This window comes from Adiantum capillus-veneris, chromosome 1, assembly GCF_014529385.1.
Source record: "Adiantum capillus-veneris isolate H3 chromosome 1, ASM1452938v2, whole genome shotgun sequence".
In the NCBI taxonomy this organism is placed as follows: domain Eukaryota; kingdom Viridiplantae; phylum Streptophyta; class Polypodiopsida; order Polypodiales; family Pteridaceae; genus Adiantum; species Adiantum capillus-veneris.
The window spans coordinates 182,174,925-182,319,103 of NC_140931.1; the positions used below are offsets into that span (position 1 = coordinate 182,174,925).

The 144,179-nt window shown below is 41.7% G+C and overlaps 3 protein-coding genes across 8 annotated transcripts; all 3 read right to left on the reverse strand.

Annotated features, from left to right (window-relative positions):
- Positions 1 to 8,926: 8,926 nt before the first annotated feature.
- LOC147466119 (ABC transporter G family member 39-like) lies at positions 8,927 to 16,711 on the reverse strand. Of its 2 annotated transcripts, XM_086524075.1 has the most exons (23): positions 15,825 to 16,711; positions 15,569 to 15,689; positions 15,403 to 15,491; positions 15,235 to 15,319; positions 14,986 to 15,145; positions 14,812 to 14,888; positions 14,673 to 14,726; positions 14,458 to 14,548; positions 14,003 to 14,304; positions 13,616 to 13,897; positions 13,220 to 13,536; positions 12,971 to 13,131; positions 12,767 to 12,870; positions 12,524 to 12,680; positions 12,295 to 12,426; positions 11,957 to 12,129; positions 11,541 to 11,873; positions 11,150 to 11,440; positions 10,979 to 11,062; positions 10,774 to 10,907; positions 10,466 to 10,693; positions 9,962 to 10,388; positions 8,927 to 9,870 (listed from the first exon to the last, which is right to left on the reverse strand). In XM_086524075.1, the coding sequence occupies exons 1-23, from the start codon at positions 16,181 to 16,183 to the stop codon at positions 9,598 to 9,600; spliced, it is 4,434 nt and encodes a 1,477-aa protein (XP_086380201.1). In that variant the 5' UTR covers positions 16,184 to 16,711; the 3' UTR covers positions 8,927 to 9,597. The 2 variants fall into 2 exon arrangements, with proteins under 2 accessions (XP_086380201.1, XP_086380210.1); XM_086524084.1 differs by lacking the exons at positions 15,403 to 15,491; positions 15,569 to 15,689; positions 15,825 to 16,711 and having other exon boundaries at positions 14,986 to 15,134; positions 15,235 to 15,305.
- A 39,295-nt stretch (positions 16,712 to 56,006) lies between these two features.
- On the reverse strand, positions 56,007 to 95,270 carry LOC147466120 (uncharacterized protein At4g15545-like). 5 transcript variants are annotated; one of them, XM_086524111.1, is made up of 11 exons: positions 95,122 to 95,270; positions 94,723 to 94,989; positions 92,062 to 92,130; positions 91,914 to 91,973; positions 91,684 to 91,762; positions 91,245 to 91,517; positions 91,114 to 91,159; positions 90,958 to 91,036; positions 90,712 to 90,869; positions 90,393 to 90,591; positions 56,910 to 57,164 (listed from the first exon to the last, which is right to left on the reverse strand). In XM_086524111.1, the coding sequence occupies exons 1-9, from the start codon at positions 95,209 to 95,211 to the stop codon at positions 90,768 to 90,770; spliced, it is 1,065 nt and encodes a 354-aa protein (XP_086380237.1). In that variant the 5' UTR covers positions 95,212 to 95,270; the 3' UTR covers positions 56,910 to 57,164; positions 90,393 to 90,591; positions 90,712 to 90,767. The 5 variants fall into 5 exon arrangements, with proteins under 5 accessions (XP_086380231.1, XP_086380237.1, XP_086380223.1 ...); XM_086524105.1 differs by lacking the exons at positions 56,910 to 57,164; positions 90,393 to 90,591 and adding an exon at positions 56,007 to 56,545; XM_086524097.1 differs by lacking the exon at positions 90,393 to 90,591.
- Positions 95,271 to 136,539: 41,269 nt separating this feature from the next.
- LOC147466121 (uncharacterized) lies at positions 136,540 to 140,640 on the reverse strand. The gene is made up of 17 exons (XM_086513387.1): positions 140,623 to 140,640; positions 140,471 to 140,539; positions 140,033 to 140,045; positions 139,833 to 139,938; positions 139,525 to 139,738; positions 139,250 to 139,347; positions 139,073 to 139,117; positions 138,986 to 138,992; positions 138,764 to 138,841; positions 138,599 to 138,690; positions 138,292 to 138,497; positions 138,084 to 138,188; positions 137,796 to 137,972; positions 137,636 to 137,708; positions 137,105 to 137,126; positions 136,837 to 137,033; positions 136,540 to 136,759 (listed from the first exon to the last, which is right to left on the reverse strand). Exons 1-17 carry the CDS (start codon positions 140,638 to 140,640, stop codon positions 136,540 to 136,542), a joined length of 1,740 nt encoding a protein of 579 aa, XP_086369513.1.
- Between the last annotated feature and the right edge of the window lie 3,539 nt (positions 140,641 to 144,179).

A 144,179-nucleotide genomic window follows, 5' to 3' on the forward strand; every position in this document is an offset into this window, starting at 1 on the left:
ATTTTCTCACCTAATCACTCTTGTAGCTTAGCTTAACTTAGTAATTAGATAATAGAGGAGATGAGCATGCCATTGAAGCTTGGATCTTGGTTGGATTTGCATCTCAAAGCCTTTGTCTTTAAAAGATGGATTTTGGAGAGCAAAAACAACAATTTTGTGCAGGCTTAACTGAAGAAATGGCAGAGTATGTCAACTCTCAAAGGCCACACACCATATCTGCGGTTATACACCATACTATGGTGGCTTCTCAAATCAATTTCCAAACAGGGGCTAAGAGAAATCTTAAGTCCACGGAAAACAAGGGTTCTAATGAGCCTAAGGGCAAGGACAATGTCCAAAATTTTCCTAAAGGCAATTGTAATAACAACAAAGCTAAGGATTGAGTTTACAAAAACAAAAACAAACTCTCTCCTGAAGAGCTTGAGCCTTATTGCAAGGATAACCGTTGTTTCAAGTGCGGCAAGCAAGGGCATGCGTACCGCACTTGTCCCCAAAAGAACACCTGCCATGAGCCTCCTAGAGCTACCTTGGTCGAAATCCAAGAAGAGGAAGCTCACCACAAAGGATCTCCTCTATGCCATGCTTGGGGAAAGGCAAGAGAACATGATGCTTTTATTCTCTTTGACCCTGGTTCTCCTCACAATTTCATATCCACAAACTTGGCCACCAAGCTAGGCATCCAAGCCTATGAGATGGGAGATGTCCTACCCGCTGATGGTGCTTTCAAGGGGCAAGAAGCTTCGGTCACTCCCTTAATCAGGAAATTGAGGCTCCATGTCCAAAGCTATGTGGACAAACAGGACTTCTTAATCTCTCCTCTCAAGCACGAGGATGTAAGCCTAGGGGCACCATGGTTTGATTGCATGGCTGCCAATGTTAAATTCCCTAAAAGGAAAATCTACTTTAAGTACAGGGGAAAAGATATGTACATAGATGCTAAGGAAATGGGTAACACCGTACCCATTGTACATACGCAAGCTTTCAATAAGTCAATAAAGAGCTCTATTACTGTCTACATGATTTTTGTTAAAGATTCTCAAAATGAACCTAATGCTTTAGCAAAAGAAAATATAAACAATCACAAGGAATTAGAGTTATCCAATTTTCTCAAGGGATTTCAAGATGTCTTTATTGACGGCATCCCTTGTGAACTACCTCCTAAAGGAGGCAATGATGACCATGCAATTGAACTTCTTCCAGGAAGTTCACCGCCTAATAAACCTCCTTATAGAGTTTCTCGAACTCAACAAGATTATGCCTAGCTCATCTCCGTTTTGCTTACCCGCATTATTAGTGCAAAAGAAAGACGGCACGTATCGTATGTGTGTCGACTATAGAGCACTAAATAGGATCACTATCAAGAATAGGTTTCCCGTTCCACGAGTAGAGGACCTATTTGATAAGCTACAAGGGTCGACCTACTTCAGTAGAATTGACCTAAAAAGTGGCTGCCATCAAATAAGGATAGTTGATCAAGACATTGTAAAGACCGCATTTTGCACTACATTTGGTCTTTATGAATACATTGTCATGCCTTTTGGCTTGACCAATGCACCAGCCACATTTACCCGCTTGATGGAGAAGCTATTTAGGCCTCACCTAACCTTTACTGGAGTGTTCTTTGATGATATTATCATCTACTCTAATTCACTAGACGAACACAAGCAAGACCTCTAGGTAATATTTCAAGTCTTGAGAGAGAATAAACTTTATGTTAATCGAAAGAAAAGTGAGTTTTTCTTACAAGATATTCAATATTTAGGTCACATTATCTCTCAAGATAGAATCCAAATGGATCCATCAAAGTTATAGGTAATAAAAGGATGGCCTAATCCAAGGAATTTTCATGAACTAAGAAGCTTTATAGGTATGTGTGCATACTATAGATGCTTCATAGAAAGTTCTCACTAATAGCAGGACCATTACATGACCTAACAAAGAAAAATGTTAGGTATACATGGTCTACCAAAGAGAACAATGCTTTTGACAAGCTTATCTCTCAACCTATGCTTACACTACCGGATCTCTCAAAGCCATTTGAGGTCCAATGTGATGCTTGTGGTGATTGTCTTGGAGCTGTTTTGCTCCAAGTAGGGCACGCCATAGCCTATGAAAGTCGAAGGCTTGACCCTGTTGAGCAAGCTCTAGGCATAAATGAAAAGGAACTCCTCACAGTTCTACATGCCTTAGACTCATGGAAGCACTATTTATTGGGGACTCCTTTCATTTTGCGGACGGATCACCAAAGTCTTAAGTACTTCATGACACAGACCAAGCTCTCCGACTAACAAATGAGTTGGGAAAATTTTCTTTCGCAATTTCATTTTTATATTGCTCACATTGCTGGCAAGCATAATCAAGTAGCCGATGCACTCTCAAGACGGCCGAGAGTGAATGCGGTTTCCATAGCAACTCACAATGATCTATCTTCTATGAGTGGGAGGTGTGTATTGCACATTGGGGGAGCATGATGACAGTACTAGATAGAAGTAGCGATGGAGAAAACACTCCAAGAACAAACTTGGCCGAGAGTAAGCATGGGAGCTGGCTTGCAAATAAAAAGTCTCATTATATGATGCATGTACTTCAAATATGGCGAATGCAATACTACAAAACACGAAGGCAGTTTCTTACTCTCAAGGTAAACATATTGGAAAGGGTTCTTCATTAGAGAGACTCAAGGAGAGAGTTTCCTCTAGTCCAACGCACGTGATATAAGTAGTAAGTGAAGCTACACCTGGAACACCCATGTATAAAACTCCCACACCTCTTCAAGGAGACAAAGAAACCGGACGACAAAAGTGAGGCCCATCAATTGTGATTAATGTTGAGGATGAATCCAAACATAGAATCAAAGTACAATGCAAAACATGTGATCGTATATCACGTGGAAGGCTCAGGATAATCATTTTCAGGGAGGAATCAGGGATTCGAGATGGGAGTGAGAATTCTAAAGACAAGCCAAAACTTTGTGTTTTTGAACAAAAGGTCAATAAAGTTATGTGGACAATTAGCATAACTCCTCTCGATAGCCATGTAACATGTAGTGGCACCCCCAATGGTGGAAAAAGCTATAGACAAAATATAGTGGCATGTAGTAAAGGGACTCCTGCACCATCTTTTGAGGGGTATAGAAAACATCCGAATGGGCTACTTCGGCAATGATTTTGGTTATGTCCCAACCATGTTATTCAGTGCTATGTGGTGGATCATAACATAGATGGAAGGCGAGCTCCTCCACCAACAATTTAATCAGTTGATCCAAGAACAAATTTTACAAATGAAAAAGTTGAGATATTGCTTGAAGGAGGATTTCAAGTGGAGACAGTTGGAAAAGAACAAATGGGTACAACTACAAGGCGGACTCCTCCTAGGGGTGGAGGTGATTCCTCTTCCGCTTCAACAAAAGCAGGTAGTAGTGGTTCAATATTAAGAAATGGCATAAGAGTCAAATTTTGTACTTCCATTTCAGAGGAGGTAGCAAAGAAAATTTGTTTGGTTCTTATTCTTGTTAAATAGCCACTTTTGTGGCTTTAAGAGACTTTTGTAAAGAAATAATTCAACAACTATTTAGAAATCCAAACAAAAAACCCTCTCAGTGAAATACACCCAAAATATAGTATGAGTTGATTAAAAAATGTTGAGAAAATAAATCAAGGGTTGAAGTTGTCTTTGCATGGCCATCACTAAGGACTAATTTGATAAAATGCATATAATTTTACTAAATTGACCCAATGTAACACAAATTTTTTTGTGAACAGACTCAACTTCTTTGGAAAATCCCTCAATAGGTATGTAATGAGCCTATCACACTTCAATATTGCTTACATAAAGATTTGGACAATATTTACTACTCGCCCAATCTAAGTAGTAAATTGCAATTTTATGCAAAAAAGGCTCTTTTTAAAAAAGTAAAAACATTTATTTTAGCATTTTTAACTCAAATATGACTCTTAGTCTTAGAAACATCCTAACAAGATGTTCAATAAGTTTCATGAAGTTTCTATGTCATATGCAAAAGTTATTCTTAAACTACTAGAATCTAGGCATGAGCCACTTTAGTGGCTCTAGCCACCTTTGTGGCCCATAACAAGACTATTGTTAAAGGTTTAGGTGATTGAAGAGAAATCCATCTTAAACAATGTACATGAAGTCTTTAAGGTGGAGTCTCACGTAGGAGACGGATGTGTGGGGGTGTATGAGGTGCACATCAAAGATGAGCTCTACTACACATGCCCCGATTTCATCGAAAGGGAGGCCAAGAAAAATCTTATTTGGCTTGCAAGCACTTGTATTTCATTCTCTTGAGAGTGCTTGGATTGAGCCAAAATGAAAACATGTTCATACATGAGCCAGTGCTAGGCAAGATAGCAGTGCTCTTATCTATAAACACACATATCTAAACTTGGAGTAAAGCCCAATGATTGAATAATTCTGTGACACCTTTTTTGCCATGTATTGACTCCAACGAAGTTGGTTTGGATTGTTTTGGTATTGGACCACTGGCGAAGTTGTTTGGATTATTTTGGTTTAAAATCATTCTGTCTCTCATGTTGTTAACATTAATCTTGATGTTAAATAATTTGAGTGTATACTTGTTCTCATGTGTGTGTGTGTGTGTGTGTGTGTGTGTGTGTGTGTGTGTGTGTGTGTGTGTGTGTGTGTGTGTGTGTGTGTGTGAGAGAGAGAGAGAGAGAGAGAGAGAGAGAGAGAGAGAGAGTGCATGTGTGTGTGTGTGAGTGAGAAATGAAATGAAATGAAATGTTATATTAACGTCTTCACAAGGCCATAATGACCTATGAGACCCGAAAGTTACAAAGTGGTGGATTTGATACAAAGTCAGAGTAACAAAATAACCTAACAACAATACAAAACAAAGATATCTACTATGGGGACCTAAGTTGGTCGATGTGAGCCAAGCAGAAAACTAAGCGAAAAAATTTGGGCGGCTTGTTGGGATGGCTGAATCACAAGAGATCTAGCATCGGTTGTTGGCGAATCTCATCAATTTCCTCCATGGTTAGTAGTATGATTGGGCGTCGTGCATGCCTGGCCAGCGTGCTCCGAATTTTCTGTCGTAGAACCCGTCGATGCTGTGTAGTTCTTCACAGTCTCGCGGGCGCCTGGATTTCCCTAGTTCAATCGCTCGGTCAATCAGTGTGCCTCTGGTGTGAGACGAGGGGGAGCTCTACTGTGGGAGTGGCTCTTGCGGCTGTCCCGTGTCTGCTCTGAAGAAGTCTGTGATCCGTCTTTGAGACTGGCTAGCCTCGCCATTCATCAGGCTATCTCTGTGTCTGCGTAGCTCGAGTAAGGACAAACCCAGACATCTCTGATCTTCGTATCCCATGACTCTTGAGAGTGGTCCAAAACCCTCTCTGAACACGCAGTGGAAGAGACCTCGTATCTCGTAGTAGACGGGGCAGTGGCATGTATAGTGTAGCTCTGTCTCAGGTTCCGTGTTACACAAGGGGCATGTCATGTCCTCTGCTGGTACTCCGCTGTACCTCCCAGTCTCAATCCGCAACTGGTGAGAAGATGTGCATAATTGGCCAATAGCACATCGTATCCCATGAGACAAGTGGGTATCCATGTATCTGGGTCTCGCCACAAAACCATCTTCCGTAAGCTGGAGAAGGTGGTCTCTGTAGAAAGCCATCTTCGTGCCCAATTCCTGTGCTGGTTGTATCCATGTCCTCCTGGTGTCTAGCTGGGTCAGGTCTTGGCGGATGAGCTTGGTGATCTCTGACTGTGTAAGAGTGAGAGATGGTGCATCCAATGAGTAATGGAATGGTGGCAGCCTGTCTATGCTGAACCCATGTGCCTGAAACCATGAGAGAGAGAGAGAGAGATCTTTATTGCTTATAGGATCATAGTCGTTGATCGAGTTGTGTTAAATATTTGAAAGAGTGTGTATGTGTTTAGTGATTCGGGTGTGTTTTGATCCTTGGTGTATGTGTGTTCATCAAGGAAATCTATGAGAGAAAGAGAGGAGAGAGAAAAAAAAGAGAAGGGTTAAGGTTGAGAAAAAATATTTTTGGAATATGCTTGCCAAATTTCAAAAAAAACACTCGCCAAAAAATATTCCCCGATCCAAACTTTTCCTAATGTTTATTCATCGTCATACACTTGTAAATTTAGCAAAACAATGTTGAAATAACCATGTTACTATGGGCGGAAAAGGGGCAACCAAATCCTTCTTTAAGCCCGAATGGGAGTGAGAGCGATGAGGACGGGAGCGCGGCCGATGCGCGATGTATGAAGGGTTGGAGTGGCTAAGGGTCGGGACACGAAGATTCTTTCACTCTAGTTCCAGAGAGGATGAGAAAAGACAGAAGAAGCGGAGAAAAAGCAAGAAAAGCAAATTTTTGAAAAAGTCTAGAAGGCATGGGAGGCCATCTAGCAATTCAGAGGAGGAGAGCTCATCCTCTTCTCACAATGAACAGAGGGACAAGAAGACCAAGGAGTGAGATCTGAGATATACTATCCATAATGTTTAAAAGTACCTTTATATAATTTTTCAAGAGAGAAATATCTTCGAAGGAAACACTCCAAATTCTTGCCCAAGTCTCGTGCAATGTTTATTTGATCGAAGGAACAAAATTCTAATCCACTAGGGATAATGTTCTTGTTTCTTTTCAGTCTGAGAGTGAATATGAGACACAGAGAGGTTTTCGAGAAAAAAAGGTGAGTTTCTCAGTTTTAGCTCCACCTTACTGCTTGGGCGATAGAATATTGAGCAAATAAATCAAGGGTTGAAGTTGTCTTTGCAAAAAAGGCTCTTTTAAAAAGAGTAATTTTTTTATTTTTAGCCTTTTTAACTCAAATATGACTCTTAGTCTTAGAAACATCCTAACAAGATGTTCAATAAGCTTCATGAAGTTTCTATGTCATATGCAAAAGTTATGCTTAAACTACTAGAATCTAGGCACGAGCCACTTTAGTGGCTCTAGCTACCTTTGTGGCCCATAACAACACTAGTGTTAAAGGTTTAGGTGATTGAAGAGAAATACATCTTAAACAATGTACATGAAGTCTTTAAGGTGGAGTGTTAAGCACGAGACAAACGTGTGGGGGTGTATGAGGTGCACCTCAAAGATGAGCTCTACTAGACATGCCCCGATTTCACCAACAGGGAGGCCAAGAAAGATCTGATTTGGCTTGCAAGCACTTGTATTTCATTCTCTTGAGGGTGCTGGGATTAAGCCAAAATGAAAACATGTTTATACATGAGCCAGTGCTAGGCAAGATAGCAATGCTCTTATCTATAAACGCACATATCCAAACTTAGAGTAAAGCCCAATGATTGAATGATTCTTTGACACCTTTTCCGCCATGTACTAACTCCGACGAAGTTGGTTTGGATTGTTTTGGTATTGGACCACTGGCGAAGTTGTTTTGGATTATTTCGGTTTAAAATCCTTATGTCTCTCATGTTGTTAACATTAATCTTGATGTTAAATAAATTGAGTGTATACTTGTTCTTGTGTGTGTGTGAATGAGAGAGAGAGAGAGAGAGAGAGAGAGAGAGAGAGAGAGAGAGAGAGAGAAGCTTTGCCAAGGACGGAGGTAGAGAGAGACCTTTATTACTCATGGGATCACAATCTTTGATCGAGTTGTATTAAATATTTGAAACAGAGAGAGAGAGAGAGAGAGAGAGAGAGAGAGAAATGAATGTTATATTAATGTCTTCAGAAGGTCAGAATGACCTATGAGACCAGAAAGTTACAATGTGGTGGATCTGATACAAAGTCAGAGTAACAAAAATGACAGAATAAAATGCTATGGAATCTGAAACAGCTAGGTGTGATCTAAGCAGCTAGGTGGGATAGCTAAATCACTGATCACAAAAGATACAGCACTGGACGCTGGCAGATCTCATCAATCTCCTCCACGGTCAATAGCCTGACCGGGCGTAGTGCATGTCGGGCCAAAGTGATCCGAATCCTCTAATGCCGCCTCCATCGATGTTGTGTAGTCCTTCGCAGTCATGGGCGTCTAGATCTTCCTAGCTCGATCGCTCGATCAATCAGTGTGCCTCTGGTGTGAGGCAACGAGCTCTCCTGTGGTAGTAGCTCCTCCGAGTGTCCAGTGTCTGCTCTCATCAGGCTCTCTCTGCGTGTGTGCAGCTCGAGCAAAAACAGACCCAAGCATCTCTGATCCTCGTACCGCATGACTCTAGAGAGTGGTTCGAAGCCCTCTCTGAACAAGCAGTGGAAGCAGCCGCGTATCTCGTAGTAGACGAGGCAATGGCATGTGTAGTGCAACTCTATCTCAGGCTCCATGTCACACAGGAGGCATGTCCTCGCCTCTACTGGTACTTTGTTGTATCTCCCAGTCTCGATCCGCAACTGGTGTGAAGATGTGCGTATCTGGCCAATAGCACATCGTATCCCATGAGACAAGTGGGTGTCCATGTATCTGGGTCTCATCACAAAACCGTCCTCCGTAAGCTGGAGAAGATGCTCTCTGTAGAAAGCCATCTTCGTGCCCTGCTCCTGTGCTGGCTGTATCCATGTCCTCCTGGTGTCTAGCTAAGTCAGGTCCTGACGATGAGCCTAGTGATCTCGGACTGTGTGAGAGTCAGAGAGGGTGCATCCAGTGAGTACTGGAAGGGGGGCAGTCTATCTATGCTGAACCCATGCGCCTGAAACCATGATGTCATCTCCCCATACCAACATGTTGTATCTCCCTACATGGTTAACTGAGAGAGGATCACAATCTTTGATCGAGTTGTGTTAAATATTTGAAAAAGTATGTATAGGTTTAATGACTCGAGTGTCTTTTGATCCTTGGTGTATATGTGTTGGTCAAGGAAATCTATGAGAGAAAGAGAGAGGAGAGAGAAAAAAAAGAGAAGGGTTAAGGTTGAGAAAAAATATTTTTGGAATATGCTTGACAGATTTCAAAAAATGTTCGCCAAAAAATATTCTCCGATCCAAACTTTTCCTAATGTTTAATTATTGTCATAAACTTTTAAGTTGTTACACATAAAAAGACATTTAGCATGACAATGTCGAAATAACCGTGTAAAGGGGCAGGCAAATCCTTCTTTAATCCAGAATGGGAGTGAGATCTGAGATATACTATCCATTATGTTCAAAAGTGCCTGTATATAATTTTTCAGGAGAGAAATATCTTCGAAGGAAACACTCCAAATTCTTGTCCAAGTCTCGGTGCAATGTTTATCAGAGAGAGAGAGGTTCTCAGGTGAGTTTTCTAATCTTTAGCTCCACCTCACTGCTTGGGCGATAGAATACTGAGCATGGAAAGATTGCTTTCCGTCAGGGTATGCACACATAATGAGGACGACGGTGAGTGTCGAGTTCTGGGCCTCTGGCGAGGTATTAGGGTTGCACTAGTCAATTTGTTATAGGGTGTCGCAGCACCTCTTGAATTTCAGCGGTCGACTTTCAGGTCCACTCAGCTCTTTGCCTATGTACATATCGTTACACTAGTCTACATAGTTTGGACTGAGAAGTTTACTCTTCCTTGTTAAGTCAGAAAGCTTCATAGGACAGCCATCTGCTCAAGCCATATCATGTCTGCAGAATTGGCCATCACCCATGCGAGACATCGAAGTAGCTCCTAAAACCTCAATTACCGCTTCTGAAAATTAAGTGAGCGAATACAGAACGCAAAAACAACTGCGAAGAGCACCACAAAGCCAACTTGTATGCCTGCTGCAACGCCCAAGAAGCTGTGGTGATACCCCATGAACGTTTGCAAGTATTGTGGCACTGCCATCTGCCCATTTCCAGTTACTTCAACTACAGCATTGTCCAGGTCGCCCAGTTGCGAAGTTATTAGCCCATACAAAGTCCATGAAACTGGATTTCCCCAGTAGTACCACCTCCACCACACCGGGATTCGCTGCAAGGAAAGAAGCCACTTGTCAACATTTTCATAAAACCTATCACCTAAACTATACTCACAAACCCACACCCACACAGCACAGTCTTACCATCCTTGGTATCATAAAGCCAGAAAAGAGATTCCACAGACTGTAAAAAGCTGCTGATACGATTGCTGCAAATGCTGCTCCTGGTGTCAGCGAGACAATCATCATCCCGTAGTATGTGAAGTATATGAATGTGCAGAACATGAAGTAGAGGAACCAGAAGAATTTGGCCGCCGACCAAGGGAAGCCCATCATTGAGAAGACTATCGAGCCATAAATGACAGTTTGCAACAGAGTATGCGGAACCTCGATTAGGACCTGAGCAAAGGCATACGACAGAGGAGAGTACATTCCTGCTGCTTTTTCACGGTAGAAAACTGTTCGCTCAATATCCACAACTGGTTGAACTGTGTTTGCATTTGTAATGCCAAGAAACAGTGTGGCGGCATACATCGCACCCATAACATTTGAAATATCTTGCTGCTCGTCCCTGGTTTTAAATTATTACTCATCATTATAAGATCTCCAGAAAGTAAGTGAAAGAAATGTGTATGACATGACCCTTACGTTTTGGAACCCATGTTCCAGAATATGGCCCCCAGCATGATGGCAATGACAGTGGTAAGAAACATTCGCACAGCAATATAATCAGGGTTCCGCCAGTACGACAAATTTTGCTTCCACAAAGAGGCCAAAAGCTGCACTGCAAAGCCCTTGGAGTACTTGGTTGGAAAATGAAGATCCTTGGATCCAACAGGTGGAATGCTCAGCCGGTGAATCATAGCTTGATTTTCTCTGAAACAGGTGGAAAGAGTCTTACTTTGGCGACAGACTATTTCATGCACATGCTGATCAAGTTGTAAAGAATTGCTTACTGGAACAAAGATGATGACTCGTATATGTCAGCAAAGTCCACTCCAAGATGGGACTCGGAACCTGGTGAGGTGATCTCCAATATCCATGTCGCTGGATTACATCCTTCTTTGAGCTTCGGAACACCAGCAACGGCCTGTAAAAATTAGACAATGTTAAGAACCTATTAGTAAAGAAAAAGCTCCTCGGGAAAAATGTAGTAGGTACCTGGAAGTACTCGACAAGCCTGTGTGAATGCTTGCCAAGTGGTCCGGCATAGACAACTCGGCCACCACGTTTCATCAAAAGCAACTGCAAACTCTCAGAATATAAAGATGTCTCCAGGCATTCAATTAGAAAAACAAGCAAGAAGAGGCCAAGTTACTTGTATTCACTAACCTCATCAAATGCTTCAAAAATGTCAATGCTGGGTTGATGAATTGTACACACAACAGTACGGCCTGTGTTCACTGTGTTGCGGACCGTTCGCATGACAATTGCTGCCGCCCTTGCATCCAAACCAGATGTAGGTTCATCCATAAAGATTATGGATGGGTTGGCAACAAGCTCCACTGCAATTGTCAGTCTTTTTCGTTGCTCTGTTGAAAGGCCATTCACTCCAGGAAGGCCAACAATGGCGTCCTGGATAGAGTCCAGCTCTACAAGCTCCATCACTTCGTCAACAAACATCTGAAACAGACTTTATTGGCTTTTGGTGTGCTCTCTTGGATTCATAAGATTGACAGTTGGAATAGTGTGTCATTGTATGCAAAGGAATGTTTTAACTCACCAATCTTTCCATCTTGTCCACATCTTTCGGCAGCCTAAGCCATGCCGAGTAAACAACCGATTCCCTAACAGTGATGTTTGGAGAGTGAATATCTGTTTGCTCGCAGTAGCCTGCAATACGGGCAAAGGTATCTTGCTTCTTGGGATAACCTGAGATGCTTATGTTACCCTCTATGTAGCCTCCCGTTTTTCGACCAGCCAAGACATCCATGAGGGTGGTTTTTCCTGCTCCACTTACTCCAACCAGTGCTGTCAAAACGCCAGGTTTAAATGTGCCACTCACACCCCTCAACAGCTGTAGTTTATCATTTGCCACTCCTCTTTCCCGCATTTCCTGAATTAAAGAGATATTTGAATTGTCATGCAACATATCCCTAGTAACCCATCTCCAACAATATGAATTGACCATTAACTTACTGCAGGCATATCTACAAAGTAGTTGGTGTTCTGAAATGAGATAGACAATGGTTTAAAGGGTAAAACCATCCCACGTTTTTGAATGATTTTACACTCTTCCTCACTAGATTCGGACACATGATTGGAGCCTGCAGCAGAAGAGCGACTGGCCCTGAATGCTGGTAATTCGAAACCTGCAAAGGTTCACAATGTGAAACTTTGAACGGACTATAAAATATATGGAATGATGGATTTCATAGTAGAACAGATCTTAAGTGATTGAGATTCGTGTCATAATATGTGGGGGGGTGTGTAGAATTTGAGTAGCGTATGAGCCAAAAAAACAGTCATATGACAACCTTCTCCTGTGAATACTCTGGAAGAATGTCTCTTTGATCGAAATTGTAAGATGGTTGATGTCTTTCCTGTCTGGTTGAGGCATCGCTCTTGCAGTGTCTCTTCCGAAATGGTGGTTTGGGCCCTTCCGACAGCTGCAAATTATATTATCAGAATCTGCACAAAATACAGAAATTCACAGATAACAAGGTTCTATGACTCAAACTAAATGAAGATCCCCTCATGACTCACGGTTCAAGAAAGCCAAAGCCATGGTAAACAACACGTTAAAAAGTCCTGTATATCCAATCAAGGCTGCCGCACCAATCCATAACCAGTGGCTTTCTGTGAAGATGCCGTGCTGAGTAAGTACAGTTTTCCCAATGCTTGTTGTGGCTGGGCTCATGAGCTGAAACATTGCAAACAATCACAGCATCAAAACAGAACAATTTGGAGAAATAAATGTGTCCTTAAAACATACAAAAAATCACTTACTGAGCTCCAGCGTGGTGCCAGAAACTCATTGATGGCAAGTGCATTCTGTCCATACATCATTGGTGATATCCAGTAACCCCAGACCCACCATTGGTGAATTTTATCTGCAAGGATTTAAAATCTGGTTTGATGCCTGCTATCCAGTTGATAGAAATCTCATATGAAAATGCCTGCTTTCCAGTTGATAGAAATGGCGTTTTATACCTCTCGATATGACAAAGCCTCCCAGCACAAATATAATCATCAGCGCAAATGCACCAAAGGTGCTTGCTACTGTCAGAGTCCTTCCAGCTGCCCCAATGAAACGAAACAGACTATAGGCCATCTGAGAGACGAGAAACAGCAGCAGGAATTGCCTAAAAAATCTGCCAGGCAAGAACCTGATGTTTAAGACACTGAACCCCAAAGCCTAAAGGTCTCTCTAAAACCTGCTATAAACCCAAAGAAATTTACCTGCTGGCCTCAGGTGCAAACCCAATGACATAGTATGTCAATGCAACCCATATGATAGATTCCAATATAGAAAGTGGTATTCGCATTATGAAAGTGGGAATTGAAGAAGCCCATGCAGGGTAGAACATCTGATCTCTTTCCTTATAAAAAACGGGGAGGCGGTCGACAGAAAGAGAGATTTCAGCCAGTCCATTAAACATCACATTCACAAGCCCAAAGAACAGTGCACCCAAATACAGATTCCCATCTTCAACATTGTTGGGATGCAGTTCTGTTCTGAAGAAGACTGTCATAGTAATCAAGGAGACTACTGATATCTGCATATGACTGAAGCTTATCAAACCAAAACATCCTCGGCTTTATGCATGTAAATGAGTAACGTTTTTGAGCCCAAACCTGGACAGTCTTAAAGATGTAAAGAAAGGAATTGCGTCTCATTAGCAACAGTTCCCTCCAGAAGCAGGCTTTGAACAAATCCCATGTGCCTAGTCCGTATCTCTTGGTCGATAAAGATGCAGGATGACTTTTGGACTTGTCAAACGGAACTGACAGCTCCTCCTCCAATCGCTGACCAAAATGGAATGATTTAAAAGCATCCGCAAATTCCTTGGCAGTAATAAAATGGTATGGCTCATTTCGGGCTCCCCAGTATTGCTCTTGATCCTTTCTTGAAGTAACCTGTAAGAGTACTAGACATATTAATCCAAACATGCCTAATCTGCTACCTAAACTAACAACCATGAAGCAACTTGATGGCTGAAAAACATTTTCAAGGAGAATCACCTCTTGTAAAAAATCTGGAACGCTCTTTCTGTCAGGGCATTTGAAACCCATTTCTCTAAAAAAATCCAAGACAAATTCTCGAGGCCCTTGATACACAATCTGACCTTCAGATAGCAAGATGATATCATCGAACAGCTCATAAGTTTCCGGAGCTGGCTGCAGAAGCGAAACCACCATTGTCCCATCCAATAGATGCACAGATTGTCGCAAGCATTTCACAATCTGATAGGTGGTAGAGCTGTCTAGCCCAGTAGATATCTCATCCATAAACAAAGCTCGTGCCGGGCCAACTAGCATTTCACCTGAAAAGACATTCATGGTTTGAGGTCTAACTTAAAAATAAGAATATAATCACAAGCTTTGAAGCCACCTGCTTGAGCAACTACAACTAATCCTATGTTAAATATCTATATGAATTCGGGTCTTGATGCCGAAATCAACCAAAGAGCACCTACCAGTTGTCACGCGTTTCCTTTGTCCCCCTGAAATTCCACGTAGCATCTCGTTTCCGACAAATGTATCAGCACATATATCAAGACCTAGTAGCTGTTATCAAACCCGACTTCAAAGTAAGCACCTTCTCAGTTACTCTTGTATTGGACACATCACACAAAATCTTGCATAGACATTCATCTCTACATTTAGATAGATTCGCTTCTCCCTAGCCCACCTTCATCACATAGTCTGTGACAATACTAGTTTCCTGTCCAGCCATGGACACTGCCTGCAATAAACACCACAACGTCAAATGAATTGCAGATTCCACACATCAGGTGGCTGTACTAACCCACAGTCTAAAGATTTAATACCTTCATAAATACATCAAGTTCAGGGTCTGGTTTTATACCAGCTTCTTTTTCTCTTCTTAAAAGTTCAACAAGCATTTCTGAACCAAATAATCAATGTGAATTATCAAACATGTTCAAAGAATCTCCTTGGATGTAAAGAAAAATTTAGCCTATGGACTTCCCATGCTTGCTTACCGTATCTGGTCCCCACACCCTGGCAACGACCGCTAAAATCCAAAGTTTCTCGAACAGTCATTTCTCCAATCTGTCTGTCTTCTTGGCTTATATATGCAGAGGTCCGTTGGGGAACAAACTCGGAAAATGAGTAACCGTTGTATGTTATACTGCCAGATACCTGATGTGAGAGCAAATATCACGAAAAAGGGTTTGATTTGAAGGACAATAATTTTTTATCATGAAGTGTGGTAGTTTGCAAAGACTAACCGCAAGGTTTGGATCCAGTTTCCCAGCAAGAGCTAGCAGCAAGGTCGTTTTTCCTGACCCTGGAGGCCCAAGAAGCAGTGCCATCCTACAAAACATCATAAACCAGATAAGAAATTACAATGCTAGAAAGTCCAAGGCATCCATGCTCTGCCTTAAAAGATAACTTACCTGCAAGGTTTCAAGATCCCACTTACACAACTGATTATAGTGAGTTTTCTCTTCCGTGAAGGCAAAAGGTGAATTCTCCCAAGAAATTCCTGTATAAAGATACCGATAACAAAAAAATTGGTCATATTAAAACAGAAAGAATACATGTTACGGACAATCAAAGTACCTCTATCATGTTTTGTGTAGAGTTCCAGAGTGTTGGAAGGGCTCGACTACCAACATAAGCATCTGCTTCTATACTAAGGTTTTCAAATCGTATTTCTATCCGTGGAAGCTCTATACCGACCCTGAGAGAAAAGGAAACGTTATGGTGATTTCCCTGAGTTAATTGGTATGCAATGTCAGGAAAGTGAAGAGAACATGAGCAGAAAAATCAGAGTAAGCACTTTTGCATGTAAAACAAGCTCATACAGGCCTAGTACCTGTCTATCCTGTTTCTTAGCTTTGAAAGAAAGCGCTCATTGTCTTCGTCAGCTACACGCAAAATATTATCAAGAAGCTGTGTCCTCTCTGTTTGACCCAGCTTGGTTACAATCACACTTTCAGGAACAACTTGCCCATTCTCTTCAATCTTTCTAATGACACCTGTCCTGAGACGCTCAAAGGAAGGCAAATGCTCAATGGCTGCCCATTTTAAAGCCTCCTCATCGTCGACCTCTCGCCGCAAGCGAGCAGAGTGGGAGAAGACATTCTCATTTGACTCAAAGAGTCTCTGGCTTGCAGATCTTACTGAACCCCCCCAAGCCACGTCTTCTGCGAGACTGGCTGTCATGGAAACCATCTTTATGAACGGTGCAGAATGCTTACGAGAGAAACTTTGCAGGTTCCCAGGCAGATGTTGTCAGCTTCGTGAGAAACTTGCAAACAGTGGGAGTCAATACTTATGTAGGTTGGTTTTCTTTAGCGATGAGCTCGTTCCACCCAGTAGAGCCTGGCAGAGGCTCTTCCAAGGTTGCCACTTACCAACACGCGGAAGCAAAGCTTTGCGCGACTCTTTAAAGTCCTTTTCAAGAAACTGACGGCAAGGCTTGTTTAGTGGTTAACCAGACAAGAGCTTGAATTAGGCAAGCCGAAACCACGATTGTTGAAGAAAGAGGGAAAGCTCGCATGCTCCCAGCTTCCTGGCTGAATAGGGGGCCGAGGACAGAAATGCAGTGAGGTTGTGTTGATTTCCTGTAAAATGAGCTAGATATAGAGCTTCCTGAGAGAGTTAGCGATGGGCCGCTTATGCATATGAGGTATCGTGGGTAAGTGAGGGGGGAGGAGAAGGCAAGCTGCGTACTGCCATGACCTTCGTGATGCTGCTGGTCCTTTTGTACTGAAAGTTTTCGAAAAAGGAGGGAGCGAAAAAGCAGCGCAGCAGCTCTCTCCCCCTCCCCCCGTGAGCATTGCACCGGAGACACCCTGCCACGTGGCGGCTGTGGGAAGGGAACTCAAAAGCGAGGTTTGTTCGCCAGTTAGATTTGACGGGAAGCCTGCAGGCCCACAGTTAGTAATTCGTACCTCAACAAGGGATGTAGTCACTAGGCTAAGATGTGAAATCGGCATTTTTACTTATGGCCAATGACAATTGCACCATAATTATCCAATTTATTACCAACTAGTACGGCCCGGCGCCTCTCTTTCTCTCTCTCTTTCTCTCGTTGCTCGTTATGTGCCCGGAAGGTGCAGAGACACTGTCGATTAAAGTTCTTGTTGACACATGTCCTGGAGAGGGGCCGGAATCCCTTCTCCCATTATAATAGTATAGATATAGATTATCACGGTTTCTTGCAACCACATCCTACATGGTATTTCGCAAGAGGGGTTGCTACCCACACCTCGTATGTATGCCCTTTACTTCTCGACTCTGTCATCTCTACATAGTTGGGTCTCTTTTCCTACCTTCCTATCTGTTCTTCGAAAAGACGACAACAGCTTTGTAGCTTTTGCAAACGGGATGTGTACAAAAATGACGAACCGCACCTTATGCTTACCAACCTTGCATGCAATAGTGCTCTAGACTTGGAAGGGGGGGTTTAGCTAACAGCCCCATCCACTAGTCATGCTCAAAGTTGAGCTCCATGGACGAAGATTGAAGCTCCTCAAGTTAGGTGTTCCCTTATTGGCCACTTTACCCTACTCAAATTCGATTTTTAAGGGAACAAATAGCAGGGAAAAAAAAAGTATATGTTTTCTAAACACATACAAGCATATAGTAATGACACATACAACTGCTAATCATAGGGGTTTGTAAGCATTTCTCTATATTTTTGGTTTGCACCATTTAAGGGCGTACTTCTCAAATCCTAGCCGGTACAAGCACCTCATAATGCCAATATTTGTCAGCATTGTCTCCATGAATTATCGAATCACGATTCATACCCATGGGCCATAGCATAAATCCGAGAATTTCATCTCTGACAATGAAATATGAATGACCCCAAACTATCCTTATTAATCATTACTCCGATCTCGAAGATCAACACAATAAAATTGGTAGAAACGGATATCCAAGAAAAGCCTATCCAAAAAGCAAACTAGCGGCAAAAAGAAAAAAAGTGAAATGGTCCAATCTTTTCCTTGTTGGTTTGTAGCTATATCGCCTAATTTTCATGTTTGGTTCTCATTGTTGTCAAAGTCCTTGTTTTGGGTGAGCTTTCGCTGTATGTACTCTAGGAAGTGGTTCATCCACCGATCTTCCCCTTCCTCCCTCTTTTCTAAGGTTGGCTACCCATTTCACCCTTTTGGACGACTCTTCACCCATTTTCTGTCCATTTGGATGACCCTTCTCATCTTGCTTTCCTCCTTTAACAAAACATGCCGGTTGTTCATAACTTGGTCACTGTCATTATGTAAACACCATACATACACTAGGCCATTCTCCGAGTTGTGATTTAACACTGTAAGGGCATTAGGCTACACCCTTAAAGTTAAGTAGTACATAGCGGTTATCCTCCTCCACCACTTACTTCCTTCCTACTCCCAACCCTACGAGACCTACCGCTTTTTTTTTTAATAGGTTTTTTTTTTTTTTTTTTTTGGGTGTTGTTGGGGTTTTCTTTTTTTGGTTTTTTTTTTTTTTTTGAGGGGGGGGGGGGGGGGGGGGGGGGGGGGGGGGGGGAGGGGGAGGGGGCCGCTCTTGGATTACGTTTTGATTTATGAAATCTATGTCATTTGTTTTTCATAATTTAAACCCACGATCAAATTGATGTGAATAGCAACTAGAATTTTTGTCGAGGGGAGTTGGCCTAGCGATAAAGGTAAGGAACTTCAAGCGCGTTCGATTCTTGCAACATGCGGGTGTGAGTGTGTGAGTGTAATCCTATAAAACTAGCTAATGTGAAAAAGTTTTTTTATTTTTCTTATTTTTTGGGGGGGAGGGCGGGGGGCGGGGGGAGGATGGGCTCGGCATTATCTAACACGGGGTATTAAATGAAGCCACGGTCATGGGATCCATAGTGAAGAACTCCGAAGGGGAATCACGAGAGCCACAGCGTCATCAGATTTTTGAAAAGTAAACAATGATAAATTTTGTAAACTAGGACAAGGACAGTGGACGTCCGTGTCTATTTATCAATGTTATGTTCCCCTTTGAAAGCACTGATGCGCGCAGACGACTTGGTTATGCCAACAACCTCACAAGGCAGGGCCTGGCCGCAATCCGGGGTGTATTTTTTTCGGTCGTCCATCCACCTCGAGATTCCCATTGGTGACCGACATTGTAGATCCCACCCCTCAAACCCCATGTGAGATAGTACTAAGAAGGGGGAGGGGGGGGGGGGGGGGGGGGGGGGGGGGGGGGAGGGGAGGGGAGGGAGAGAGTTTTTAATTATACAAATCCACACCATTTGCTTTTCCAAAATTAAACCCACTACCAAAATGATGTGAATAGCAAATAGAGGTTTTGTACATCTGCCATTTGATTGCTTGAAAGTTGACATAGCTCTGCTTGGGCAGAAACGGTGATTGGGGCCTTTACGTCAATGGTGACCGTGGCGGCGTCGACTCGAGATGGGAGTCTAGTCGGTAGCAGGGGCTACTTGCTCGGTGGCATCTTGGGTCTTCATCATTGACGGCTGCGAGGGTGCTTGGCTCTACCCAAAGAGCATGTTCTTTTCATACGGTGATTTCTGAATGTGGGTCTGGCTCAGTGCATTATGGGCAGATCTCGTTTTTCCAGGTGTTGATGCTTGTGTGGTTTCTACTGGTCCGGCCAAGGTTATGGTGGTGTCATGTAATGGAGTACGACTCTGGATTGATGCAGGCTTGGGTGCATTGACTTGCTCCTCTTATACTATTTCGATTCTCCTGTGTATTTGTTTGGTGGTAGTCGGAGTTATCTTAGGGCATGTTGTCTGCTTGTGAGACAAGGGTGGCAGCATGGTGGCACTCTCTGAGGACCTTGATGGTGATGGGGACAAGGGCCCGCCCTTTCGGATGTTTTGTTTTTTTTTTCCGGTTTGATTGTAATGCTTGATGTTTAGCAAGTTGTGGCTTCTTATAAAAGCAAGGACATTGGACTTGTGTAGTATGTTTTGCTATTGGGATGCCATGGCTCATTGTGGGCATGGCTATTGTTGTAATTCTTTTTCGTTATAATACTCACTATTGCGAGTACTTCCAAAAAAACAAGTGAAAGGATCACGGTGGCTTTCTAAAATAATAAGAAAATGATAAAATCATTAGGATGACTTTAATTAGAATTATATAATGTAAAGCATTGTTCAAGAATATCTCTTTTATTAAGAGACTGAGTTTCCTCATTGGAAAGAAGCAAGCCAGAAATAATAGTCGTATTTTTGAATTTGCAAGATTTTTGAACTAAGTTCTCACATATTTCACCATTTTTTCTTCCCTTTACCATGGTTTGTTCATTTAGTGTGTGTGTGTGTGTAAAAAAGATAAATATATGTATGTATATGTATAGAATTTACTAGTATTATGCAAGGTGAAGCTTCACTTTAGCATTATGCAAGAATAGAATGCAAGTGAAGTCAAGCCATGTAAGGATGTGAAATGAAAGCTTAAAAAGGAAGATTCATTTAATATTTTAAAATGGAAATTACATTAAAGGTAAGTCTCCATCATGGCACTAAAAACAATGAAAGTCTCCTTAACCCAACAAAACTAAGATATTTGTTGGGATTCATAACTATAATGCCCAAACTTTAACCTCTAATGAAAAATTTTAATGAAGGTACAACTGATTTCTTTTTATTCCAGTGGTGCATTGACACTGGCAATCAGGAGATGTGAGCATTGTGGAGGAGATCCAAAAATTTGAACAAAGCCAATTCATTAAATTTTCCCAAATTAAGGTGATGATTGCAACCATATCAAAATGCATATATTAAGGTGATGACAATATGCATTGCAACCATATTAAAATATATATTTTTTGTTTCACTTTCAAAGCACATTCGTTGGAATCTTCACAGATGCATGTGAAGATTTCATTAAAAGTTTAAGCCTCATGATGAAACCGTCAAATTGGTTTCGTTGCAGCAGCTCGTGATTGAACTCATGGCCATGAGAGAGATTGCATTGGCCTAAGTCGCTTTGTCGCATACGATTGGTTGCTCCTTGACAAAGCCATCACATATTTAAAAAAAGACTTGCTACTCTCTACACCCTTGCTCGTTTTCCACCGTTGGTTGACTCTTGGCCTCCGTACTCACGTGTCGTGTGGCTCTTAGCCTGTGCTGCTTGACATTTCCCCTGACTCCTGGCCTTTGCTACTCGACGTGTTTGTAAGATCCTCAATTTTTGAGTCTCTTTTAAAAATAAGAAAAAATAGATTCCAATGTACACTTCTTAAAATTTTTGGTTTAGAATGCTCGTCAATATTGTAAGGTTTCAAAATACAAAGCAATGTAGTTTTCATATACTTATAGGTCAGATGGACGTTTGGTAAAGTTTTGAAAATTTTTGCTTTTTTAAAGCTTTTTCTTGCTTTTTGTGTTTTTCTATGCTTCTTTGTGAAAAGTAGAGCTAGATCTTTCATCTATGAGTCCCGAGGAAACTAAGTTTTGGTTTTGTGAAAATCCGTTTTTTGAGTATTTTTTGCGCTATTTTCAGTTTTTCATGCTTTTTAACGCCTTTTGGTGAAAAGCAAGTCTTTTTTCTTTGGGTGGACGGAAAATCCATAGCTTTTTTTTTTCTTCTTTTTACGCTATTTTTAGCTTTTTGTGCGTTTCGACGTTTTCAAAAAGTAGTGTGCTTTTTAAAACGAACATTGGAGAAACCGGATTAAACAAATTATTACGAGAATCATATTATAAAAAATGGCACCGTAAATACACTGGGGAAATATGGTAGGTGTTGTGATCACACCAGGGCACAGTCTCATTAGTTGCTAAATGTTGTTTACGAAAATAATTTCTGCAGGTAGAATTGGATGGTTTTAGCCAAAGTTGACTTTTAGAAGTTGTGTTTTGTTTTTAGAAAAGACTCCCAAAAGCATGAGCTATTCTAAGCAGAAGAGAGGCGCTACCTCTTGGCTTGGGGCACGCTTCGACCTGACAAAAGTCGCATATAAATGGTTGTAGTGCTCAGTTTTCAAGGTCGTCAATTACATAGAATGCCATAAAACTCTACGTACGTATTATATGAAGACTTGGTGCAAGTTCTCCATCACCGTCTTCAAAAAAATTTCCCTCTCATTTGCGGGAAGAAGAAGAAGAAGAACTCTCTCTCTCTCTCTCTCTCTCTCTCTCTCTCTCTCTCTCTCTCTCTCTCTCTCTCTCTCTCTCTCTCTCTCTCTCACACTATATTTGCTTCTCTTTTCACGGTGTACGCATTCTACATCAACTTTGTGGCGAAATCCTCTACGTAGCTCTCATCACCACTCTCGTGACAAAGCAAGAAGCCTTGTGACCATTGGTAATTACTTCTTGATCACGATAAGAATCTCTAAACTGCATAGCCATTTTCTCTTTCTCTCTCTCCAACTACGCTTTGGGTGACTGCTTTTTTGTATGCATAGGTATGTACGGGCTTGTTGGATGTGTATGAGGATGCTCCATGCTTGTTTCACCATGTTTAGCATGTTGATATATTCATATGGTGTGTTTATGATAACATAGATGCTTAAAAATAGTTTTTTGCTTTCACATCACGTAGACGGTAGGGATATTGTTTTTGCCGTATCTCCTATTTGGCTATGAATCATGTCAAACCCTTTGAACTAGAAAAGAAACCCACTCAACCAAATCAAAACCTTGATTACGCTTGCTGATAAATCTATCTAGATCACCGATATCACTCCATGAATGTAAGTTATTAGTCGTTCTTTGTTATGGTTTATTGTCTTTGGATCAGATTATGAAGTGGTTTCAATTAATTATGATACTAGTATGTGACCCACGCGTTGTTGCGACAACGAAGAAAAGGAAAAGCCCAAATTTGGTAACCCTGTTCTCCTCTCTTGGCTTTAAGGTGAAAACATATTCATAATGCCATGCATATTATATCAATTTTGATGCTTCATTATCAAATGACATCATCCTTCAAAGCTCTAATAAGGTGCTCCATCTAAGTATCAATAGTGGGAGGAGAAGCCATCTAGAAATTCTCAAAAGACAACCCAATCATATTTTAAATTCATTGTTATATCGTTGTTGAAGCATAAAGCTACAACTTTGCGCTCTTCGCATGACCCAATGCTTTTATCATATGTAGATAGGGTGTATGACCATGATAAACTTGATGTTTAGGCATTAACAATTTGAAGATTCACATAGCATGAAGTATTTTGATTGCATTTTGAAGAACCTTCCCTTGAAATGGCTAGAAAAAGCCCTTTTGTGTTATCAAAAATCTATTGTGTTCCTCTCTCTCTCTCTCTCTCTCTCTCTCTCTCTCTCTCTCTCTCTCTCTCTCGTGCATGATTAATTTCATAAGTGTGTTTGCATTTGACATGTGTGTGTCAAATGCCCATTAATATTCGCCAAAAGCTCAATTAAAGCCGATGTACTTTTCATTGGCATGATGGTAATAATCATCCATTTTATGTAGAAAGATGTTCAACGCTTGCTCATCAACACAACAATCTTCTCTTAATTCCTACATAATGTCTCATGTTGTTAAGTAGCAAGCATAGCTTATCAAAATTAGATTTGAGAACCTACACACATGCAACTAGACTAGTTGTCTTATAAGTTTGATGTAGTCTGGAGCATGGTAACTTGGTGAACTATCAAGATTTGTTTATCGATGTGACAAATAGCTTTTGTTGTCTAGCATACCATTGAGTGTTGCATTTGAGTAGATAGGGATTCAATATGTTTTCCAAGATATTGACAACCTCTTGTAGCATCCATACAATAGTTGTGTCAGCGACGTCCCGTGGATTGACAATTATGTACGTGGTTATCGTTATATTTGCAATAAAATAGAGTGAGTCTTGGGAACATTTGGCACCTTTGACGGGGATGAAGTGACTTGAACTAGGGGAAACATCAGTTCTTGGATATCATTTTCCATCACTTGCTCTTGGTTTACCTAGAGAAAAACATCATATTTTAAAAACCTCATAATTGAGGAGTGTCCTCTTCAGCTATGTAGAGGTAACTTTGGAGTAGTACTTCCCAAGGACTTTTTAAGCATAGATTAGGTTGTTTTGGAGTGGTTGATAAGCTAAACTATGTTAGAGTCTAAAAGTTGGCAATCAAGTCATAAAAAACAAGAAAAAATTAGTGTTTGTTTTCCCACTATCCATGTTGTGATTTGAGGTAGGAGTAGGTTAAGGAGCAATGAGAAAAATCTCAAGATAAACTTGTTAGATCCATTTTGAAGAACAAGATAGTGAAGGGAACAAAGAGAAGACAACAATTCTTGTGGAGTTTGATAAAATCAAAACCACGATAGTATTGGATTGTGAGGCTTGCATTGTTATAGCCACTAAGACAATATGAGAAGCCTGGGGTAGACCAGATATAAGATAATCAAAAAATGGAATTGCAATTGGAAGATGGCCACATTGTATGACCAATGGGATTATTGAAAAATGTGATATCCAGCTCTTATGGAATTGACTACCAACATAGTTTTCCATTGTAGATTTTGGAAAGAAATTGAGCTATGAAATCATTTTGGCATGACGTTTTAGGAGACATTTAATCAATCAAAGACTAGAAAAATGACTAGTTGTATCCAAACAAGTAGGACCAGCTAGAAGTTTGAAACTAAGACATCATTTTTAAAAGGATGTCTTGAAAACACACTCCTATTTGGATGTGTGAGGCTTCAAAAAATGGTAGTTTATAGCCGCGACGATTGTATCTTGGATCGAGATGTCAATGATACAAACTGTGTACCAAAACCTTTTCCTCACTATCTTTTCTATTGGGATCAGCCCAACTTGGGCGGCCACATATCATGTGAACAAGGTGTAGAAGCATTTATAAGACCTAAAAATATAATCATTAACTCTCTTTCATTTGCAACCATGGATGTCTCTGTCAATGACTCCATACCAACCTTATTTTGTGATGGCGAGGGCTATGAAATTATTCCTATCCAACTAGATAATCATCAAGTTTTCTTTGACCATTATCATGATGCTACAGATGAATTTGAAGAGAAAACTTGACGACAAAAGAATTTGAATCATAGAAAGAGCACATAAGACCAAAGCTACTGCTGTAAGGAGGAGAGAAAAAATACTTTGATTTTTCCAATCAATGTCATACACGACAAGAGAGGCATAGAAAGAAATGAGGGACTAAACTATTGAGGAACAAATTTATGACAAAGATCAAAGGAAAAATATAGTTATGATGATGGATAATGCTAAAGATTCTATTAAAGACAAGATAACAGGTGGATATCCCATTTGAGAGAAAGAAGAAGCTTGAGGCAATGGACTAACATGAAACAAAAAGCTCAAAAGACAAACAAACCAAAGAAAAGAGAACCTACCATGACAAAAGCGAAAAGGAAAGCTAAATATTGAGAGTTGAAACAGACCTTGAAAGAGGTATGGATCATCAAAATGGAATCAAAAAGTGAGAGACATTGAGGCTATCGTATTATCACACTATGAGAAGTATACACTGCAAGAAAGACGAATCATAATGGAACAAACCATAAGAGGGCCTAGGGAACCTAGAAAATCTTATGGAGGACGAGCGAATGCCAAAAAGATTGGCCTAGCAAAACCTAGGGAGGAACCACACCCTATATATATTGATTTTGACTTGTCTCAAAAAGAAGAAAAAATTATCATCAGAGTCTTAAAAGAATATAGGGATGTCTTTGCATGGTCATACAAAAATCTCAAGGGGGTGGATCCTGACATTTGTCAGCATACAATACCTATGAGAGATGGCACCACACCAAACACGCAAAGATTCTACACATATAATGAGATCTTTGGTAAAAAGATCAAAGAGGAGATTGAAAATCTCAAGAAATCAAAATTCATCTATGATGTTGAGCACACAAATTGGGTATCTCCCATTATACCAAACAAAAAAAGAAAGTTCAAAATATGCATCAACCTCAAAAAGGTGAATGGAGCAACCATTAGAGACAACTATCCTCTTCCTATCAACCAATTACGTCCTAGAAAGAGAGCCTCAAAAGAAAGTATACATCTTCTTAGATGGATTGCCCAGCCATAACCAATTGGCTTATAATCCAAAAGATCAACATAAAACAGCTTTTGCTACAGAATGGAGCATATTTGCGTATAGAGTATTGTTTTTTTGGATTGATAAATGATACGACAACATTCCAAAGGGCCATGTGTCATGCTTTCAAGGAGTATCTATAGAATTTCTTAGAAATTTATATGGACGACCTGTGGGTACACTCACCATCCAAACGAATGGATCAATTTGAGCATCTCAAGAAAGTCTTTAAGAAATTCGGCCTATATTAAAATAAAAAAAAATCAAAAAATGTGTATCCATGGTTAGGAAAGGCAAGATTCTTGGACACATAGTCTCCAAAAATGGGATTGCTACAAATATGGAGAAAGAAGAGGTCAAGGAAGTTCAAGCTTTCATGGGACATTATCAAAAGTTTATCTATATGTACGTTGTAATTGTCATCAAACACATGTACAGCTTGATCACCCAATTTGTATGTACTGAAGAATGCAAAGAGTCGTTCAAAAGCTTAAGCAAGCTCTATCTTCACTCCCAATCTTGAAAGCTCCCGCTCAAAATAAAAAATTTCATGTGTATTTTCATGCTTATAATTTTTCTATTGATAATATATTAGCACAACCACATGAGGGAACCATGGACTTTCCTATCTCTTATGCTAGCAGGCAATTGAACATGGCTAAAAAAAATTACACTGCGACAGAAAGAGAAAGCTTTGGAATGATTTATATTTTCAAAAAGTTTAGACATTACTTATTGGTAAATAAGTTTGTGTTCTTTGTGGATTTTACCACACACAACTCTATTTAGTGAATAAACCATGTAATATAGGTGGAATACTGAGATGGTTCACCATCTTATGGGATTTTGATTTTATAGTGGTTGTTAAAAAAGGCACCATATATTATAGAGTTGATGTTGGGGTAAAGGCATCTATGCCAGTCGCCTAAGATATGGGCACCCGCCCACTACTCACCTTATTCTTGTACATATACCAAGAGTAAGGAGTAGCTCATTTGAGTCTTGCTCCACCCACACACGGTCTACTCTCTCCCTCTCCCCTTCTTGCACGCACGCACTACACCGCATTGCATATGAACGCATTTGCGCAAATGCACTCTCCAACTGGTGTCAAAGATTTGCAATGATCGGCACGCGTGCATTTGCCCCTCTCGACGAGCTCTCGGCTATCTCGGGAGCTTGGTCTTCATGGTTGTTTTCAGATCGAGAGCAGACGGTCGTAGATCTTGAATCTAAGAGCTTTGCTGTGATGGTGGATCTCGTGTAGGAGACAAATCGGGGCTTGATCAAAGCGGATTGGCAAGATCGGAGCGATGTGTGCGCAACCCCTCTTGGGTTTTGGGAATTCTCGAGGAGTCTCAAAGCACCTCTATAGGAAATGGGATTCTACAAAGATTGCATAGGATTTTGAGATTGGAGTTTTTGAATGCAGCAAATCTTTGCAAGCTTGAAATCCGAGACGACGTCTCTCTGGTCCCCTAGCTATGGAAATGAGCGAGCGAGAGGGTAGCACATGCTCTCTCCTCCGAACGTCCCTTCGGCTCTCGTCTCATTAGGGAGATTTGAACATCTCTCGATATATTTGGAGCGGATCGGATCTACCCATCACTCCTTCTCCGCATCGAGCGTTCTCTATGCTATCGTCTATAGCTTCTTGGCGATTCGACATTTTTTAAAGATCGGCGGCTACGATTTTGGCAAGCGCATTCGTCCGTGGTGGAAGATGACATCAACCTTCTTTTCTTGACTTCAACATAGCGAGAGAAAGAGAGAGCCGGGCTCTCCTCCAACGTAGCTTTGACAGTGACTTCCTTCCCATGCCCCATTGCATAGCGGATTTTCTCAGAGCGGATTTGCTCGCCGACAAACATTCCTCGATATTCCAACCTCGATTTAGTGATTTCAACTTCAACAATTCTCCAGTTTACGGCTTCGACGATTCTCTAGTTTCCATCTTCAACAGCACATACCGATGCATAGCGGCTCCGACAGACCATACCGGAGCAGTTTTCTTACGAGCACGGCTCTTGGATGACGATTTCGACCCAGACAACTGGTCAAGATTTGCGTTTAGTTTTTGGTCGACATGTTTTTCCTATCGATGAGGTAGTGTCAGATTCCACACAATTTTTCTCACAGGTTGCGCGTTCTTGTGCATCACAGATAGTACTCATGTATGATTGTGTGGAACATTCCAAAGAGAAGTTTTAGCACGGTTTTGTGCAGTCTTATGCTATGTATGCATTTACAGATACATCTTGGTGATATTTTTTGAGTTTTCACTCAGTTTTTAAGGAAAACTCTGTCGTATTTTTTCCATATTCTTACCATGTTCCATGTGTATCTGTGGTTATGCTCTCTGATGGTTTAGTGATTGAGCTTGACTTCCACTTTGATAGTGATCAAGTGTTCACTCTCACTTTTGACAGGTTTTGTCAGTTTGGACACAATTTAATGTTCTTGTACCCACTCTCGCAAGAGTGAGGATTGCGTATGTTTGTGTGACTACAGATAGACAGTCATAGGTTTCACAAGTTTTTGCAAGCAATTTCTCTTTGCGGGATGCATTTTGAGCTAATTTGCTCACTACTTGCGTATATGGTTATGCACTTTACGCTCATTTGAGTTGTTTGTCCCACATTGTGCGTCTACAATTTGCAAATTGTGGAGTTGTTTGATGCATATGTGAGCATCAATTTTTTATGCAATCGATCATGTTTTTTATGATTGTGTAGTGATCAAGTTATCTCCCACTTTGTTGCCAGTTTGGCATGGTCTATGGTTGAGATTTTGCTTGAGGTCTTTGCTCACTTTACATGGGAGACTCTACCAATTTTCTCCCATGATTTTTTGCCATAATTTCTTGACATATGGTTAAGATTTTGCTTGAGGTTTTTGCTCACTTTACATAGGAGACTCTACCAGTTTTCTCCTAGGATTTTTTGCCATAGTTTCTTGACATTCACTTATGGTTGCAGGCATGTGTGACAGTTTAGAGTCGACATTGATGACTCGTCAGAGACGTCGGTCTCGATCTTTCAGAAACATGCGATGTTGGCATTGTGGTCACACATGGCACATTAGGCACCGTTGTTTCAGGCGTGTGAGGTAGCAATAGAGATCTATGCGTGGTGCAAATGAGGTTTTGACACATGTTGGAGAAGTGGCTTTATATGCCAGTGACGTGATGTCACGTTTGCTTTTAGCGTTCCTCTTGATTACATGTCTTTCAGAGGTGACACTTCTCCCCGCTGGTTGTTAGATGAGGATGTAGTTTTCCACGTCACACCACACCGTGACTAGTTTAGCACCTTCTCTAGTGGGATTTTTGGTTGTGAACACTTGGCCGATGGTTCGGTGTTTGACATAGAGGGTGCAGGAGATGTTTGCTTGTCATTGCCTAGTGGTGCATCGTATACGCTACCACATGTGTGCTATGTTCCTCAACAGCTGAGACAAAGTTTGATCTTAGTGAGAGAGTTAGCAGATTTTGGGTATCAGGCACTGCTTAGAGAGCAGTCTTTCCAAATGCATTGCGGTTCATGTTAGAGGCTGATGAGTTGGTGCCAAGAGGCACAATTCCGCCTATGGGTGAGAGGGACATTCAGCCATCCCAATGTTGGCATTGAAGTATCCATACGTGATGGATAGTCTTGATGACGTAGTGATTGCATATAGCATAGGGGAGGCGAGTACAACCACATTTGTGCAGACTTTGTCAATGTTTGGGCGTCTCATGTATAACCTACTGGTGTTTAGGCCCGACCTAGCAGCTGCAGTAGGAGCATTTGTGGTAGGGATTGTCAGTTGTATGATGACTAACAATAACACGATGCATAATGGAGTTTTGCTAACCATTCAGAGTAATCTGCGAGATTTACATGCAAGCTCTAGCATGGGTACGCAAGCTTGCCTACCACTAGAGCCAATACAGCTGCATCTAGATCGAGTGAGCGAGTCAGCGGGCATAGGTTGAGAGACTCTCATCTATTTTCTTGTACATACTAGTAGTTTAGCTAGTAGGACCCACTTATCGGCACATTTATCTTTGAATGGGAGATTGTTGGGGTAAAGGCGTCTATGCCTTGCCCGGTCCTCCAGGCTATGGGCGCCCGCCCACTACTCACCTTGTTCTTGTACATATAGCAAGAATAAGGAGTAGCTCATTCGAGTCTTGCTCCACCCACACACGGTCTACTCTCTCTCCTCTTCCCTTCTTGCACGCACACATCGCATTGCATCTGCACCTCGCACATACATAGTGAGTGGTTTAGCACCTTCTCTAGTGGGTGCTTTGGTTGTCTACACTTGGTTGATGGTTCTGCATTTAACATTGCAAGTGCAGGAGATGTTTGCTTGTCATTGCCCAGTGGTGCATTATATGTGCTACAATATGTGCGCTATATTCCTCAGCTCTAAGACAGAGTTTGATCTCAGTAAGATACTTAGCAGATTATGGGTGTCAGACACTGCTTAGAGAGCAGTATTTCCATATGCATTGCCATTCATTAGTGATTGCCAGAGGAGCCCGTAGTAATTTGGTATATCCTATGCATGTGTCTAAGGTACGAGATGGCATAGTCTTGGTTTTGTTGCTGCCATGCTTCGAGCAGAGACGAGACATGTCTCCTTCGTGCGTGAGCTCCACCATGCTCATGAGACAGAGCATTTAGCTATGCAAGACGTGTAAGTAGACTCTGTAGAGATAGAGGTAGAGGGACAGTGCTCTAGTGAGACACAACAAGTGTTGTCAAAGTCTGTGCAAGCATAGATAGAGCAAGTTTTCTCCCTAGAGACGCACACAAAGATGACAGACATAGAGTTCTTTGATATACTCATGTTAAAAGGCTCATAAGTTGGTGCCAGAAGGCAAAGTTCCACTTATGGGTGAGAGGGACATAGCCATCCCAGTATCGGTGTTGACAAATACATACGTGATGGGTAGTCTTGATGATGCAGTACATGCAGAGAGTACAGGGGAGGTGAGTACAACCAGGTTTATGCAGATTTTATCAGCATTTGGGCATCTCATGTGTGACCTACTGATGTCAAGACCTGACCTAGTAGCTACAGTGGAAGCATTTGCAGCAGGGATTGTCAGACCTACGGTGACTGACACTAGCATAATGCATAGTGGAGTTTTGCATACCGTACATAGTAGTTTGCAGGATTTACATGCAAGCTCTAGCATGGGTACACATTCTCGCCTACCACTAGAGAAGATATGGTTGCGTGTACATTGACTATGCGATCCAGTGGGCATAGGTTGAGAGAGTCTATAACCTATTTTGTTGTACATACTAGTAGTTTACCTAGTAGGATCCACTTATCGGCACATTCGCCTTTAAGTGGTTCAAGATTGTTCGGGTAAAGGCATCTATGCCTTGGCCGTCCGCTTAGGCAATGGGCATCTGTCCACTACTCACCTTGTTCTTGTACATATACCAAGAATTAGGAGTAGCTCATTTGAGTCTTTCTCCACCCACACAAGGTCTACTCCCTCCCTCTCCCCTTCTCGCACGTTCACACCGCACCGCATCCATGCACACACACTCTTCAGTTGACCACTTATCAAGGATCACCTTGGGGGAACCTCCAAAGGAATGGATGATGATTTGTCAGATGCCTATCTATTCTCCATAGAGATGGTACTAAGATGGTCAGAAAACCTAGTTATTTTAATGACCATAGCACACGTAGATTCACAGATTTCACTTCCTATAACACCAAAGTTGATTGAGAAATTAGCAACTGTTAGCAGGGAGATTGTACCAAAAACCAAAGATAGAATCCTACTCTTATGCATATGCCAACTACCTAAATCAAGCTCATATGACAATAGTTGGAATCCATTTTGTTGAAGAATAAACCTTGAGACTTACATGGTTGGGGATTTACAGGCCAACTATGAAAAGAGATGACCATGCATATATAGAAGAATGATCTCAATGCAAAAAAAGGGCAATTAATTTAGACGAAGAAATCATGGTGATTTGGATAAGTGGATGTCGATTATGTAAATATAATCTACCATTAACCAATGCATTCCTAGAACTAATGCATGCTGGAAAAGAACGTAGGATCAAGCATCAACAAGTCATTGATGAATCTCAAGAAGAGGCTGGTATCAAAATATTGAAAAACAAACTAGCAATGAGGGTGGCCCAAGAATTCATGTTAGTGAACACATTATAGGTTCAAGAAATGGGAGTGGCCCAAGAACTCATGCTAATGAGCACATTATAGATTCAAGCTCTACACTTTACTCGAGCTTTTTCAGAAGACTAAGTAGAAACAAATAATGAATGGTTAGATGGACTTGACATGAGAATCACGATGACATTACATATGGAGTTAGAGTCAATTCCTTTGCAGATACAAGTGTTGGATCAATGCGGTAAGCTATTCCACTTACAAGAAGGCCCCCACTACCCAGTCCTTGGAGTACTGCCAGGCCAAAGTGAAGGCATGTCACAAGGTTGAGTATGATTAACATCAACCTTTTACTTCATGGATTTCCTTGCCCGCACACTTTTACAAGAATCCTAGATGAACATATAAAAGAAGACGTGGTATTTAGAGTTCCTTGGATGAGGACATACAAAGAACTTCACGATTGGGATACCAAGATCTTGGAAATCTTTCTTAAGGGCGAACAACTAAAATTATCTTTTTCCTATAGTTAGTAAAGAGAAATGGAAAGGCTAAAACTATGAGCTTTCAAGTCAATACCATTTCATAGCGCTACGCTTATTCAAATGGATATCCACATCTCAATACTCACCAGAACACATTATAGGTTCAAGCTCTACACTTTACTCAAGCTTTTTCAGAAGATGAAGTAGAAACAGATATGAATGGTTAGATGGACTTGACATGAGAATCATGATGACATTAAAAGGTGGAGTTAGAGTCAATGACTTTTAACATACAAGTGTTGGATCAATTCAGTAAGATATTCCACTTCCAAGAAGGCCACTACTCAACCCTTGGAGTACTGTCAGGCCAAAGTGAAGGCATGTCACAAGGTTGGTGATTAACCTCAACCTTTTACTTCATGGATTTCCTTGTCCGCACACTTTTATCTGCATCCTAGATGAACATATGAATGAAGACGTGGTATTGGGAGTTCCCTAGATGAGGATATACAAAGCACTTCATTATTGGGATACTAAGATCTTGGAAATTTTTCTTGAGGGCGAACAACTAAAAGTACCATTTCCTATAGTTAGTAAAGAGAAATGGAAGGCTGAACTACAAGCTTTCAAGTCAACAAAACCATTTCAAAGCACTACACTTATTCAAATAAATATCCACATCTCAATACTCCCCACAAGATTTTACTCTCATCAAACAAGCATGCAAGGAAACAAGAAAATATTGGGTGCCGAAAGCTCAACTTTAGTCAAGCCCTAAACATATTTGCGTACCCAAGATTTATTTTTATAGCAACCAAGCTATGTACAAGCCTCAAATCCCACCATCTACTTCAAAGAGCAAGCACAATGCAATCATCTACAACCAGCTAGGTTTGAAAGCCAAAAAATCGAATAGAAGCAAGGACACGAGCCAAATCATCTTATAAGTGGGTGTCGAAGCATCAACAACCACATAATCAATAGTCAAGCAATAGTAAGCCTCTTAATCGATAGATTGACAAAATCGAAATGGTTGTTCTCATAGCTATCAAAGAATGTGCTCAAATGCTACAAAATCTTCTATTCAAGAGAAACAAGCAGTAAACATCGATATTAGAAGCCCTTGAGTAAACTTTTGAAGACCCTCCTCTCACATGGCATAGTGTTTTACAATGCGTTGACATCACAAACATGGTAGAACCAATCATGCTTTGCACAGACACAATTTTTCAACCCATGTGTTGCACTAATGGACCACATACTATCCTCTCGGAGTACTCCATCTAGGAGGGGAGAGGCATTCTCAATGGAAACCTGACTTAGTGAAAACTGCTATAAAAAGGGAAATGTTTGAAGAGTCAGTCAAGTGTTCATATGTTAAAGTGTGATTTTTTACAAAATCCACTTAAAATATCCTATTAAATACAACTACTCAAGAATATGTAATATAATAACCCCTAGGTGTGTGTATATAGTGTATATATCATCGAAAAAGTCAAAAATAAATAAAATCTTTACTTCTTTTGTGTGTTTTTTGGGAACATGCAATATAATAACCCCGTCACTGAATTAGTCCTTGTAAGCTGCAAATCATGCTTTTCTTTAGAAAATTTCTTCATTTGAACTCCATTTGCCCAATTCTTGAAAATTTCACAAGATCTGGCATCCTGAACTTAATTTGACCTTTTTGTCACAGTCATTAGAATTGAACATGATCCATCATATCTTTTTGATCACCCTTATATCTTCTATTCCTTAATCAAAGCCTATTTTCCATCAAACCATTAATTATTAAGCACACTTAAATACCATAGTTAGCCATATTTATGTGGATTTCTCCATTTTGGTTCTTTTTGTGGCCAAAACACACAAAATAAGTAAAAATTGCAAAGCTTTTTACCTTTTCAATGATATATACAATACATATACACACCTAGTGGTTATTATATTGCATGTTTGCCGCCATATATGATGCCATAAGGGATTTAGATTTTACTGAATAGATATTTGATAAACTATTGGCCTAGATATCCTCTACATACCTTTTTTTACCACATTGAGTATTGAAGCTTGAGCAACTACATTACGGCTCCTTTTGGTACTCATAAGGGGTGAGACCAAAGACTATGACAGCCTAGCTCTAGGGACAAAAGCACGACCACCATTGTGACTAGTATGCTTTAAATAACTTCCACCTAGCATTATCAATTAATTTTGTTGCAGACATCGTCCAAGACCTTCACACGGTAGTGGGAGAGAAATCTTGTTAAAGTCACAAAGATTAGATCAAGTCAAAACTATAGAAAATTGTCTACAATAAAGACTTACCACGAATAAGAAGGCAGTATAGAAGTGGGTTTTCAACATAAACCTTAGGCCACTTGGGAACAGAAACGTATTGAATTGCAATTCGCTCTTGAGCACAATCCACGACACAAGTTGATACAACATGGCAAGTGTATAAGCTTTGAGGCTTACTTCTTTGGTACACACAAAGCACACCTAGAACATACAATAATAGTCCTCTTAATTATATCTTGAGCAAATCCACGTGAATTACATCTCTATGTTTTAAGTGTACAACTATTGTTATTAGACCAAACACCAACCGAGTAGAATCATTCATTGCAATCTACCATCTTCAATGAGCAAAAGGTTTAGAACAACGTAGATGCCCCAACTTGGTGCGACTTTTTATTAAGAGATACATTACAACATCACCCTATCACCAGTGAGCAAAACATAAAAAGTTGCCTAGAGCGTTTGAAAACACAAACACGAGTAATGCATGGCCGTTTCACGCTTTACCAATTTCATATGGCGATCATGGTATGAGAAAACCATAAGGCCCAAATCTAATTTCATCCTTTGATCTCCACAAGTTGAAAATAGATGATTGCAAAGCACAATTACTAACAAAGTTGGCCTCGTTGGAATAGTCTCTAGACAAGTCACTAACCTCTGTGCTTTGCATTGCAAGACCTCTCTTGTGTTGCAACGCATGGTTTCACAGTGGTTTGTGTAGGATCCTATCAACCCATAGAACAGAAGCATAGAAGTATTATTCATCGTACACTCCATGATATCAATTGCGGAGGTTGAGGCTATTTCCTCAAATCTTTACCCATACGACAATGTGGATGTCACCAATGGACAAACAATCATATCCTTGTGTCAATCTCAGATCTATTTCCTCTCATGATAGAGAAAACAACTCCTAGACTTGTATAGCACTCCATTGGTGGAATTTGCATACATGTATATACATAACCTTCCATTTTTCATAATTCTATATATATGACTGCCATTTAAGACATAACTAGCTAGACAATGAAGGCATGGCTAATTGTCCAACTTGGTTTCTTATAAACAAGTTTGGCCTTTTGTAACCATTAATAGAGTCCACTCTCTATCTGACCTTCATCACCCATGTAGGGAGCATTATAGCCACAAAGTTTCGAAATGTTTTGCATGAAGTGAGTTTCTAAATTTATGAAACAGTTTCATTAAGACTATGAAACACCACAACAGAAGGTTCACCACCAACCATCAATGATAGTTACCCGGAACGGGAACGAGCAAAAGTTGGCATTTGGGGGCAAAAATGTAGGCATTTGGGGGCAAATTTGAGGCATTTTGAAGGCAGGTTTGGGGGTAGCTTTGGGAGTAAGTTGAATGGAGGTAATTCAAGCCTTACTTTAGTCGACCGTTCCATCCCCCCCCCCCCCGGTCCTGTTCCTTAGGTGGTGAGTGACCTAGTCATATTCATAGCCTTATTTTTAAGGGATTTTGTTACCCATTGTGTTTGCACCTTAGTAGCGAAGCAGCAAAATGCGGGGTTTAGGGCTTGGTAGAGGCTAGAAGCCGGGGACTTGCTATATCTACTCTTGAAAGGCAAAGAAATTTGTGAGTAAGATACATTCGTCAAATTTCTTGATGCTTTGAAAGTGTTGTTCCATATTGCATTTCGTTGTCAATTTGTACGATTTTGTTTGTTTTTGTTCTTAGATTCATTTAAGTACATAAGAGCAGGGTAAGGAGTAACTACCACCATCAAATTTGGAATGAAAGATCAAGGCAAAAACTATTGAAAACCATATTTTGGAAAAAAAGACCATGGCTATGAAATCTAGAAAATTTGACGGTAAGAGCCTAAAAGCTGATCAAAACTCAAAAAATTGGTTCCCAAGGGTATCACTAAGCTCACAGGAAGCAATCTGAGAAATTTTATCCAGTTTTGTGGTGGAACATGGATCACGATCCATGTTCCCTAGAGAATGTTTGAGTAGAAACTAAGACCAACTGCTAAAGACCGCTTTCAGTCTACAAAAACCAGAATTTGGGGTTAAATTGAAACCAAAAACACACTCAAATCAAAGAAATCGGGCAAAATTTTCAAAAGCTAGTGGGATTGATAAAAAGTTGGGGTCTTTTAACTTTTAATGATCCAAACTCAAAAAGTTTTGGGGAATAGCTTCAATAGGGCATAGATAACCAGCTAACCAAGATTCATGTCAAAGTGAGGTTAATCATGATCCATGTACCTTGTTATGATTTTTAGATGAGATTTGAGCAATAGGTAGCTGAGACTATTTGAAACACTTTTTCCAAAACGCACATTGGCAAAAAAATTTGGTCAAAAGAGCCCAAAAAAAAGCCAAAAATCGCAAAGCAGACACAAAAATTTACTTTTGATTGGCAAAAAGTGATCCAAATCTATGCTTTTAAGCAAAAGGAGAACAAAAAGGTGAAAGAAGCTTTTCTTTGCTTCAAGCAATACATAGAGAGATATTCGGTGAGAGAGCTACTGCAAGATAAGAGATTATCAGTTCTTTAAGCAAAACGAGAACAAAAGGGTGAATGAAGCTTTGCTTCACTTCAAGCTATACATAGAGACATCCAGTGAGACAACTATTGCAAGATGAGAGATTATCACTTCTCTTTATAGGGGGTTTGAGAAACGAGACTCTAAAAAAGGACGTGCACTTGAAAGCATGCACCACATTCGAGCAAGTCACTAGAGAAGCATTGTATCTAGTTGACAATTGTAAGGCTTACGGAGAAGTATCCAAAGATACACACAATACAACAAGCAGTGCCTCTTCTACCACAAATGAACCCACAACAAAACAAAGTGTACTCCAAATGCAGCAAATGTTGATCAAATGGTCAAGGAAGTGATCAGGAGAATGAACCAAATCTATCAACAAAATCTAAACCTATGAGAACCGGCACCAATAGCGGCAAATGTATTTTGAATCTTGCACTTGCAATGGTGTGCAATGGAGCAAAAGTATACCAATCATGAGACGAACGAGTGCTTTTACAATAGGAATTGTGTGAGTTAAAGTCCGTATGGATCACTAGGGGTGCAATCTTTTCCACCGCCATCGAGGTATCAGCACAAGGGGGAGACAACCCTCAACTAGTGTTTGGCCAACAACCTCATTTACCTCAAGAGAATTGAGGAATTGTTAGATACATGCAACCTGTAGAAACACTCATGAGTAAAAAGATGTTTCCATAGACTTCATATTATGAAGAACCAAGCGAAACCTACAAGAGATAACCTAAGGGAATTGCATATTTTGATGAGGGTTGTCCTTGTTGGGTAAGCACAGATGAAGCTACCCAGCCAACTTACATTGCTCAACCAACAAAGAATCGTTACACATTGGAGAAAAATACACTCATGTTCATAGTGAATCAGAATTGCACACCTAGAGCATATTCTTTTAGGATAGGACAACCATTGGGGCACATCAAGTCGCTCAATTGAAAAGTCCTTGCTATGGATGTGGGGCAATCACTAGGTAAGAGTTAGGTTCTATGAGGGGTGTAGGATAGATCATTTGCTTATGAACTCTCCCAAAAATCTAGAAAACAAGGGAAAAACAATGATGAATGTCATTGGAGTTTTGCCATGCTCAAGTGAGTTAGAGATCAAGCCAATATTTCCAATCAATGTGTTGATGAGAGCTCAGGATCAAGAAGCTACAGAAAACACTCCAATCGAGGATGAGCAAAATTTTCAAATTCAAACAAAATTTGAGAGTTTGACGGTAAGGACTCAGAGAAAACCTTGAAAAGCAAAAAGAGACATGAGTCTCATTGGAGCTATAAGTGACAATGTTAACAGAGAGGATTATACTCCAGTAGGAGTTTTCAAGCTTTGTTAACCCGTAGAGAATAGTATGGATGTCGTTCATAGTCAGGCATAGAAGTTTTCCATGCTTTAACCAGTTTTGGTGGATAGTTCTCAAACAAACCATCCATCCAAGAGTAGTTCGTTTATAGGTAAAATATTCCTGAAATCATAAGAATCAAAATAATTACACAAGGGTAGGTAATTTCGAATTAACCTGCAACCTTAAATGAGCAGAGTCAAAGACTAAAATAGATGTGAGCAAGAATCCAATCTATAGACAAGGATAGACCACCTAACACCTATCAACCTAACAAGGAATTATAGATAGTGGGCCCGTCAAAGCCTATAGACAAAAATCTCCATAGCCAGCATCTGGTTTCCAGCTTTCTGGGAGAACCTTGTGTTAAGGACATGCATGTTGTTTTTTTTAGACTTATACTTATATACAAAAGAACATAACAGTTCAAAAGACAGCTAGCTTAAGGCAAAGGACATTTATTAGCACAAAAACAACTCAATCTTTGATTCATTTTTGTACATCATAGTGAGAATGTGGTATCATTCTAGTGTTTTGTATATAAGATAGTCAAGAACAAATTATTCTGAAGTGAAAGAGGCCAGGTTCAACAATGGTGGGACAACAACTAAGCCAAAAAGATTCTAAGTAAAGATAGAGTCCTCACCTACATCCATATAAACAAGACAACATATCGTTAGCCTTGAATATGTATTACAAATGTTAACAAAACCTATCAATTGTTATCCATGTCCTACTTAAAACCTTTTTAATCTATACTTACCATCCATGTAGTGTTAAATATCAGCAAGTATCCATTCTAAGAACAGTAAGCCACATATGAAAGTGACATGTGTGTGTGTGTGTGTGTGTGTGTAGAGTGAGTGAGTGAGAGAGAGAGCAGTATAATAGTACTCCAATAGTTCCTATAGGTCAAGGACAAAAATAGGAAGTAAAGACTGTATTGCAAATAAATAGCAGCATAGGCCATACATTGTGTGGGTCATATTTTTTAAGTCCTTCAAGCCATTGATCTTCAAGAAAATCCATGCCATCCAACACCATTGGGTAGCAACAATATCAAGTGGGATTGTACCCTCTCATTAGAAAAACGATCCAGAAGCCTGCCTAGCAAGAGCCGGTGATATACTCCCTATGATGTGAGAGGAAGAGCCCCAATCGAAGGGAATTTGCGATGAAAAAAAATTTGTCAAGGAGAAGATAATTAGTGCAACCCGGGCCCATGTATACCTTCCTAATGAAGGTAGGTGACCTAGTGGCAAGAATTTCCACACGAATGTTCCCATGCCAAGCACCTTATCATAAGGTGAAACCCATAGTGGACTAGTAGGAGGGAATGAATCCGTACAAGAGGTCATCAGATATCCCTTTGCAAAGGTAGGGAGAATATTGTCAATAGATAAGAATGAATCCATAGTTTGAAGAAGTAAATCCCAAGGGCTAAAAAAATCCCAATAATGACAAGAAAAGAAAACTTGGTTGATGAAGCTCAAAGAAAAGCTTGTATGGGACACATTCGCTAGTCGAAAAGGTCTTAAAATAGAAAAATACTGTAAAGCTTGAAAATTCCTCAGAGGACTTATCATTTCAAAGTCAAAATCAAAAGACCATATCATTTTGCTCACCCAATTTGGTAAAAACATTAGAATTTTGGCAAGGTTAGCTTTATAGAGTAGAATCTCTAGACAACTCAAGGTTGGTCAGGTCAAATTTTGTGGAGCACAGAGCTCCTTTTAACAAAAATTACAAGAAAATAACAACATGGATATTTGGAGCTAGGAGCATTCCATAGCCAAAGCAACAGAAGGTGATAACATACTTACATTGAGTTCCATGAAGGGGAAATACAAAATTGTGTCAAAACAAATTAAAGTAGTATTGTGATCATGTGCCTAGGAAAGAGAGGGGATGTGCATGCACCCCTAAATATTGTATTTAACCATCAAGGAAGCTAAAATTAGTATTTGGGTAGAAGATTCAACTAGGAAGTACTTACAAAATAAAAAGAACAGCCCTTGGATATTTAGAAGGGGGGCATTGTAGCCATGTGCCATTCAAGGAAGAAAACTTGGAAACAAAACTCACATAGCAAATCAGGTAGAGCGGGAGCAATGACGATTGTCAATTCTTGACAGTGCGTCAAACAGGGCAAGATTGGCTGGCTTTCCAAAAATTAAGGGAAGTTAGATGTAGGCAAACTAGGGGAATATTTATACCGTAAGGAAACCCTCTATAGGACATCCCTCCTTAGCTAGTAAGCGACTCTATCTCTTCCTCCTATAGTCTCCAACCTTAAGAATCCAGAACTAGACAAAAAAATTCAATAGCAGATACTTGGGGTTTCCCACAGGCATATGGGCAACATATTTATCAAGAGTCCCCAAGAAAGGAACCTCAAATCAATGCTTATGCCCAAGCAATTCCATAGCAAGAAACCAGCATATATAGCTCTTTAAGAGGTAGTACCATCAAATAATCATCGAACCATAAGTTTAAGATTAGTACTCAGTTGGTACAGGCAGATCGATTCTCCAGTTTTAGGCTTCGACAATTCTCTAGTTTCCAGCTTCTGTAGCACATACCGATGCATAGCGGCTCCGACGGACCATACCGGAGTGGTTTTCCTGCGAGTACGGCTCTTGGACGACGATTTCGACCACTGAGCTAGTCATGCTTTGCACTTGGTTTTCAATCAACGTGGTTTCGATCGATGAGGTAATGTATCAGATTCCACACATTTTTGCTCACAGGTTGTGCGTTCTTTGTGCAACACAGATAGTGCTCATGTATGATTGTGTGGGACATTCCAAAGAGTAGTTTTTAGCACAGTTTTGTGCAGTCTTATGCTATGTATGTATTTGCGGATACAACTTGAGCTAGCTACAGCTCGCAAGTAGCAGGTTCACAGGTTTACATCATTTTTTGGACAAGTACACATCCATAGAGCCACTCGTTCATGAGTGAGTTTGTTTGCCACGGTTTTGGCATTTTACGTATACCATTTGTGGATTTGTTATACGCCATTAGTAAGATTTTTTGAGTTTTTACACAGTTTTTAGAAAAAACTCTCTCATATTTTTTCCAGATCCTTCGGCATGAAGACAAGGTACTGCGACATGGTAAGATTATCTGACGGTATCTTATTAAGTTCAAAAAATTATCCTTTTGAAGATGCTAGATGGATGCAAGGAATACAGCTTAAGGATAGTATGAACCTTGTCAATGCTTACAATGCTACATTAGAGTAAGCAAATGTACAAATTTCTTTTAAATGACTCATGTCTTTGTCTTATAAGACTAGTCCTCTTTTTAATTGTGCACAAATTTAACTAGTATGCATGCTTAGAATCATGTTTGTGATGACGATGTCTCTCAAACACCAAGTAGAATTTGTCACTCTACTTTGGGAGAATGAAATGGACTAAAGAGCAGACATGCTTGTGGCAGCTATGTCTCCCAAGCACCAAATGGATTAGTCATCCATCTTGGAAAGATGTCGTAGGGTAAAAAGGGATCCTCTACCCGCTAAGTAAAATTGACTAATGACTAAGGCTTTATCTCTTCTACCTCATAGTCGAGGACGACTATGATTTCAAGAGAGAGGTAATGTCATAAAATCTAATATCTAATATCTAACCAACCCAAATGATTTTCTCATATTAAATTGATCACTTAATGTGGGAGAATAAACGGGAACAAGTGTTAAGATATAGACATGTGCTTATAGACATGTGCTTATCCACAAGTACGTAGACAAGTTTTGGGATTTACATCTCAAGGCTACTGTCTTTCAAAAGATAGACTTTGTCGAGCAAAGGCAGCAATTCTGTGCGGGATTACCCGAAGAGATGGCCGAATACATCAACTCTCAACGGCCTAGTACTATTAGCGAAGTAATCCATCACACCATGGTTGCTTCACGCATCAATTTCCATCAAGGGGCTAGACGTAATGTCAAGCCCATGGAAAACAAAGACAAAAATGATGCAAAGGGAAAAACCAATGTTCAAAATACTTCCCAAGTCACTTCCAGCAACAACAACAATCGGTCCAAGGAGAAGGGAGTTTACAAAGGTAAAAACAAACTCTCTCCTGAAGAGCTTGAAGCTTTTCGCAAGGACCATAAGTGTTTCAAGTGTGGGGAGCAAGGACACGGCTATCGTTCTTGCCCCAAGAAGAATACTCGCAATGAGACTTCTAGGGCTTCCACCATCGAAGCTCCAAAAGAGGATTCTCATTGCAAAGGATCATCACTTTCCTATGCTTGGGGAAAGGTAAGAGAGCATGATGCCTTCATCTTGTTTGACCCTGGCTCTACTCTCAACTTCATATCAACGGAGTTGGCCACCAAGTTGGGCATTCAAGCTTTTGAGATGGGAGATATAGTAGTGGTTGATGCAGCTTTCAAGGGACAACAAGCCTCCGTTACTCCCTTGATTGGGAAGTTGAGGCTTCATGTCCAAAGCTATGTCGACAAAGAAGATTTCTTCATCTCTCCTCTCCAACATGAGGATGTTATCCTAGGGGCACCATGGTTTGATCGCATGGCTGCCAACATGAAGTTCCCTAAAAGGAGAATCTACTTCACCTACAGGGGAAAGAACATGTATATAGATGCTAGTGAGCGTGGTCGCACTATTCCACTTGTAAATCCTCTTGCTTTTGATAAGTCAATGAAGAGCTCAGTTTTTGCGTACATGATTTTTGTCAAAGAGTCTCTAAAAGATACTAATGTTTCATCAAATGTAAATGGTAGGAATCAAGAAGAGTTAGACTTGTGTAATTTTCTAAAAGGATTCCAAGATGTGTTCATCGATGATATCCCTATGGACTTACCTCCAAAACGAGGGGATGATGACCATCACATTGAGCTCCTTCCTGGAAGCTCACCACCTAATAAGCCTCCTTATCGAGTCTCACAAGCTCAACAAGACGAGATCGTGAGGCAAGTACAAGAGCTGGTAGACAAAGGGATGGTGAAGCCTAGTTACTCTCCCTTTTGTTCTCCAGTCCTTTTAGTGCAAAAGAAAGATGGTACATACCGTATGTGTGTGGACTATCGAGCACTAAACCATATCACTATCAAAAACAGATTTCCCGTACCTCGGGTAGAAGATCTGTTTGACAAGCTACAAGGCTCTACCTACTTCAGTAGGATTGACCTTAAGAGTGGCTATCATCAAATAAGGATAGTGGATGAAGATATCTTAAAGACCGCGTTTCGCACAACGTTTGCTCTTTATGAATATCTAGTCATGCCTTTTGGCTAACTAATGCACCAGCTACGTTCAATCGTTTGATGGAGAAAATTTTTAGACCATACAACAAATTCACTGGAGTGTTCTTTGATGATATCATCATCTACTCCAAGTCTTTGGAGGAACATAAGCAACATCTCCAAGTGATATTTCAAGCATTGAGGGAGAACAAGCTTTTTCTCAACCAAAAGAAAAGCAAATTCTTCCTTCAAGAGATTCAATACCTAGGTCATATTATCTCTAAAGATGGTATCCGAATGGATCCATCAAAGTTAGAGGTAATAAAAGCATGGCCTAACCCAAGAAATCTACATGAGCTAAGAAGCTTTGTTGGTATGTGCGCATACTATAGACGCTTCATAGCAAACTTCTCTCAAGTAGCAGGACCACTACACGACTTAACTAATTAGAACGTTAAGTTTGTATGGACTGTTAAGGAGCAAAATGCTTTTGAAAAGCTCAAAGAGAAGCTTACTTCCCAACCAGTCCTCATGATTCCGGATCTCTCAAAGCCATTTGAGGTCCAATGTGATGCTTGTGGTGATTGCCTTGAAGCAGTTTTGCTTCAAGAAGGGCATGCCATAGCATATGAGAGCCAAAGGCTCAATATTGATGAATGAGTCTTGGGCATTTATGAGAAAGAGCTTTTAGCTGTTCTACATGCCCTAGACACATGGAAGCACTACCTATTGGGGACTCCATTTATCCTACGAACCGACCACCAAAGTCTCAAGTATTTCATGATGCAAACCAAGCTTTCCGCCGACAAACAAATGAGGTGGGCAAATTTTCTTTCGCAATTTAATTTCCATATTAATGATGCACTTTCACGACGACCCAAAGTTAATGCGGTGTCTATAGCTACTCACAATGATCTATCCTCTATGATAGATGAGTATGCTACTGACCCTGACTTTAGAGACATAATGTCAGCCCTTGCTTTGGGGAAGAAAGAGGAACCATTCACCTTGCAGGATGGTTATCTTCTCCACGGCAATAGGCTGTGTTACCCATTCCCTTCGTGAGAAAGTTATGTATGAATCCCATGCTCCTCCATATGCGGGGCATAGAGGTATTCAACCTGCTCTCCGAGGAGTAGAGACGTACTTCTATTGGCCTACCATGAAAGTGGACATACAAGAGTATGTTTCAAAATGTGTAGTATGCCAAAAGACCAAGTATAATAGAGGGAAGCAACCTGGATTACTCCAGCCATTGCCTATTCCAAATTCACCATGGGAGAGTATATCCATGGATTTCATCTTTGGATTACCCAAGTCTATCCATGGGAATATAGGAATATGGACAATAGTTGACAGGTTTAGCAAGCAAGCACATTTTATTCCTGTCAAAAAGACTATTAAGGCACATCAAATGGAAACTCTCTTCATATCTCAGATTTTCAAGCACCATGGATTACCCACATCCATCGTGTCAGATAGAGATCCTAGAATGAATAGTAATTTTTGGAAAGTTCTCTTTGAAAATCTAGGAACAAGATTGAATTTCTCTTCGGCCTATCACCCACAAACGGATGGCCAAAGTGAGATAGCCAATCTTACGATACTCGATCTACTCAAGACTTATGTTACCGAAGTAGATCAACGCTCACAATGAGAAAAGTACTTACCTCTTGTAGAGTATGCCTACAATAATATTGTACATACTTCTACGGGAAAAGCACCTTTTGAGATCATTGAGGGAAGGCCTAAAAGTCCCTTGCTACTCAAAGTACATGGGAAGATCTTTGCCGCCGATGAGTATAGCCGTGACCTACAAGAATCTTTTCAAAAGATTAAGGAGGCTATATCCATCTCTAAACAAAGGCAAAAAGCTGTTGCTGATAAGCACAGAAGAGCCTTAATATTCAAAGAAAATGATTAGGTCTTACTCAAGTTTCCTAAGTTTCGATTAAGGCAAACGACTGGCAAAAATCCTACGGGCCATCAAAAGTATTATGCTAAACTAGCAAAAAGATACTATGGTCCTTTCCAAATCTTGAAGCCCATCAATGAGACGGCTTATCAACTCAAGTTGCCCAACCATTGGCTCATACACAATGCCTTTCATGTAAGCCTACTTAAGCCCTACAAAGGAGAGCCACCAACTGAACCAATTATTGAAGACCCTCCCGAAGTTGAAGACCAAGAAGAGGTGCTACAACCCGAAGCTGTCCTTCGGCATGAAGACAAGGTACTACGACATGGTAAGATTATCCGACGGTATCTTATTAAGTTCAAAAAATTATCCTTTTGAAGATGCTAGATGGATGCAAGGAATACAACTTAAGGATAGTATGAACCTTGTCAATGCTTACAATGCTACATTAGAGTAAGCAAATGTACAAATTTCTTTTAAATGACTCATGTCTTTGTCTTATAAGACTAGTCCTCTTTTTAATTGTGCACAAATTTAACTAGTATGCATGCTTAGAATCATGTTTGTGATGACGATGTCTCTCAAACACCAAGTAGAATTTGTCACTCTACTTTGGGAGAATGAAATGGACTAAAGAGCAGACATGCTTGCGGCAGCTATGTCTCCCAAGCACCAAATGGATTAGTCATCCATCTTGGAAAGATGTCGTAGGGTAAAAAGGGATCCTCTACCCGCTAAGTAAAATTGACTAATCACTAAGGCTTTATCTCTTCTACCTCATAGTCGAGGACGACTATGATTTCAAGAGAGAGGTAATGTCATAAAATCTAATATCTAATATCTAACCAACCCAAATGATTTTTTCATATTAAATTGATCACTTAATGTGGGAGAATAAACGGGAACAAGTGTTAAGATATAGCCATGTGCTTATAGATCTATCTCAACACGAGGCCAATGGTAAAGGGGCCCAAATGAGAGATGGTCTATCAAAGAGTAAGGATAACAAATGGGCATAAGACCTTAGGGTTAGATTCATTGAAGACCTCCAATAATGTGTGTAAAAGGCCTTTGACCTTAGGTAAGCTAGGGCTGAGCTTGAGGTGCGGGAACCCGACCCAGCTCGAGATGCTTGTCATGCTTGATGACTAAGGTGCTTGAGGTGCTTGATGATTGAGGTGCTTGAGATGCTTGAGGTGTTTAATTATTGAAATGCTTGAGGTGCTTGACATGCTTGAGATGCTAGGGTTGCACTTGAGGTGAGAACCCAGCCCAAGCTTAAAGTGCTTATGAGCCAAGCTTGTGGTGGGAACTGGGCCTATGCATGAGGGGCTTAAGGTGCCAAAAAGTCAAAGATTCAATCCCTACAAGGAGGGGGCGAGCCCTTCTTGAGGGGGGGATGAGAGAGAACACCCACACACTCACACAAGGCATGCATGGTACAAAGAAAGCAAAAGGGACACTTGTCAAGTTCCTCCTCATGTTGCCCTCATGGTGTGCCTGAAGCCTATTGGTTGGCCACCCAAGGGGTCCAATAATAATTTAGGAGATTTAATTAAATCATTTAGCATTTATCTAGCCCTCTCTCTCAAAGGGGAAAGGGGGACACTTGTCTCAAGGCTACCCTTGCTGCTTGTAATGCCTCCTGCTTGTGATTGGCTAGGCCTAGAGGGGTCCAATGAGCTTCAAGCATGAGCTACAAGGGGGGGTCGACCCAAGAAAGCTAGGGGGTTGCTTAGGGGGTATACTCACCCACACACACTCGCAAAAGGGACACTCGTCAAGTTCCTCCTCATGTTGCCCTCATGGTGTGCCTGAAGCCTATTGGTTGGCCACCCAAGGGGTCCAATAATAATTTAGGAGATTTAATTAAATGATTTAGCATTTATCTAGCCCTCTCTCTCAAAGGGGAAAGGGGGACACTTGTCTCAAGGCTACCCTTGCTGCTTGTAATGCCTCTTGCTTGTGATTGGCTAGGCCTGGAGGGGTCCAATGAGCTTCAAGCATGAGCTACAAGGGGGGGTCGACCCAAGCAAACTAGGGGGTTGCTTAGGGGGTATACTCACCCACACACACTCACAAACACTCTCATTGTGTGCTATGCAAAGTGCAAGAGATCGCTCTCCTTCTCCAAGCAAGTAGAGGTTGAGAGCCTACACCAACACTCTTGGATATGGAGTGCAAATCCAACCAAGAGCCATGCTTCAATGCTTAAGCTTGCCATCTCCTTCTTCTTAATTACTATGCTATTATGTATGCTAGCAACAAGAGTTATGATAAGTGAGGAACTAATTCTTTCTCTTACGAAATGTTTCTTCTTCCTCTTCCCTACCCTCATTCCCTGCTAGCTCTCTCCACCTTCGAAGGTGTTTGAGGTCTTGGGACTGAGGCTTGGGATAGTTAAAGCTTTTCTTCAAGTTTATGTTATGTTTGTGATTCATGAAGCTTTCCATCTTCATTGCATCACCTACGTCACAAGTAACACAAATATTGTATTATAACAAGTATCTCTTAATGGGAGAAATCATAATACAAATGCCTATTGGAGGGAGGAACGGCTCCACATAAATCCGGTCCTCAACTGTTGTCATGTTCTCTAAATTCTCTCTCTTGCAAAAGTATTGTTCATGCCAAGTTAGCTAATTGCTATGATTATGTTGCTATCTTCAATTATGTTCACCCGCTATGCTCACAAAGTCATTTCTCAAAAGTACTCTCATTAATTTCCGCTACTCTCAAATTAAATAGGCCAATTCCATTACAGTCTATGGTTGAGATTTTGCTTGAGGTCTTTGCTCATTTACATGGGAGACTCTACCAGTTTTCTCCCAGGATTTCTCACCATAGTTTCTTGACATTCACTTATGGTTGCAAACATATGTGACAGTTGAGAGTCGACAGTGATGACTTGTCAGAGACGACGATCTTGTTCTTTCCAATACATGCAATGTTGGCATTGTGGTCACACATGTCACATTAGGCACCGTTGTTTCAGACGTATGAGGTAGCTACAGAGACGTATGCATGGTGCAAATGAGGTTTTAACACATGTTGGAGCATTGGCTTTATATGCTAGTGATGGTGATGTCACGTTTGCTTTTAGCCTTCCTCCTTATTACATATCTTTTAGAGATGACACTTCTCCCCGTTGGTTGTTAGATGAGGATGCAATTTTCCGCGTCACACCACACCAAGACTGGTTTAGCACCTTCTCCAATGGGAGTTTTGGCTATGTACACTTGGCCAATAGTTCGGCATTTGACATAAAGGGTGCAAGAGATGTTTGCTTGTCATTGCCCAGTGGTGCATCGTATACGCTACGACATGTGCATTGTTCCTCAGGAGCTGAGATAGAGTTTGAACTCAATGAGACTGTTAGTAGATTTTGGGTATCAGACACTGCTTAGAGGGCAGTCTTTCTAGATGCATTGCGGTTCATTAGTGATTACCAGAGGATCCCGTAGTGGCAAGGTATATCCTATGCATGTATCTGAAATTGAAGATGGCATGGTCTCGGTTTGTTGTTGGCATGCTTTGAGCGAGAGACGATACGTGTCTCTTTCACGGGTGAGCTCCACCATGCTCACGGGACAGAGCAGTTAGCTGTGCAGGTAGTGCCAGTAGACTCTATAGAGGCAGTGGTAGAGCGGCAATGCTCTAGTGAGACAGAACATGTGTCATTGGAGTCTGTGTAGACAGAGGTAGAGTGGGTCTGCTCCCTAGAGACACATGCAAAGATTACAGACATGGAGTTATTTTATATGGTCACGCTAGAGGATGATGAGTTGGTGCCACGAGGCACAGTTCCGCCTATGGGTGGGAGGGAGGTTCAGCCATCCCAATGTCGGTGTTGACATATCCATACACGATAGATAGTCTTGATGACGTAGTGATGCCGATAGCGTAGGGAAGGCCAGTACAACCAAGTTTGCACAAATTTTTTCAACGTTCGGGCCTCTCGTGTACAACCTACTAGTGTCGAGGCCCGACCTAGCAGCTGCACTGGGAGCATTTTAGGGTAGTAGGGATTGTCAGTCATACGATGACAAACACTATCATGATGCATAGTAAAGGTTTGCTAACCATTCAAACTAGTCTACAGGATTTACATGTAGGCTCTAGCATGGGTACGCATGCTCCCCTACCACTAGAGTCGATACGGATGCATGTAGATCGAGTGAGCGAGCCAACGGGCATAGGTTGAGAGACTCTCATCTATTTTCTTGTACAGACTAGTAGTTTAGCTATTAAGACCCACTTATTGGCACATTCTCTTTGAATGGTAGATTGTTGGGGTAAAGGCGTCTATGCCTTGCCCGGTCATCCAAGCAATGGGCGTCCCTCTACTACTCACATTGTTCTTGTACATATACCAAGAGAAAAGAGTAGCTCATTCGAGTCTTGCTCCACCCACACATCGTCTACTCTCTCTCCTCTCCCCTCCTTGCACGCACACACCGCATCGCATTTGCACCGCGCACATGCATCGTGACTGGTTTAGAACCTTCTCTAGTCGACGCTTTGGTTGTCTACACTTGGTCGATGGTTCGGCGTTTGACATTGCAGGTGCAGGAGTTGTTTGCTTGTCATTGCCCATCAGTGTATTATATGTGCTACGACATGTGCACTATATTCCTCAACTAAGACAGAGTTTAATCTCAGTAAGATAGCTAGCAGTCTATGGGTGTCAGGCACTACTTAGAGAGCAATCTTTCCATATGCATCGCGGTTCATTAGTGATTTCTAGAGAAGGCCATAGTAACTTGGTATATCCTATGCATGTGTCTAAGGTACGAGACAACATAGTCTTGATTTTGTTGTTGCCATACTTCGAGTGAGAGACGAGACTTGTCTCCTTCTTGGGTGAGCTCCACCATGCTCACAACACAAAGCAAGTAGTTGTGCAAGACGTGTGAGTAGACTCTATAGAGATAGAGATAGAGATAGAGTGATAGTGCTCTAATGAGACACAACCGGTGTTGTCAGAGTTTGTGCAAGCATAGATAGAGCAAGTTTGCTCCCTAGAGACGTAAGCAAAGATGACATATATGAAGTTCTTTGATATACTCATGTTAAAGGCTGATGAGTTGGTGCCAGAAGGCACAGTTCCACCTATGGGTGAGAGGGAGGTAGCCATCCTAGAGTCGGCGTTGACACATTCATACACAATGGGTAGTCTTGATGATGCAGTACATGCAGATAGCACAGGGGAGGCGAGTACAACAAGGTTTGCGTAGATTTTGTCAACATTCATGTATCTCATGTAGGACCTACTGGTGTCAAGGCCCAACCTAGCAACTGCAATGGAAGCATTTGCAGCAAGGATTGTCAGTTGTACGGTGACTGACACTAGCATAATGCATAGTGGAGCTTTGCATACCATACAGAGTAAGTAGTCTACGGGATTTACATGCAGGCTCTATAGTGGGTACGTACACTCGTCTACCACTAGAGTCGATACGACTGCGTGTACATCGACTGCGCGAGCCAGTGGGCGTAGGTTGAGAGAGTCTGTCACATGTTATCTTGTACATACTAGTGGTTTAGCTAGTAGGATCCACTTATTGGCACATTCGCCTTTAAGTGGAAGATTGTTGGGGTAAAGGCATCTATGCCTTGCCCAACCGCTTAGGCTATGGGCATCCATCCAGTAGTCACCTTATTCTTGTACATATACCAAGAATAAGGAGTAGCTCATTTGAGTCTTTCTCCACCCACCCACATAGGGTCTACTATCCCCTTCTCGCATGTTCACACCGCACCGCATCTGCACCGCCCACGCACACATCCACGCACACACACACTCTTCAGTTGACCACTTATCTAGGATCACCTTGGGGGAACCTCCAAAGGAGTGGATGATGATTTGTCAGATGCTTATCTAATCTCCATAGAGATGGTACCAAGATGGTCAAAAAACCTAGTTACTTTAATGACCATAGCACAAGCAGATTCACATATTTCACTTCCTATAACACCAAAGCTGATTGAGAAATTAGCATCTATGAGCAGGGAGATTGTACCAAAAAAACAAAGATAGAATCCTACTCTTATGCATAAGCCATGAAGAAAACGCCAACTACCTAAATCAAGCTCATATGACAATATTTGAAATCCATTTTGTTAAAGAATAAACCTTGAGACTTACATGGTTGTGGATTTACACGCCAACTATGAAAAGAGATATCCACGCATATATAGAACAATGCTCTCAATGCAAAATATGGGCAGTTAATTTAGACAAAGAAATCATGGTGATCTACATAAGTGGATGTCGATTATGTAAATATAACCTACATTAACCAATGAATTTCTAGAACTAATGTATGTAGGAAAAGAACGTAGGATCAAGCGTCAACAGGTCATTGATGAATCTCAAGAAGAGGCTGGTATCAAAGTATTGAAAAACAAACTAGTAATAGGGGTGGCCCAAGAACTCATGCTAGTGAACACATTATAGGTTCAAGCAAGGGGAGTGGCCCAAGAACTCATGCTAGTGAACACATTATAGATTCAAGCTCTACATTTTACTCAAGCTTTTTCAAAACACGAAATAGAAACAGATAATGAATGGGTAGATGGACTTGACATGAGAATCACGATGACATTAAAAGATGGAGTAAGAGCCAATTCGTTTGCAAATACAAGTGTTGGATCAATGTGGTAATCTATTCCACTTACAAGAAGGCCACTACCCAACCCTTGGAGCACTGTCAAGCCAAAATGAAGGCATGTCACAAGGTTGAGTATGATTAACCTCAACCTTTAATTTCATGGATTTCCTTGCCCGCACACTTTTATATACATCCCATATGAACATATGAATGAAGACATGGTATTGGGAGTTCCCTAGATGAGGACATAAAAAACACTTCACGATTGGGATACCAAGATCTTGGAAATCTTTCTTAAGGGCAAACAACTAAAAGTACCATTTTCCTATAGTTAGTAAAGAGAAATGGAAAGGCTAAACTACGAGCTTTCAAGTCAGCAAAACCATTTCAAAGCGCTACACTTATTCAAATAGATATCCACATCTCAATACTCGCCAGAACACATTATAGATTCAAGCTCTACATTTTACTCAAGATTTTCTAGAAGACGAAGTAGAAACACATAATGAATGGTTATATGGACTTGACATGAGAATAACGATGACATTTAAAGGTGGAGTTAGAGTCACTGCTTTTGCAGATACAAGTGTTCGATCAATGCGGTAAGCTATTCCACTTCCAAGAAGGAAGGCCACTACCCAACCCTTGGAGTACTGTCAGAAAAAATTGAACGCATGTCACAAGGTTGGTGATTAACCTTGACCTTTTGCTTCATGGATTTCCTTGTCCGCATACTTTTACATGCATCCCAGATGAACATATGAAAGAAGACGTGGTATTGAGAGATCCCTAGATGAGGACATACAAGCACTTCATGATTGGGTACCAAGATCTTGGAAATTTTTCTTAAGGGCAAACAACTAAAAGTACCATTTCCTATAGTTAGTAAAGATAAATGGAAGGCTGAACTACGAGCTTTCAAGTCAGCAAAACCATTTCAAAGCGCTACACTTATTCAAGTGAATATCCACATCTCCATACTCCCCACAAGATTTTACCCTCATAAAAAAAGCATGTAAGGAAAACAAGAAAATATTGGGTGCCGAAAGCTCAATTTTAGTCAAACCCTAAACATATTTGGATACCCAATATTTATTTTTATAGCAACAAAGCTACATATAAGCCTCAAATCCCACCATCTACTTCAAAGAGCAAGTACATTGCAATCATCTACAACGAGCTAGGTCTGGACCCCAAAAAATCGAATAGAAGCAAGGACACCCAACCAATTCATCTTATAAGTGGGTGTCGAAGCATCAACAACCACATAATCAATCGTCAAAGCAACAGTAAGCCTCTTAATCGATAGATTGACAGGATCAAAATGGTTGTTCACAGCTATCAAAGAACGTGCTCAAATGCTACAAAATCTTCTATTCAAGAAAAACAAGAAGCAAACATCGACATAAGAAGCCCTTGAGTAAACTTTTGAAGACCCTCCTCTTGCACGGCATAGTGCTTTACAATGCATTGACATCACAAGCGTGGTAGAACCAATCATGCTTTGCATAGACACAATTTTTCAACCCATGCGTTGCACTAATGGACCACATACTATCCTCCCGAAGTACTCCATGTAGGAGGGGAGAGGCATTCTCCATAGAAACCTGACTGCGTGAAAACTACTATAAAAAGGGCAATGTTTGAAGAGTCAGTCCAGTGTTCATATGTTAACGTGTGATTTTTTACAAAATCCACTTAAAACATCCTATTAAAACAGTACTCAGAAACATGTAATATAATAACCCTTGGGTGTGTGTATACAATGTATATTATCATCAAAAAAGTCAAAAAACTTGTAATTTTTACTTCTTTTGTGTGTTTTTTGGGAACATGCGATATAATAACCCCGTCACTCAATTAGTCCTTGTAAGTAGCGAATCATACTTTTCTTTAGAAAATTTCTTATTTGAACTCCATTTGCACAATATCTGAATATTTCACGAGATTTGGCATCGTGAACTTAATTTGACCTTTTTGTCACCGTCATTAGAATTGAACATGGTCCATCATATCTTTTTTTATCGGCATTATATCTTCTATTCTCTAATTTGAGCCTATCTACCATCAAACCAATAATTATTAAACACACTTAAATACCGTAGTTAGCCTGATTTCAATAGATTTCCCAACTTTGGTGGTTTTTGTTGCCAAAAAAAGTAAAAATTGCAAAGTTTTTAACTTTTTCAATTATATATACACACCTAGTGGTTATTATATTGCATGTTCCCCATATATATCAACCAAAATGGAGCAATCCACAAATTTAAACCGAATGCGGCTTTTGTCAATCCACCACATGCATTATCTAGTGGTTCTATGACCTACAACACTTGAAACTCTATTTAAATGGTTGGCTAGAACCCATTGGTAATTAACGAGCCATTAAAAACTAGCATCATCACAACTAGTATGATATGCACTTTTCCCACTGAAAAATGAGAAAGTGAGATAACATTTTAAGAGCTTTCGATTGAGGCGTTTAGAGAGATGCAACTTGAGATAACTCAATGAAACAAAACTTGTTCACCCATGTTTGGGCACCCACAAGCCAAAAGAGGCACCATATATCATGGTAAATCTTTGCCGCCATATATGATGCCATATAGGATGCCATAAGGCATTTAGATTTTACTGAATAAATATTTGATTAACTATTGGCCTAGATATCCTCTACATAGTTTTTTGACCACATTGAGTATTGAAGCTTGAGCAACTACATTACGGCTCCTTTCGGTGCTCACAAGGAGGTGGGACCAAAGAATATGACAACCTAGCTCTAGGGACAGAAACACGACCATTGTTGTGACTAGTATGCTTTAAATAACTGCCGTCTTGCACTATCAATTAACTTTGTTGCAAACATCATCCTACCTTCACACAGTAGTGGGAGAGAAATCTTGTTGAAGGCACAAAGCTTAGATCAAGTCAAAACATAGAAAATTGTCTACAATTAAGACTTACCACGAATAAGAAGGCAGTATAGATATGGGTTTTTAACATAAACCTTGGGCCATTGGGGAACAAAAAAATATTGAATTGCAATTGGCTCTGGAGCACCAATCCAACACACATTGATACAATATGGCAAGTGTACAAGCTTTGAGGCTTACTCCTTTGGTACACACAAGCACACCTAGAACATATAATAATAGTCCGCTAAATTACATCTTGAGCAAATACATGTCAAATACATCTCTATGTTTTGAGTGTACAACTATTGTTAGTAGACCAAACACCAACCGAGTAGAAACAATCAATATAATCTACCATCTTCACTGAGCAAAAGGTTTTGAACAACGTAGATGCCCTACCTTCGTGCGACTACTTATTCAGAGCACCCCATCACCATTGAGCAAAACATATCAAGTTGGGTAAAGCCTTTGAAAACACAAAGACAAGTAATACATGGCCGTTTTCACGCTTTGGTTTCTTATAAACAAGTTTGGCCTTTTGTAACCATTAATACAGTCCGCTCTCTGTCTGGTGACCTTAATCACCGATGAAGGGAGCATTGTAGCCACGAAGTTTCGAAATGTTTCGCATGAAGTGAGTTTCTAAACTTATGAAACAGTTTCATTAAGACTATGAAACACCACTACAAAAGGTTCACCACCAACCATGAATCATAGTTACAAGGAAAGGGAACGAGAACGAAAATCGAGAACGGGAGGGTCCGGAACGGGAGGGGGTAGGGCGGAACGGTCGACTAAAGTAAGGCTTGAATTACCTCCATTCAACTTACTCCCAAACCTACCCTTGAAATGCCCCAAATGTCCGCCAAATCTGCCCCGAAATGCCAACTTTTGCTCGTTTCGTCCCATTCCGGAACACCGTTCCAGTTACACCTTGTTCCAAAACGGCGTTCCATTTCCTACTCCGTTTAGGGAGCAAGACTTGTCCAGAACGCTGTTTTGGAACGTTTGGGCAATGCTCCACCCGTTCCCTGTTACACTGCCATGAATAACAAACCATAAGCATGTAAGTGTAGTGCTTGTACATACTATTCATTGGCACACAAGCCCATTGTGAAAGATTGAGAGAGAGTCAACAGGCACTTTGAAGTTGAAAACTTGAATCAAAGTAATATGTATATCATAATACGTGCTTTGGGAGGAAGTAAAAAGCAGTAACCTTTGAAATGTCCAAGGGAAATTTGAAACACTTCAAGCGTTTCAAACTCTTCATACACAAGTCCCATTCAATTGGGTCGTATATTCCACATTCCTGACTTATTAGAAAGGCAGTTATGCAATTGCAGCAAATTCAACCAATGGAAAAGACTTTGCCTTCTTCATGATGCTACTACAAAGAACAATACCATCAAACATTTGATTTTTCTGAATTAAAAAACACCCTGTAACAGGGAACTGTCAAAATCACCATGTTAGTGACACAACATCCTTATCCATTGATACAATTCACAACATCCTTATCCATTGATACAATTTTCAAGCATACAAAGCCTTCTGGAGTTGGCTAAAATGTGGCAAAAGTTCCTCGCTGACTGTCCTGTTTGTCTTGAGCCACCACAACTTTCCTGTATCTAAAACTGTTTCCATTAAAGATTAACCTGCAATTTCAGTGTTCACACACCATCAAAATGTCGCCTATAAAGCCAGCACACGATTATGAAAACCAACAAATATCTGAAAAAGTTCATGTGTGCTGATTGAGTGGCACATTTCCTAGGGTTTGCCAAAACATTTTGTAGGTTTCAGAGTTTTATGCTCACGAAATGGTTTTTTATTTCACACTGAAACGGTTTCTTATGTCACACTGACACACATACATGTATGTAATTATATAAATATATATATTGGGGCGGGGGGGGGGGGAGGGGGGTGTGTGTGAAAGAATCAATTGTCGTAGAGTCGCAGTATATACACCATCGGACAGTGCACCATACGCATTCATACCTACCCCAAAAAGGGAGAGGAATGGCTAAAATAGGGAAAATAGGTTCTCTCCATTGGAAAATGTCCCTGATGGATTCTAATGGTAATGTTGATGATCATGTTGTGTGCAACCAGAGGATATGCATCTACTCTAAGTGCCTGGGCATGCACGGTCTGCGAACAGACTCACAAAAGTGCAAGAACACTTCCTAAGCTAGACTGGCTGGACTGAACTGAACCCTTGTCATGAAGTAGCTTGTCCACGTACACATAGGGTTAGATGTGTCACGTGACCCAATTGGATGGAATGTCACTCACTCTCAAAAAGTGGATTGGGTTATGCAACGTTTGAATGTCAAATTGTATTATTGGAAGTTATCCGCCTTGCCATTACATGTTCGTCTCCGAATTGTTCAAAGTATCCTGATGGCATATGTTCAGTTCTTTTTGCCATTGATGCACCGGCCTCATCGTTGTCTTCCTTCTCTCATGTCGGACATTATGTCCCATTTGTGCCGGACCCATGCTCAGAAAAAAGGCTTGCGCTTGATGTCGTTGGACAATCTTTGCACTCCTAAACGTCTTGGTGGTCTTAATATCTTGGACTTGAGTAGGCATGTTCTTGCTAGGAAAGCTATGTTGTTGCCTACACTTGCGCAACAAATTCAGCCTTGGACTCTAATGTTTGCATACCTCGGTCAGCATGTTGTTACTTCCTCATTTGGCCATTGGCAATCATCTATCTAGGAGGTGGTGTTTGGCAAGATGGAAGGGCACATTCCTAGATGTCCTCTTGCTTCCACTTTGGTATCGACCTAGAAAGAGGTTACGATTCATCTATCATGGAATCCTCGGCGAGAAGGTGATTCGATTCGTTTGGAGAGTTTCTCACTTTGGTCGAACGCTCGCCTTGCCAGGCTTACTTTCTCTCTGGTCGTGGCATTCGTGTGGTTGAGGATGTAGTCAATGAGGTTGGATATACTTTTGAGTTTCCCTTTGTCGCTCGCCGTTTTGGATTGGGTATGCATTACCGTCAATTTTATAGAGAACTTCCAAACATGTTGCTTGATTTTTTGCCCGTTACACCTTTGCCTGATGGTGATCGCATGTCTGATTGGGATCTTCGGGAAACGCCTTTTCGAGATATTTCTGCAGATCGAATTTATGCTCTTCTTCTACCACAACCTTGGCACATACACAATCATCTTCGGATGACCAAGAAGGATACAATGGACGCTTATTGCGAGAGATTCTGGGGCTCTTTTCTACCCGCCTCTTCATTTAAGAAGATCTCCTTCAAGGAACAGATTGAGCGGTTTACCTTGGGTCTTCCTACAGGAGTCAGCTTCCATTAAGGAGTTGATGAGTTATGGAAAACGGGGATTTGCCATTCACTCTGGCAGTTTGACCTACCCCACCGATGAGATCGTGACGTAGAGAGTCGAACAAACTTCGACAAATGAAAGTAGAAAGAGGAGAGCACTCCAGAAAAGAAAAATGCACGACCCAAGCTTACTCCTCAGGAGAGAGCTCGCTACATAAAAGAGGGGAAACTGGGCATATCTCCGCAAAGTGCCCTAAAAGGGCACCGAATGAACAGGATGAAGAAAGGCCAAAAAGTTCTAAAGCAGCTGAGGGACGTGGCAAAAAAGGCAAATAAAAAGCAAAACTGGTACCACATTGTGTGGGGCCTGAACCGAATCAAATGAATGAAAGTACAAACTTTGCCGGGCCAAGGGAAAGATCAGGAAGCTCTTTTGAAGGAGCCAAGGCCAACTTGAATTGGCGGCTCGATTTGGAATTACGCCCAACAAGCTGAGGCCACAGGCGAAGGTAGTTCAAGTGGCACCAGGACGAGATGTTGCCATTACACCGAGCATTGGCAAACTTCGATTGCAATGACAGGGGTGTTTAGGGCACGCGGAGTTTTACGTAATTGCCTTGGAAGGTTGTGACGTTCTACTCGAAATCCCTCGGTACCACAAGAACAACGCCGTGGTTGACTATCGGGCTGAGAATGTGACTTTGACTATTGAAGGGCTCAGAGATTGTACCTGATGAACTTCAGTTTCTTTACTCATTTTTTTGGGGGGGAGAACTCAACGATGGATGAAGGTCGAATATGTTTTGACCTGAACAAAATAACGCCAAGATTTTTCTCCACACTCATGTCGATTGCAGGGCCTGTCAGGCGAGTTACCACCCGCTCGTCCTGAGGATCATACTATTAATATGATACCAGGAAGCACATCACCAAACCGGCCACCTTACCGTGTGAGCCGAGCCCAGAACGAAGAGATTATGAACCAAATGAAAGACCTCTTGGAAAAGGGTCTTGTCCAACCTAGTATTAAACGTATTGCTCTCCAGTGTTGTTGGTTTTGAAGAAAGACTGAGCTTGGAGAATGTGCATTTATAGAGCTCTCAACAAAATCACCATCGAGAACAGATTTCCGATTCCTGGGATCGATGATATACTCGACAGATTACAGGGATCCTTGTGTTTTAACAGGATTGATTTGAAGAGTGGATATCATCACATCCGAATCGTGATGGAAGACGCCTACAAGACAGCCTTTCGAACGTTGGGTTATTTGAGTTTTTGGTGATGCCTTTTGGCTTAACCAATGCTCCTGCGACATTTAATCGGATGATGGACAGGATTTTTTGAGAGTACAGGCTATTTGTTGGCACTTTCTTTGACAATATCATTGTTTTCTCCAAGAATGAGGCAGAACATAGAGATCATTTGCTTCAGGTCTTTCAGACATTACGAAATCACAAGTCAGTGATTAATGCGAAGAAAAGTGAATTTTTCCTACCAGAGATACACTTTTTGAGACACATTGTGTCAGCAGCAAGAGTGCAAATGGATCAGGGCAAGATAGAGACTATCCGTGATTGGCCCGATTTGAAGAATGTCCATGAAGTGAGAAGCTTCTTGGGATTGTGTTCGTACTACAGGCGGTTCATTAGAAAGTTTGCAAAGGTTGCTTCCCCTTTGCATGTTTTGACACAAAAAGGAGTCCCTTTCTCGTGGGGACCCACAGAGGTGAATGCCTTTCAGACTTTGAAAGAGAAAGACTACGAGACCAGTTTTGACTTTGCCGGACTTGCAGAAGTCATTTGAAGTATATTGTGATGCTTGTGGTCATAGTTTGGGTGCGGTCTTAATGCAAGAAGGCCATGTCATTGCTTACGAGAGCCGATTGTTCTCAAGGCCGACATTGACAACACAGATTTATGAGAAGAGCTTTTAGCAGTTATCCATGCTCTTACTCAGTGGCGGCACTACCTACTCGGAGCGGATTTTATTGTCTTTACAGACATCAGTGTTTATGCTACTTCTTGTCACAGAAGCAGCTAACGGAAAATCAGATGCGGTGGGCGAACATCTTGTCACAGTTTCACTTCCAAATTGTCCATGTTCAGGGACAAAACAAATTGGTGGCAAAATACTTTGTCCCAAAAGCCGTTGGTTCTGGCTATTTCCGCGATACATCATAGAAACTTTAAGGATATGGTCGGTCAGTACGCCACAGATACAGATTTTGTAGATGTATTTAGTTGAATACAGAAAGGGGAGATAGTAGCGGACTATTCCATTCGAGATGGCTACTTGATGAAGAAAACCATGTTGTGCGTTACACAGCCGTTGAGGGAAAAAGTTATGACCGAATGCCACTGTCCGCCTTTTACGGGTCACCGCGGCATTGCTACCACCTTGAAAGGGGTAGAGAGATACGTCTTTTGGCCGAGACTCACGAAGGATGTGGACGAGTTTGTGCGCAGTTCCTTGGTATGCCAGAAGGTCAAGTTTGACAACCATAAAGCACAGGGATTGTTCCAACCTTTTACCCATACCTACCCGCCTTGGAAAAGTATTACAATGGATTTCATCTCCCGAGAACACAACGTGGGCACGATTGTTTATTGCCCAGGTCTTCAGATATATAGCATGTGGATCCCAAGTTCACGAGTTTGTTTTCGGACGGCTATTTGGGAGAACATAAGCACGCAGTTGCAGTTCTCGTCATTGATCCACCCGCAGACTGACGGACAATCACAGATTGCTAATTCAGTGGCACTGGATTTGTTGAAGTCTTCTTTGATTGGATTGAAGGACTACTTGGAAAAGGTTTTTACGTTTGGTGGAATATGCCTACAAAAAACGTTTGACTCTTTGATGGGGAAGATGCCATTTGAGATTTTTAAATTTGCTACGAAGGTTATACCCTTCCTTAGCGCGAAAGATAAGATTTTTCTTTGCAGCCGACCAGTTCACGAGGGACTTGGTCCGGAGGGCTTTGCAGAAATTTCAGGAAAGATAGAAAAAGGCAGCAGATCGCCATTGTCGCGATTTGAAATTGAAGGAGAAGGATTGGGTGCTCTTACATTATGGAAACGCCCGAGAAAGGAAAAAAAAAGGAAAGGAGCGGCTTCTTTGAAAGCTTAGCATGAAATAGTGTGGACCTTTCCAGATTTTCCGAAAAGATGAATGATATCTCCTTTGGACTAAAGCTGCCAGAATACTTGGAGGATTCACAATGTTTTTCATGTGAGTCTCTTGAAGCCTTTTGAAGGCGATGTGCCCGATGATGAACAACTCGAATAGGACGAAAACGAGAACATACTTGTTTCAGAACAGAAATTGGCACAGAAAGAAAGAAAGAAGGTAAAGCGAACTAACGGTTCTTGGTTACATTCAAGACCTACTTCGCATTGGATACGAAACGAATGGAGGTGGAAGACCTAGCAAATATTCCTCGGAATGTGAATCTTTACCTTGAAGCTTTTGGTTTAGCATGGTCTACTCCAAATAGAACCCAAAATTCAGCTTGGTCGGAGATCTGGTGTAGTGGGTTTGCACAAGAGGGGACTTACTCCACTCCTTTGTCAACAGATGCCTTGATTTTTGAATACTAGTCACTGATGTCTCAGGGATACTGAGAGCTAACAATATTCTGCTGGATGACTTTATAAAATGGAATTCCGAAAAAATATGAAACTGATCTATTCTTGACTTGTTTTTAAGTGCAAGAACTAATAGACGAAATGACTGCAGCATTTTGGTCTAAATGATCTCGAATAGACATGGTTGCAATAGGGGTTAGTCAATCGGGCATCTACGAGGTCCTGAGTGGATCTAGATGCGATTGCCAACTGCATTGCCGATAAATCATGGTCTAAGATCCGAATGAATGTTGAATGTCCTATGATGTCCTGTGATGTGACTGTCATTGGTACATGTGCTAGATGTGTGTTCCTAGTGCGTAGGTACTAACAGTCAGTGTCTGCTAAGGCAGTTTATGGCTTCTGTCTGTTTTGCACGCATAATCGAGGGCGATTACAATGCTTTCAAGTGGGGGGTATGTCACAAAATGGTGACGTGGCAAACCCTAACACACACACACCCCCTTGGCATGGGTACAAAAAAGATGACGTAGCTGCAAGCTATACGAATCCCGCAAACTGCGGAGAGCTTGACAGGTGGCAGCCCGTACCGAATTCTGTGTTTTACGACGCCTTTTCCGGCAACTTTTGGGGCATCGCTTTAAGCTATGCAATGGAGAGAGAGAGAGAGAGAGAGAGAGAGAGAGAGAGAGAGAGAGAGAGAGAGAGAGAGAGAGAGAGAGAGAGAGAGAGAGAGAGAGAGAGAGAGACTTCTGTTGCTTTTTCTACGCAAATTGAAAGAGAGAGAAGAACTCTTTTGCTTTATTTTTAGGGCAAGAGAGAGAACTTGAGAGAGAAAAGCACAAGCTTTTAATTTTTCAGCTTTTGAAGCTTTTGGGGCTCTGCTTTCGGCATCCCTTGTAATCTTTAAGTAAGTCGGCTGGCCTCTCACAACTCAAAGTATCTGGACGCAGAGTTTGAGTGTGAGCGCCTACTTGCACTCTTGTACTTTGAACTCAGATTAATACAAAAGAAATACCGAAAGGGGCGCCAGTCTTTGGGGCCAATATCTCTAGGCACGGAACTCCGTCGGTCCAGTGTCGAATAAATTGTGAACTGTGAACTGTTTTGAAGTGGTTATTTAGTGTTGTCGCGGTAGATTCTTGACTTGGAGTGTCCAAGTCTGTTACATGTTCCATCATACTCATGCAGACCCGTTCCCACTCGTTTTCTCTTAGGCAATCGTTACGGTTTGCTTTGGAAGTTAGTGAGATGCATCAACTTTCCTATAAATGTTTCTAGCTACACTGTACAGCTGAGTCTCGCTTCGAGGTTTCCCACTAGTAGATTAATCAAATCAACTTACAAAAAAAAAAAGTGAGTGTGTGTGTGTTCGCTCGAAATAGTTGCTCACCTGACGGTAAGACTCGATTTTGCCAATCTCTGGCAGATGTCTAGATGCACTAAGTTCAAATCATTTATTAGAGAAAATGCTACAAACATGTCATCTTTCTTTACGTGTCTCTAACACTACACACATGAAACGGCACCTGTTTTCAATTTAATTTAAGGAAAATTCCAATTCAATGCACATATGTTCATAAAATCATTTCGAAAATATTGTCAGCCTATCAATACCCTAAAATCTGAACGAGAAATTAGTGACTTTATTCAATCTAGGCAATCTGTGACAAAGGAGTGGAGTCACTCCCCTCTCGTGGAGTCCGCACTGCACCAGATTCAGCCTCCTGATTCATCGGAAACTTTTGGCATAAACACTGCCAATAACCCCAAAAGCTTCGAAGTACAACTCTCTTTGAAGAGAATTTGCAATATTCTCTTCCTCCATCCACTTTGCATCAAGGGCCAAAGAGTACCCTTGACCAAATTATCCGATGGACCTAGCTTACCTTTCTCTTTTCCTGTGCCATGTGACATGGTGGTAGCCCTGTTGGGCTCCCTTGTCCTTGCCACCTCAATCAAATTCTTTAACCTTCCAGCTGATTCCCTTTATCTTCGTTTCTTGTGCCCTGGGACCTGTTGGTAGCCTCGCTGGCCTCCCCTATCCGCTCGCACTTCAATCTCAATCATCTGTATTCTCCAAGGAACCATCGGTTGATTCCCCTCATTCGTCAGAACCCTCAAATGCACTATCATCCGATTCCCTTTCTTCTCTAGAATCCTCACATTAACTTGCAGTTTGTTCCCTTGGTTCGTCGGAACCCTTGGATGCGCTATCATCTGATTCCTTTTCTTCTTCAAAATCCTCTGATGAACTTGCATTTGGTTCCCCTGATTCATTCTCTTCACAGGAAGACTCTTCCCTTGTTGAGGTGGACACTAGCCCGTCCATAAAATAAGTCAATGAGCCAGCATGCATTCCAAAACCTTGCTTAGCATGTCCCATAAGCCTCAGAGAAGAGTGACACTACTGTTGCAAATAATATTGTCGAATCTCCTTTGGCAAACCGCTCAATCTCGTCTCTCAAAGTAATCCTCTGAAACGATGACACTTGCAAATAAGTATCACAAAACCTTTGGCAGTAGTCATCCAATGTATCTTTCTTAGTCGTTCTCAGGTGATGCCAAGCCGCGATGACATCTTCTTCATATTCTTCTAATATCCAAGTTGACGTGAAAATTTTACCCACGTCGTAGGTGCTTCTCTGTGTAACAACAGAGTAGACCACCACGTCTGTGCATTTCCTTTCAAGTAAGATGCCACCCTTCACACCTCGGAGAGTTTTGAGAACCGACCTCCCAAGAAGGTGACGTCAAACTGCTGTATAAACTCAAGGGTTCAATGGGTATCCTAGAAGCTTGAAAACATGTCAACCCTGACAGTCTGACCCCTTCCTTGAACTCCTTGGTTTTCTTATTCATTTGTTCAATGTCAGAAGAGGACGAGCTCTCCTCCTCTGAACTGCTAGATAGACTCCCATGCCTACTAGACTTGTTCAGAAATCTGCTTTTCTTGCTTTTTCTCCACTTCTTCCGTCATTTCTCATCCCCACTAACACTAGACGATGATGAACTATTGAAACTCTCTGAAGCCGAAGAAAAATCTATGTCATCCTCGAAACAAGCACGCTTCTTGGATCTCCTTGCCTCCTCGAGAGTCGACTTTTAACCCAAACAACAGAGGAAATTTGCCAATTTTCTCTTCTTTCGAGAGTGCTTCAAGCCTTTCATTATCTGGTTCATCTTCTTTTCAAGAGCTCTGTTCAGCTCTTTCTGCATGTACAATTTCCACTTTTCTACACTCAACTTGTCTCTCAGTTTCCTTATCAAGTTGAGAGGAGAATCAATCGCCTCTCGCCATCTCAAGTGATCTCATACATCGGGTAACTCTTCAGATGCTTACTTCTTCAATCTTTTTACACACTTGTCAACCTGAAGTTGATGCTTGTACTCCGCTCTAGCAAAGTTCCCCGCCAAAAATTTGCCTAGGTCTTCGTTGGTTTCTTCAATTTCCGCACTGGATTTTAACTTTTCTTCACCTTCCCGCGAAGAGGTGTTATTTGCCTCAAATTCTCCACGAGAACCCATGTGGTGCTACAAAAGGGATTGGATCCTCTGTAGAAGAAGAATCTTTCTAAGCTTTGATACCACTGTTACAGGCTTCGACACTCCAAGCCAGAAATCAATGCAACATAACTTTAAGAGACAGAGAGAGAGAGAGAGAGAGTCGACACGGCACGACGGAGTTCCACGCCTAGACGCATTGCCCTCGAAGACTAGCGTCTTTTCCAATATTTCTTTATTATTGAGTTGTCAAGGTACAACTCTCAAGTCCTCTGCTCTCAGACTCTGCATCCAGATGCTCTGCAGAGTGAGATGCCTTAGGTCCTTATAAACAGTACAAGGGATGTCCAAAAGTAGAGTCCCAAGAGCACTTCACCAAAAAGCACTAACCCCCAAAAGCATCTTCTCTCAAAAGCCAACATAGAAACTGCCAAAAGCTGCCAACATAAAAAGTGAAAATCTGTACAGCCTACCACATGGCACAGCTAACGCAAAACGCGGAAAATCCGTACAACCATGCCACATCAACATCTGTACGATTTGCCACATCAACATTTCAACAGGATTTACGAAAATCAGCTTCAACGTTCAAGCTTCTCGTTTTTTAAGGGTTTTAGGCCCCTCGGCCAATGCTCACAAGTTGGGTGGAAACTAGGATTAAAAATCCATTCTTCTCTTCAATTTTAGGCCCCTTGGCCATTCTTTCCAGGTTGAAACTTTCTCAATTATTTGGGTTCACATTCTCTTGCCCTTTCTGTCATTTCTTTCCAGTTGGGCACACCATGTCATCACTTTGTGATAGGACTCGCATGTTTGGTTGGGTCCACTATATGGGATTTCCCAATTTTGAAACCCTCTTGCATGACTAGTTTGTAAACGAGTTTAACGGGTGTTGTTACACTTCGGTGGGCATCCAGCTATACTAGCATGTAGATTTGGTCTAGGAAAACGTGTCGGTTTAAGACTCGTGTCAACTACATCACCAGTTAGTGAGTTATGGCCTTTAAAGTGCCAAACACTAACATAAGTGCATGTGCACAGACAAGAGAGCTCACTTACAGATATCGAAGTGACCTTACACATTATTAAAAGGACCGTTCCCCTCACTATATCCGCATAATAAAGTGGAGCACTTGCATCTTCCTACCGGTTGGCCAAGGATCGCAGCCCCGTCCCCATCTGCTATTTTAGAAAGTAAGATCGCAGCCCTCCTTCCCGCGTTTTCTTTAGCCTCTATCACCATTCATCTGCAGCCATCAGCCCTCCCATTCAGCCCATCTTCTGGCATCCGTGGAGTTGCCCATCTGCTGTGATCATCAGCCCATCATCCATCTAGTTTTCAGCTTGCACATCATAGCTGGATCTGCTGCAATTTCCATCGCAGATCTACAATTTTGCAGCCAGCATTAGCCCTTGATTCCTCTCACATCGGGTGTGTAAATCAGCCCCAAAACTACCCCGTGGTGGCCAACCGCAAGCCACATGGAGTCGAATCTCATCGGCAAATCAAATCAGCCCTAGAGGTGCTTCATTTCGAAGAGTTACAAGCAGTACCATCATCCATTAAGTCGAGTCAAGTCGTGCTTCCCTTCTCTTCCTCCTCCTCCTCCTCCTTGTTCTTCTTCTCCTTCTTCTACTCCTCCTCCTTCTCCTCCTCCTTTTTTCGCTCCTACTTCTCCTTCTTCTGCTTCTCCCACTCTATCTATCTATCTATCTACCTTCTCCTTCTTCTTCTCCTTCTTCTACTCCTCCTCCTCTTTCTCCTCCTCCTTTTTTTGCTCCTACTTCTCCTTCTTCTGCTTCTCCCCTATCTATCTATCTATCGATCCATCCATCGATTGATCCACATATATGTATATGTATATGTATATGTGTATATATATATATATATATATATATATATATATATATATATATATATATATATATATATATATATATATATATATATATATATATACATATATATAGATATACATATATATATATATATATATATATATATATATATATATATACACACACACACACACACACACACATATCTACCTTCTCTCTTGCTTCCGCTGCATATGACATTGGTATCAAAGAGCTCTGATTTCGCACTAATCTTCTAATCCTTGAGATTTTTTTTCTCGTGTCTGTGAGTATAGCATTTTGCCCAAGGACGCTTCTCACACTCAAGAAATTGCAAAGCTACCATTGCACATAGGACTATGTGCCTAGAGCCTACAAATCGTACACTTTACACCCAAGGTTGGAGTTGTGGTGCGCCTATGAGAGGGTGGTTTCCTTGATGTGAACACTACACCATGGTTATTTGCAGACATTTCTTCGATATGACAAATGGCATTGTTGTACGCATGCACTGGAAACATGAAGATGTGGATAGCTCGTGTAAAGATTCGTTAGTAGCATGTGACAACAAGGGAAGGCGGCATCCAAATCAGCCTTCCTGCTTTGAAGTCTTGGCAGTATTTGGACAACCATCTCTTTCAATCATGAAGAGGAATTGAAGCATAACTAATCTTTACACATCTTTGGTAGCACATCGGATCCACATGAGCAACATTCTCTTAGCAATTGAGAGCCACTAATCCGGAGCCAAAGGTTCCCAATCCAGGCCAACCACTGCGGGAGTTCGCAAGCATCGTGTGACCGGCTTGGACACCCAAGTGGAATCAACAACAACAACACACAAACAAATATTGGAACAAAATGAACATTGGAACTGAAAAGCGAGAGGATAGTTAACACGAAGCGGCAAAGTTCTTCCAAATGCATTGGCCCCTTAGTCTAGCATCCCTTTGTTACTTCTTTCTTTATTGACGATCACAAAGTACAACTACCAGAGGCAGAGACTCTCCAATCTACAACTATGCAATGATCTACAATCCTCTCAATTGAGCGACTCGGGTGCAAGGGATCCCTAAACTTGACATCCCCATCCTACTAAAAACAGAGACCTCAAAAAGCATTGCTTGTCCGTACAATCTACCACCTCAGTATCTCGTAAATCATGGCACGAATTTCAGATGTCCTACCATGTCAGCATTGCATTGAAAAAGTACCACCAATTTCATTATTTTACCGTCCTATCACTATTTTTAGTCATGTGCATGGTTCAATGCAGCATCATCGAAGTCGTGACACACCCCACCCCTTCTTGAAAGAAGTGTAATCGCTATTGATTATGTCACAAGACAGGCACCATGTGCCAATAGAAAAGAACAGACTGAACACACTTTTAGCACTTCAATAACAACTGAACATAGAGAGAGAGAGAGACGACGCACGACATCGAGTGGCGGAATTCCACTCGAGAGAGTATTGGCCCCAAACCTTGGCGCCCCTTTCGGTATTTCTTTATATTGCATCAACATAGTACAATGCCGATACTCCAAACTCTGCACCTTCTCCAAGAAGCATGCCAAAGAATGAGCCCATGGCCTCATATTTAAAGGCCCTAGGCCCCAAAAGTAGTTTACATGAAAAGCCTTCAAACTCAAAAGCTTCTGGTCCAAAAGCAATGCCAAAAAGCTGCCAACGTAAATCACCGAATTCCGTACAACTACCACGTCAACAATCAACGCAAAACGCTAAAATCCGTGTAGTCTGCCATGTCATTAACCAATGCAATTTTTGGAGCGTCCATACTGCTGCCACGTCATCAGCTGCGCAAGTCTTTGTGTGGGTCCTGCTTTATTTTAATGTTTATGTCACTGGGACCCCATCGGACGGGGTCCTCATAAGTTGGTAGGACTTCTTCTTCTGTTACTTGTTCTTCTTAGGGTTTAGGCCCCTCGGCCAGATCTGCAAATTGGCTCCATTCTTCAAGGCTTGGCACGTCAACAGTTTGTGACATCCCCTCCTTCTTGAAAGAGAGTAATCGTCCGCGATTACAACAATCTGCAAAACAACTCAAGTTAGCTCAAAAATTTTCCGGGGGACATTCCAAGGGACAATCAGCTTGCTCTTTTTTTGTTAAGGAATTGGCTTCTCCTTTTGGCTCTTTTGATCAAGGAATTGGCTTCTACTCTCGGCTCTTTTGATCAAGGAGTTGGCTTCTCCTCTCGTCCAAGTCAGAACTCTTGATCTTCTAGCGTAGTAAAATTAGCCATCACACCCAGACCACACTGATCTTCCACGAGTTTCTTGATACACTAAAATTACATACCCAAGCAATCTCATCCGATTAGGAAATATTCAGTGGTTGACACATCACAATGCAACACAAATGCTCACATGTGCATGTTACAAGACATAGAAACATAAAATCATCGATGAACACTCCCCTCACAAATAACCATCCAGGTCCGAGCCATGAGCTGTTCAACCACTCCCTCATCACTCCTCCCACAAATAACATAAAAAGGTCCGAGCCATGAGATATAGAGGCCTTTTACAACCAAACGCCCCCCAACCGCAGTCTGCGTCCTTTGGAGAAGCTGAGAGTAGCCACTGCTCAGACTTCTTAATACTCCCCCCGTAAATAGCCATAAGGGTCCGGGCCATCAATAAACAACAACAATACGTCCCCCGTAAATAACCACAAGGATCCGGGCCATGAGTAAAAACAACACTTTTTAATCATTCAATACTCCCGCCGCAAATAACCACAAGGATCCGGGCCATGAGTATGAATGAGCGACCATTCTCAAACATCATTTGTCTCTACTCCACCCGGGAGTAAAATCACAAATCAATGAAACCAGTATTAGAACCAGAGTCAAACATTTTAAATCGGCACCAAAACAGGTTCAAAACAGATACCATCCATTTCAAACAAATTCCAAACAGGATCACCAAACAAGTTCTCAGACAGATTTCAAACTTAAAAAGCAATCTCGATATCAGTCGAACTCGAAAAGTCGACTGACTTTCCATCCTGAAACCTGCACCAAAAATTAGGGTTAGGTTCATTCCATAAGGTTGTAGCCGAGCACAGCATGGTCCATCAGCTCTTGGACAGACAGTGTTTCTTTGACGGCAATGGTAGTCCCAAGATAGCAATCGCATTGGACCTCCAAGGTCATCTGCTCGTGAAGAGACATCTACTAAGAGATGTCGAGAAATTTCAAGTTATAATCTGCTAGGGTTTCCATGGCAAGCATTTCAAGATACCCCACTCTGCCAGAAATTGAACTCTGAAGGAAGATGTCAGAAACCATATAGCTTCGGGCAAAAATTTTCTTGAAAGCTTACGAAGTCCTTGGAGTGTGCGGCCTGGTAGCTATAGAGATCAACATCTGCATGGCACTGCCTCTGAGAAAAACAGCAACTCGAAACAAATCTTGGATCCTTCTCTTGCAAGTGATCTTTTTGGCTTATGCCCTGTAAGACATGAGCGGTGCACACGGGAGCACGCCCGATGCACAATGAAGTAAGGGTGGGAGTGGCTAATAAGTCCGGGGTTGAGCCCCGAAGATACTCAAATAAAATTCCAATAGACTTGGAAAGTGTCATCTTTCTCTCTCCGCTCTTTTGTAGGACCGGTGTGCTTTCAGAAAAGCACACGCATGATGCTCTAATACCACTGTCACAAGACGGGCACCACGTGCCAATAGAAAAGAACAGACCGAACAGACTTTTAGCACTTCAATAACTACTGAACTGAGACACACACACACACACACACACAGAGAGAGAGAGAGACAACACGTGACAAGGAGTGGCAAAATTCTACCTGAGAGAGTACTGGCCCCAAACCTTGGCGCCCCTTTCGGTATTTCTTTATATTGCATCAACACAGTACAATGCCGGTACTCCAGACTCTACAACTTCTCCAGGAAGCATGCCAAAGAATGAGCCCATGGCCTTATATTTAAAGGCCCTAGGCCCCAAAAGCAGTTTACATGAAAAGCCTTCAAACTCAAAAGCTTTTGGTCCAAAAGCAATGCCAAAAAGCTGCCAACGTAAATCACAAAATTCCGTACAACTGCCACGTCAACAATCAGCGCAAAACCGGGAAATCCGTACAATTTGCCACATCATCAGCTAGCGCAATTTTCGAAGAGTCCATACTGCTGCCACGTCATCTACGCAAGTCTTTGAGTGGTGGGTCCTGCTTTATTTTAATGTCTTTTATGTCACTGGGGCCCCATCGGACGGGGTCCCCATAAGTTGATAGGACTTCTTCTTCTGTTACTTGTTCTTCTTTGGGTTTAGGTCCCTCGGCCAAATCTACAAGTTTGCTCCATTCTTCAAGGCTTAACACGTCAACAGTTTGTGAGAGATTATGCTACAAAATAGACAAAGGACAATAAATATCTCAATAGACTATGACTCTATGCACACATGCACCAAACTATACCAATCCTACACTTGCACAAAGACATCACATCACTGAACAATCATCACCACATTCACATCATTATCCCCGTCCAGGTCTCAAATACGAATCATGATCATTGTAGCTTATTTAGCAATCAAATTGAGACCTGATTACTATCATATTCACTTCACCCATCAAGTGATGTGTTCACCTGTCAAATGACCACATAAAATGCTACACCATTTCATCTTTTCGACACACTAGTACAACCACCCGCCACATACGCTGGCGGGATTTGAGAGAGAGAGAGAGAGAGAGAGAGAGAGAGAGAGAAGAAGAGAATTTTAACATCGTAGGAAACTATCCCAAGAGACCTTAAAGAGAGAGACACACACACACAGAGAGAGAGAGAGAGAGAGAGAGAGAGAGAGAGAGAGAGAGAGATACCGAATTGCATTCTTGTCTAACTATTAATACAGTCTCCTTAAAGATGAGAAAATCATTAAAAAAAAAAAGCATTTAAAGATGAGTGAAAATTTTTAGAGAAAGTTTAAACAATTGCTTAAAATTATTGAAATTTGCTAGCCTAAAATCCTCTCAATCATCCCATGATGCCTTTCACAGTGTTGTCTTGAGCCGCATCATTGATGTGTCGAAAAGCAAGTTTTTGATGTTTCACAATAATGACTTTGGTATGCTTGTAATTTGGGCCTCTTTGTCGTGGTCCTTGAGGTCAAAGTCTTCCCACTGTGTAAAGCACAATGACTCTATCCAATATAACTCCAAGCATGGACTTTGTAATGGCTGGTAGGGTGGCTTTGCTTTTGTCAATCTTTGATTGTCAACTGAGCATGATCTATAAGAAAATCAATCACACCTCTTTAAAAGGGTCCTTTTGTATGGATTGATATGTTATCTCAAAAAAGTACTATGTGAGGTCTTCGAATCTCCGAAAGGAAGAGTCCAAAGCATCTACAGTTCTCACACTCCATGTAACAGACTTGGGCACCCCAAGTTTGAAATCTGACACGACATACGAGATCATCACTTAAAACACTTCACAAACTTTATCGTAGTTTAAATAAAGTCGACACGGCCCCACATAATTCCGTGCCCAGAGGTATTGGCCCCAAAATCTGGCGCCCCTTTCGATATTTATTTTAATAGCAAAGTACAGAGTTCGAGGGTCCTCTCTACTCAACTGCTCGTCAGCAAGTCTAAGTTCAGGAGGCCCTCTCAATGCACCCCAAGTCAAAAATCTAGCACAACACACGATAGAATCACTTAAAACACTTCACAAACTTTATCACACTTTAAATAGAGTCGACACAGCCCGACGTAGTTCTGTGCCAAGAGGTATTGACCCCAAAATCTGGTGCCCCTTTCGATATTTATTATTATATTAATATTAACGCTTGAGCAAGATACATAGTCCGAGTGTCCTCTCTACTCAACTGCTCATCAACAAGTCTGAGTTCAAGAGACCCTCTCAATGCATATTTAAAGGCCCCAAGGGCTCTCAAAAGCAATAGATGAAAAGCTTCAACTCAAAAGCATCTTTCCCAAACGCTTGCGCTGCCCAAAAGCTGCAGCACAATTTACGAAAATTCAGTACGCTGCCACGTCAACAGTCAACGTAAAACATGGAGCTGTCCGTATGGCTTGCCACGTGTGTAACAAACTTGGACACCCCAAGTCTGGAATCTGGCACGACACATGAGAGAGAATCACTTTAAAACACTTCACACTTAATTCACAGTTCAATTGAGTCGACACGGTCCGACGTAGTTCCATGCCCAGAGAGATTGGCCCAAAAGATTTCTTTTTGTATTAATGCTTGAGCAAATTACAGTTGCCGTTGGGTCTCCTTTGCTCATCGGCTTATCAGCACAAGTGAGCCAGAGAGAGCCCAGGTGACTTATTTAAAGGCCCTTGGCCATGGGCAAAGCAATAAGCTTCCAAAATCAAAAGCAATTGGCCCCAAAAGCAACCAGCACAAATAAGCGAAATTCCGTACGGCCTGCCACGATAGCACAATAGCGCGTTTTGCGGAAATCCGTATGGCCAGCCACGTCAACAATTCAATGCGATATATGAAAATCCGTACAGTCACCCTGCCAGCCAGACTTTTAAATCCTAGTGTCCCTAGGGTCCTATCGACAGGTGTACTATAAGTTGGGACAACTTATGGACATGCCACGTCATCAGTTTGTTACATACCCCCCTCTTGAAAGAGTTGTAATCGCCCTCAATTACGCCTACAAAACAAACGAAGGCCATAAACCAATTCAATAGACATTGACTCTAAGTATCAACGCACTGACAACACAAATCTAGCACTTGCACAAAGACGACTCAATCAATTCACATTCACATCATATCAATCACATAAAAATTGATTCCAGATCTAAGATCGTGATTCCAAGCAAGGTATTTAGCAATCGCATCTAGATCCAACCTAGACCTCACTGATGTGGGATTAGCTAATTCTTATTACGATCATGTCTATAGATTCTCAAGACCGAAATGCTGCAGTCATTTCGTCTTCAATCTTGCACTCAAACAAAATCACGTGAGAAAGTACACATCAATAAGATTCAAGTTCGGAAATTCCCATTTCCAATTTCCTTATTGGTAAAGTCATACAGCAGAATACTCTCAGCACAACAATATCCCTGAAATTCAAAGGGAAATCAGTGACTTTACTCCATCCAAGTAATCTGTGACAAAGGAGTGGAGTGACTCGCCTCGTGCAGTCTCGTCTACACCAAATTCAACCTTGTTGATCTGCGGGATCTTTCAAATAGACGCAGCTAAGCCTGTAACAAACTTAGACACTCTAGATCAAGATTCTACCGCAACACAGCAGAGATTCACTTCAAAACAGTTCAGAGTTCACAATTGATTCGACACGGTCCGATGGAGTTCCGTGCCTAGAGATATTGGCCCCAAAGACTAGCGCCCCTTTCGTTATTTCTTTTTGTATTAAATCTGTGCTCAAAGTACAAGGGAGTGGAAGGGTCTCACTCTCAGACTCTACGTCCAGATGCTCTGCAGAGTGGGAACCCTGCCCACTAATTTATAAGTTTACAAGGGATGCCAAAAGCAGAGCCCCAAAAGCTGAAAATCAAAAGCTTTGCAAAAATAAAGAATCTTATCAAAAGCTCTCTCTCTCTCTCTCTCTCTCTCTCTCTCTCTCTCTCTCTCTCTCTCTCTCAAGCATGGCGTAAGAATTACGTAGCCAAAAGCTGAAACTTCCATATGTTTTTGCCACGTCAGCAGTTTCGTACAACCTACGCTTTTTTCGCCGCAATTTGCGGAGGTCCGTACGGTGATGCCACGTCAGCATGACAACGGGATTTCCAGGACTGCTTGGGGGTGTGTGTGTGTATTGCTAGCCATGCCACGTCACCAGTTTCTGACATACCCCCCTCTTGAAAGCATTGTAATCGCCCTCGATTACGCCTGCAAAACAGACAAAGGCCATAAACTCTCTTAGCAGACACTGACTGTTCGTACCGACGCACTAGAAACACACATCTAGCACATGTACCAATCGATAGTAACATCACAGGACATCACAGGACATCACAGGACAAATCACATTCAAAAATTCATTCGGATCTCAAACCATGATCAATCGGCAACGTATTTAGCAATTGCATCTAGATCCACTCGAGACCTCATAGATGCCTGATTAACTAACCCTTATTGCAATCATGTCTATCGAGATCTTTCAGACCGAAATGCTGCAGTCATTTCGTCTATCAGTTCTTACACTTAGACAAGTCAAGAACAAATCCGTATCATATTATCGGGAATTCCAGTTCATAAAGTCGTACAGCAGAATATTGTCAGCTCACAGTATCCCTGAAACTCAAAAGAGACATCAATGACTTTAGTATCAAACTCGGGGCAATTTGTTGACAAGGGAGTGGAGCGACTTCCCTCTTGTGCATACCCACTGCACCAAATTCCGCCTAGCTGAGTTCGGGGTTCAATTTTGGAATAGACTATACTAAACCAAATGCTTCAAGGTAAAGGTTCACAATCTGAGGAGTATCTGTCAGGTCCTCCTGCTCCATCCACTTCGCATCCAATGCAAGATAGTTCTTGAATTTAACGAAGAACCGCCTTATCATTTTACCTTTTACCTTTCTTTCTTTATGTGCCAAAATCTGTTATGGAACGAGTATCCCCTCGTTTTCCTCCACTTCGGGTTGCTCATCAAGCTCCCCATCATCGGACACGTCGCCTTTTAAAGGCTTCACGAGACTCACATGAAAAGCATTGTGAATCCTCCAAGTATCGGACAGCCTCAGTCGAAAGGAGACATCATTTATCTTTTCAGAAATCTGGAAAGGTCCATAGTATCTCATGCTAAGCTTTGGAAAAAGGCCGCTCCTTTCTCAGGTGTGCCTTCTCAAAGCGTAAGAGCACCCAGTCGTTCTCCTTTAATTTCAAGTCGCGACGATGTCGATCTGCTGCCTTTTTGTGTCTTTCTTGAGATTTCTGCAAAGCCTCCCGGACCTTGGCAAAAGCCGTGTCCAAGTCCCTCGTGTACTCGTCGGCTTCAAAAATCTTATTTTTTGTGCTTAGGAAGGGTGGAACCTTCGTAGCACCTTCAATAATCTCAAATGGCGCCTTTCGCGTCGAAGAGTGTATCGTGTTATTGTAGGCAAATTTCACCAAAGGTATATACTTTTTCCATTGAGTCTTCTGATCCGAGATGTAAGACTTCAATAAATCTAGTACCACTGAATTAGCAATCTCTGATTGCCCTTCAATCTGCGGGTGGAACGATGACGAGAACTGCAACCGCGTGCCAATGTTCTCCCAAATAGCCTTCCAAAACAAACTCATGAATCTAGGGTCTTTGTCGAAGACAATCGTCTCAGGCATGCCATGTAATCTGAAGTTCTGGGCCACAAACAGTCTCGCTAAGTGATCCGGCTTGATTGTTTTCTTCACTGGAATGAAATGAGCTTACTTGCTAAATCTGTCAATAACAGTCCAGATACCATCGTACCCACTCTGTGTTCTCGGGAGATCAAAAATGAAATCCATTGCAATACTTTCCCAAGGGCGGGTGGGTATGGGTTAAGGCTGTAACAATCCCTGTACTTTATGCCTGTCAAACTTGACCTTCTGGCATACCAAGCAACTACGTACAATGTTAGGTGCAGCGGAATGAATGTTTGCGCTTTGCTCAAGATGAGTGCTACAAATTGTGCTCAAAGTTCCTTTTGTTCTTATGGAAGGGAGAGCCTTCCGTTCTTCATGAAGAGTGCTATGATCACGAACAAAGTGAGTGGGGACACTGTGCGTGAAAGTGTATGAGACTGAGAGATAGAGAGAAGAGAGATACGACACCAGAGACGTTGTAAAACCCCTCCTCCGAAGGCCCCACTCTCTATGGCGAGAGCGGTCTACTATTGATTGCACAAATCTCTACAATGCTTGGACTTGCCGACGATGTCGACGACGATGAGGACAACGACGAGACGGACTGAAATCTGGAAACTCTAATGGCTGAAATCTGCAAATCTTCTACCTGCTGAATTCTGACTCTATGTCGGTGACGATGTCGATGACGACGATGCGACGACGACGCGTTGAAAACGCAGATTTTGTTGTTCTTTAGGGCTGAAAATCTGCATCTACTAAAGGCTGAAAACTGATGTTCTTTGGGGCTGAATCTGCTACTCTTTTAGGGCTGAAACTGTAGGTGCTTCATGGCTGAAAAACGTTGCATGCTGAGGTTCCATCTGTTGAAAAACGCCATGCTGAAATCTGTCAAAAAACGCCATTGTAGCAAAACGCTAGGTTGATGCAGATGATGGCGATGAACTCCTGCTGAAAACGCTAGGGATAAAGCTAGGCGATGATGTCTTTGCTTGGAGGGGCGACCACCAAGTTCTTGCTTGAGAAGTTGCCTGTTGAGCTTGGCTCTTGTTGCCTCTTCTGCCATTTAGTGCTAGCTTTGGTTTGCTTATATATTTTCTTACCCAAATTGCCCTACCTACTTTTGTTGGAAAGTCACTTAAATTAATAAGTAAAAAATGTCAATAATAGGGAAAATAGGCTAAAATCACTGGAAAATTCCCCTAACTGATTCTGATGGATTCTGATGGGAATGCTTATGATCATGCTGTGTGCAACCAAAGGATATGCATCTACACTAAGTGACTGGGCATGCACGGTCTACGAATAGACTCACAAAAGTACCAGATCACTTCTAAATCTAGACTAACTGGACTGACTGAACCCTGATCATGCTGTAGCTTGTCCACGGACACATAGGGTTGGATGTGTCACGTGACATACAAAATCGATTACGTTCTTCTTGAGTCTCGACCAAAAGAAGTATCTCTCCACATCTTTCAAGGTGGTAGCAATGCCGCGGTGACCCGTAAAAGGTGGACAGTGGCATTCGGTTAGAACCTTTTCCCTTAACGGCTATGTAACGCACAACATGGTTTTCTTCATCAAAAGCCATCCCGAATGGAATACCCCGCTACTACCTCCCCATTCCGTATCCGAGTGAAAATATCTACAAAATCTGTATCTATGGCATACTGATCGACCATATACTCGAAGCTCCTACGATGACTCGCGAAAATAGCCAGAACCAACGGCTTTCGAGACAAAGCATCTGCCACCAAGTTCTTTTGTCCCTGAACATGGACAATCTGGAAGTGAAATTGTGACAAGATGTTCGCCCACTGCATCTGCTTTTCCGATAGCTGCTTCTGTGGACAAGAAGTAGCGTAAACTCTGATGATCTGTGAAGACCGTATAATCCGCTCCGAGTAGGTAATGTCACCACTGAGTAAGAGCATGGATAACCACCAAAAGCTCTTTCTCATATATCTGTGCTTTCAATTCCGGCCGTGAGAACAATCGGCTCTCGTAGGCAACGACATGGCCTTCTTGCATTGAGACCACACCCAGACTACGACCACAAGCATCACAATATACTTCAAATGACTTGCAAATCCGACAAAGTCAAAACTGATCCTGTAGTCAATTTCTCTTTCAATGTCCGAAAGGCAGTCACCTCTGTGGGTCCCCATGAGAAAGGGACTCCTTTCTGTGTCAAGATATGCAAAGGGGAAGCAACCTCTGCAAACTTTCTAATGAACCATCGGTAGTAAGAACATAAGCCCAAGAAGCTTCTAACTTCATGGACATTCTTCAAATCGGGCCAATCACGGATAGTCTCTATCTTGGCCGGGTCTATCTGTACTCATGTTGCTGCTGAGACAATATGTCCCAAAAAGTGTATCTCAAGGCTCGGCTCACACGGTATGGTGGCCGATTCGGTGGTGTGCTTCCAGGCATCAAATAAATGGTATGATCCTCAGGACGAGCTGATAGCAACTAGCCTGGTAGGCCCTCTGAAAAGCAATTTGCATAAGTGTGGAGAAAATCTTGGCATTCTTTTTTTTTCGAGGTCAAAACATATTCGACCTTCAATCATCATTCAATTCTCTCCAGAAAATGAAGTAAAGAAACTGAATTTCATCAAATACAATGACTGTGCCCTTCATTTGTCAAAGTCGCGTTCTCTGCTCAATAGTCAACCACAACGTTGTTCTTGTGGTACCAAGGGATTTCGAAGAGGACGTCACAACCTCCCAAGGGATTTACATAGAAGTCCTCGTGCCCTAAACACCCCTGACATTGCAAACGAAGTTTGCCAATGATCGGTGTAATGGCGACATCCCGTCCGGGTGCCCCTAGTACTATCTCCGTCTGTCGGGCGTAATCCCAGCGTAATCCCAATTCGAGCCGCCCATTCAAGTGAAAAGAAGTGGGTCTTGGCTCCTCCATCAAAGAAAAATGAGGGCTTCCTAATCTTTCACTTTGCCCTAAATGCAACAAAGTTTTGTACTTTCATTCATCTGATTCGGTTCGGGCCCCACGCAATGTGGTACCAATTCTGCTCATCTGCCTTTTCTGCCATGTTCCTCAGCTGCTTTCGAACTCTCTGGCCTTTCTTCATCTTGTTCTTTCGGTGCCATTTTAGGGCACCTCGTGGAAATGTGTCTTTCTTCCCCGTATCCCAAACCCTTCCCCTCTTTCATGTAGTTAGCTCTCTCCTGCGGAGTGAGCCGGGATCGTGCATCCTTATCTTTCTGATCTTGGGGGCTCTTCTTCTTCTACTTCCATTTTTAGAAGTTTGTTCTGTTTTTTGCGTCATGATCTCATCTGTGGGGTAAGTCAAACTGCCTGAGTGTATTGCAAAGCCCCGTTTCACATGACTCATCACTTCTTGAATTTCTAGAATCTGACTTTTGCTCTAAGCAGTGATATCGGATCTCTATAGGAAGTCCCAAGGTAAACCGCTCAATATGTTCTTTAAACGAGATCTTCTTAAATGAAGAAGCAGGTAGAAAAGAGCTCCAAAATCTCTCGCAATATGCGTCCAAGGTATCTTTCCTGGTCATCCGAAGATGGTTCCAAGCAGTTCGTATGTCGCGTTTGTACTCCCGAGTCAACCAAGAAGAAATAAAAAGCCTTTAAAATTTTAGCCATTTAACTAGCGCTTTCTTGTTCAATAGAAGAGTGGACCAGCATGTTCGAGTATTTCCCTTAAAGTAAGAGGTAGCCCTCTCAATCTTGGAGTGCTCTGAGTAATGCCCTCCAAAGAAAGCTATGTCAAACTACTGTATGACCAAAGCCCTCGAAGCATCTCGGAATCTAGAAAAGGTGTCAAATTTAATTGACTGTCCACCTTCTTTAAATTCTCGAACTTTCTTGCTTTAATCCTCCAGAAAGTCATATTGGTTGGCTTTATAGAAATTCTTCTTCTTTGCATAAAATCTGTGATCATCAGAGTCAGAATCATCGAAAGACGAGTCCTCTATAGAACTATCAGAAACTGGGCGAAACCTAGGCTTCTTTGCCTTTTTCTTGCTCTTTTCGAAGCTTTGCTTTTTGCTTCGCTTTTTTCCTTTTTTGTCTTCTTCGCTTGAGTCAAAAGAGCTAGAAGAACTATCAAAAGAAGAAGAAGAAGAAGAAAAAGAAGAATTGGATACTCCTTCAAATCTGACATGCTTTTTTTGCTTTCTTGCCGAGGCAAAAGTAGATTGACGACCCAAATAACCTGGGAAGTCGCTTTTTTTCTTCTGCTTTTTGTCGTGCTTTTTGGCTCTGTTGGTTGCGTCAAAAGCTGGGTAATTCATGTATCAACCACCTCTTCCAATTCTTGCTCTGTAAACATCCTCGGAGTAGGAGGTTGTTTGAGTGTCGGTTTGAGGGGTGGCTCCATGGTTTGCCGCCACTGTGAGTGCACCTCGTCAAAGGAGGTATGCGTCAAAAATTTTGCAAATTTCGGGTCCTTCGCAAAATTTACCATCATCTTTGTTGCATCGTCAACCAATCTCCGCCTGAGAGTCGACATGGCCCGGCGTAGTTAGTGCCCAGAGAGCAAAGACTTGCGCCCCTTTCGGTATTTCTTTTTGTACTAATGCTTGAGCAAATTACAGTTGCCCTTGGGTCTCCTCTACTCACAGGCTCATCAGCACCAGTGAGCTAGAGAGCCCAAGGGACTTATTTCAAGGCCCTTGGCCATGGGAAAAGCAGTACATGAAAAGCTTCCAAACTCAAAAGCAATTGGCTTCCAAAAGCAGCCAACGCAAAAGGCGGAATTCCGTACAGCCTGCTACATCAGCACAGTAGCACATTCTGCGGAAATCCGTACGGCCAACCACATCAGCAATTCAATGCGATATGCGAAAATCCGTACAACCAGCCTGCCAGCCAGACTTTTAAATCCTAGTGTCCCTAGGGCCTGTCGACAGGGATAACCTATGGACATGCCACATCATCGGTTTGTGACAACGTCAACCAGTCAACGTGAAATACGCATTTCTGTACGGTTCTGCCATGGCAACATTCCAACGTGAATTCCGGGACTGCCACGTCGTCAATCTGTGACATACCCCCCTCTTGAAAGAATTGATCAAGGGCGATTACGATTCTTTCAAGAGGGGGGTATGTCATAAAATGATGATGTGGCAATACTGCCCAGACGGACCAACTTATGACGTGGCAAAATTGTACGAACGATCGGAAATTGCGTTGGCATGCTGACGTGGCAACAGTACGGATTTTTGCGTTTTGCATTGACAGTGTCACGTGGCAGGTTGTACGTTGAATGCATTTTAGGGCAGTTTTTGGACCAGATGCTTTTAGGATTGATTGCTTTTGAACTAATTGCTTTTGGGGCTCTACTTTTGGGGCATCCCTTTTTTAAGAATAAATAAAACCCTTGGGACCTCGCTCTACAGAGCATCTAGACGTAGACACCAGAGTTTGAGAGCAGAGGTCCCTTGGGAGTTGTACTTTGCAATGATTAATGATAAAGAAACACCAAAAGGGGCGCCAAACTATCTATCTATCTATCTATCTACCTATCTATATATATATATATATATATATATATATATATATATATATATATATATATATATATATCAACTTCAGTGATTTTGAAGTTTTTGTTAGTGTGTCGCTATTGATTTCTCGCTTGGAGTATTCAAGCCTCTTACAATGGGAATACACAAAACATAGGTTTTTTAAATAGCACTGTAAATTAAATGTAGAGGTAATTATATATCCACCTCCTCCATGCCCATAAGAGCCAGGAAATAGTTTCAATGTTCCCCTTGATCTCTCTTGATTAGGGCGCCCTGGACTCTCTTTCTATCGATGTACCCAGAGTGATGGTGTGCAACGACTGTAAGGTGCAGCAAAAGTGAATGTTGAACTGTGCTCAAGATGAGTGCTCCGAACTGTGCTCAAGGTTCCTTTTACTTATGGAAGGGAGACCCTTCCGTTCCTTTAGCGAGAGAGTGCAATGGATACAAACAAAGTGAATAAGACACTGTGAATGAAGGTGCTGAGACTGAGAGATAGAGAGAGAAGAGAATACGACACCGGAAAGTTGTAAACCCTCCTCCAAGGGCCCCACTCTGCCATCGAGAGTGGTCTATGCTATTGATTGCACAATCTGGTACAAGTGTTGATGCAAGTCTAAGTGATGTTATGGCTGAAAATTGTATGCTGCGAGGACGACGGTGAAGATGACGATGACGCTATCTCCTGTTGTGCATGCTACCGAGAGAAAACGCTGAATCTGCTTCCATTTTCACTCGCTGAATTTCTGATGTCCCTTCTTGCTAAAAACACTGTCATTTCCAAGCCAAAACGCTCGAGTTGATGGCTGGAAAAACGCAGGTTTTGCAGGTCTTGAAAACGCTGGGCTAACTGAGTTTCGCAGGTCTTGAAAACGCTGATTAGGGCTGTAGCAAAAACGCTGATATGCTGCTGCTGAAAAACGTTGAGTTTGCTGGTCCTGTGCTTGCTGAAATTCCCTGCTGAATTGCTGCTGCAACCACTGCTGAAAACGCCAAAGGGCAAGGCTGCAAAAGGCCAAGTCTCCAAGGCTGAAAACGCTAGGGGTTCTGGTGGTAAAAACGCCAGGTTCTTTGGGTAGTCTTGCTTGAGAAGGTGCCTGTTGAGCAATGCTCTTGTTGCCTCTTCTGCCAGAAAGTGCTAGCTCTGGTTTCCTTATATATTTCATTAGCAAAATTGCCCTACCTAGTTCCCAACAAAAGTCACTTAAAAATAATAAGTGAAAATGTCAAAAATAAGAAAATAGGTTTAATGCACTAGAAAATTCCCCTGATGGATTCTGATGGTAATGTTGATGATCATGTTGTGTGCAACCGGAGGATATGCATCTAATCTAAGTGCCTGGACATGCACGGTCTGCGAACAGACTCACAAAAGTGCCAGATCACTTCCTATTTTAGACTAACTTGACCGAACTAAACCCTGATCATGCTGTAGCTTGTCCACGGACACATAGGGTTGGATGTGTCACGTGACATCCCCTCCTTTTCAAAGTGAGGTACAAGTACCAAACTGTATGGCGTCGAGGGAGATCGCCAATTGCATCCGGAATCCTGGAAAGGACTCTTCGTCGGCCCACTCTGATGTGTGGGTCGTGCGATACTTGAACTTCATAAAGGTATGCAACGCTCGCTTCTTCGGGCCGCGCCGAAAGCGACACAAAGTCTGTTGTGGCTCCTTCAATGCTTCAACTTCGTCTAGAGTCATACTTCTTCCTTGTTCAAGAATCTCTATGGCTAAAAAAATTCATGAAACCACTTCCAACACAAAAACATGAACATAACAATTCCAATTCCATGTAAAGTAAATGGAAAAAATATAATCTTCCTAAAAGACTGTGCATGCAATGTAGATGAAACAAGAGACGGAGTGCCAAACCGTTCATCAAACACATGCAAAACATGGAATCCAAACTCGTCTTTTCGATTTAAATCAATCAATTGTGGCAAGTCAAAATGGACATGCCTATGCTTAATGCTCAAACGTTCTTGTGCTCTTTCTGAAACTATGTCATGCCAAGGAAGAGACATGGAATGTGACTTCCTTGAATGCATACTTTTCAGCTTTTCATGAGAAATCCGCATACGTCCGTGCTCATTCATGAGTGAATCGTGCTCAACGTACAATATGGCATGCCTTTGGAAAGGAATCACATAATGACGCTGACTAAAATACAGGAAACGATCACGAATGAAACACTCAAACAATGCGTGCTGACTAATCATTCGAACACATAATACTTCATGTGGGAGTTCTTTGGACCTCGACTCGAGAGCCAAGATCGGTTCTTCGTGATCGATCGAATCTTCCTGTGGGGGTTCTGTGGACCTCGACTCAAAAGCCAAGATCGGTTCTTCGTGATTGATCGAATCTGCAATGAGGTTAGCTTCCCTAGAAAAAGTATCAACTAAACCATCATCCTTATGAACACTGCCAAAGCTCTGATACCAATAGTCGGAGATAAGGATCTGCAGTGTTCTGATCCTTATGAAAACTGCCAAAGCTCTGTGCAAATCAACCCAAGGAACCTCTCAGTATTTTTTTCCTGAAGAATCTTTGAGTCTCGACCATGGACTTACCAGATTCCATCTTCATTGCCATGCCTTTGAAGGAAGATCGACATCCGATACACGAAAACCCAGATCTTGAGTACCAAGATCTCCTAGCCTTGTATGCGGATGGAAGGAGTTGGAGACAAGATCCCTAACCCCTTCTGCATTCGCATTCGCATATAGCATGCATCCATTTCCCTCGTCATTGAACCTTTGGAAAGGACTCCGGAACCAAACCTCAGTCCATCAGCACCGGTAATGTTTTCACCACAGTCAGTGTTCGGAGAACAGCTCTTGCTACAACAGGCAGAGTCAGCACTATCTGATATAGAGCCCAGGCTGATATTCGGTAATCGTAGTAAGGCTGGACAGTGACCCTTACACGGTGTTTGCATCGCCAACAATACCCATAGCACCCACGACACCCGCAGTACCATAAGTCCCTGGTTTCGGAGGATCTTGCATTGATTTGTGCATCCACAACATTAGAAGCATTCATCAGTCAGCATCAAAAGTACAAATAGAAGTTCGGCAACTGTGCCTCACTTTTAACAGGGAGGAATGTCACGTGCGCACTTCACTTGCGCCACGTGACATGCTTCTGCCATAGTCTAGCGTCAATCTTAGCTTAGGACTGAGCCTGGTACCTTTGTGAGCCTCTAGCAGGACGTGCATGTCCAGGCCAGTCACACTTGCATACCCTCTCTTGCACAAGAACAATCATTTCATTATGCAAACATTTTATTGCGTGAACCACCTCTTATAAGTCATTTTATTAAAAGTGACTTTTGGAATTCTGTTTGTAACTTTGTTGGAAAAGTAGATAGGGCAAATTGCTAAAGATCTATAAAAGAAACCCATTGGGCACTTAATAGAAGCAGAAGAAGCAGGGACACAAGGAGGCAAGCACCCCCACCCGGCAAGTAGGCAGCACCTCAGCAGGAGCCCTAGCATTTTCTCAAGAAGAAGAAGACCCGGATCAGCCTGGCGTTTTCTGTTTCCAACAAATAGCGCAGCGTTTTCAGTTTTCAGCCTTAGCCTCACAAGAACCCACTCCCACCAAGTTGCAGATCCTCGCCTGATTCCCAATCTAGTACCAAATCAGCCTAGTGTTTTCAGAATTCGGCAGATCAGCCAACGTTTTCAGATTTCAAAAGACAACCCAGCATTTTCAGTTTTCAGCCTTGATGCCGTCGTCGTCGACACCATCATCGTCGTCATCATTATCGAAGTCCCTATCTTGACGACCACACCATCGCCATCGTCATCGTCATCGCAGATCCCTATCTTGACGACGACACCTTCATCCTAGTCATCGCAGTCTCGGACTTGACGACGACGACGACATCGTCGTCGTCGTCGTCGTCGACATAGACCTACAGTATTCGTCGTCGCCATCATTGTCTTCGACATAGACCCCGTCTTTGACACAGAACCGTCGTCGACTTCACTGTCTTCGACACAGTACCGTCGTCGACAAAGACCCTTAGTACCTCGTCGTCGACTTCATCGTCTTCGACATAGACCTCGTCGTCGACCTCCCCGTCTTCGACATAGAACATGCACTATGCGTCGTCGACATCATCGTCTTCGACAAAGTCCCCTTCAATACCTCAGTACCTCAATACCCAGCATCAGTAGCATCAGCATCTCAGCATTTAGTCATTGTAGCAGCATTGTGCAAAAACAAAGAAAGTACTTGCTGTGGCAACAACGCAAGGGGACCCTTGAGGGTTGGGACCCGACATCCCTGTGTCGTCTCTTTTCTCTCTCGTCTCTCTCGTCTCTCTCTTTCTTTCAGTTCAATTCAGTTCTTTCAAGTGAAGTAAAGTGTCCCTTGTGTTTGTGTGCGGAGTACTAGATCCGAGCAAAATCCTTATTCTCTTCCGCAACACCTGACATAGAAGCTCCCAAAATTCTGTGGTTCATGTTTTTAGACAGCATGACTTCAGCCATTCCAGTAGCAGGAACAATAGCAGATCAGCACAGTCGTCCTCGGCATAGCAGTACTTAGATTCATTGCAGATTTCAGCCCCTTAGCATTCTCAGATTCAGCCCGTCTCATCGTCGTCCTCATCATCATCGACATCGTCGGCAAGTCCAAAGCATTGTAGAGATTGTGCAATCAATAGCATAGACCACTCTCGCCATCGAGAGTGGAGCCCTTGGGGAGGGTTTGACAACATCCCCAATGTCGTATTCTTTTCTCTCTCTATCTCTCAGTCTCAGCACCTTCACGCACAGTGTCTATTCACTTTGTTTGAGATCACTTGCACTCTCTCATCAAAGAACGTCCCTTCCCTAAGATAAAAAGGAACCTTGAGCACAGTTCGGAGCACTCATCTTGAGCAAAGTTCAACACACTTCCACTGCACCTTACATTGGTATTAGAGCTCACACCAAGTTGGGGGCTGAGTTGGTAACTTGATGACTGAAAAAACGTTGCTTCCTATGGCTGAAAACGCTATTTCTTATGGCTTGAAAACGTTGGACAGCAGGCTGCAAAAACGCTAGGAGTGCTGAGGTTTTCTCCGCTACGACACCGTTGCACTAGGGATCTGCAATAAGGGTTATCCCTACCTAACCTTGGGGCTGAATCTGCAGCGATCTGAAAACCAAACGCTGGCTGAATCTTGCTGTTTTGCTAGCGTTAGTTGAAGGATCTGGAGCAGGGTACTTGCTTGGGTTTGCTGGCTGAAGTGGGAGGTTCCAAAAACGCCAGGCTGAGGGCTGTTAGTAGAAAACGCCAAGTCTTCGTGGAAGGTTCTTGCTTGAGAAGGTGCATGTTGAGCAATGCTCCTGCTGCCTCTTCTGCCAAAAAGTGCTAGCTCTGGTTTGCTTATATATTATCTTAGCAAAATTGCCCTACCTAGTTCCCAACAAAAGTCACTTAATAACTAAGTGAAAAATGTCAAAAATAGGGAAAATACGTTTAATGCACTGGAAAATTCCCTTGATGGATTCTGATGGTAATGTTGATGATCATGTTGTGTGCAACCGGAGGATATGCATTTAATCTAAGTGTCTGGACATGCACGGTCTACGAACAGACTCACAAAAGTACTTCCTATTCTAGACTAACTTGACCGAACTGAACCCTGGTCATGCTATAGCTTGTCCACGGACACATAGGGTTGGATGTGTCACATGACAACGACGTGAGGGCATGGGCTGCATGAGTAGGTCTTACTCATGGTTGCAAGGGAGTATTGCTTGCTTTGAGAGACATACATAACTCTGTTTTTAAGCTTGTGGGAAACAAACAATAATTTGTGCCTGCACCCCCGCTTGCGAGACGGAGCCCTAGCGAGTGGCAAAATTCATATAGCAGGCGGTGCTTCTTGATGCCATCAGTAGTAGGAGTATCCCAATAGGTGCAACAATAGAAGCACGGAACTTGAAATCCTTGCATTCAAAAGTAGCTAGGAACGCCTTCAATCTCGATCAATGTTGGGGCTCCATTATCCATATCATTGTTGGCTTTCCAAACATCAATATGGTCAATGCCTTCATAAGCAGCATCGGCGCAACTTCTCCCATCACCCATCCGCCACTAGCAATCCTCTTCTTCTCATCCACATCTCAAGCTCACCATCGCAACAAACACATTAAAGTCATTGATGACAATATTGAGGTCATTGATGACAATATTGAGGCCAGGTTACTGCCTCATACGACAATAGCCACACCACTCAACCTCATCGTTGCGCAGAGAGAGAGAGAGAGAGAGAGAGAGAGAGAGAGAGAGAGAGAGAGAGAGAGAGAGATTTGAATGCACAACCGCCGGCTCCTCTCTAATTCATCCTGGTTATCACAACAGGAGAGACGCAACAAAAAACCACCAATTAACAAAAGCAACAATGATTGAGAGAAGACTTACTTGAATATATTGTATGAGAAGTTGTAGAGGAAACAGAGAAGGTAGGTAGACTAGGAATGGCTTCTCTGCATGCTCATTTAAACAAGAGATTGGTATTCGAGACGATAATGATGACGCTATTACCGTCGTGACACTTTGTTGGCGTGCCCATGGCATTCTTAATTCGATGCAAAGTACAAGTCCGCTTTACAATGGTACTTGGCCAAAACCCCTCCTTTCCTTATGATCTTTAAACTCCTTGGTTTCCTGTAGAAGAGGATTCTCATGAATACTATAACGATTCCTCTCATGGTTCACCCACAGTGAGGAATTCTATAGCTTTCTTACCATCCTTACTCTTTATCCTTGCATAGCCTAATCCATCATCCATCACCTTTGTCTCCATCCACACTCCTATGATGAATGGTTGACCTAAGATGAGTGCGTAAGTTGACATCTCCTGTACAAAGAAATTTTGCTCATATTTTACATCACCTAATGTCACCTTGACATTAGGCTTCAAGGGGTGACCCCTCTTTGTCTGCTTCACCATGTGCCAATTGGTTATGATACGCTCATCTCTAGCACTTCCATGTCATCTCTTCCGCAACTTGTTCAGTTTCTTGGCCATTATTTTCAGCTTCTATGTTGACTTTTTCAGTGCAACATCCACTATAGTCGTCTTGACTTGGCGTTGGGCAGTTCATCGTCTCTTGGCTTGGCAGTCGTGTTGGTTCTTTAAACTTTCTCAAAACTTCGGCATAGTCCTTCACAACTTCTCAGCACCCGTTGTTGAAAAGGGGTGTTAGAGCTTTACGTTCACATTCCACATGATGTCACTCCTCCTTACAGCTTTCTCACGTGCACGAGCCCTTGGTTGTGGGTTGGCCACCCTTTCACCCTCCTAGCACATATAGGGTTTGCACTAGGCATTTTGCCTATTTTATTCCCAGTTTTGTGGATTTTCCATGTTGGGAATTTTCTAGAGATTTTGCCCGACCCAGACTTGGCACACTATATCAGTTAGAGTTACTAGCTTCACTATCACTCTCTCATGTTCTCGCGTTCGTGTTTGTGTTTCTCTTCCATTGCACACTCTAGCACACATTTCTTCCATTTGGAAACATTTAGGATGCCTAATTTTCTCCAGTCCTTTAAAAGCATTGAGGCTCTTGTTGAAATGCAAGGCTATTTTCAAAAATGGGCCCTGTTTTCTAATAAGGCCTTTTTGTCTAACATGATAACAATGTCAAATGGTAATAATTACACAATAAATTACGGATGAAAATTAAAACATTATGAACTCTTTATTGCCATGTGACATAGTTGTAACATGCACATTCTTCAACTAATACATTTCCACCCTTACAGTCACCTTAGATTATTGTCTACTTTGTTGCATGTTTTTTGTGGTATTGACGAAGAAAAGCTCAATGTACACGTCTCATATAATATATCCGGACTCTTTCCAAGTCTGAGCCTACCCACGACGTCTCCCAGCAAGTTGACTGGTGCTTCCTTATGTTTCCTTAGGGATGTCATTTCCCAAGTGGACGCCTTTCATGCAGCCTAGGCTTTTTTACCAAAACATTGGTAAAGGTAGTAAGTCAAGTAATAGCAAACAAAGAAAGAATTCACTACAAGAATTTAATAAAGAATGGAGCCTCCTTATAACGTAAGCATGGTTCACTTACTTTATAAGGTGAAGAACGATGTTCAAAGTGGTTGTTATTATCTTTGACCAGTCTCACTATCCTTGATTGGGAAGATGCCGTCTTAACAGGCCATCGAAGGAGCTATACAAGTCCTCATTTCCTGGCCCAAAAATTTCATTGGCCCTCCTTAAAGTCTCCTAAACCATCATAGTCAGCTTGTTGAGAAAAAAGCATGTCAGAGACAGTTAATGCATGTCGAATTGTAATGGATTAATAACTCGATACCTCTTTTGTCTGCAAGTGTGCATTTAACTGCTTGATGTTTGCAAGAAATGCACTGAACTGCTCATAGGATAATCGATTCCTACACAATCATCCAATTGAGCAATGTCATAAAACAAATTCTGTTTCAAAAAACCAACATGCAAAACAATTTTCCACCTAGCTTGGCGAAAAAATTCTTTTCCATCTACTCGGGTTGTTCGTGCTGGAAAACCCCATTAACAACTTTGAGTACAGTGGTAAGCGATTAACAACAAAAAGAATTTCCGGGAAAAACGTTTCCAGAAAACCTGACTGTGATCCTCCATATGGGGGTGAATTTGGTGCAGTTGAATGCTTGCTTGTTGGTAGTGACGCAGGCAAAGAAAGCCTTCCATTGGAAACAGAGTGCCACTTTGGTGGGGAGCCTGCTATTGACTGCATGCTTGGAGAGACTGCTGCTGATCTGCCCTTTGGTGGAGTTGGCAAAGGTGGTCGCTTTGGTGATCCACTTGGAGTCATTTCAGGAGTGACATTAGTCGGAGTCAGAAAAAACTTCTGCCGCTGACCATTGCTTTGCTGATCTACATAGACCCAGCACAAATTTAAACAACTATTCACCTGTATGTGACAACCCTATGACAACTAATCTAACTCTTTCAGAAACAAGCAATCAAAACCATGAGCTCGTTGTGGAAAGCTTGCTCACAAATTGCTTATCATCATTTCCAAGATTGTCAACTAATGTACCTTTTTCAGCATTGACCGATGAAAAACTTGAGCTTATTGTGGAGAGTGCTGTCACAAATTGCTTATCCTCATTTCCTTGCTGACACGACAATCACAAAGTTAGGCCTCTTTTGGGCCTGAACAGAAATAACTCGGGACCTCGTAAAAACTTGTGCTCAGCACAAAGTCTACCACCAACCTAGTTTAAACATGTACATACAAAATGGTTTGAAAAGTACAAGATAACTTACCTGTTGATTTTCATCTTCCTCTTGCAAGGATTTCATGAGTGTCCTTTTGAAGATCTCTAGCTGGATACAACACCAAATTTGGGCGAGAATGGCACATTTCATGGCATAAAAATGCTGACTGCAACTGATGAAAAAAATTTCACTATACCTTTGTGACATCCCGATTGAGCTTCTTAACTGAGGCGGCAAGTGTGTTCCTCTCTGTTGTGAGCTTTGTCTGCAAAAAAACACCAATGAGTTAAAGCATCACACATAGCATTTTGCAATAGACTCTAGAATAACCAGAACATTAACCTTAGACTGCAATAGCACCTGTCAGCTCGCCTAGTGTACTCTTCACAGTGGAGAGTACATTGAGCTCCTTTTTGTGGTTCCTGGTGCTCTTGTTACTTGGAGAAAGTGTGAATATGAGGGTGAAGTCAATGTGTGAGAGTGAGTGTCTCCGGACACCTTCCATTGTGTACTTCTGCAGCACTATGAACTTGGGAAATCGTGGCTTCTTTTTGCCAACCCAAGAGAAAGCTCTATTAATCCAAGAGGTTGGGGGAGCATTTAAGCCAGGAAAGTAGTGGGTGTGAGTATCAGAGTGTGTGCAAAAGCGTGAGAGAGAGAGAGAGAGAGAGAGAGATGGCACCATCACAGGGCAGCTCCTGATGCATTACGACCGATCTGCTATCCAAGCCAAGCTCAGGGCGGCCGTGGTGAGACCTCTCTGGTAATGAGCACATGGGTGCTCTCAGTCCGACCAGCTGCTCTCTGATCCTACATGGCATGCACTTTTTGCTACGCTTGCTGGCTGGATGGCCAAAAAGAGTCAAGGCCCCCCCTCTTTGGTCGGCCACACCTTCCTTGGCCGCACCAATCAAAACATCCCTTGCCACGTGTGAGAGAGATCCTCCAGTTACTTGGGCCTGCACAGCGGCGGGGTCTCCCCTTGTGCTCAATATCGAACCTTCAGCCCAGCCAGTCCTCCTGCTTCGAAGAGCTGCCGAGCCGGTGGCCACATCCACCATGTGCTAAGGCTATCTGGCAGATCATCTCCATCACGAAAGGGGGGGGGGGGTTTCCCAATGCAGAATGACCAATCTGCTACCAAGCCAAGCTCAAGGCGGCTCCGAGTGGCCTTGAAGAGACCTCTCTGACAGATTAATGCACCAATATAAAAAGGGGGCCATTGCAACTCCGCCACTCCGAGTCTCTCTAAGAGTTCAAGTGTTAACAATTTTTCAAGTTCAGTCATTTGTTTGCTATGGATTCACCACCTCGCAAGTGGCTTGCCAATCACACCTCATCTCCACTCTAGCATATTGATCTGATACACTGCCCGAGCCAATTTATGAGAGGCTTGCCAGGACCATTGGAGAGGCTACCAAGGCTACATCAAGCATCAATGAACCAATTCCCAAAGAGATATAGTTAATATGTATGATAGTAAGATGGATGCAGTTGTCATTTATTCTTGGCTATATCAATTCAACTTGTATTTTCTGTTATGAAAAAGCCCTAAAATAATAAGGTTTTCCTAGCCGCAATGCATCTCATGAGTGATGCTATCACCTGGAAGGATGAGCGGATGAAGGAAAAGAAGTCTGGCGCTCATAAAGCACCAACCAAAGAGCCTCCCATGGACACCTCTCAAGATTTAGGCCACACATCTCAAGATTTAGGCAACACCAGTAATACGTGAAGATCCGCCGATTTAGGCAACACGTGCAAAGTGCCATTCACTATTTTGAATAATATCAAGTGCAGATTTGCCAATTTAATCAAGACACCAACAAACTACAAATTCACAATTTTGAATAATACCAAATGCAGACACGTCGGTTTAGGCAGCATTAGCGCAAATTCGCCGATTTAGGCAACACGTCTCATTGGTGTAGATTCGCTGATTTAGGCAACACCAATCACAAATTCATGCTTCAGTGGTTGGCCACCACTGTAACTGGTATGATTTTGTTACCCGTGTATACATGTTGGCAGATATTTGGATGTCGATTCTTGAGGTGTGATTCTTGCCTCCACAATATCTGAAGAGATTGAAAGAGGACTTTTGGGTTTTGCCTCAACAAAGTAAATTTGTTATACCTTATGCTAACTGAGTGCCGCAACTAGGTGGGCAATTGAGGAAATCGGATGAGGAAAGGTTGAAGGCCTTTCTCTTTGTATTAGACCACTTTATCAAGTTCGACGTGGAGGCCGATGAGCCGAAGACATTGACTAAGCTATCTGCTTGGCACAACTTCAAATTATCAAAGATACACAAGTTGTTTCAAAAGTTTAATCATTTGTTTTTCCAACATGCTACCACCTACACTTCCTCCTCAGAGACCTAAGAATCATGTCACAGACCTCGTGGACGCCGGACAGAGCATTAATAGGATAAGATAACTCCTAAATGGCAAGCTCCCTGTGACAAGCTCAAAGCAAGACTATCAAGGCTCCTAACAGAATATGCCAAGTTTTAACAAAGGATGAAAGTCATAAAAAAGAGATTATAGTTTAAAGACAATAAAGAAACCAACAGATTTAAGGACATTGAGCAAATAGCAAATAGCTAAATCAAAGCACATGCACAAATAAACAAGAATTAAAGGCTTCTTCGTGGATAGAAGAGGAAGAGAAGTTTTTAATGCCATAGGAACAACCAAGAGACCCCAAACCCAATGAGCCTTGAACTCAAGACCTGTTATTCAAGTGAGAAATGGGATAACCAATATACCAGAAACAGAGGCAGAGATTCACCTCAAACGTTCCTTGACAAAAAAATTGAGACGCTTAAGACCAAAGAAAAAAAGAAGGAACTAACCTGCTCATCAAGGGAATGTGAAAGGCGGGCAGCACACTCTTGCAGGGCTTGCTGAAGCTCACCTACACGTGCTTGAAGGTCTGAAATAAGGAGCTCCTTTTCAGCAAGTCTGCGATGCAGAGACATGGTTTCTGCTTCAAGCTCTCCGACCCTTGAAGTGACAGCCATGGATGTAATCTTGCGCGCAATCTCCAACTGGTCATATGGATCATTGGGCAAAACTGCTAGCATCCCTTCTGGCAAATCCGAATCCAGCACACGTCCCATCTACAAACCTTGGCTGCTGGGTCTCTCTCTCTCTCTCTCTCTCTCTCTCTCTCTCTCTCTCTCTCTCTCTCTCTCTCTCTCTGTCTCTGCGCACCCAGAGACACATGAGCTCTCAGAGACAGCTTGGAATACCTTCAATGGCGATGGCGGAAATGGCGTTGCAACTTTCCAGACATGCGAAGACTGTATGGGAGGGACTACTAGTTGCCCCCATTCGTCCATTTTAAATGAGCGCCCCCTTTTTTAGAGATCCCACGTTTTAGCCTACAAAGAATACTTTCTTTAAATTTTGGCGGTTGAAACACGATATCAACCTCCATCACCTCCCCATAAGAGCAGGGTCCCACAGGGTATGTTTACACAACGGCCTCATTGGCAATTGGCAACATGTTGTGAGCTTGTAATGTTCTCATCTCTTAGACCCAATTCAAACGAGCTCAGTGAAAGCCTGCACAGCTGACACTTACCTCCCTCTTCTTGTTCGTATGATGCGGAGGCAATAATGCTGCAACAATTTATATTAAATGATGAAAATATTATCATCCAATCAGCGTTAGTCTAGTGGTAATGGCAAACTATTGTGGCTTCAGAAATTCGTCCAACCTAATGGAAAGTGCCAATGTGGGCATGTGATGTCTTCTGCCATCTCGTTTGAACCCAACCTTAGTTGCAATAAGGTAGCGAGTTTGTACTTTCATACCAGTTTCCCTTCCGCTCCATCCCAAATGAAGCAAGAAGAAAGCGAAGCATTGCCCTAGGCAGTGTTTGATTTTTTTAACCAATGCTTTTTAAATGAAAATTAAGGGTTTCTTTTTTTTGAATGAAAATTGAGGGTTTCTTTCTTACATGCATAGCAGAACTTCCAATTCCTATGTGATCGATTACATGTGGATGCAACAAAACAAAGTGCTCTGCTGACTTTAGGAAAAAGCCCACACAAACCTTACATTGTCTATATTCCCTGCATAATCTGCATCCGTGTGTCCAACAATAGATGCATCATTGTTCCCAAAGTCTAAGCACTTTCTTGTTGTACCTTTCAATTATTTGAGGATATATTTCACTGATTCCCATATAGCGACTCACACTCCGACTGCAAATGAAATACCCGGCCTCATTGCCATCGTCACATACATAAGACTGCCAACCAATGAGGAACATGACACCTTTTACATCTCTTCCTTCTCGACATCTGACTTAAGATAATATTGTTTGCTAAGTTTCACATAAGCCAACAATGGAATACTCGATGCCTTCCCCCTTGCATGTTGAAACGATGCAAAATCTTGTGAGTGTATACTTCTTGAGACAATGTGATATTCTTTTAGTTCTGTCTTGTTTGATACGCATCTCAAGATAGTGACTAGCTTCTCTAAAATCCTTCATAGCAAAGTTTCAACTCAACATCTGCTTCAAAATGGTAACCACATGACTAGGTTTCCGAGTAATAAGCATGTCTCACTGACATACAAAACGAGAATAAGCAATGACCCATCACTAAATTTTCTCGTGTATAAACAGTGTTCCTCTTGACTTCTCTTATAACATTGAGATTGCATGAATGTATCAAACTTGATACCATTGCTTGGATCCTTGCCTCGAGCTGTAAAGAGCCTTATCTAGTTTACATACCAAGTGCTCCCTACCTTTAACTGCAAACCGCTATGGTTGTTAAATATATATGTAATCATGGAGACCTTCGTGAAGGAAATCCTTCTTCAAATATATTTGGAGAAATTCCAAATCATTGGTAGCTACTAATCCGATCACGATATGCAAGGTAGTCATCTTGACCATAGGAAAAAATATATCATCAAATTAAATGCCTTTTTGTTATGCAAATCCCTTACAAGTAGTCTAGCCTTGTACTTGGGCATAATATTTCCAGATGTACTCTTTAGCTCGTAAACCCATTTGCAAGGTAAAGCTTTATTTCAAGTTGACAAATTTAAGTCTCATTGTTCACAATCAAGTCATACTTAGGCTTCATAGCTTGCTCCCACTTCAATTTGTCATCCATTTGATGGCTTTCTCTGGTAGCAAGATGGTTCACAATGATTAGTTAGCATAACATAATTGACACCTGGCTTAAATCGCTCAAGTGTATGTGAGGTTCTCATAGAACATCTCAATGTGTGTGTGTGTGTGTGAGAGAGAGAGAGAGCATGTACAAAGATCCGTACTAACATAGTAGTTGTGTAGCTCCTTATTCCTTGGAAGGCCCTCCAAAGTACACTTTACATGGGTCTATTCACACGGTAGTTTCGTTGCCAGTAAGTGAAGTGCGCGAGCGGGAGTGTGTGTGAGTGTGTGCAGTGATGGAGAAGAGAGGAGAAGAGGAGACCTTGTGTTTGCAGGGGCTAAAACTCACTCTCTACATGTGGGCCCCCTTATTCTATTATGTACATAATGAATAAGTATAGTGGGCGGGCACCTGGCCTAACCGGCCACATGGGGCTTTACCCCAACAACCTCCCACGTAAAGGCCAATGTGGCTATGAGAGAGAAAAGAAAACCATACAAAACCTGTGCAAGGCCATCACAAGTATGACCTCAGCCAACGCCCACTGGCTCACTCAATCTGTGTGCATCCAGCTCTAATTGTAGAGGAAGTATAGAGCGATCGACACCATACTCCTCACCAAAGCTGCACACATCTTGCAGGTATCTAACCATACGTTGCAAAGTACCCCTATGCTCAAGGCCAAAGTCAGTCACTGCACGACTGACTACTTCCACTGCAAATACACCTATTGCAAATGCAATCTCGGGTCTCAAGATGAGTATCTCGTACATGAGACTCCCGAATGCTGATGCAATCCTAGCAATATCTGCCAATCTGACCATCTCAGTCAAATATGGCTCAGAACTCCACTCATGGAAATCACTCTGACACCCGAACTCCGATTCTTGGAATCCATCCTTGTGTCCATCGCATGTCACATGTGCACCAAGAGCATATGTCTGTCATGAACCCTGTGTGATAAGAGCAATGCCTAGCTCTAACTCACATGCATCAGCCTTTGGCCTAAGCATATCCATGAATGACTGAATCATGGTTGAATCCTCAGCACTCAAGCTATCCATATCCGTCATCATATCCACGAATGACATACCCTGTTGCAGAACTGGCTCAACATGCTCACAAACTGGAGCATCATGCAACCTATCTGCAAAGGAGACATGCCTCGTCTCTCTGCATGGTTGCATACTCATGAAGACTGTGTCGTCTCATATGTGATGTACTTGCATCGCATGAATCGTGCCAACACTAGCACCTCTCGTTATGACTAGCTGTCCACGATGCAATCTGAAATTGTGCTCATCTAGCACTACCTGGCATCCGCTGTCTCGTAACTGATTCACAAAGATCAAGCTCTGCGTCAAACCTGGCACATGGCATACATCTCGCAACATGTACGATGCACCACTCAATAATGATAATCTGACATCTCCTGCACCAACTATTTCATGCAGTGAACCATCAGCTAGACACACATGTCCAAGCATACCACTAGCATATGTGCTAAACCACTCATGACTCGGCGTGACATGAAATCTAGCTCTCACATCTAGTATCCAATGCGAAGGTAGTGTGTCGTCAAAAACTGACATAAGAAAGTCAAGAGTAAACACGGAAGCAAAGGCGACATCTCCGTCTTGTGTAGCCACATATGCTACATCTGCTCCCACATCATCCAAAGTGATAGCATCCCTCTTGTGTTGTCTCCTGTGATGTCTCATTCACCGAAAACAATGCCTACGTACATGCCCTGTATGACCACAATGCCAACACACAACATCTCTATGTCTGCGAGATCGTCCTTTGACGTAGGCATCTCTCTGGACTCATTTGTGCCAAAACCATTGCACAATCTTTGCCATAACTCTCTAGCTGTACATGCATCCAAACCAATGTGATAGACAGACTCACCAAGGTGTGTCATGATCGTCGAACGTGCAAGCTCATCCAAGTCCTCCCACTCATCGTCATTCATAGACTCTGGCCTAGCATCCATGCCCTACAGTGGCAACACTTGGCCCAACTGAGTCAATGCATCATGCATACCTGCTTTCCAATGCTCAAAGTTTGAACCATCAAACTTTGTATGGAAAAGCATAAACCTTGACAATGATGTACATGCCAAATCCATGGCAATAACCTGTGACAAGACCAAGCACAAATCGATCGACTAACAATGGCCAAAGCCTGGCTAACTCATACACCAAGTACCATCGAAATACAACATAAGCTGGCATAAGCTGTCTAAGAGAAGTATCAATAAATATGGTGATCAATGTAACAAACAAGTGAGCAAAACCATTCAAATGATGCCAAAACACCCTCTCTAATCCAAGAGCACTATGTGAGAATCGATGAAACTAGCATCAACAATCTCCAACTTGAAGAGATTACCACATATATGTCAAATGACGTGATCCGGTGAGCAAACACTCTCACAATGGGATGCCAAAACACTATGGCAAAGTAACCATTGAGTGCTAAATGCAATCAAAACACGATTGCTAACCATGCGCATAAACAAATAAACTCGCAAGAAAAATCCGACAGTGTTTTGGCAGTATTTGGCTATCAAACCATAATAACCATACATGCCATAAACATGCTCAAAACCATGAGCAAATCATGCGCAAAATCCGCACTCAAGCATACATGAGTTGCCCCAAAGTCTCAACTCCTTGAGCATCAAATCACATAAGGCATACATCGCATCCTTTCACTTGTGAGCAAACTTGCAGCCATTACCACTCTCACATCCGAGAGCAAACCATGTGTGGAATCCTCAACACACAATAAACAGCTGCTGTTGCAGAAAATTTAGAGATCAAAATCAGCCCAAATGACATCACCATTGCATCCGAAACGTGCCAAAATCCCAGGTTACACCCTAACCTTGCATTAATCGCATTCCGTATGTAAAAGTTATGCAAAAAACACTGTTTTGGAGCCTGAAAAATGACATGCGGAAATTAAAATCTGCATTCTTCCTGCAAGTATGGATGCAACAAAGCATACACACTTGCAATACACCCTTCTCTCAAGCTTAGGAATGTCCCTCAAGCTTCCGTGAGCACAGATCTGGTGATTGTTCACCGATCTCAAGCTTCCACCGAAAGCGAGCTCACCATATCCGAAAGCTCACTTCTTTGTAGCACTCCATATGTTGCGAAGCCAAAGCTCTGATACCAGTTAAATTGCACGAGCGGGAGCGTGTGTGAGTGTGTACAGCGATGGAGAAGAGAGGAGAAGAGGAGACCTTGGGTTTGTAGGGGCTAAAACTCACTCTCTACATGTGAGCCCCCTTATTCTATTATGTACATAATGAATAAGTATAGTGGGCGGGCACCTAGCCTAACCGGCCACATGGGGCTTTACCCCAATAGTAAGTAATAAGAAGGATCTTGTTATTAAAATTTACTAACTATCATAGTTGGATATTTATACAGACTGGGCATCAATGGAGCATTGAGTAGATGTGTACCTAAGGCTACAAGTAATCACTGAGGCACACACTAGCAATCTTGAAAGACACATTTCTACTAACATCACTTACAACAATAAAATTTTGCAAGAAAGATTATGGTGGCAGAGTATGATATTAAATGTTTGAGATTTTTGCAAAACATGCAATATTTTCCAAACAATGGGTGGACTCACTCAATGTAGTAGATATGACACCTCTAACCACCCTTCAGCCCATGGGAGTATTCATGAAGTGGAGTTTAGATTTCATGGGACCTTTCAAGAAAGTCACACCCCGGAAGAACAAGTACATGATATGTCAGCAAATGGGTGGAGGCTAAGGCACTTCCCAACAACACAGCTATATCCACAACTTGATTCTTATATGAACATATCGTATGTCAATACGGCTGCTTGATGGAGATAGCTTTGGATCAGGGGAATCGTTTCATAAATGAAACAATTCAAATCTTGACTGAACTATTTTCCATCAAGAATTAGAAATCCATGCCTTATTATTCTAGATACAATGGATAGGCTGAGAGTAGCAACAAGACCATCAAGACTATTTTGAATAAGACTGTGCAAATGAAACCATCAAGACTATTTTGAATAAGATTGTGCAAAAGAAACCTCACAACTGGGATGAGAAACTTCAAACACTACTTCGGGCATATAGAACAACCCATAAGATTACAATTGGAATGATACCTTTCAAAATGGTGTATGGTATAGAAGCCTTTGTACCAATAAAAATCACCGTTCCGAATCTCAGATTAGCAATAGAGCACGATATGAACTATAGGATTATAACTCAACTCTGAAAAAGAGACTATATGAGTTACTAAATCTATATTAAAGTAGATAGAGAGCAATGCTCGAATAAGAAGTGGTGCAACAATAAAGAAAACACTAGCATGAAAACAAACTAAAAGTACGAGAATTCAAAACAAGAGATCTAGTTTTGCTATACCAATCAAAGTTAAGCCCAAAGGAATCCAATCTGAAGATAGCATGGTCAAGACCTTGTGAGGTTGACTGGGTGTTCTCCAATGGCACAATCAGACTGAAGAACTTGTCTGGATTGATGTTGCCTAGGGTCTATAACGGGTCCAAAATTAAATTGTATTATTCAACTCTAGTAGAGCCTCCAATATTGGTATATGAGATAGCCAAATCATTTGATTTTGAAACTCTCCACTGAACTAATTCCTAGTAAGGTCTGAAGTTGTCTGAGTCAACCATACTACTCAGCCAGCAGAGAATGATCTGAAGGTCACCAAATTCTAGCCTCAGATGCCAGATATCCTAATGAGGTGTGAAGTAACTAGCGATCATTGGCAAGGCATAATTTCACGTATCTTTTTGGGTATCCCATCGCTAATCATTATAAGGAAGGGACAATGCATGATCATCGTGTCAATAATGGCTACTAATTTCCCAAGTTTCACAAAGAGTGGAGCATTCATGGCTCAAGCTAGAATCACTATGTGACGAGTGCGCAAACCTAAAACCATTCCATCGCCTCTTGTGCACACAGGGCCTTTTGCTATGTTAAGATTGTGTGCGTGCTTGATGTGATGTGCGAGGAAGGAGAAGGAGAACACATAGTGTTTTGGGTGGAGCTCTCGTTAAGGATTGGAATCCTTGTACATTTATGCATAGCCCACAATCTAAGCATTGGCAGGAGAGACTCTCAGCATGAGAGATTAGCTTGTCTTATATGCCAACATAGGACAACCTTGTAGATCTATTCACAAAGGAGTTGCCTCGGGAGAAGTTTGAAGCTTTCGGCAAATCTTTGTCCTTGCTTCCCTTTGTGGATTGATTATATCCTTAGGGCATGGCACTTCCCTATACACTATGTGCTAGCTCTCGTTGATCGCATCACTTTAGGTGGGATTTGTTACCATATATATGGTAGTGATGTGCCTGATTCACTTAGGATCTTCAGGGCACTTTTTCCCTCACTAGGAAGCTTTTCCCATCGTGCATTGTATATACATCCACTCTAGGGATAACTTATCTTTCTATTTGCACAATACACTCTTTGTTGTGTGACTTGAGCTTCTTCATCTTCTACAATTTTTGTGTGCATCCTTGTAACCCTAACTCCGGTGACTACCAATCTGTGTAGCTAGTCTTCTTCCTGCAAGTGGATCAAGAAGAAGACTAGCAGCAGTAGAAAATGAAGAAGAAAACTAGGATCAAGGGGATAGACTTTGTGGCAGTAGTCTGTCTGACTACTAGTCTCTGTGACTCTCATTAGCCTATGTGGTAAAGGATCTCTATGCAGTTTCTTAGTAGTTCAAATCCCAATGGAAGGTTTGTTGGGCATATGGTATTTTTGGCCTATGCACCAACCAAAGGTGTGCATTACCCCTAGTCGAGCCAATGCCTATGTTGCAGAACCCATGTGTAGACCCATGTGATAGCAGAATATGTGAGGTAGACAATGATGTGTTACCTTGTGACATAAGGTATGATATCTTCCTCTTTTGAGCCTATATAAGAGGCTTTGTATTTACACTTACTTAAGTGTTTCAAGGTAATCTAGTTATCATTTGAGTTTACAACGAGTCTTGCTTTCTTTGTCATTACACACACACACACACACACACATTGGTCTTTGACAAAATTTCAACTCCCATCACCATACGTTGATGGGATTTGTAGCCAAGGATGATGGAATTTTTTAAAATGTCAGCACTACTCTCCAAGGAGTTAATGGAATAATATTTTTGTGACTTTTTGATCTCTCATACAGTCCATAAATATATGCTACCATTGCAATAACGTTTTGACCATCGAACACCATATGAATATATTTTCTTATATATTCTATACTTAGAGATGTTCAAGTGTGAACCTCGCTTATAAGAATTTGGTTTTTAACAGTGGTAAAAATAACGAATTTTTTGCCATGCAAAATTGCTACAGAAATCGTCAAATGAAACCAAAAATCACGCTCAGCTTTGCTAGACCACCTACGGCATACGTACAACTCACGATGAGTTTATTCCACGCTATTACATGGATTCTCCGAGAATGGATATGTTTTACACACACACACTCACTTACTCACTCACACCACAACCTCATCAAGATGGCGTTTCATAAAATCTAATATCTAACCAACCCAAATGATTCATATTAAACTGATCATTTCACGTGGGAGAATAAACGGGAACAAGGGTTAGGATATAGACATGTGCTTATAGGTCTATCTCAACACGGGGCCAATGGTAAAGGGGCCCAAATAAGAGATGGTATGTCAAAGAGCAAGGTTAACCAATGGAGCATAAAGACCTTAGGGTTAGCTTCATCGAAGACTCCAATAGTTAGTGTTAAAAGTCCTTTGACCGTAGGTAAGCTAGGGCTGTACTTGAGGTGGGAACCCGACCCAAGCTTGAGGTGCTTGTCATGCCTGATGACTGAGACGCTTGAGATGCTTGAAGTGCTTGATGATTGATATGCTTGAGGTGCTTGCCATCCTTCAGATGCTAGGGCTGTACTTGAGGTGGGAACCAAGCTCAAGCTTGAGGTGCTTGTCATGCCTGATGATTGAGACGCTTGAGATGCTTGAAGTGCTTGATGATTGATATGATTGAGGTACTTGCCATCCTTGAGATGCCAGGGTTGTACTTGAGGTGGGAACCAAGCTCAAGCTTGAGGGGCTTAAAGTTTGTGCTTGTGGTGAGAGCTGGGCCTAAGGTTGAGGGGCTTGAGGTGGCACAAAAATCAAAGAAAATCCCTACAAGGAGGGGGCGAGCCATGCAAGAAGGGGGGGTGATTGCTTAACCACTCTCTCTCTCTCTCTGCCAAAGGGCACCCCTTGCCCAAGAGGCAAGTAGGACACATGTCAAGCCCCTAGCTAGGTTACCCTCATGGTGTGCCTAAATCCTATTGGTCGGCCTTCCAAGGGGTCCAACGATTATTTAGTGGATTTAATTAATTTTTTTAGCATTTATCAAGCCCTCTCTCTCAAAGGGGAAAGGGGGACACTTGTCCCAAGGCTACCCTTGTTGCTAGGTATGACTCTTGCTTGTGATTGGCTAGGCCTGGAGGGGTCCAATGAGCTTCAAGCATGAGCTACAACCAAAGCATGCTAGGGGGTTGCTTGAGGGGTATACTCTCCCACACTTACCACACACACCACACACACTCATCATGTATTGTGCAAAGTGCAAGAGCTCCCTCTCCTTCTCCAAGCAAGTAGAGAGGTTGAGAGCCTACACCAACACTCTTGGCTATGGACTGCAAATCCAACCAAGAGCCATGATTCAATGCTTAAGCTTGCCATCTTCTCCATCTTCATTACTATTATGTATGCTAGAAAGAAGAGTGATGATAAATGAGGAACTAATTCTTTCTCCTATGAAATGTTTCTTCTACCTCTTCCCTACCCTATTCCCTGCTAGCTCTCTCCACCTTCGAAGGTGTTTGAGGTCTTGGGACTGAGGCTTGGAATAGTTAATGCTTTCCACAAAGTTTACATTATGCTCATGATGCATGAAGCTTTCCATCTTCATTGCATCACCTAGGTCACAAGGAACACAAAGATTGTATTGTAACAAGTCTCTTTTGATAGGAGAAACTATAATACAAATGTCTATTGGAGGGGGTACCGGCTCAACATAAATCCGATCCTCAACTATTGTCATGTTCTCATAACTCTCTCTCTTGCAAAAGTATTGTTCATGCCAAGTTAACTAAATGCTATGTTTTGTTGCTATCATCAGCTAAGTTCATGTGCTATGCTCTCAAAGTAATTTCCCAAAAGTACTTTCTCTAATTTTTGCTACTCTCAAAGTTAATAGGCCATTTCCATTACATTGGTATCATAGCATTTGGTTACTCTTTTCTTGCTTAAGAAGAGAGGTCCTTAAGTAGCCTATAAATGGTTGATTTTTTTAAGTATATTAGGGTAAGTGGGATTGGGATCTATTATCTGTTTTGTTGAGCTCACTATGTGGGATATGGTGCACACCTCGGGAGATTTGGACTTAATAATGGGGTCTTTTTAGACTTGCCTACGGCTTTACCATTATTGAGCCATAAGAAGTCCAAATGGAGCTAGCCCTCTGCAATTCTGCATTATTAGACCCACTCCACTACTCTCTATAAATTAACCACTTCGAGATGTGGGTGTAGATACTTAAGAGCCGATTTTCAAAGGCTAAGAGGAGTGGCAGCTAAGGTTTTGAATTGCCAAAGCATACACTAAGTAAGCACACAAATTTTTTTAACATGGCTGACAATAACCAAGAGAGTAGAATGAACATCGATAGCTTTGATTTTGCACATGAAGGTGCTAATGATGATGGCCCCATGTTTGTCAATTATCTCGTTACTAGGTTGCAGCAAGCTATGGGCAACCCTGCTTTGCAAGCCAAAGTTACTCAACAACTTCGCGCTTATGGGATTTCCCTTCCTCTCCAAGAGGAGAGAGATCTTTCGGAGGCCTCTTGAAGAGACCCCCCCAAAAGAAGATTCTCTCCCATATGAGAGGAGGAATCCAAAGAGCAAGAAAGCAATGAAACTTTAAGTTCCTTTGAAGATGTGGCTCCACGTAGATGGCGGTCTAAACGATCGCCAACTCCTCCCAAGAGGAAAATATCAACACACAATCCTTCTCCTCGTCACTCCAAAAGGGAAGAGAGGAAACAAAGGAATAAAAGGGCAAGAAAAAGGTCACCCTCTTCTCAGCACACAATCCTTCTCCTAGTCACTCCAAAAGGGAAGAGAGAAAACAAAGGAAGAATAGGGCAAGAAAAAAGGTCACCCTCTTCTCCTTCTTCTTCACCTTCCTCCTCTTCCAATGAAAGCTATGGCTATTCTCCCAGAGAATACAAGAGGGGAGGACATCGCAAAACATACCCTGCATAAGGTCACAAAAGCTCAAGAATTTCAAAGAGGGAGGAAAGAGTATCTCTTTTCTCACCTATGATAGCACCTTTGGTGCCACCAACAAAGTATCGGTCTTCATCCAGCAATTTGATGCGGCCTTTGGAGATGAGGGCTTCAAAGAGTCCTCCAAGCTACACCACGTAGCTATGCACTTCCAAAAATTGGCTCGTCAATGGTGGGCTAGCCTTCGTGCCAATGGAGAAGCCCCAACGACATGGAGAACTCTATAAGTTTCCATCATGAAGCAATTCCTTGCAAGCGGTGCAAAGGACAAAGTGCTCACCGAATGGTGCAGCTTGAAGCTTCTCTCTCATGAGTCTATCCACAAATATGTAGACAAGTTTTGGGATTTACATCTTGAGGCTATTGTCTTTCAAAAGATAGACTTCGCTGAGCAAAAGCAACAATTTTGTGCGAGATTACCTGAAGAGGTGGCCGAATACGTCAAATCTCAACGGCCTGGTTCTATCACCGAAGTAATCCATCACACAATGGTTGCGTCACGCATCAATTTCCAACAAGGGGCTAGATGAAATGTCAAACCCACGGAACACAAAAACAGACATGATGAAAAGCGGAAAACAAATGCCCAAAATTCTTCCCAAGGCACTTCCACACAACAAAAACAACAACAATAGGTCCAAGGAGAAGGGAGTTTACAAAGGCAAAAACAAAATCTCTCCTGAAGAGCTTGAATCTTTTTGCAAGGACCATAAGTGTTTAAGTGTGGGGAGCAAGGACATGGCTATCCTTGCCCCAAGAAAAATGCTCGCAATGAGACTCCTAGGGCTTCCACCATTGAAGCTCCAAAAGAGGATGCTCATTGCAAAGGATCATCTCTCTCCTATGCTTGGAGAAAGCTAAGGGAGCATAATGCCTTCATCTTGTTTGACCCTGGCTCTACTCACAACTTCATATCAACGAAGGTTGTCACCAAGTTGGGCATTCAAGATCTCGAGATGGGAGATATTGTAACGGACAACACAACTTTCAAGGGACATCAAGCCTCTGTTACTCCCTTGATTGGGAAGTTAAGGCTTCATGTCCGAAGCTATGTCGACAAAGATGACTTTTTCATCTCTCCTCTTTAAGATGAGGATGCTATCCTAGGGGCGCCATGGTTTGATCGCATGGGTGCCAACATGAAGTTCCCTGAAAGGAGAATCTAGTTCACCTACAGGGGGAAGAACATGTATATAGATATAGATACTAGTGAGTGTGGTCGTACTATACCACTTGTAAATCCTCCTACTTTTGATAAATCAATGAAGAGCTCTGTTTTTGCGTACATGATTTTTATCAAAGAGTCTCTAAAAGATCCTAATCTTTCATCAAATATAAATGGTAGGAATCAAGAAGAGTTAGACTTGTCTAATTTTCTAAAAGAATTTCAAGATGTGTTCATTGATGATATCCCTATGGACTTACCTCCAAAACGAGGGGATGATGACCATCTCATTGAGCTCCTTCCAGGAAGCTTACCACCTAACAAGCCTCCTTATCAAGTTTCTCAAGATCAACAAGAGGAGATCATGAGGCAAGTACAAGAATTGGTTGAAAAAGGGATGGTGGGACCTAGCTCCTCTCCCTTTCGTTCTCTAGTCCGTTTAGTGCAAAAGAAAGATGGTACATATTGTATGTGTGTGGACTATCGAGCACTAAACCATATCACTATCAAAAACAGATTTCCCGTGCCTCGGGTAGAAGATCTGTCTGATAAGCTACAAGCCTCCACCTACTTCAGTAGGATTGACCTTAAAAGTGGCTATCGTCAAATAAGGATAGTGTTTGAAGATATCTTAAAGACCGCGTTTCGCACAACGTTTGGTCTTCATGAATATCTAGTCATGCCTTTTGGCTTGACTAATGCAGCGGCCACGTTCAATCGATTAATGGAGAAAATTCTTAGACCCTACTGCAAATTCACTAGAGTGTTTTGATGATATCATATTCATCTACTCCAAGTCCTTGGAGGAACATAGGCAACATCTCCAAGTGATTTTTCAAGCATTGAGGGAGAACAAGCTTTTTTCTCAACCAAAAGAAAAAGCAAATTTTTTCGCCAAGAGATTCAATACTTAGGTCATATCATCTCTCAAGATGGCATGCATATGGATCCATCAAAGTTAGAGGTAATAAAAGCATGGCCTAATCCAAGGAATCTACATGAGCTAAGAAGCTTTACTCGTATGTGTGCATACTATAGATGCTTCATATCAAAATTCTCTCAAATAGTAGGACCATTACATGACACGTTAAGTATTTATGGATTGCTAAGGAGCAAAATTCTTTTGACAAGCTCAATGAGAAGCTTATCTCCCGACCAGTCCTCATGCTTCCGGATCCCTCAAAGTCATCTGAAGTCCAATGTGATGCTTGTGGTGAATGCCTTGGAGCAGTCTTGCTTCAAGAAGGGCATGCCATAGCATATGAGAGCTGAAGGCTCAATACCGATGAACGTGTCTTAGGCATTTATGAGAAAGAGCTTTTAGCTGTTCTACATTCCTAGACACATGGAAGCATTATTTATTGGTGGGGACTCCATTTATTTTACGAACAAACCACAAGTCTCAAGTACTTCATGACGCAAACCAAGCTTTCCGACAAACAAATGAGGTGGACAAATTTTCTTTCGCAATTTAATTTCCATATTGCTCACATTGTTGGTAAGCACAATCAAGTGGCCGATGCACTTTCATGAGACCAAAAGTTAATGCTGTGTCTATAGTTACTCACAACAATGATCTATCTTCTATGATAGATGAGTGTGCTACTGACCCTAACTTTAGAGACACAATGTCAGCCCTTGCTTTGGGGAAGAAAGAGGAACCATTCACCTTGCAGGATGGTTATCTTCGCCATGGCAATAGCCTATGTGTTACCCACTCCCTTCGTGAGAAAGTCATGTATGAATCCCATACTCCTCCCTATGCGGGGCATAGAGGCATTCAACCTACTCTTCGAGGAGTAAAAATGTACTTTCTATTGGCCTACCATGAAAGTGGACATACAAGAGTATGTTTCAAAGTGTGTAGTATACCAAAAGACCAAATATGATAGAGGGAAGCAACTAGATTACTCCATCCATTGCCTATCCCAAATTCACAATGGGAGAGTATATCCATGGATTTTATCTTCGGATTACCCAAGTCTATCCATGGGAATATGAGAATATGGACAATATTCGATAGTTTAGTAAGCAAGCACACTTTATTCTTGTCAAAAAGACTATTAAGGCACACAAATGGAAACTCTCTTCATATCACAGATTTTCAAACACCATGGATTACCACATCCATCGTGTCAGATAGAGATCCTAGAATGACAAGTAATTTTTGGAAAGGTCTCTTTGAAAATCTAGGCACAAAATTGAATTTCTCTTTGGCCTATCACTGACAAACGGATGGCCAAAGTGAGATAGCCAATCTTACGATACTCGATCTACTAAAGACTTGTGTTATCGAAGTAGATCAATGCTCACAATGGAAAAGTACTTACCTCTTGTAGAGTATGCCTACAATAATAATGTACATCCTTCTACGGGAAAAACACCTTTTGAAATCATTGAGGGAAGACCTAAAAATCCCTTGCTACTTAAAGTACATGGGAAGATCTTCGGTGCCGATGAGTATAGCCGCGACCTACAAGATTCTTTTCAAAAGATTAAGGAGGCTATATCCATCTCTCAACAAAGGCAAAAAGCTGTTGCTGTGACAAGCACAGAAGGGCCTTAACGATCAAAGAACATTGGGTCTTATTTAGGTTTCCCAAGGCTTGATTGAGGCAAACTACGGGCAAAAATCCTACAGGCCATCAAAAGTATTATGCGAAGCTAGCAAAAGATACTATGGTCCTTTCCAAATCTTGAAGCCCATCAATGAGATGACTTATCAACTTAAGTTGCCCAACCATTGGCTCATACACAATGCTTTTCATGTGAGCCTGCTCAAACCTTACAAAGGAGAGCCACCAAGTGAACCAATTATTGAAGACCCTCTTGAAGTTTGAAGACCAAGAAGAGGTGCTACAACTCGAAGCTACCCTTTGTCATGAAGAAAAGGTACTACGACATGGTAAGATTATCCGACGGTATCTTATTAACTTCAAAAATTATCCTTTTGAAGATGCTAGATGGATGCAAGGAATATAGCTTAAGGATAGTATGAACCTTGTCAATGCTTACAATGCTACATTAGAGTAAGCAAATGTACAAATTTCTTTTAAATGACCGATGTTTTTGTCTTATATTGTTGGAATTAGGGTTGCAGAGAAACGCACACAACTTGGAGAAGACGAAGGAAGCTCAAGGCACATAATACAGAGTGTGTTACTTAGCGTGCTATGGAAAGATAGATAGCCCTAGAGTGATGGGCGTATATACAATGCTCGGGGGAAAAAAACCTCCTAAAGAGGGAAAAAATGCCCCAACGGTCCTAGTGTGTTCACACACATCACTACCACATGTATATTCTAAGAATTCTATAATATCTAAATAACCAAATTGAACAAAATCGTTGCATCCCCAGATGGCTTCTATTTTGTCATTTCGGAGGATCTCCGTGAGTTTAATGAAATGCATTAGAATGTCAAAAGTGATAGATTTAAAGGATCTATAATCTAAAGAAATAGTGGATGCATAAGGATTGAAAAAAACGTTTATGATTATAGACTTGTTCAAGATCTAATTATGGTATTTGTAATTGAGCTATGGTTCGGCTTCTTCTACTGCTAATGAGAGATTTGCAAGAGGTGGTGAGATCGATACTAAAAAAAAAATGCTAAGTTTTTTTCAGCTCATAAGGCAACTTTGTGGATATATATCACCTAAAAATTCATTTTCATACTCTTCAAATAATTCAAGCAAAATGGTCACTTAACATGACACAAAAGTGTCCTATTACCATTCTAGTGTTAAGACCTAGAGATTCTTGTATTTTGCATTCTTGTAAGGCCGCGTGTATCGTGGTGACAATCTTTGTATGTGTCACTTTGTGAACTTCCTTGACTGTCTCTATGAGGGAGGCTTTGACTACATTTGTTTTTTCAAGTAGAGCTTCGCTCTCTACTGCCTGCTTGTCCTCAAGCTTATGCAGTCGTTGCTTAATTGTTTCATTCTCCTTGCTGAGCTCTTGAATCTGAGCCTCCAAAGTTGTGATTCGTGCATCTTGGCGGGCAAGGGGGTCTTTCCTTGGTGCATCCACCATCGCAAGAAAGCTCTTGCTTGTGGGGGTTGGGGTACCAAGGGAAGACATTGTCTCTGTCTGCTGATAATCTGCTTGCGAGTTTATTCTCAACTCAGGTGCTAGGTTGCTTGGTTCACCACATATTTAATGGGGGGAGAGAGAGAGAGGAAGAGAAAGAGAGGGAAAGAGAAAGAGAAAGAGAGAGATAGTGTTGCAAGTCGATCACTAAAGAGAATCTTTGCACTTGAAAATGTTCGTGCTGAATCAGTTTGAGGTTGAAGGCTGCAGAGGTGCGTGAGCCCATGGAGGGCGAAGCCGATTGGTGCACGAGTGCGAGCAGGGCCGACTTTGGTTGGAGGGTGCTAGCGTGAGAGAGAGAGAGAGAGAGAGAGAGAGAGAGAGAGAGAGAGAGAGAGAGAGAGAGAGAGAGAGAGAGATCTTTGAAATGTATCAATGAGGTTTTTTCTAGACTTATGAACTATGGATATTCTAATTATAAATACTTTTGTGGTAGTTTGTTGAGAGCACTTGTACCCAACGAGATGTGTGACACCACATCACGCAAAATAGTATGTTACTTTTGTTTTAATGCTAATTATGGCCATTGGAACTTGTGCATGATTTGTGTTTTATGTGATGCCATCAAATGAGACATGCACTAGGTTGTTAATTCATTGTGGCACACACACTCTCACAATTGTTTTGGTTGTCTACACTTGGCCGATGGTTCAACGTTTGACATAGAGGGTGCAGGAGATGTTTGTTTGTCTTTGCCTAGTGGTGCATCATACACGCTGTGACACGTGCACTATGTTTCTCAGCTAAGACAAAGCTTGATCTCAGTGAGACAGTTAGCAAACTTTGATTGTTAGATACTACTTAGAGAGATTTTTTTCTAGATGCATTGCGATTTATTAGTGATTTCCAGAGGAGCCCACAACAACTTGGTATATCCTATGCATGTGTCTGAGGTTTGAGATGGCGTAGTCTCAATTTTGTTGCTGGCATGATTTGAGCAAGAGACGAGACGTGTCTCTTTCGCAGGTGAGATCCACCATGCTCACAAGACAGAGCATTTAGCTGTGCAAGACATGCCAATAGACTCTATAGAGATAGAGGTAGAGCGGTAGTGCTCTAGTGAGATACATCAGGTGTTGTCAGACTTTGTGCAGGTAGAGCAGGTCTGCTCCCTAGAGACACATATAGAGATGATAGACATGAGTTTTTTGATATTTTGCCTATGAGTGACAGGGACGTACCTTTCCCAGCGTCGATATTGACACATCCATACGTGATGGGTAGTCCTGATGATGCAGTGATTGCATATAGCACAAGGGAGGTGAGTACAGCCAGGTTTGTGTAGATTTTGTTAGTGTTTGGACGTCTCATGTTTGACTTTTTAGAGTCAAGGCTTGATCTAGCACCTGCAATGGGAGCATTTGCAGCAGGGGTTGTCAGTCCTACGATGGCTGACACTAGCATGATGCATAGTGGAGTTTTGTAGACCCTATAGAGTAGTCTATGTGATTTACATGTAGGCTCTAGTGTGGGTATGCACACTCACCTACCATCAGAGCTATCTGCAATCACTGCATCATCAGGACTACTCATCGTGTATGGATGTGTCAACATTGACACTAGGAAAGCTACGTCCCTGTCACCCATAGGCAAAATTGTGTGTACTGGCACCAACTCATTAGCCTCTAACATGAGCATATCAAAGAGCTCCATGTCTGTCATCTCTGACTATGTCTCTAAGGAGCAGACCTACTCTACCTCTACCTACACAAAGTCTGACAACACCTGATGTGTCTCACTAGAGCATTGCTACTCTACCTCTGTCTCTACAGAGTCTACTAGTATGTCCTGCACATCTAAATGCTCTGTTTTGTGAGCATGGTGGAGCTCACTTGCAAAAGAGACACGCCTCGTCTCTCACTCAAATCATGCTAGCAACAAAACCGAGTCTTGAACCTCAGACACATGCATAGGATATACCAGGCTGCTTTGGGCTCCTCTAGCAATCACTAATAAACCGCAATGCATGTGGAAAAGCTGCTCTCTAAGAAGTATCTGACAACCAAATTTTGCTAGCTATCTCACTTAGATCAAGCTCTGTCTTAGCTAAGGAACATAGTGCACATGTCGTAACGTGTATGACGTACCACTGGGCAAAGACAAACAAACATCTCTTGCACCCTCTATGTCAAAGTTCGAACCATCGGCCAAGTGTAGACAACCAAAAGATTTTGTTAGTGTTCGGGCATCTCATGTTTGACTTGTTAGTGGTCGAGGCCCGATCTAGCAGCTGCAGTGGGAACACTTGCAGCAGGGGTTGTCAGTCGTGTGATGACTGACACTAGCATGATGCATAGTGGAGTTTTGTAGACCATACATAGTAAGTAGTCTGCGGGATTTACATGTAGGCTCTAGAGTGGGTACGCACACTCACCTACCACTAGAGCCGATATGACTGCATGTAGATCGACAGAGTGAGCTAGTGGGCACAGGTTGAGAGAGTTTCTCACCTAGTTTCTATGTCAAACATCAAACCATTGGCCAATTGTAGACCACCATAGCCAATACGAATGCATGTAGATCAACAGAGTGAGCCACTGGGCATAGGTTGAGAGAGTCTCTCACCGAGTTTCTTGTACATACTAGTAGTTTAGCTAGTAGGTCTCTTTTATTGAGGCATTGCCTTTAAGTGGGAGTTTGTTGGGGTAAAGTCGGTGTGCCTCTTACCTATGTTGGACACGTCAAAGATGTCCAACCGCCCATTACTTGTACACACCTTATTCTTTACTAGATAGAAGATTAAGGGGCTCTCTCACACACATAGTGTTGAGCTTGCTCCACACACACACACACACTGTGTACTCTCTTTCTCCCCTTCTCACTCTCCGCACACGCACCGCATTTGCGCACTCATAGTAGGTGCATTCCAAAAAATTGGTGAGCAACAACTATGCAAAGGAAATGTGTCCCTTGATACAAGACAACTGGTAACCAATTCATTGCATTTAATATTGCCTTTTTCATTGGAAGAAAAACATGCATAAACACATGATCAAATGTAAAGTTGCACCCTTGGAAGCAACCCACAAAGAAGTGTGAGAAGTGGAGACAAGTACAATCCAAGGAGGTAATTGTAGCAAAGACATGATTGCTGCAACAATGATGGAAATTAGGTAATTGCATGAAATAAAACCTTGCATACATGGATTCATGGCTAAGATGGTGGGATGTCTGCATTTCTTATTGGAGTAGCATCATGAACTCAATTGAAAAAATCATGGATGGTCCCAACACCCCATGCATAAACCTTGCTGAAATCAAACATAGAAGCTAGCTAGCAAGAGAGGGATTCAAGAGGTGGATATTGTTATACAACATGTGACAAACAACCTAGTAAATGCCCTTTTTCAAAGCACTAAGACTATATCTTACTTGCAAGGAAAACATTTAGAAAAGGATTCATCCTTGCAAATGAGTTTTTGAATGGATGAGAAATTGACCACCTCATGTCACACGGATCGTTAATAAAGCCACCTAGGGAATCCTGTGCTATAGGGAGCCCTTAAATCTAACAGGAAACAAGAAGACTTTTTGAAAAAAGAGGTTGCCAATAGAGGTGGCTAATGTAGAGGACGAGTTAACTCATCGACCAGAGTACAATTTAGTTACCAAGGATCAATGACTAGGTGGATAGCCAAGGAAGATAAATTTTGTAGGTAAGCGGTCCACAAACACACCTATTAGGAGAAATGAATAGGGAGGGTCTATGGTAAAAGAGAGTGAAATCAACTAAGCAATGTGGACTATTTTGCACACCCACACAAGCAGCAAATTAACTTGTAATGGGACGTCTAACGGAGGGCAAAGATGTGGCAAGTTCATTGCGAGGTCTAGTGTCTAACTCTCTCTTTTGAAGGACATTGCAAGCATCCAAGAAGAATGGTCCACTAGTGGTTTTGGTTCTATCTCGATCATGTCTTACTTTGCCATATATCCTGGATAGAAATACTAAGACAATACTCTTCAACCGTTTGGCCAGTGTAAGTTGACACAAAACTTACTCAAGAGGAAGTAGAGAACTTGTATGATGATGAGTATTGAGTGGAACAAGTTACAAGGGAGTGCTCTCCTACTAATATGGCAACACATGACACTCGCATCACATCCTTCAATGCAAAGCGGTCATTCAAACACTTGAGAGATGGGGTGAACAAAGTACCGCACAATAAGTTTAGTGGAAATACCTCACCAAATTTCTTTGACTCTTGCTTTGAAAATAAGGGTGATAGAGAAGATTTGTTGGGCTGAACGGGTGAATAAAGTTTTCAAAGTGAAAACATGTGGAGAAGGAAACAATGGCAATATGTATGAGGTTCAAATTTGCAAAGAGACAACTTGCACGTGTCCGGATTTTCATGATTTTCTTCCATGCAAGCAACCCTATCTGGTGTGTAAACACATTTAATTTGTATTTTTATGTGTTTTAGGTTTAAGCCAAAACAAATATATGTTCATCCACCAGTAGCCAATTATTTGCAGAGTTCAAGTCTTCAATGTTAGCATGGAGCACACTCATTCTACCAAAGACATGCAACAAGGTTTTAATTTTCTTTCCTCAACAATGAAACATGTTCTTGACTGTATAATTTACCGACAAATTTCTCTCCTTTGACTATTTGTAGTTTTGGAATCCCAAATATGAAGGATTATCAATAGTTCTAGGATTTTTAGATGATTTTGCGATATATTTTGGCTGGCTGCTGACATTAAAGTGCAATATTTTTTACATTGTGTCATAGGGTATGATGTTTTGGCATGTCAAATTAGTAATTTATTCACACTAATATTAAAGTAATAGCCTCTCACGGGCTATAAAATGACATTATCTTCACATTTTTTGAGGTATATGCCGAATAGATGGCGTAGAGAAGTAATTTCTCTCCGCAATGCTTGACAACCTAGAGATGTCCATCAAGTCTGTTTGGGATGCCTTGGAGGCCATCACCAAAAATGAAGTAATATATGGATTCCAACACTTCAAGCAGATAGTCAAGGCAATGATAGAAATGTGATAATGTCAGGTGGCTTCTCTTCGCGCATTCTAAAGAGCTGTTGGACGGAGCACTATGGACGCTTGTTTTTTATCCTCAAGCCTACAATGTTTTGATATGATACCTGGGAAGGGGACAGGGGGAACCCAATATAGAGGGCCTTGTTGGATTGTGTCTTGAAATGCTGCCAGTCCAAAGTTGATGGCCCCTGCCACATGCATTTGAAAAGCTACTAGTGGGTAATCTTGGCAACGTTTTGAGAAGTGCTTCTTTGGGTGTAATCCCCTGCAAGGCATCATTTTGAGATGAAGGAAAAGCCAACAGAGGTTCCCACAAACATTCGGCATCAATGATGAATCAAAACCAACTATCAACTATGGAAAGTGTATCAACTAACATCGAGTTAGCGGGCTATTCTTAATCGAAGTTCTCAAAGAAACCGTCAAATTGTGTGGCTCGACATTGTGAAGCCAAAAGCAAATGCACAAGTTTGCTAGAGGACAGAGGCAAAGACAAGCTTGATGAGGATGTCAGTATTAGTGCTCAATTAGGTTCCTCAGTATCCATGAGGTCCGGGAGCTGTTGTTATAAAAATAAGATGACAAAACAAACTAGTAGGATGCACAAGACAAACAATTGTGTTAAAGGGCACGAAGTAATACATGCAAACTTGCAAGGTAGGTTGTTGACCTCAATCTCTATCCCTAAAATAGAGGTGTCCCACCCTCCATCTTGCTTTATAGGTACTTGCCATGCAATCATGTATATACACTTCTTTAACATGTTTCCCAAGTAGCTTGTGGCCTATTCAAAAGTAAAACACATGTTAGGAGTTCCTTGAAACTACGTGTGTGAAAGTAGCGGAGGCCAGCACCTTACCATGCAATCATGAAGTCTGCTCGTCGAGACGGTTGCAAAGGGTGGGCAATGATGGTGGCTAGGTGACTCCTCTAGCTGAAGCAAAGGAAAGTAGGTCAACAGGGAGGAGGAAGAAAAATCGTTCTCCATCTCCCCATCCTCCACCCTCAAACTCCCCTCGGTCCATGCCATCAAAATCCCCCACCAGGAAGAGGACAAAGGAGGTGTTCAGTACTCCTTCAAAAAAGGCCTCTACTCCTTTAAAAATGGAAGATGTTGACACTCCCAACATACAGGTACTACTGCAAACATTCATGTGTTTTACTAAGTTTCTTAGCCTTATGTATTACTAGTGCATGCATGCATTCATGTATTTTCTTGTTGGTTGTCTCTACATATAGTACTATTTGTTGGGGTATAAAGCCCAATGTGGTCGCCCAGGTAAGTGGGCGGGCCGCCAGGTATGTACACATATTCTTTTGTAAAAACCTAATAAGAACTCACTATGCTCTACACATTACAGCAGAGCGAGTTCACCATATCGTCGTGCTCTTCTTCTCGCACTCTCTCTCGCGTCGCACTTCCGCTCGTACTCCTTCAACTGGTATCAGAGCTCAGATCGAGGCTCGGGGCAGCACTGCAGGAGGCTAGAGTCACCAACTCAGATTGGAGTGAAATTCGACAAGCGAAGACACGGCCCCAAATCTCGTGGGAATGCCCAAAGGGCTAGGTGTTGTAATAATTTCATTCTGAGGTCATCTCGGCCACCGTTCGGATTCGACAAAGGTCTGCGCAGGCCATTTTCGACTACGTGGTCTCAGCGGGTGCAGATCCGACTCTGCAAATTTGGGGTTTTCGGCCTACGACTGCAGGTGCTGAGGATATCGACACTCCCAGAGTGTTGATTTGTGGCTGTCTACACATCGAAGGATAGCTCACAGTTCTTGGAGGCGTGTCACATACGACACGGGCGCATCTACACACAGACTATAGGCGACATCCACTAGTTCATCAGGTAGCTTGTGTTTGTTGCTTGATATTCCAGATTTCATCCTAACATTGCAGGTACTTCCACATGGGATGTATTGTCAGAGATGATGTATGTCTGTTGAGGGTTTGCTGGCTGTGAGTCACGCAGCAAACAACCGCCGCAGTGGTTACATCATACAATGGGAAATTTGTGGATGTATGACTTTGTGGGAAGTCTATGTACTGTCAGATTTACTGCAGCCTTTGTTGAGGGTCGAGTGAGGTTTTATTGAGCTGGGGGATTCTCGAATGTTGAGATCCTTTCGGTGATACAGGTCTTGGAGCGATCCCTCGAGCACCCTTAGATAGGCAGCTAGGATGTATTGACTGTGAGTTAGACAGTTGGGATTGCATCTTTGATTTACTGCCGTTGAGGCATTGTCGCAGTCTATGCTTACAGGACAGTGACAGGACAGTCAGAGACAGTACAGGTGCAGGACAGGTTTACCCACAGCTTACAGTGTAAGAGAGACAGTGTTTTTGAGCTGTTTTTTGGTATGTTTATAGTACACCAGAGCCATTTTACAAAGGAGACTCTGCCAAAATTTCTGCAGAATCTGAAGCTTTCTTGGTTCATTTGACACGTTGATATTGGTTCAGAGGTCAGTTTACAGGGGAAACTCTGCCGAATTCCCAGGAAAGTAAACTACTGTGAAGCCTAGCTATGGCTGGATCACATGACACTGCTCTTTACAATATCAAGAAGCTGGATGGAACCAATTTCCCATTGTGGAAGCAGCAGATTTGGCACGTGTTGGTACAAAAGAAGCAGATAAAACCTATAAAGCTCAAGGGGATAAAACCAGAAGATATGGACGAAGATGAATGGAGCGAAATGGATGAATTGGCACTTTCTACCATTATGCTGACTTTGGCAGAAAGCGTTTACTTCAATGTAGCAGACGAGATGTCGGCTTATCAAGCATGGTTAAAGCTGAGTGATCTTTATGAGAAGCAGAGTGCAGCTTCACAGGTATACTGGCTTAAGAAGCTTGTTGACTTGAAGATGAAAGAAGGGACACCTATGTCCAATCATCTGAATGAATTCAACACAATCTATAGTCAGTTGTCAGCTCAAGGTGTCAAGTTTGATGAACCTGTTAGAGCTATGTTCCTGTTGATCACATTGCGGGAAAGTTGGACACTTTTCGCACACCTTTGAGTAATTCTGCACCTCCAGATGGTTTGAACATAGCAGGTGTAGAAGGAAGTCTGCTTACTGAAGAAACCAATAGAAAGACAATGGACAAAGGCAAAGGAACAGCCTTAGTTGTCAGGGGAAGGACCAAAGAAAAGTACAAAGGTGGAAAGAGGAACCAGTCTCGTAGCAAGTCCCGCAGTGCTAAAGGCAAGAGTGACATAGAATGCTACCATTGTGGCAAGAAGGGTCACATGAAAAGAGACTGTAGAGAATGGAAAGCAGAAAAAGGCAAAGAGAAAGCTGAAGACCATGGTGAGAAGAACAAGTCCTCAGTGAAGATTCAAGAAATAAATGTGACAAACACTGTTGCAGAGGATGACAGTCTAGTGTCAGGAGACATCTACTTCTTCAAAAATACAATGGACTCAGCTCTTCTTACAGCATCTGATGGAAATGCACTGAGTGACTGGATTATAGACTCAGGGGCATCACTTCATGTGTCTCCAAACAAGGAGTGGTTTACCTCTTATGTGACCACTAAAGATCATGTTCGGCTAGGAAATGGGTAGACATGTGAGATCTTAGGTGTTGGAGATGTTCAATTGAAGTTTCAGAATGGCTCTTCTTTCACGCTGACGAATGTGAGACATGTTCTCGAAATTACAAAGAGCTTGATCAGCACAGGTTTACTTGATGATGCTGGCTACGTCACCACTTTTGGACAGAACATGTGGAAGATATCCAAGGGTTCTATGACAGTAGCACATGGAGTAAAGTCTGGAGGACTTTACATGATTTATGTATTAAATGTCTCTAAAAATGTAATCAATGTAACCGAGCAGCCGAACGTTTCTTTGTGGCATTGCCGGCTAGGACATATGTCCCTGGCTTTTCATTTAATGATTTTGAATTTTGTGAACATTGTCTGTATGGTAAGCAAACAGAGCAGCCACATAAGCATAGAAGCAGTAGAGGAGATACACAGTTGGCACTTGTTCATAGTGATTTGTGTGGACCTATGCCTAACCTATCTCTAGGGGGAGCTTACTTTATGACATTTATAGATGATTACTCGAGGAAAGTATGGGTTTACTTTCTCAAGCACAAGGATGAAGCGTTTAGTGTTTTCAAAACGTTTGTGACACTTGTGGAGAATCAGAGTGGCAAGAAGCTTAAATGCTTACGCACTGAAAATGGTGGAGAGTATGTTTCAAAGGCCTTTCAGGACTTTTGTGAGTCATAAGGTATAAAATGTGAACTTACTGCTCCTTACAATCCTCCTCAAAATGGTGTTGCTGAGAGGATGAATAGGACCATACAAGAGAAGGTCAGAAGTATGTTGTCTAATGCACAGCTGCCAAATGGGTTTTGGGCTGAAGCTGTATCAACAACTGTTCATCTTGTAAATAGATCTCCTAGCAAGGTTTTGCAGAAGGATTCAGTGCCAGAGATGGTATGGTCAGGCAAAATGCCCTCATACAAGCATCTCAGAGTCTTTGGATGTGAGGCATATACTCACGTTCCAAAGGAATTTAGGAACAAACTTGAGCCAAAGAGTAGAAAGTGCATCTTTCTAGGCTATGGTAATTCTGGTGAGATGGGGTACAGACTTTGGGATCCCGAATCCAGAAAGGTTGTCCGCAGCAATCATGTTCACTTTAATGAATCCAAATATCACTCTAAACCAGAGAGGGTTGAGGAGATTAGAAGAGTTGTCTTCCAAGAAGATGGACCTGCACGTGCAAGACAAAATGTCAGGGCTTAAGAGGAGTAAGGACAGGATAGAGTGGAACCACAGGTTGTGGCTGAGCCTGAGCCACCTATTGTGCGTAGATCTGGATGTATCACGCGACCTCCTGATAGGTTTGTTCCATCTATGAACTATGTCATGTTGACTGATTGCAATGAGCCTTCATGTTACAAGGAAGCAGTGCAAATGAAGGACTCCCGGAATTGGCAATTGGCCATGCAGTTAGAGATGACAGCTCTGCATAAAAACAAGACATGGAAGCTAGTTAAATTACCACAGGGCAAAAAGGCTCTACCTTGTAAATGGGTTTACAGGTATAAGATCACCGCTCATGATAGTCAACCAAAGTACAAAGCAAGGCTTGTTGCCAAGGGCTTTAAGCAAGAACAAGGCATTGACTTTGATGAAGTCTTCTCTCCGGTGGTCAAGATGACTACATTGAGATGCTTTCTTGCATTGGTTGCCATATTAGATTTGGTGTTGCACCAAATGGATGTCAAGACAGCGTTCTTGCATGGTGATTTAGATGTGGAAATTTACATGCAGCAGCCAAAAGGGTTTGTTGAGAAAGGCAAGGAAGATTGGCTATGCCAGTTGTTAAAGAGTCTTTATGGCTTAAAACAATCACCGAGGGCATGGTACCATAAATTCCACAAGTTTATGCTTTCTCAAGGCTACAAACGTAGTGAGTTCGATCACTGTCTATATACAAAGAAGGCTAAGGATGGTAGTTGGCTGATCCTTATTTTGTATGTGGATGACATGTTGATTGCTGGCAAGCACTTGGAAGAAATTTCAGCTTTGAAGTCAAAGATGGAAAAATCGTTTGACATGAAAGATGTGGGTGAGGCAAGTCATATACTTGGTATGCGCATTGAGAGAGACAGATCAAAGAAGTTGATTTGGTTATCTCAAACAGAGTATATTGACAAGGTTTTGCAACGTTTCCATATGGACAAGGGAAAGGCACTGAGTGTTCCATTGCCACCATATGTGAAACTTAGCAAACAAGATTGTCCTGTGTCTGAGGAAGAACAGGCTGAAATGGATAAGATTCCATATGCGTCTGCAGTGGGTAGTTTGATGTATGCAATGATTGCTACTCGCCCAGACATTGCATTTGCAGTGGGAGTAGTAAGTCGATACATGTCAAACCCAGGCAAGAAACATTGGGAGGCAGTGAAAGGAATATTGAGATACCTGAAAGCTACAAAGAGTATGCGTATATGCTATGGGAGTCAGGAGCTAAGTGTAAAGGGTTTTACAGACTCAGATTATGCAGGTGACTTAGACAACCGAAGGTCTACGTCAGAGTATGTCTTTACATTGGCTGGTGGAGCAGTATCATGGCGTTCTGGATTACAAGATTGTGTTACTCAGTCTACTACAGAGGCTGAATATGTTGCAGCATCAAAGGCATGCAAAGAATCAATTTGGCTTAATCGACTAGTAACAGATTTGGGAATTAAAGAAGAGATGCCTGTGTTATATTGTGATAGTCAAAGTGCTATACAATTGGCTCGCAATCCAGTTTATCACTCAGAGACAAAGCATGTGGATGTGAAGTATCATTTCATCAGGGAAATGCTCGAGGATAAGAAACTTCAGCTTGTCAAAGTTCACACCACAGAAAATCCTGCTAATCTACTTACAAAAGGACTTCCCTCAGAGAGCTTTGCGCATTTTCGCAAGCAGTTAGGTGTAGGGTAGTACATCACTTCTCTACATCTCTTGTATATTAGCTTGTATAGTAGCTTCTCTCACACTTAAAGTACCACATTGGACTTTAAGTGGGAGGTTGTTGGGGTATAAATCCCAATGTGGTCGCCCAGGTAAGTGGGCGGGCCGCCAGGTATGTACACATATTCTTTTGTAAAAACCTAATAAGAACTCACTATGCTCTTCACATTACAGTAGAGCGAGTTCACCATATCGTCGTGCTCTTCTTCTTGCACTCTGTCTCACGTCGCACTTCCGCTCGTACTCCTTCACTATTGTTTCCAAGGTCCATAAGCTTATAAGCTTGCTTTGAAGAAAACCCTGGGTAGAGGCTAAATGTCTATGCATGCATTCAGGCTCCATAAGCTTCTATGTATGCATTCAAGAACTGAAAACCCAAGGTAGAGGCATGCAAGCATGCATTGAAGCATACATATTTGTGCATTCATGCATCTTTTATTGGCTGACACCCACGCATTCATATCTTAGCGTTTTTCCTATAGTTGAAAGAAAGCATGCTTTGACATTGTCAGAGTGTAATGAAGCTACTAGGAAGCTTGAATTGCATAATGCAAATGTGCACAAAGATGAAGGTGCCAATCTCTTAGTGGAAATGCTTAAAGGTAAATTGAAGGATGTAGAGGTTGCATTACAGAAGGCAAAAGACAACATGGATGTTCTAACAATCCAAACATTACAAAGAATTGTCGTCCACAAGGCATGAGCTGAGGCTATGTCTAGGGCTCATGAGGAAAGAGATTTAACACAAGAAATGGAGGAGTGTGCATGTGCACACTCCTCCATGTGCACATATGGATTTTGTGAGAAACATACAGGTCAAAAGAAATATGTTTTTTTGTCTGCATCTCCACTGAAAGTTCCATCTATGGTTATGGAAACCTTTGCTTTACACAAAATATGTAGTGCTTGTGGGTTGACGATGTACGATGATGATGCACTTGGCACATTTTTGCTGCTTTGCAATCATGCCTTTCACATGTATAGTTTTGGCCACACTGCTGCAAGCAAAGACACATACATGGAGGTGGGATGCATGCAACTCTTCAAGAGCCATACCGGTTTTGGTGATGCTTGACATTACTGATGTCAATTTTTTAAAAGTTCAATCACAAACCAAACCATCATCAATGCTCTTAAGCAATTGATGCATCCAAAAGCACGGACTATGGTATTCACCCTTGCTTCATTTTGTAGCATTGAGTTAAAAATTATTTTCTATCTATCTGTTATCAAGGGAACCCCCCTAACTATAGCTTTTTGTATGATAGGCATTAATAATGACCATAGACAGATCAATTGATGTCACATAGTGGTGGCTACTAGTGTTAGGGTGGTAGCTACCACTATGAGATTGGTACCTACCAAGATCATATCAGCAGCTACTAGTGGTTAGACTGTCCATTGCCTAAACTAGTAGACTTTAGTACAAGACTGGTAGCTACTAGTCTCATAGTGGTAGATGTCATGCTATTCTTGGTAAAGGTAGCTACCATTCTGCCACGGAATTCTTGTTGGTAGCAAGGTATCCACCGCTTTCACTTTAGTAGGTCCCAACACCGCTCTCAACACAAAGTGGTGGCTATCAGTGTTAGAGAGGTAGCTACCTTTGGTAGACAATGTAGCTACCACTATGAGACTAGTACCTACGAGGATCACATTCGTAGATAGTAGTGGTTAGATTGTCCATTGCCTAGACTAGTAGCCACTAGTACATGACTGGTACCTACCAACCTCATAGTGGTAGCTGCCATGCTATTACTTGTAAAGGTAGCTACCAGTATGGTAATGATATCTACCATACTAGTAGCTACCAGCCTCATAGTGGTATGTGCCATGCTATTACTGGTAAAGGTAGCCACCAATATGATAATGGTAGCTACCATTTTGGCATTAGATAACATTCTCCCATGGAAGTCCTTCTGGTAGCAAGGTAGTTACCACTATCAGAGCAAGGTAACTGCCAGTCTAGTAGTGCTAGCTACCATTCTGCCATGAGTTACCATTCTTCCATGGAAGTCCTACACATGGCAAGGTAGGTACCACTCTCAAATCGGCAGGTACCCTTATGGTAGTGGTAGCCACCATTCTGCTATCATGTTGATTGCAATGTAGCTACCATTGTTAGCTTGGTAGTTACCAATGTAATAGTGGTAGCTGCCATGCTAGACCATGGTATTCCTGGTAGAGTGGTAGCTACGATTGTCAGCCCGGTTGCTATCAATCTCATAGTGGTAGAGCTTCTAGGTGTGTCTTGATAAAGGTATCTACCAAGATAATAGTGGTAGCTACTAGTCTGTCATGGTTGCCCTAGTAGAGTGGTAGCAACTACTACTAGCATGATAGCCACCTTCACACAATTAGCTGGCATGCTACTCCCTGGAAAGGTTACTGCCATGCTCTAATTATGTTAGCTAACACGGTTAGCCTGGTACCTACTAGACTAGCACCAATAGCTACCTTGCCTTGGTAGAGTGATAGCTACCACTGTCAGCATGGTAGCCACCTTTCCATAGTGTTAGCTGTCATGCTAGTCTTAGGAAAGGTTGCTACTAGACTTTCATTCTATTAACCACTAATGTTGGACTACTTGCTACTAGGCTAGCACTAATAGCTACTATTGTCATCTTGGTAGCTTTCATCCATCTAGCTATCAAGATAGCATTGGTAGATATCATGATATGATTGATAGCTTCCACTAGTAGCTTTCAATGCTTTCCTGGTTCCTTCCACTGTCATGTTGCAGCCACATGTAACTTGAAGCAGCGGCCTTAATTACTTAATACTTGTCATGAATTCAGAGACTGAGCTTGCCAAAAAGTTGCAGATTGTAGGAGGTAGCAATTGTGAAGAACAATTTTTGGAGGCACACGTATATGTTGAGAACGAAGGTGTGTTAGACAAAGATGGTCCTAACAAGGGAGATCAAGCAGAAGATGGTCACCAATGAAGACCAATTCAATTGAAGCCATAGGTATCGGTCCTTCCATCTTGCAAAAAATACAGATGATGCAAAGGAAGGAAAGAGAATTCATGCTCATTGTTGCTTCTTTCCTACAAATGAGGCTGCCAAAAAGCCTATAGAGGATGGAGAAGGGCCAATAAAGACATTGAAGGACCACGTGGAGAAGGATGGAGAGAAAATATTTCCAAAGATTTTGGAAGAAAAGGTGCTACAACAACCAAAGTCTATTCCCATTTTTGGCCTTTTTCCTAAAGCCTGTCGTCATTTTTTTATTTGTAATAGTTCTCCATTCCTATGTATTACGAAATCCAAAATTCAAATTTTTAATGTCATGACTATCATTTTTTTAAAAATCTTATTACTGTCTTTTATCCTTAGACACTGCCACTAGCCTCAATGATGATTGAGGTAGTAGTAATGGGTGCTTTAAAAGACTATGGTAATTGTGAAGAATAATTTTTGGAGGCACGTGTACATGTTGAGAATGAGGGTGTGTTAGATAAAGATGGTCTTGAGAAGGAAGATGAGACAAAAGATGATCCTTCACCAATGAAGACCAATGCAATTGAAGCCATAGACAACAGTTCTTCCATCTTGCAAACCATACAGATGATGCAAAGGAAAATAAAAGACCTTTATTGATTCTTCCTTGTAGATGAGGCTACTAGAAAGCCTACATAGAGTGCAACAGGGCCAACAAAGAAATCAAAGGACTTGGTGGAGAAAGATGCAAGATATTTCCAAAGATGTTGGAAGAAAAGGTGCTACAACAAACATTGTGAAAAAAGGACTCCAAGCATAGTCTCAATATTTTTGCTTCATGACCTAACTCCATTTTTAGAATTTTTTCTAAATCCTAGCTTTGTAACATTTCTCCATTTGCTATGTATTAAAAAAGTCAAAATTGATTTTTTAAAATGTCTTGTCTAGATCACCCAATGTTTTGAGCAATATTCCTAGCTCTTTCAACCATCCATAATGGAGCATAAAGCAATGTCAGACAAAAACAAATACCATGGCTTTTATCACCACATTACTTGCACTCCACATATATATGGTGTGGACAAAGACTGTGACCTGGCTAGAAAATCACTGCATGGATTGAGTCTCCAATTTTTTTCTTTAAATGTGTAGTTTTTATTGAAATCCAAAATTGACACGTAATCTTCAAGGAATATACATAGATACAAAATTGTGCTTTATAAACTTAGATGATCCATGAATAACACAAAAAGTTGACCGCACAACATCTCCTTGTGAGACATAACTTTTCTTTTCTTCTTTTTCCTGGTATCTCTTTTGCCAACTTCAAGGTCTTCAAATTTTACCATGTGTGCACTATTTTAATCATCGGTTGGGAAAATGGGTAGCTTCTTTGAAGGTCTACATGAGAAGTATTTGCCCATCAAACACTTCAGTGCAAAGAAACTTGAACCGCTAGACTTTGAGCATAAAACCAATTCCCAAACCTTTGTAAGGCAAGGGAATTTTTTTGTATGAGCATCGCATTTCAAATCTGCACCACAAATGTCACATTGACAACTACATCTTTCCATGCACACCATAAGAAACTTGCCTTACATGGTTCAAGAAATCCCTCAAGAATGACATTTTAACATGCGTGATGCAATAGAAATTATAGTGATCTCGAAGCTTGCGTACAAAATAAGTCCTTTGGTGAATTTGTACCCTCTAGGTGATTCTCTTTGAAGGCAAGAAAGAATTTTACTTGCATTAAATGATGATAATCAATACACTAATACACAAAATCCAAACTTATTGTCAAAATGAAAAACTGAGATCAATCTAGTGGGATTTGATATCAAGCTGGTAACTAACACTTTTGTGGTCGTTGGAAGGAGAAAAATAGCAAGAAATTGATTCTAATAGTAGCAAGCATTGCAATACTTGTGGCTACTAGGACTGTACTGTAAGGCTAGGTAGCTACCAAGTTCACAATGGAAGTTCCATTTCAAACAAGTAGCTACCACTATCAGATTGGCAACTACCAAATAGTATTGTAAGATTGATGCCTTCCAGAGTACTAGTGGTAGCTATTAGTACTTCCATGGAAGACTGGTAGCTACCACTATGCCACTATTATAATGGTAGCTACCACTCTGGTAGCTGAAAATATCAGACTCATGGCTACCTTTATCGCGACTAGCATGGTAGCTAGGAGGTTGACAACGGTAGCTACCAATCCACCAAGGCCATCATGGCAGACTGCTAGCTACCACTATCAGATTGGTAGCTACCAAGACTAGTACTAGAAGAATGATGGCTTCTTGAACACTAGTGATAGGTACCAGGCTGACAATGTTAGCTACCTTTCTCATGATTATTATGGTAGCTAGAACTATGAGACTAGTAATTAGTAGGTTGATAGTGGTAGCTACCAATCTACTAGGAATACCATGGAAAATTGGTTGCAAGCACTATGACACTACTAGATACCTTTAGCAAGGATAGCATGAAAGCTACCATTGTCTGATAGTGGTAACTATAAGAATCACAATGGCAGCTACGAGTCCTCATACCAATCCCTGAGAGAGGGAGCGTATAGAGTTAGCTACCTAACAATGGTAGGTACCAGGTCTGACGCAATGTGCATCAACCAGCAAACTGTTATCTAGCTAATAGAGTCAACTGAATGACTATCAAAGCAGTGCCATAACAATGAAAATAAACTTTTTGTTGCTCAATAAGTCAAAACAAACCTGAGGTTGCTCAAGAAGATGCACTAGAATGCTTTGTGTGCAATAAGCTTTCAACACACATCCTCTTTGTTGGATGATATGTGTATAATGTGAGTCCAAAAGGTCACCACTATGGCCTTCACTTCCTTCGTAATTACATTGTTTGTGTATGGTTGTCGGTCGCACAAATGAAAATAACAATGTGCAGCAACCAACAAACTGTTATTTAGGTACCAGAGTCAATTGAAGGACTATCAAAGCTGTGCATAACAATGAAAATAAACTTTTTGTTGCTCAAGAAGTCAAAACATACCCGAGGTTGCTCAGAAATGCACTGGTGTTTCTCAAACACTTTGCCTGCAACAATAAGCTTTCAATATGCGTATATTGTGAGTCCAAAAGGTCACCACTATGGCCTTCACTTCCTCTATAATTACATTGTTTGTGTATGGTTTCTGCTTGCACAAATGCAATGGCAATTGTGTATGATTATGTTTCGATCGAGATCTAGCTGCATAGAAGCTCGTTATCAATGTATACCAAGAAGCCTCGATGCAGCTGCTATATTTCGTTTCATGTTTATGGAACTCATAACCATCATGATACTCGCCTGATTAATAAAAAACTCTTTCAAGTTTTTTTGTCTCTTCATTGCCTTGAGAATGTTGTGCATTCCACTTATCAAGACCTTCTGCTCATCATTGGAAACCTCAGCTCTTGTAGATTAAATCTTCAAGCCTCTCAATGCTCGATGCTTCAAAATTCCGTTTATGATTTCCCCCTTTCCCTCGTTGTCAAGACTCTATGTGCAAGGTGTGAAACACTTGGTCACTCTGTAGTAATTCTGCGGGCGCTTAAATTTATTGAACCCGACCTGTTTGATTCTAGCTTCCCTTTCTTTGAATTTCTCATTATATGCATGCTTTTTGTTTTCCTGATACTTCTTGATTACACTTTGTTTGCATGAGTTGCACTTGATTGTGCCAGAACAAAGGCATGTGCTAACATATTGAATTTATAACATCCTCAACTAGAATTATTTCAGCATCTTGTGAGTCTTTGAGAGGTGAAAAGAGGATGACAAAGTACCCTGTCCAAAGTTTCCAAGAAACACCTAGGGATTGGTGTGTGTGTGTGTGTGAGAGAGAGAGAGAGAGAGAGAGAGAGAGAGAGAGAGAGAGAGAGAGAGAGAGAGAGAGAGAGAGAGAGAGAGAGAGAGAGAGAGAGAGAGAGAGAGAGAGAGAGAGAGAGAGAGAGAGAGAGAGAGAGAGATTATATTATCGTCCACGGAGGTCATATATGACCTATGGGACCAAAAAAGAACAAAACATTACAATGGATAGGGTTGTCATATACATCTCAGTTAAGGATTGAGGGTCCAACGGGGGATAAACAAGAAAAGAGAACAAGAAAAAACCTAAGAGGGAGCAAGTGGGAGGGAGGCTGGTTTAGGAGTTCGAAACTCTTGGATGATGGCTTTACCTCCTCGGTACACTGCCCATTTTCCTGCTGCACGTGCTTCGCGTACCTTTTGAAGTTCTACTTTTTTTTGTTTGAGTTGAGCGGGTGTAAGATCTTACGCAAACCAAAATTTAGTGTCTTGGAGAAGCCTTGACTGTTGAAGGAGTCTGATTCGATCCGATTTAGTCTTGAGAGTGAGGATGGCATGGTTGGTTCGATACTCATGTGTAACTACGGTGATTGCCTCTTCATCCGATTGTATCAAGGGGAGTGCCGCTTGAATTAGAGAGAGAGAGAGAGAGAGAGAGAGAGAGAGAGAGAGAGAGAGAGAGAGAGAGAGAGAGAGAGAGAGAGAGAGAGAGAGAGAGAGAGAGAGAGAGAGAGAGAGAGAAAGGCTTGTAACAGCCTTAGATCGTGGTGTGCACCTCTCTCTTTATTAAAACTTCTATTATTGCATTCACACAAATGTTTTCGTCCAATTTTAGATTTGGGAGGTAGCTACCACCTTGCTAGTGGTGTCCGAGACACAGGTACTAAGTCCACATATTAATCTCTCTCTCTCTCTCTCTCTCTCTCTCTCTCTCTCTCTCTCTCTCTCTCTCTCTCTCTCTCTCTCTCTCTCTCTCATATGTACTATCAATGCTCGCAAAAAAAAAGAGTTACCTCTAAATTTTATAATTAAAGGCAAGAAAGCTTGTAAAATATTACAAATCTCTCTCTCTCTCTCTCTCTCTCTCTCTCTCTCTCAATCCATTCCCACGGGAGTGTGGATGTGTCCTTTATTGCTCCTCACAATCTACTACCTTGATTGTTTTTTTGCCTTGATTTCTATAACGGCTAGAAGTCAAGGGCTCGTCCCTTGTTTTGTCATTACAAAGCCGGAAGCCAACTTCAACTGTCTTGACCACTTCAGCTATTTTGACTACGTGTTAGCAGAGTTCAATAGTGACCCCGTCCACCATAGTGAGAAGCAAGGAACGATCCCTGAACACCTGAAACAAAATGGCAATGAAGTTTCTGAGTGCTTCTTGCTCCACTGATGATATGCCTAATACCATGGTCGTTGAGATAGGAACTGGAGCCATGCTCAAAGTTGTTGCACCTCTCTCTCTCTCTCTCTCTCTCTCTCTCTCCATTGATAACATGCATAATACCATGGCCGTAGAGGTAGGAACTGGAGCCATGGTCAGATTTGATTCACCTCTCTCTCTCTCTCTCTCTCTCTCTCTCGATTGATGATATGCCTAATACTAGGCCGTAGAGGTAGGAACTAGAGCTATGCTCAAAGTTGTTTCACCTCTCTCTCTCTCTCTCTCTCTCTCTCTATCTCTCTCTCTCCATTGATGATATGCATAATACCATGGCCATAGAGGTCGGAACTGGAGCCATGGTTAGAGTTGATTCACCTCTCTCTCTCTCTCTCTCTCTCTCTCTCTCTCTCTCTCTCTCTCCATTGATGATATGCCTAATACCATGGTCGTAGAGGTAGAAACTGGAGCCATGCTCAAAGTTGTTTCATCTCTCTCTCTCTCTCTCTCTCTCTCTCTCTCTCTCTCTCTCTCTCTCTCTCTCTCTCTCTCTATTGATGATATGCCTAATACCATGGCCGTAGAGGTAGGAACTGGAGCCATGCTCAAAGTTGTTTCACCTCTCTCTCTCTCTCATCTCACTTGAGTCTCATTTAGCCTAGGGGCCTTTGCATCTCCAAATTTAGCCCTCGCTTTTCGTGCATTGCTCATCAAATTTAGCCCTACCTTTGCATGCAATGCTTGTCTGTGAGTGAAATCAACACAACCTTGCTTTCAATTTTTCCCTTCCAATGAAGTGATGCCAGGCGGCATACTTCTCCTTCCAACGTTCTCCAAAATGCTATAAATCTCAATCACTGACATAGCATGCGGGGGATATTTCTAGGCGAGCAGTTTTCGACGAGCGCTTTTTAGGAATCAGGTGAGCAGATTCCTAAAAAGATTCTCTCTTCCTCTTTGTGGACTATCTCTATCTCTCTTTGAGAGAGAGAGAGAGAGAGAGAGAGAGAGAGAGAGAGAGAGAGAGAGAGAGTCAAAGGTATGGAAGCTAGACAAATTGTTTCAAAAACAATATAGACAAGGGTACTTAAAACAAGAACTCCCATTAATAATAAAAATGTTACATTTTATTAAACTTGCATTACATAAACAAGAAGTGTTCATCTTCTGGAAGGCCCGGTTTTAGTAGTTGATGTGCTCCCTTCGATTGGCATATTAAGATTCACCACGTTGCTTAGCTGCTGCCTCATTTCCTCCTCTGTGATGAGCCCAATTTTCTTCCAGCAAGAGAAAGCTAGGTGTCCCGTCTTGTTCAAATTGATTAAGCTCCGCATATTGAGTTCCTTGCGGCATTGATAGAGGCGATACACGTTGATGGTTGCCTTGAGAGCCTGACGAAACCAGTCGGCTCCATACAATGCCTCTCCGTTTGGAATGGCTTCCATGGCATCCCACACAGTCTTTATTTTACTCGCAAGATCGTCGGACATCGTGAAAGAAGGAGAGGTGTGCTAGGAAGCTAGTGGACGCTTTCACAAAAATAACTCAAGCTATGGCAATTTATAGCCACTGTGGTAATATTATATTATTTTATACACGATTTGACACATAAACAACTAGTACTCAAATATGAAAAAAAGTTGCAAATGAATGTATCCCAATGTGACCATCCTAAGATAAAATTAGAAAGTAGTACAATTGTTTAGGTAAAGCATACTAAGAAGAAGTGAGCATTGTCAAATGCTATGCATCCATGCCTGGATAAGTCCGGCTTCGACTCAGTGCCCTGAAGATATCAACATCTGCCAGGATTGGTTGATGGATAAACATGTTCTCATTTTGGCTTAGCCCTAGCACACGCAGATAAATAAAATACAAATGTTTACATGCAAGATATGGTTTTTGCTTTGACACCCGTTCCATGAAGTCTGGGCATGTGCACGATGGCTGGTTGCTAATACAAACTTTGTACATCCCGACATGACCATCTTCACTGTTCGTCTCTAGTTTGAAGACCTCATTAACACCATCTGCTGCACATATCTCTTCTACGACCTTCTCTCTCAGGGCTAGTGCTAGAGTGATCTTGCGAGCAGCATCCTCGAAAATGGAAGTCCGATACCGTACACGTAGACCATCTCGCACTGTGGCTCTGGCACTGCCTTCAGGAGTGGGTGCATCTTTTGACTTGAAAGGAGAGTTTGTCATATTTTGTTCTTGAGCAACTGGCGTTACATTAGATACTCCTTCTTTGCTTAGCTCCACTTGATACCCCCCTTCATGCAATATTTTCACCTCATCCTCCGATAGGTTGGTGCCCACATGCACGGACCAAGTGTGTGGTGGATGAAGAGGCTGTGGCTCAATGTTCTGGTCTACTATATGACAATGCAAGACATGATCCAGACAAAACCAAAACCATTGACGCACCACACCATTTGGATGTTTTTGATATCCTTCAAACGATGGGGCTGATATACCAAGGTTAGAACCTGCTATACTGCATCCACACCTGCGTTCGCCTCTTGGTGTGCCGCTACATGTGAACCTACTACCTTGTGGAGTTCGACGTATGGCCCACATTGCCTCATTGACCTTGTGCTCAACTACATGCTGCCCACCAGAACCTATACTTCGTTTTGGGGTTTGTGATATCCCTTCTTCTGCAAAGTTGATCTTACGTGGTCTTCCACACTTCTTGCGATCTTTGGTGACCGAGTTGTACTCAGGCCTATGTGATGCATCATCTTTCATGTTGATAACCTCATTTGGCTTCCATTTTTGCCTTGATGTCTCCTTATCTCCTGTTAATGGAGTTGGTTGTTTATACATTGGAGTGCCCTCAGTAGCCGCATTCACTGCTCTAATCACTTGGCTAGGACGTTTTTCATGGCGTTCCGTAAGCTTTTGTATTGATGGACCCTTCCCAATGTGTTTTCCATGGCTGTATGAAATGGCCTTTGTGCTCTGTAAGATGGAATTTGCAAGGTCGGTTGTACATGCATCATATAATGATATGCGTTTACGGAAACCCTCCCCTGCTAGCCAGCTGCCATGCTTGCTCTCCGCAAGGTTAGTGCGTGGAGTGTTTGGTCCATCAGAGCTACTTTCTACGCATGTCATAATGCCACCCCAATGTGCAATATGAATTTCCCACCAACTAAGCCATGAATCCATGTATGGAATGTTATGGTCTATGCAATGACCGTTACGCCACCATTGGCGTATTAGACGAGCCTCCACTGCTGCAGCCTCTTTTGTTGGTGCTTGCCTCCACTTCTCACACATTTCTTTGTGTGTGTGTTGAGAAGCTTGCACCACATACTTCATTGTGTGTTGATTCAAGCTTTGCTTCCAATGGAAAAGACAAGAACGCTCTCGGCCGCTCATTGTATTGGTCTTGTCACCACCATTGAAAACAATTCGAACTGCATTCCAATTTGCTTGAGCTTCATCAGCCATGTAGCCAAAGAAATTTGTTTTGTCACACCCACATGATATCATTACATCATTAAGGCACTCCCAAAACAAACATTGCGTTTCCATGTCTTCCTGTTTCATTTCACAAGTTGCAATAGTCAAAAGGTCCTGCATGCTGCAAACAAATTGTTTTAGAGAGAGTAAATGGAAAGCCACAAAGCTCTTAAGATAGGCCATGTACCTTGGATCATAGATATGACAGGCCATAGTCACCCAATCATTAACACGTATGGTGTGATCAAACTGGATCCACGCACGTCGAAGATCACCATCCCGATCTTGTCTCATTCGGTTGACTAGGTCCACACCGGATGCCGGACCAATTGTGGACATTTTGAAGACATAACATTTCTCCCTATCCATACCTTGACTAGGAAACCGGCTTCCATGGAAAAACTCATATGTGCATCAATGCCAAAAGATTCTTTGTCAACCCCTCTACGTAAAATAGATATTGACCTCCGAAACGTGTCAATGTTAAAAGTGTTTAGATTAAAAAATAATTTAGCATAGAGTTTTGCATCGAAATAAGAATCTACGAAATGCTCATACCAATTATCTTGCACCAATGGGCCCAACTCCTCAGCGATTGCAAATAGCTGTTGCTCGCCTCAAATACCTTCGTTGGTGTTGTTGCGAAGAAGTGTTGTACTTATAATTTCTTTTGCCAAACACATTTGAACCTTCCTTGCTCCTGCGTGTGGGTCAACAGTCAAAATCCTTTGCACCATCAGCTTGGCGTTGTCCGTTAGTGTTGTGGATGTGCCGCTGCACACATCGTGTCGATGTGTGCCACGATGAATCATGACTCTAGTGGCAGTCTCATCGGATGGCATGACATAGTATACTACACAATCACATGTTGCAATACAAAAAGCAATTGCCTTACAAAAATGGCATGTAAGGCTCTTGTCTCCAATCTTACAATATTCCCCAGGTCCAGTTGCCTTTTGTATGTACCCGTTGAAATGACTTGTATTGGGAATATGGTAATTGACCAAGCGGACACATTGTTCATTCATGCACTTGAGAGATCCTATGCAATGACTAAGACGCACTACACCTGCAAATACAATATTGGATGTAGTAGGCTTCGACCACAAAAGAGGATCATACTTATGCTCCATCACATCCATATGGTGCAACTTTCCCATGGTAGGTGGAAATTCTAGAACGAGATCTCCATTGTAAGACCTTGGAATCTCTGTAACTTGTTCCACTCTTTGATTTGCATTAACAGCTTTGTCAATGTGCTTTTCTTCTCGGCCTGTAAGAGCTTTTGTCTTGTACTCCTTTTGAAGGGGGATGTAATTTTTGCGAGCTTCTATTTTCGTTCTTATTAATTTTATTGTTGATTTTCGTTCTTTTAATAACTTTTATGCATTCAATGGAGAATAAGTAGGAGAAGTTTGAAATAATATATTTTCAAAGTTATGAGAACACACTATTAACGTATCTCAAATATTGTAAGCATGAGACGAGCATAAAAACCCTCTTTGACATAAACACAACATTTCTTTCTAATGGAATTAAATGGAAACAACATTCATATGGAACAAATGTAGCAATGTTCCAAAAATAACTACATAAAAACATAGCGAAAGGAGCCATATATCAAAATATGAATGTCATCAGTAGTGATGATATATGTCCAGTCAATAAAACTAGTGACGACGTGCATGCACAAAATGACCAAAATAGGCTCACGTAATAAATAAGTCCAAACATATAAAATTGAAAGTGAGACCTCAAGTGTCATGTCTCCTGTAAATCTATACTGATCGGCTGTGAATGCCCAACGTGAGGCATAGGTCCACATGCAATAGTAGAGAGGCACCCCTCATAAAGAACATCATCAATCTCCATGCAAAGACAATGTCGTCCCTCCTCAATGCTCGCTCTCCCAAGGCCACCGCATCCAGCGAACACGTCCAGAACATAATCATATCGCTCAGTGAAAGTAGCGAGGAGCCACCTGTTGATTAGATTCGTTTAATATTCAGAAACCCAAAAATTCTTATACAACAAAGCATATGTTTGAGACATCATCACCTGAAAAAAGTCAATGATCGTTCCGCACCTCCCCTCATGGGAATCCCCTGTACCTCCAAAGGTGTAATCTCACAATCAAGTACATAACTACGCATCGCTGGAAAGTGCACATCATCAATCATAGCACCAGCATCACGATCGTACAAGGGTACAGGCTTACCAGCACGATGCCACAAGCATATGGTGAGATCCAGCACCTGTAAATACATGACTAACCTTTTAGTTGAAGTTCAAGACAATCCTACATATTAGGTAATCTAATTCTTACCGCCTCTCGAGTAACAGGATGTCTATAGCCATGACTAGCACACATAAGGGTCCAAGTGCGATGGAGTGTAAGACCAACCCTAAGAGCATCTACAAAGAGCTCTCCAATATGCTCAGCTAAACACATGGTGACCAAGAACCCCTCATCTGCGAGAAACTCGTGTGCAAGATCCATGGTACCAGTAATCAACTCCTTTGAGTATAAATTCCACTTTGGCACTATCACGCTCTCTACAAATTCATAAAACGTGCACTTATCACATAAAATTCAACAATATTCAACTTAATGAGAAATGGTTATGTAAAAAATAATGCACCTTCAGGAGTTGATTCCAAAGCATCTACCAACAAACCATTTGGAAAGTCGGCAAAAATCAATCGTGCAACCTCTTTGCAAGGAACCCCATCTTTACTATATAAATCAACTTTTTGGGGGGAGAGAAACATGTGTATACTACAACAAAAACCCAAGCAAGCAAAAACTTTCAAAAAAGATGCTATTGTGTTACTATTAGTGAAGAAAAAAACTTACCTTTTCAAAGCAAACTTATCAACACCCCTAATATCCACAAGCAAAGCATCAACCACAGTAGTGTAATGGAAACCTACACAAAGAGTACGCATCACTAACTAAATAGAAAAGAAAATACGATACGATTTTGACATTTGCGGATAAAATGTTATTTGCATACCAACACTACGTGTGACAGGTCGTCTCTCCCATGCAGGGCGTCCTAGCGAGGACTCTGCAACGAATGATGAAGATGGAGCTGCATCAGACTTTCTTGCAGACTCGAGACCTTGAGATTTGGATATTTCTGGAGTCCTTTGTGGAGTCTTTTGTGGAGGATCATTGACCTTTTTTTTACCTAAGAAAAAATGCAAAAACATACAAAAGTAATTTTAGTACAACAATAATATGACACATATTAAACATAGCATGCATAATCCATAAAACATATACATAAACATCCTCCTACCTTTCTTGTCTTGCACAACATGCGTAATATCAATGTTAGCTGGCTCAGAAGCATCATCTACATGAGTGTCAATTGTACCAGCAATGCCATGCTCCGTCATGAACCCTACAAGATCTCTTGCATTATATTTATGCATATAACAAGGCAAAACAACAAGACATTGTGTAGGATACAAAAGAGGCTTCACAATAGTGACATAGTTGCATACTTATCCTCAACTCCTTCTCCTGTTTTGGGATAACTCCAATGGGATAGTCAATCCACCAAGGACACATGCTAGCCTCCCAATCAGTGATTCCACGATCTTGGATTGTTGGAGAGTACATAGTGTTCTCATCCTTTAAGTCAACCCATTCTTTGGCCACAGATGGTATACTTCCTAGAATCTTTTCTTCCTTGCAATACATAAACCATCTACAGAAAACGATACATTTTATTGATAAGTAAAGACAATCTCTCTCTATCTCAACCCTATCTCTCATAGACAAGTCATATGTAAAGAATAATATCCTCACCTAAAAAGGAGTCTCCTTGCCGAAAAATCTAACTCTGGCATCTTTTGTTGGTCATCCGAAGATTTCACCACATTAAGAAGAGAAGCAAAAGCCTGCACAATATTAACATTTTTAAAATATTTCTATAGTAACTTATAGTAACAATGCACCTCAAAACGTTATTACCTCTATAATATGACTCTTGAGAGAACTCTTATAGAAGTCCTCAAAATCTGATGGAAGTTGAGGACCTTCCACCTCGAGCTTTCGAATAACCAACGAGGCTTCCACAAACATGTGTGCCCAATAAACTTCCTTCTTCATGTAATTGCGAAATGTTTTGTAGTCTCCAAAATGCATACATTGGGGATCTTTGGCTTTTGTCAAACTCATGATTTGCAAAAGAACCTTTTTTCTATAAAATGATATATAGTGATTGAGTAAAGAGCAAAAAAAAATATAGAAAACATTACAAATTAAATATCAAGAATCTACCTGTCAGATGGAATCTTAGAGCTTGTAAGACAATACAATTTGTCCCTTGTAATCTTTAACATCCCTGGCTCATCCCACTTAAGTCCATACAAAACTTTGAAAAATTCCTCTCCATTATTAGGATTAGCAATACAGAGATACTTGTATCCTCGATCTTTAAGCCTCTCTTCTTCTGACCTTATGGCAGCATCAATCTTTTTTTTTGTTTCATGCTCAGGTAACCCTTTCCCTTTGATTTTTGCAGTTTCATTTGAAATAAAGGTGTTGAACTCATCCTACATCAACAAGATAAATGAAAACCCTCCCAAATTTTTTTTGACAGAGTCTCCTTTGTAATATGAACAAAATTGCAAAAGAAACATCCACCTCAATATCGCAGAGGCTCCCACAGGGGATTTAAGTTATTCTCAAAGAAATAAATCTTTCAACATAAGAAAGGCCATAAGAGTTACCTTCCATACAAGCTGTGCAATAACAACACATGGTGTGTTGTACCAAGGCGGAGTGCCATGATAATATCTTGCTTCAATGGACATCTCCACCTCAGCCCACTTTCGGTCCTCTTCAGATAACTTGCTCAAGATACTATCTTTGTTTGCTATGCCAAATTTTTGAAACATGTACACCTCATGGCTAATATTCGGAGTTACATGAGCTCTTGAAATACTAAAATATAACAAAACAACGAAAAATTTAAAAACATATAAAATTTATTATAATAGCAACATAAACGAGTATGATGATCAAAATAATAACTTACGCATTTGTAGTATCCAATGCAAGAAGTAACTCGCCTTCCTTGGCTTTGTCAACCTCAATAAATTGACAACGAACACAACTATGATATTCAGGAGAATCAGCATACACTACATTCAAATGTTTCAGAAAATTATAATCAATAAATCATACTAAAAGCTATAAGCTATATTTTTAATCATGAAATAAAGTAAGAGAACGTACGGTCTTTGATGCGCTTCATCCAAGTTTTGAGGCGATGATTGCCATCCCATACAAGAAATTTTCTCCCTTTTAAATCTTGCCATTCTTTGTTAAGAGAACGCTCAAAGTCTAGATGTTTTTGTGTCCATATTGGACCCCACTCCTCCAAATTTTGGGTAGTGACTGGCATAGTACTACCACTAGGACCAGCCAATGAAACCAAGAAAACACCCATGGTTTCCACATATGCAGCAGTGTCAAAAGTACTCACCAACCATGATGCCGAATCTGAAGCAAATCTCACAGCCTCATGAGGAACCAAACGACAAAGAGGCACCAATGGAGGAACACTCCTTCTCTTCACATAAAACTGTCCGAGCACATCTTTCATGAGTCCAAGAGGAACTTTTTTTCCAAATTGTCTTTTATGTTTGGCTCTCTGATTGTCCTCATTCTCACTGTCGCTACTTTCTTCTTGACTGTCATCTTTCTCGTGAGGGATTTCTCCTTGCTCTTCCACGTTTGTTCCTGATAGAAAGCATAAATGTTTTTAATATTCTTACCAAGCATAAAAGAAAATAAATCAAAGCAAAAGACCACCATTAATTTACCTGTAGCTTCTGTGACATCATTTAAATTATTGGAATCCTCTTCAACCTCAGCTTCATCGTCCACATAAATGCAACGCTTTTGTAGACGCCCCCTTTTTGTTAGCGGAGTGGCAAGAGACATTACACGTGAAGATGCCTCTTGCTCAAACGTCACTTTAGGCAATGACCCACTTCTTAACTTCATGCTCACATAGCGACTACTGTTTGGTGATGAAGATTGCAATCTTCTTTTTGCAGTTTTCTTAGGACCCATGTTCACAGCTTGAGAACACAAAACAAAATCATTTTTCACTTAAAATTTTTTTGTCTCTCTCAATCGCTTTTGTCTCGTTTTCATTCATGTTTTATCTCTCTCTCTCTCTCTCTATCTCCCATCTCTTAAGAGGTATGAAAAATTGAAATCAAACAGCAACAATTCTTAAAGAGAGAAAAGGAAACAAGGTGAAAAGTATGTAATTTAGAACTGAGAAAACACTTTTCCATAACTTTTAACAAGACCACCATGAAAGATATTAAGACACCTTAATTTCACTGCTTCTCTTATTTTCAGCTAACTAAAGGGGAGAATCACCTTTTCATTTATAGAGGCACTTAAATGTACGTCTATGTGTTCAGCTAACTAAAGCTTTAAGAATGACAATCCTGCATCATAGAACCTAGCCATGGGTACTCACAGAGGGGAGAACCAATACATTCATGTGAAACCTTTCGAGCCAATTAAACTATTGTACCTATTCGAAGGCCTTTCGACGTTGTTGTATGTTGTTGTTTGTGTGTTGCTGTGTGTGCACTGCTGAGCGACGGGGTAGAACAATACTGTGGGACTGCTCTGAGCTGCTGCAGTAAACGCTGATGCTGTGCGCTGATGCAGTAAACTCGATGCTGATGCTGTGCGCTGATGCAGTAAACGCTGATGCTGTGCGCTGCAGTAAACGCTGATGCTGTGCGCTATGCAGTAAACGCCGAATGGTGGGTAGGTGGAAGGAGAAAGGGTGGGTGGGTAGGTGGAAGGAGAAAGGGGGGGGCCAGGAGCCCCCCCATCGTCCGCGCGCGTGCGGACGATGGGGGGGCTCCTGGCCCCCCCCTTTCTCCTTCCCACGTGCCTCATTTAGGCCTCATAACTCTCCTTCCCACGTGCCTCATTTAGGCCTCATTTAGACAGCTGGACGCGCCTACACACCTCAATGGGACGCACCTCAATTGGACGCGCCTACACACTTCAATTGGACGCAACTCAATTGGACGCACCTACACACACCGGAGCTCATATGCAGCAAACATCATGACTAGTGTGAAGTACTCGCCATCCTCAATCTCGTATGCATGCTTACAATTATTCATACCTCTCTCTCTCACTCTTACACACACTGTACACACAGACACAAGTTGCCCTTAATTGCTTTCAAATTTGACTCTTTCCCTTCCATCAAAATATATATACTTTCACATATCAGTGTTCCTACCAGGAATCATGACACCCAGTTTAAAGACTAGTACTATCTCCGTCTTAGCCATTGTACCCAAATTTATCAAATTTATCACTATTTCCTATCCACAGCTAGCTGTTGTTCTACCTGATCTGATTAATTAACCCAACTAGCCATCATAAGCTTTTTGCTACATTCATTTTTAAGGATCAATAGGCTATTTTTGTAGCATTTAGACTTCTTCGCTAGCTTTCTGCCACATTCACAAGGATTAATAAGATGATATTTTGACTACATCAACTAAGATCTTTGTGCTAGTATTTGGAATGAAATTTACTCAGAAAAAGAAGAGAAAAAATGGGGAGCAAGGAGCCTCCCCATCATCCGCGCGTGCGCGGACGATGGCAGAGCTCCTGGCCCCCCATTTTTTCTCTTCTCAGAACCGGTCTCAGGACCGACAGGGAGCACTCCACTCTTGACACATGAGCCGCAGCCCTCAGCTGGCCCAAGTAGTGAGATGAAAAAGGGGGGGGCCAAGAGCCCTCCCATCATCCGCGCGCGCGCGGATGATGGGAGGGCTCTTGGCCCCCCCATTTTTCCCCACCACAGTACATAGCAGCATGACTAGCAGCTCTGTGGTGGGGGAGCCCCCTGCTCCTCCTATCTTTCCATAGCCAGGGGCAACGGTGTTGGGCGGAGACACAGTTGAACTGGGATTGAACGGTCGGGTCCAGATTTGCAAAAAGAATTCAAGAGTACCTGATGAGGAGTTGAACGGAGGAGACAGTGACCGACGAACGACGGTGAGTACCTCAGAACGGAGGAGTCGACATGCAACGAGTTAGAGAGAGAGAGAGAGAGAGAGAGAGAGAGAGAGAGAGAGAGAGAGAGAGAGAGAGAGAGAGAGAGAGAGAGAGAGAGAGAGAGAGAGAGAGAGAGAGAGAGAGAGAGGGAGAGAATGAAAGAATGTATTGATAAAATACACATTTAGATCTAGGGTTTTCTAGTGTTCACATTGTCCGACTAGGGTTTTCTAGTGTTCACTTTGTCCGCCCAACTTAATAAGCAAGCTTTAAATCATACAATTTTTAAAAATAATATGTAGTTTATAACATTAAATGTAATCAAATTATATTAAATTAAGTCAAAATATATTTCATAAATTCAAACAAACAAAATTACTTCATTAAATCAAATTACATTTAATTAAATTAATTCAAATAAACAAGATCAATTTACATCAAATCAAGGAGTGAATGAGTAATAAAAAGAGATAAGTGACAGTTAAGAGATTTGTTGAGATATTGAGAGATATAGTGAGAGAGGAGGAAAGAGAGAGAGAGAGAGAGAGAGAAAGAGAAGTATGATAACAGTGACTAAATAATAAAGAGAGATAAGTGACGGCGGTGAGATTTGTTGAGATATTGAGAGATATAGTGAGAGAGGAGGAAAGAGAGAGAGAGAGAAAACGAAGTATGATAACAGTGAATAAATAATAAAGAGAGATAAGTGACGGCGGTGAGATTTGTTTAGATATTGAGAGATATAGTGAGAGAGGAGGAAAGAGAGAGAGAGAGAAAAAGAAGTATGATAACAGTGAATAAGTAATAAAGAGAGAAAAAGAAGTATGATAACAGTGACGGCGGTGAGATTTGTTGAGATATTGAGAGATATAGTGAAAGAGGGATGCAAGAGAGAGAAAGAGAGCTCATAAGAGAAATGATAAAAAGAGTAATGACAGTATTGAGAGAGACGGAGAGTAGTATTTTGAAAGAGAGAAAGTTTGAGAAATATTTAAAAATACGTTTTGAATGCACGAAATACATTGACAGAGAGTTGTCATCTTGTTCACATTTTAGCTTCTCCTGCCATAGCAAAAACTCTGTAGTTTCGGTTTCTGTTGTTAGGTTCTATTATCTAAGTTATCTTCTTTTATTACCCCCATGTTTATCACTATATGTTTTGCTTTCTTTGTTAGTTTCTCTTACTGACCCTAAATGAGTCCTTCTAGCTCTATCATTTTAACTTGGAAAGTTGATGGAATGCTACTGCAGCATGAAGTGTCTTTGAGAGATAATGAGGTTCTATTGAGTGCATTTTTTCTGCAGAGCTTATTGCCTCCTCACTGTA

Bases quoted from the DNA above. Each gene is read 5' to 3' on its own strand.
- LOC147466119 (XM_086524075.1), bottom strand. From the start codon at position 16,183: ATGGTTTCCATGACAGCCAGTCTCGCAGAAGACGTGGCTTGGGGGGGT. The intron at 14,727-14,811 runs GTATTAAATCTT...TGTTTATTGCAG, and splicing joins AACTTGATGTATTTATGAAG to GCAGTGTCCATGGCTGGACA. The intron at 10,389-10,465 runs GTAAGGGTCATG...ATTTAAAACCAG, and splicing joins TGGAACATGGGTTCCAAAAC to GGACGAGCAGCAAGATATTT.
- LOC147466121 (XM_086513387.1), bottom strand. The intron at 137,709-137,795 runs GTATGCAAATAA...CTCTTTGTGTAG, and splicing joins ACCTGTCACACGTAGTGTTG to GTTTCCATTACACTACTGTG. The intron at 136,760-136,836 runs GTGATGATGTCT...TCTAATCAACAG, and splicing joins CGATCATTGACTTTTTTCAG to GTGGCTCCTCGCTACTTTCA.
- LOC147466120 (XM_086524105.1), bottom strand. From the start codon at position 95,211: ATGGACGAATGGGGGCAACTAGTAGTCCCTCCCATACAGTCTTCGCAT. The intron at 91,518-91,683 runs GTACATTAGTTG...GGGTCTATGTAG, and splicing joins ATCGGTCAATGCTGAAAAAG to ATCAGCAAAGCAATGGTCAG. The intron at 91,037-91,113 runs GTGGAAAATTGT...ATGATTGTGTAG, and splicing joins GAATTTTTTCGCCAAGCTAG to GAATCGATTATCCTATGAGC.